Source organism: Melospiza melodia, chromosome Z, assembly GCF_035770615.1.
Source record: "Melospiza melodia melodia isolate bMelMel2 chromosome Z, bMelMel2.pri, whole genome shotgun sequence".
NCBI lineage: Eukaryota > Metazoa > Chordata > Aves > Passeriformes > Passerellidae > Melospiza > Melospiza melodia.
In genome coordinates this window covers 65,189,298-65,333,476 of record NC_086226.1, presented here as the reverse complement: position 1 = coordinate 65,333,476, position 144,179 = coordinate 65,189,298, and the positions used below count along the sequence as shown (strand labels likewise).

Genomic DNA, 144,179 nt, shown 5'->3' with positions numbered 1-144,179 from the left:
CAGATTTGTGGCTCTTCCTAATTTCTTGGGCTTTGTTGTTTGGTTGTTTTGTTGTTGTTGTTGATGTTGTTTTTTACTGAAGCATCAATTTTAAGGAGGTTTTTTCACTCTTTTTTGTATAAACGATTCAACAGTCATGAATGAGATGCAATTAGACTGGAGAAAAATAAGAATACTTCCTCTGTTTCCAAACATCGGTGAAAACCACAATTAGCTGGTTAAAGGGTAACCTGTTTCAATTTCCTTACTCTAGAAGGTTGTGTATGAATGAATTTTACCTTGGTTCCAATGATTAAGCGTTCCACCAGGTGTTGACAGCTATGGCCTTGGCTGTCCATGAGCTAAATATCTCCAAGACTCCTAGGAGCAATGAGGGCATCTCAGAATAGATAAAAGGGGATGTAATTAATTATGTCCTTATGTTCATGGGCTTTCTCTCAAAGTAGTTTTATTTGGCAATCAGCAGTTTCTCTCAGCTTAATATCTGGTTGCCAGACATAAGGGCTGGCTGCCCCAAAATGGAGTCCTGACTCCTACAATGAGTGTATCATTAAGCCTTTATCCTTAGAAACTGGGCCCAGTCATGCATACCACCTGATCCCTGAGAGAAATCTCAGGCAGCCAGTATAAAATCCTGGATGTTTTACTTCACAGTTAAAAAACCTCAAAGACCACAAAGACCACTTCAAGTCCATTAGGGCCATTAGTGCTCCCCTGGGAACAGGATGGGCTGAGCCCATAGACACATGGTTTGGCAGGTTTGCAGGAACACTTGGGAGACCTTCTGCACTTCTTCTTGGAGGTGTGAAGAGAGCGACCCTGAGTGAGACACCTTGACATCCTTGTGCCGCATGTACACATCCAGGCATGGGAATGAACTTGTGAATGGATGACATCCAAGAAGATGAAAGAAATGTGGTGAGGTAATTCAGCATTTCATTTAGTGCTGTCTAGGATTGTTTGACTGCAGCTGGGTCACCAGCCTTAACTTGCCCTGGAGATGGAAAGGGATTCTTTTGCTCAGAAGCCTGGGGACAGAAAGGACCCCTGGATTTGCTGTTGACAAAGAGCATTCCTATCTGAAAAACAGATGAAAAAACTTCTGAGAAGACTGACAATTTATTTTAAAACAAAAAGAAAAGAGTAAAGAAAGAAGGAGAAAAAAAAACCACCACCTACAGAGCATCCGTTATGGATAGAGCTGAATAACAGAAGCATCAAAACTAAACTCTAAATCTGACATTAATGTTCAAGACAGCACCCATTACTGAAAATATATTTGTTATTCTGCTAAACTGGGACACTGCATCTTTGAAAGGAAATCTCTCTTTGTTGGAATTTCTGCATTCTGCAAGAAATCTTTCTAGAATCTAGTTCATTCCAACATCCTTTGGTAAAAGATGAAGGAATCAGAGAGCAAAACCATCACAACATCTGTAATGTTATAACTAAATCCCTTTACCCTAAATAACAAGCTTTCTTCACTAAGCCTGGCTTTTTTGACTTCTGCTTCTGCAAGCTAAGATCTTGAGCTAATTTAAATCTTGTAAGCAGAAGAAAGCATATTATTCTTTTATTTCCCCTCTATTTAATGTCTCCACACAATGTCTGGGATAGCACTTTACCTGGCTTCAGAAACAGTTTAACCTGATTCCAGGCAGTTTAACCAGGCAATCACCGATTTTCCCACAGTTCCCTGGATGAGAAGCACTCACTGCAGGCAGAAAACAAACTGGGATGAACAGAGGGGTAGAAGAAGAAAGAAAGAAAGAAGGAAAGCTGATAATTTTTCTAGGTGTGCTTAATTGTTCCAGCTGCTTCTCTGAGTCTGCTGCTTTGCCACCTCGTTCCCTGTGCCATTAATGTCTGTTGCAAGCCAGAGATAGGGTGATACAACAATAGACTGGATATAGTTTTCACAGTTCTCACAGAGAAAAATTCTGGGCCCAAATTTGAATGAATGGATCTGCTTCATTTCTTCTAGTAGATGACAGAGTTGAAACCTCTTGCAGGTACACCTATAAAAAAGTACCAGTCCTGACCAGGAATAGCAGTATTGTAGAAGTACTGTATATAGCTGCAATTACATTTCTCTTCCATCTGTGTCTGCACCCAGTAAAGCTATTTGTTTATGAATCATGAAAAATATTGGTTCTTGCCTTTATCAAAATGAGCACCCTGAGCTGACCGAAGTAGCAGTGTCATAACAGGCTGAGCTCACTTATTTGCCTGCACAGAAGTTATTTACCAGCCCAACACATCCATTTTACATCCAATGAGATTTGATTGGCTGCAACAGAGTTAACTCTGCCTTACAGGCGTGCACGTGGTAATGATGCCCAGAGTTTCCATTCACACTGGTGATTTGAATTCTGGTTTTTGTGGTACATACCTGGGACTGCATTACATAACAATAGCTTTTTATTCTACTTAAGTTCCCTCTAAAAACCCAAACCAGCTCTGAATTGCCCAGACATGCATTTATTTACTATCAACAGAATTTCTATCCTCTTAAATACCCAAGACATAGACATAAAAAATATTCTCATATAATATATTTATGTAAGACTTTACAAAAATATTTAAAATTAAATTTAAATACTGATAAAATAGTCTAATTAGTGAGTAAGCATAATTTGTGAAAGCTAGAAAATTGCTAAATAAAATTCAGCAGGTTAACCTTAGCTTTGTTCTGGCCTTGTATGTGTAATCTGCCTATCCCTATATGGTGTCCTGTGAGAAGACAAAACACATAATGCAAGCCACGTTGTACCAGGCTTGACCGTCATATCCCAGGCTGAGTTGTCAAAGCTGTCAGGAAGTATACATAAGATCATGGTTTTATTTATATATTGGGGGGAGGAGAGGTAAATAACATGAAAAGAAGGAACAGCTTGGCTTTCACACAACAGGCAATGGCACCCTTGAAAACGAAATTATTTGCTTCAGTAGTTTAATGACTGGGGGTCTTTACCTTCCTGTGATGCTTGCCCCCACATGAAGTGAGAATGGCTGTCGAATCCTGTCACACAAAAAAAATTCACAGGCTTAATTAACACTAGAAAGCTTGTTAAGCTAAAGGGCTAAATATAAATTTAGCACAAATCACTCACACCTACGCCCTCTCAGTGTCTTTCCCGCCTGCTGAATAGTCCCTTTCAGTAGAAGCTGCTTTTGAAGCTGACACAAATCTGATAGTCAGCAAAACACAATAGTGAAGCTGCTTGATTTCTGTAGTGTCTTTGCTACAAAAAGAACTTCAACCTTCTCTGCCCACCTCCCTCTAAGGATTTCTCAATCTCTGAAGAGAAGAGAGATGCCTGACCCTGCCGAATCAATGTGATGCGTGGAAGGCTGCCCCCGCTCGTACCCAGTGAGTACAGAAATTATGCCAAATCAGCATCCACACTGCTCTACACAGAGGAAAATATAGGAAGTGAAAGGCTGAGGTGAGTTAAGCCCCAAGCTCCGCATTTCTGCTGCTTACAGTTAGTGCCACAAATTTTCTTCAGCTTTTCTTTACTCTTTTGAAAATAAGTCATTCTAATTCCACAGGATCTCAGATTCTTCTGTGATCAAAAGATTTTTGAATTTAGAAAGTGTTAATTCACTTTTTTTTTAATTAACTTACTTTCTCTTATTATGAGCACTGGGAAGGTATCTGCTGGCATCAACAAACTGATGTCCTGATGCCTTAGCAGAACTGAGGCACAGCAGGAACCCCCAAACACCAAGGGAGCAAAGCTCATAAACAGTTGTACAGCATGGAAAACCCTTACTGAAAAATAAAGAGAAGAGCTGTGAACATCTGGCATCCCAGGCAGTGCTCTGAATACTCTGCATTTATAATGCATGTATGCGCAGTGGTGATTGCTTAACATCCTCCACTGCTTCCTGCCAAGTAAACACCCAAGAGCACTAGAGGGCTTTTGTTGGATCTTTCCAGGCTGGAGCACTGGTTTAGGCAGCTTTTCATCCAGTAGCCCCACTGGTGGGGTCATTTTACTCTTCTTGTAAAAAGTACCTCTGAAACCCACTTTGGGAATGGAGAGGAGCTGTTGAGGGGATGCAAAAAAACATTCCCATTTCAAGACTGTTATCCTGCTGCTAGAACAGGAGAGAGGGGTGTTGACAGCTGTCCCAGTTCTCTTCCCCATCCCTGGCTCACTGGCATGTTGTTGCGTGCTCTCAGCTCCTACAACATCACAGGGCAGGACACTCCGCCATCCTCAGCTGGACCAAACAAATGTGTGTTCAGGCTGGACATTAAACCCAGCTGCCTTTCAGCTTTTCAGCTGCCTCCTGTGACTGCCATACTTTCTGCCTGCAGATAAAATTATGCAAACAAGCCTGAGAGATAGCACAGCAATGATTTCTATGTGCATATTTTATTATATATATATATGAAACTATTAAATACTAATATTCATTTAATTGTAACAAGCACTGTGTTATATAGCTTGGATCCAAAAGTAGAGAGAGAGAGGAAGGAATCCACAAACATTGTTGAGATTTTATTTATTTATTTATTTATTTGAAGTTGCAACTGTCATTGAAATTTCTCATGCACTTTGCCTTCAGCTGAACCTGTTTTGTATTTTTTGTATTCTATATACATATTTTTGCCATTGTTTTTCAGTTCTTGACTTCAGAGGCCTGTAAATACATCTTCAATAATAAATATTTCTTTCGTTGTTGTTCATGATAATTAGTACACCACCAGTCTTTTTCTCTGATGTTCCACACCTGTATAAACACCTCAAGACACTGCAGGGCAAAATCTAACACCCAGAACCTTAGTAGTATGTCGGTTCTTTGCTTTCACTGATTTCTTTGAAGTTCATTCATACTTAGGGAGATTGGCCCTTACTGTACTGATTTGACTCCAAATGAAAAAATGTTATGTCAATTTAAATGAAAACCATAATCCATATGCAAGAAAACACAACTGAGATGGTGTTAGAAATTCTATCTTAGTATTGGTCTAGAAATTTTGACAAATCCTTTGTCACAGTGAGATCCTTTCTTTTTCTAGTAAGGATCAAGGTTCCACTTCACAGGACTTCATATAATCAGAAACACATCTAGAGAATTTGCAGCATGGAAAAAAGAAAAAAGAAAACCAACAGAATTTTCTTTGCTTCCTTGGAACAGCTCTTTGACATAAAACTGTATTTTGTAGTGTACTGTTGACTGCCAAATTCACCTGTAGACCTCCTTTGGGAATTGAATGAAGTCTGGATCTGTCACCCTGCAGCACTGCCTCATTCTGCCACCTTCAGACAGGCATTTACACCAAGACACCTGCTCAGTGAAGGCTGTTAGATACTAACAGGCTCATAGTAATCTACAGTCATTCAGGGTCTGCCAGACGGCAGCATCAAAGCCATAGTGACAATAAACCTTTTAAGCTGAAAAGTTGCTTCCCCTCCAGAACTACTGATTATTTTTGGGAGACCTTGAGGCATGTGTCTTAATTTAAAGACATGCAGTACCCAGGGATTTGGTAGTGAAAGATATCAATCATAAATCACAAGTCCAAACCCTTTCACAGGGCTACTGCTAGACTTGCATCATGATCCAGTGAGTGTTTCACAAGCAGGCAGATGCACACTGATGCTCTCAATGCACAGGCCAATGTTCAAAATGAAAGAGAGAAGCGGCAGTGTTTCGTTTTCTTGCTGTGCAGGATGCTGCATCAGAGCAGGCAGTTGTTGCCTAAAATGTACACAGCTGTGCCCCACATCTAAAAAGAACAAAAACAAAGTAATCCAGCTTTTTTTTCTGTTGGTTAAAAGGGTCTGTGTGATTCAGGGTAAGAATGACACTGTCTCTGTGCCAAGCAATTGTCTTTGTCATGGGACACATGAAGATGCAGCTTCTCTGCAGGGAAAAGTACTGATGGCAATGTATTATTGAAGAAAAACATAGTGCTTTGGCTCCAATTTTGATTCCCATTATAAGGTAATGCTGTGGCAATGTTCTGTTAATACAATGCATTTTGGCAGTGTTTTGCTTCATTGCCCTTTTTAATAAAATAGAGGGTAAAATAGCAGTGATAGATCTGCTTAGTGTGTTAACTCAGGTAGCAGTCTTGTTTCTCATATCCAGACTACAGAAGAGCCCTCTTGACTGGACCTTGCACCTGCTTGTACTTTGTGACTACTTCTGTTCCCTGAAAGACAATCTGATCTGCATTGCAGATGATTCTTTAATCCTCAGGTCCTACTGGAGCATAACATTGCAAACAGCTGGCTTGAGAGCTACAGGCCGTTCAGCATGATTTGAGGCTGTGAATACACATCATTTCCTGGCTGCAAGTGTGTCCACAGGTTGCTGCCCCTCTGCCACCCCTTCTCTGTGTCATTGCCTTCCTGCTCAAATGAAATTCTTAAAGAGGAAAGAGACAGGTCAAAGCCACTCTGAAGAAAAATACTAGGTGGTATAATAGCAGTTGATTTCCTTACCCATTTTTTTTCTGCCTCAAACCAATTCTTAAAGTCATTTGCTGAACCTAATTAGCAAATGACTCAGCAGCTATCCCTAGAGCAAGGCTTTATTTAAAAATCAGACACACATGGGCAAAATCAGCAGCCATTTATCAATCAGCTATCCCTCCAGAAAGAGAATGTAGGGCTTTGATTGTCCTCCAAGTTTTATTATCTTGTCTCTCCTTTGAAATTGAGTTAGACCACTGAAGGTGAGGACTGGTTATCTTTGTCACATATCAGCCCTATTTTGCAGCCAGGCTGCTACTCTCCCTTGCAGCCCTGAAAGCAGTACAGCAAAAGATTCTCATGTTTTTTGAGAAATCTTGAATATGAATGAAATCCATCTATTGACTACCTGCTTCTCTCATTCATGGTCAAAACACAGGAGAAGGAAAATCAACTCAGAGATTTTGCATGGGTCACTTAGCAACCAAGTAGTGAGCACAGAATCAGTTTCCATCTGGGGCCAAACACCAGGTGTCGAAGAACGAACGTAGAGAGAAATATCCTTTCAAATTTGTGGTAGTTTTGGTTTAAAAATGTTGCAGTCTTTTCCTAAGATGAATGAGGGAAGCTTCTTCTTTACTTTAAACTTGAATTAGATACTGAAATGAGTCCCAGCAGAAAGAACAAAATGTTATCAGATAAAGAGCTTTCCATACCAACAGGAAATTTCTGCTGGTTGCAATAGCTGGGGAGCTTGGATTAAGGTCTTTTTTTCTGAGAGTCACAGTATTTGCTCTTTATCTTGTCATTTTGGGCCCACAGGTGCGGCCTCTGATTGGAGGGGGAAAAAGGGAAAAAAACAGAGAAAACAAATATGGTTAGTAAGTTGGATAGTAGAGAATAAGTGAGAACCATTGTGCAAGAAAGATGTCACTCAAAGGAGCTCCTGTGAGCTCCAAGAGCTACAGGTCTTCTTTACCCATGCCTGCCTCACTGCCCTCCTGGTTTTGTAGTTAATTAACATCTCTACCCACTGAAATTTCAGCATTAGCAATTCACTTAATAGCAACATAATCTAAAAAGCCTATTTTAATGCATAGATCCTTTGACATTATTTCCCTTTAGGGAAAAACCTTTCTTTTTCTAGGAAAAAAAATAAAGAAAAAATGTTCTTTTTTTCTAAATTAAAAACCCGGTTTTCTTTTTTTTTTCTCTGTGGTACTATATTCAGCTATACTCTTATTATCCACTCTTCAGATACATCCCTAATACCCTTAATAAAACACTTATTTCTGAATTTATTAATATATTTCATTTGATAATTCCTAAAAGAGAGAAGAAAAATGGAGACAAAAATGTATTCAGAGAAATTAATGTTAGGGAAATGCATTTAATTAATATTTTTTGACTTTAATGATACAGAGCCAGTTGAAATTCAGGTAGCAACAGAGAATTATATCTGCCTCACATTATTATCTCCAAGCATAATATTCATAATTTTAAAATTATGATTGCTGCAAATGTAATTATTAAATCCAGAGATCTCATCACCATATCTGAATGAATGTGTTAGGCTGCCAACCTTAAATATTTTTAGTTTTACAATATCCTGCAAACAAATTCATTTTCTGTAAATATGGTCAAAAACCTCACAGACTACTGTGATTTATAAAACCTGAAGAGACTTATAGGATTACTTGTAGCTTAAATCTAGATTTTTCTAATTCTGACTTCAAAGGCTTTCACGGATTATAGAAAACTGGTTTTAATCAAACCACCAAATCTCACTCTTGAGGGATTTCTCCACCATTATCAGCCCACTCAGGATTTACCCCAATTATTTTAAAATATAAGTGTTTCCTTAAAGTTAGTTTTAAGTAATTCTGTAGTGCCATAATTAGCATGGATCCTCAAACACAGATGAAATACTCAATGTAGTATGCTGGCTGCAAAAGATCACTCATCATCACCTAATGCAAACTACTCATCTGAACATTGAAAAGGGAACTCAGAGGAAAGGTTTGCACTAGCTTTTCTGCATTAGCTTAGGTGAAAGACGAAATTATTAACATCTGTAGGGTCTATCACTTTAAGAAATATCACTTTTAAACACCACCTACACCAGAACTGCCAACTACCAGAACTCTTTGGAGCTGGATTGGTAACTTTTGTTATTTGTCAAAGAAGATAAGTTTGTTACCAGCTAAAAGTTCTTCTTGGAAGATACCTCCTGGCATCTTCAAATTTTTCATTCTGTAACATCAAAACTTCCAAAGTGAGATGTCCTCATGACTTCCCCACAACAGAAAGGCTAACACATAGGTAGCAGAATTCTGCAGGTAAAAATAAAAAAGCCACAGATGAGTCATTTTGACAGGGTTTTCCTCTTTTAAGTAAAATCTAGCTATGTTTTGAAACCAGCACCTCTTCCAAAATGTCAATTCCAAACACTGACTTTTCTGCTCCTTTTCCTAGTTTTTTACTTCCCCATATCTTCATCCCATAAAAGATTTTGAATCAGTTGAGGTCACTGCAAAACTGCTTCTCAACAAAAGACAGCTGCCTGCAAATTTTTTGTGGTTCTTTACCAAATCACACATCAGCTTCATAATGTTTCTCATTATCTGACCCAACACACTCCTTGCACAGTTCAGAGCAATACAATATTCTGTGTAAAATTCACAACTTTGTACAGAGAATTTTATTTTATATCCCGTAAAGAAAGTGCTGGCAGATTAATTTAAATGTCCAAATAAACCTCATCAGTTTCTGTTTGGTTATGCATGTGCCCTGCTACACTTCTTCTCCTTGTAAATAGAGAAGGAACAATGCAATCTGGTTAAGGTAACTTTAGCCAGTTACTCTGAGCTAACTCCAGATGGTAATTCTTCTACTAAAAATAGATTGATATTGGATTCAGTGCCCCATGGGATCAAGAATTAATCCAAAAGAAATATCTGCCAGGGAAGGAAAGAGTAGAATATTTATTTGACAGAGATATGATCAAGAGGTGTGAGGCCAGGGTAGATAGCCAAAATCTTAGAGCAGCCAATTCAGCTTCTTGTGCACTTGAAACTCCTTTGCTTCAGTTTTGCAGCCTCTGCAGCAGAAGCGATAGTTACTCACTGCAACTATTTTACAGGTCCACTCTGAGATTAATCAATAACTGTAAAGTCCTTTGAAAATCAAAATCGCTATGAGAAAACTAGCGGCCAGGATGACAAACAAACCTTTTCAAATACAGTGTTGTAGCTGAATGTACACCTGCTGAACCCAGTGGCATTTTTTTTTCTGCCCCAAATCCATTTCAAGGAGCCCAAACAATTATTATCATATAAGAGTGGCACTGAGATCACTGGCATGACAGAGCTGAATTTCGCCCAGTGTGTAAAAAAGGAGAAGTCCTTTAAAGCTATGCACAAATCCTATTCTATCAATGTTATCTTGCGCTTACAGGCTCAACCTGAGCTTTTCTGAGCCTGTGTTTTAAGATCTTTCCCTGCCTGGACTCAAAGCAGTAATTTATGCAGCCTTCTTCAGCTGGGGCTTGCCAGGATGCCTGGTTGTATGTCGCCCCATCATCTAACAAGAGCCCACATGTGAGAATGTTACACAATACTACACAAGAGGTGGCAAGCTGACTAGCAAGTCATCATCCAAAATGTAGGGAGTCTTATGCCATCAAACAGACGCTGAGGAGTTCAGCCTGCCTGTTCTGCATTGTGAATGCACAGCTCTGCAATTTTCAATTGTAAAGACACAGCACCAGGTGAAAACTGTTTACCGCTTGGACTGAGTCACAGCTGCAGCACTGGACACCACATTTGAAAGCCAAATGAGGAAGGCCTGACCTGAAGATAGTACCCAAAAAGCATTTCTGGATGGATCCTTGAAGCAAGGCAGAGTCCTCTCTTCGCTCCTTGCTCCTGTGATTTAGTGCTGCTCAGCATCCTTCCAGGAGTATTCCTCCCTGCTCCCTCAGCCCCAGTCACATTCACTAACTGACCAAGACTCGTGCTCCAAGTAACAAATGTCCTCTTTTCCACAGCAATGCATTTCAAATTTAATAGTACAATACACATAACTCATGCAGCTATGCCTCCCATCCCCGTTTCCCTTTCTCTCCCTTTTGATTCAATGAGGCTGAGTCCAGCGCCTTTTGTCTTATGGATTGTGAACCCTGTGGATTGAAGGTCTCAGAGGAAAAAGAAAGAAAGGGATGTTTTTAACTTTAGTCCTCTGGCATCACACTTACAACTGTAATGAAATTTTTGGCATCAGAATAACAGGGCGGTGTTTTAATCTAGAACATTAGTCACACAGTTCAGGTGAAAAACAGTGAGCAAATTACATTTTGCAGAAGAAATGAAGAGATTAGAGAACTGCTACCAGTAAAATAAATTCTAGCTATAATGTCCAGATATCAGATTTAACACAGGTAAGGGAGTCCTTGATCAATCATAGGTAAACTATTTTATCACTGTTTCCCTGAAAAATGAAAAAGGCTTCTTGCTGCAATTAAATTTCCCATCTCAAAGCCAAACCAAACTGTGCATTACATTGGCAATGTAAGGAAAGTGATCTCTGATTATCCATGACAATAATTTGGCTAATGGTAGCACTTTTAGGAGCCCTCCTGCAAACAGTTTGCCAGCTGCTGACATGCCATATGCACTGAGAAAATTAGCCTAATTGCTTTGTCTGCAGCTGACATAATTCCCAGTTAGTATATGTGGGTTTGTGGAATGCATGTTTAATTTAGACTATGAGGATAGCTGTGAGCACAAGATATCTATTTGGGCAGGCTGACATCTGAGGCTCTTGCTCCTTCTGCAAACCAAGTCTGTTAACCTTGAACCTGCTCCAGTGCCCCAGCAAGACCCAGGCTACATGTGATCTAAAGAACCTGGGCCTTTGTCACACCATGACCCATTTGGCAAAAGATCACACTGCCTCAGCAAAGGCCCTGAAACACAAATTCTGCACAGTGTTCACTCCAGATACCATAGCAAGCCAGAAGGTGACCTTGCTTCCTTTTTCATTTACTCACTACGAATTTATTATACAAGGTATTGGTATGCAGGAGACTTTTCCTATGCACTGAGGAACACAAGAGCTTTATTAACATTTTTCAAATAAAAATCTGTGTTGTAACACAGGACTTAGCAAAGAAATATACAGAACAACATATACAATGTATGTTGTTCTGTATGTATTTACTTGGTGAACAAATGTTCATATGTTCATATGTATTTCAAATGTTCATATGTATTTACTTGGTGAACAAATAAGCAATTATTGAATACTTTGAAAGCATCACAAATGCTACAAGTGACCCTACAGGACCAATGAATTTTCTTTCAAGGGATGCAGACTACCAATTGTGAATGATCCCAATCTCCCTTCAGACAGAGGATGTCTGTAAGAAGAGGTTCTGTCTTTTGACATTGCACAAACCTTCTCCTTCTTCTGACCTCTTCATTCAGCCACTGACTCAGCCTGATAAGAGGGCAAACACTTACCTGATGAGATTGAAAGCTGAGGTCCAGACCTGCTGTGATAATTAAAGATCATCAAGTGCTTTTTCTAAGTGGAGGTTTGTTTCCTGGCTAAATTGCACTTCAGGTAATGGCACTCTTAAATCACCTTAAATTACCTCCCTGGCTCAAACAGAAGAGTTTCATCCCAGGCATAGTTTCAACTGGAGACAGACACCTTCACTTTCTCTTCTGCTGGGATCATCAGCATATTCAGCCTTACACAGTGCAGAATTTCCCCTCAAAGGCTGCAGAATTTCAAGCCACTTGGCTCCAATCCCGTTTCACAGCTTGTGTATTAATTAATGAGACACTGTTACTCAGGCCAGACACTGAAGAGTTGGGGCTGGCACTGTGGTGATCCAAAGCTGCATGGTCTGCAGGAAAGTTGAATCAGGCTCTGAATTTTTGGGCAACCAGGGAGATAATTTTTTTCTTCTTAAACAGACAGGAAATGGTGCTGTAATGACTACTTTAAACTAACTTAGAAGGCTTCAGAGACAAAGTACATGCCAGAATAAGGTCAGACGATTAGCCCTAACTTCCTGCCACTAGCTGCAAAGTATTCTGGTAAGAAGGAATGGTATGATTTAATCTCACAGTCATTCACTGTGTTGCTACAGAGGCCCCCAGTAGCAGTGTTACAGGCAGGTATGAGGGTCTGGAGAGTTATTGCCCAAACTCACTTTGATAAAACACAAGATGGTGTCTGTAGCAGGCCATCAACATCAGCTGGCTGCTGTAAGACACCAGGGTGTTTAAATCCCTGTTGCTTGACACAACAGGGATGCTGGGACTCCGAGGTTTTTTATGGTCTCTAGCAATAAGCACATTGCAATTGCTCAAAGCCATCCCTACTCCTGTGCCAGCAGACTGTCTCTGTTCAAATTAATTTCTGTTCTTTCTTTGTCTGGTATCTTTGTCTTCCTTGCCAGTCTTCTGCTATGGCATACTTTTTCTTCAACAGCCCTAGGATTTTGTGCTTCTGATCCTCCTCTGCTATGTCCCACATCTACTTCATTTTGTCTGTCAACATTAAGACTTCCATTAACCACACTAAAATTCTCCTGGATGTCAGCATAGGAAGCACTTCAAAACACAAGGCAATGCATCCACTTCTACAAAGACAGGTCCAGAGAATGCCCACAGCAATAAGTGTGGTGTCCCAGTATGAATAGCAGAGAACAATTTCATTGACATCCATAGAAATAATGGATCCTAGTCCTCCTCTTGTGCCAGAAAGCAAGTTGACCTACTCCTGGAGTTGGTATCCAGGACCTCTTCAGGCAGACCTTACAATAGCTTGTATTTTGTGCCAGATGAAACAAATCTAAGCAATTTGTCTTTTCAATATCGCCTTCTTTCTTTGTTGTTGAATACTCCTACTATCCTGCCTCATGAAGCCCAGACAAAAAGGATTACAGAATCACAGAATACACTGAGTTGAAAGGGACCCACAAGGATCATCAAGTCCAAGTCCTGACCCTCAGCAGGATGATCCTCAAGAGTCACACCAGGTAACAAAGGGTATTTTCCAAGAAAATGCAGAATTAATCCATTTGATCCTGCTCTCCCCATGCCACAGAATTACTTCATTTGCCAGTAGTCTGGAGTGCTTTGGGCCCAAAATCTCTGGAGGGAAATCTGAGCAGTCTGCCAAGCAAAACACACAGGTCATACATCAAAATATCATGGAGGAATGTGAGACTTCAGCAGGAGAGAGCAATGCTGCTCATTTTATAAGAGCCACATCAGATCACGTCATGTAAACACAGCCAGCAAAGATTTTCAGAAGGCCAACATACCTGTATTCACTTCATGTGGGATGCAAATGTTTTCCACCAAAGCTATACCTGCAGGATCTTCTCTTATTTGGTGGAAGGGAACTAAACCCAAATTGTGTTCTAACTTTGAGATGCAGAATTTCTTTCGTCTTGTCCCAAGTCACATTGCTTTCTGATTTATGTCCCATATATTAAATAATTTACAACCAAGGGACCTGCTGGGCTGGCTGACACTCATCTTTTTGCCAGGCTCGTAGCCTAGAATATTTGAGTTTCTTTTTTTTCTTTGTATTAGTCTGAAGAGAAAAGGATTTGATCCAGTTAAAGAAGTGATGTGGTTTCCTGCTTGAGCTTTTGTTTGTTTGGGTATTTTTTTGTTGTTGTTTTTTTCTTGTAATTAGGGATACACAGTTTATATTGCCTTTAATCACAGCATATGCACTCTGTAATTACTCTGTAAATACATGCATATGAATTGTTTATATGTGTGGAGGTGGGAGAGCAAGAAAGTAGAGGTAATTATGTGTATAGGGAAATGTAATGATTAATTATCTGGAGTACATAATCTTACCAAGAGGCTTGATAAAGTGCAAGCGCAACTGTCTCTCCTGTGTGTTAATTACTTACAGAGAGTTTGATCCAGCTGTTTCTACTCATGGAAATTCCCATTCCAGTCTATCTGAAGGGAAGTCCATAGGCTGAAACCTGTGAGTGCTTTCCCTGAGCAAACAAATCACATCCACTTACATTCACCCTAAATGCAAGAAGCTGCCTTTAGGTCATGGAGCTGATTATGCATTTAGCCCAGTTTAACCTTTCAGCCTTGCACCAACAGGAAGAAATGAGATGTGTTATCACTGCAGTTCATCAGATTCAGGGGAGACAGAAGAGAGCTGTGCACAGTTGAAAAGACCTAACCTAGGATGTCTGAGTAAGCACAACATTTGTCATTGGTCTCTGTAACAACCAGGTACATGGAAGAAATTTGCTTTTTACATCAATGACAGAGGGGACTGAGCCAGATTTTCATACCCTTCATCAAGGCAGTTTTCCAAAAGTACTTCACAGACAGTGAGCTGCTTGTAGGAAAAGCCTGCTTTTTTCTTCCAGAGTTCAATGTATTAGCAATTAGTACTTTGTCAAAAAATTGCAACATGTCCTAAGTTTGGATATTTTCAAGGAAAATGCCACTATGTTAATGAACCAGGCACCACCTCCCTCAGGACCTGGTGGCCAGTCAAGCAGTATGACTTATCATGGTGTGGAGGTGCTGTTTTGCATTTGGGAGCAGAGAAGAGGCAGACAAAGAACCCCTAAACTCCCTGACTCTAATAGGTTTGTGCCAGCCAGACATGGCACAGTGATACCAAACTGATACCAAACATATATGGTTTCTTACTACACATACAAACTACTACGGATCTTTCATTTTTGCTTAGCTAATTTTAGCAAAAGTTTTTCTTTAATAGTGTTGTGAAAAACGCATTTCATGAGTCCCCAAATTAGGCTCTCAAGCAGCAGTACCTTTCTCTTTCGCATCCTTGCTGTCTCCAGAGCCCTCGCTTTGCCACTAGTTGTGATGACAAGCAGAGCTGATACAAGCATGCTCTGTTGCAGGCAGGGGAAGTCCCAGCTTAGATCAACACCTTCATAACTCCTGCTTCTGACTTTGGGGTCCATAAATGTCCATTCATGATGGCTTCTTTCTCCTTTCACTAGGGGTCTCCTCTCCAAATCTCCTCTCCAGAGGTACTGGTCCCAGTACACCTCCCACACATCACAGTAAGCCTGACCTGTCTGCATGCACGTTTCCTCACAATTCTCTCGTTTTCGTCTTAGGTACCAAGACAATCCGTCATTTCTTGCATGAGCAAGCTACATGAGAATGTCTGTTTTAAAAGTTCCCTTTGATTAATGCAGACCTAGATCTGTGGAGATGCAAGTATGAACAGCGCCTCTTTTCCTAATGCTCTGTTTGTAGATATTCATCCAACATTCCAAGGAAGTGAAATGGCCTAGCAGGAAAAGAATTGTAATGGGGCTCATCTTGCTCGAGGACTGATGTAAGAACTTGAATGCTGTACCAAGGGCATGCTTCTGCATTGCTGCTTCACTGCAACAGTCTGGTTCACAAAATGAGATATAGATACTCAGCTTTCTAACATCAGTTTGGATATGAGTGTTTTTTATGGAGATGTCATTGCTTACTTTGCCTGACTAAATGCAGTTCTGATTTTACAGGGAGCTTCTTCCCTGGATTGCAATTATCCCAATTTTTTGAGTATAACACTCCATTTCTTTCTTAGAACATTCCAACCTGTGTTCTTACAGCTCATGTAGCAGGACACAGTGTAATCTTTGTCTACTTAAAATTATCTTGACATAAAACTGAGATAATTTTTTTTGTTTTTATTACAAGCCCAAACATTAGTTAATTCCAGTCCAGAGATTAATGGAGTTAATGTTTATGAAACAGCATCAGATTAATTACAACTGAAGCTACATTAATCCTTATAATTTCATTCAATTTCTAAATTAAAAGGAACATTTCAATGTCTCAGTCAAGCTGTACTGCAATATTACCCTATCTTTTCCTAATTTCAGATCCTTCTTCTAGCAGAGAATAGGTAGGAAGTTCTACTCTAAGACTTCTGCAGTTCTTAGTTGCTCTTCATTACATTGAGGGCAGTTTCTTCCCTTTTTACAATCCATCCTGTAAGTCAATGATGTGAATATTGGAAACATCAATAATTATTAAAAATTTGAGAGCCATGCTAGTTCCCTTTTTTCACAGTGTTAGAGAATTTATTTATCTTAATGGTGTTAGTGGCATTCAGAACAATGTCAATCAATAGGCAGAAACTAATTTCACAGCTCTGATCCCTCCACAGCCAGATTGTCTCAGCTGCAGTGACACCTATCAAAACAGTGTGAGGTCCAATCCTCAATCAAATGCTGTTTTGATGAAATCAAGCAGAGCACAACTTCTTCATGCTCCCACTTCCGAAAAGACCTACAGGAACAGGCACATCTCTGAAAAAAAACAGCTCTATTGATACCAGACTCAATGTGAATCACTGAACTTTCTCTCACCCTTGGCAGTATTAAAAAAAAAGTAAGTTTCATGATGTGAAAGTTGATGGCTCCATTACCTCACTCATGCTAAGTACATGTCTTGACACTGCAAGGAACTGGGCCACAGTATCTGCCTATGAAACAGACTGTCTAAAAGATAGTGTTACAGACAAATATAGAGTAACTTTTGCTTTATTTTGCTATAAAAAAATAGCTAACTGCAATCCTTGCAAAATAGGATTGATACTGATAACTCACAGTATCTCTGCCATGATTTAAGTTACAGGATTTAAACACAGTACAATTGCTAAGGCTTTAGGTATGAAAGATAGCAGAACTACTTCCAAAACATGGAAAATGCAAATAACTTCTACAAACATGAGATCTTTCAAATTAAATTTAACAAATTTAGCTTCATCAAGCACTTCCTTCCACTCCCAGAAGAGTACACTAGCTAAATATGTGGTGATGGTCTACAGACTTGTCTCCTGATTTTCCAAGTTCCCCTTCCCCATCCAGAGAGCACAGGCAGATTGGCTCACAGAGTAAAGAGGCACTAGATACAAAAGTCTTTCCAGCTTTTTGGGACTGTGCAGAATTGCATTGCACAAATCAAAGTATAAGTTTTAATTGTGTGAGTCCAAGTAAAAGCTTGTGTAAAGAGACATCATAAGAGTTCCAACTTCTTAAATAATCAGCAGGAACTTACTTGCTATAACTAACCCATAGATAAAAAAAGACAAAATAACTACAGTTAAGTTGATGTTCTGGCTCCAACATTAAAGGAGGTTCTCCATACCTTAAAGGGTGAGTCAGTACAGTGGTTCCTTACTGCTGTAGCATTAACAATTAGCATAACTTTTTAAAGAAGCTTGGCTTATTTGATGAATTCTGTGCCTCCATCTGATTAACTCAATACATAATTCAAAAAATATCAGGAGCAATAATAGTACTGCGGAAATGTTGAGGATATCACAGTAGTCAGACTAGAAAAAAATAGAGGAGGCCTCTAATGTGGAAAATCATGAAGCCTCTTCTCCCACAGCACCTTCAGTGGGCCAAAGGAATGCTGATCAGTCCCATTTTTACAAAAATTAAGGAGCCCATTAAGGAGCAGCTGTAGCACACCAATCTCTGGGGTAAAACCAATCTCTTCAGAGTTACACCACCCAATTCTGCACCTACTTCTACTTATAGATCACTGCTCCATGTGCAAAGGTCAAAACTAAGATTTGCCACTCCCATAATGAGGCATTTTATGCATTGTTATCCCATTTACTGATAAGGAAAGATTTGGAAAATTAACCAGAATCACATTTTGCTGTCAAAGCTTGTCTACTTCATGCCACCTTGTGGTCGGGTCACTGTCTTTAAAAGAAGCAGAGAGTAAACATTCTACCCAGTCAGAATTGCAGCATCCTGTAGAAATCCTGCATGCCCCTTCCTCGAGTATAAATGCTTACTGAAGGTGAGGGTAACCAAGAACAGTGTCCAGCTTTATCACATCTCACAGTTGTGAGATATTTAGAAAGTGTTTTATAAAATGCTCTTTTCCCACTGGTTTCACTGTGTTTGCACTGATAAACACTAACCCACATCCTAGCCATCTGTTCAAAAGAGTAAAGTACAAGAGCTTCACAATGCATTTTAATCTGCTCTGTCATCATATTGTATCACTGAAACACAATAACCTGGAGAAAAGAAACCATAAAATATAAAATATAAAAACATAAAATAGAATAGAAGGCAAATAACCATTGTGTTCCATTGCTGAGTAAGTGTAACTCAATTAGAACATACATGAAATAAAATTTTCAGTTCCCAAGAGCAATTTGTTTAAATTCAGAATTGCAAGAAATCCACCAATACCCAGTGTAGAATATTTGTGAGCACTCTCACTATGGAATAAATTAAAGGTACTAACAGATTAAGTAACAAATACTGTAATACAAAAAAATTATGTCAAGGAATGAGAAGCCAGAAGCCCATTAAATAGAAATTATTAGAAGTACAGTTCCAAACTTAAGCACTGTTTAACAGATTTTTTTCTCTCTTTTTGGAAAATGTATAGACATTGGAATAGGTTGCCCAGGGAGGTGATGGAAGCTCCATGCCTGAAGGTGTTCAGGAGGCATCTGGATCTGGTGCTGGGTGATGTGGTGTAGTGGTTCAGGGCTTACAGTGGCAGTGAAGGCTGAACAATTGGAGTGGATAATCTTAGAGGTCTCTTTCAACCTTGATTTTGTAGTCACAGCTTACTTTGGGATCCTTTCTGTCCTTTGAATTTCTTTCATTCAGCTTTAAAGCATTCTTTGACTTTGGTGGGCTTTGAATCAAGAACTCACAAGCTACAGGCACTGTAATTAAATGCCTCCACTTTATAACTGGCATGACTATTAGTGAATCAAATGAAGTGAAGTCTGCAGAGCGTGTCTGCAGTAAAACAAGTCTGGAACTTACCACAAAGCATCTCTGCAGCTGAAAAATTTCATGGCTTTTTCTGTGATAAAAATCACTATAGATATTCATGATGTTATACTTTTTCAGAATGTGACTAACTGTGATAATGACTGGACTAAGGCCTTGATTTAGTATTGCCCTCTGTTATTATGCTATTACAAAGGTATCAGCACCAGACTGCAGGAGATTTGCAGATTGCCAGTCTGGATTCTGGAAAGGGGAAATGAAGCAGACTGGGGCAGCCGTTGGTGCTTTTGGTACTCATTATTTGAAATCAGACATTTTAGCATCAATGAAACTCTGCAGTTATGGTCTATAGCTCACTCTGAGGAGATTCACCCGGGACCTCTTTCACAACAAATCCCAACTGCTTTAGCAGTATAAGTGGAGAAAAACATACTGCAGCATTTCATCTCCTCTGTGTTTGATGCTCCACTCTGCAGCCAGCACCCTGTGCTAGGTAACATTTAAAGCAGAAGATGCCTAAATGAGCTGTTTATGGGGTGCTAGAGAGAAAAAATAAAATCAAAGCATCTACCACAAGCTGTTGTTAAACTTCTTATTGCAGCCTGCTCAGATTTGTCTTTCAGTGAAAAATTAAAGAACAATTGCTAATGTATTTTATGAAGGGACAGCCACACTCTGCATGAATGTCATGTCCCACAGGTCCTCAGCAATGTCATGCACTACACATGCACAGGTGGGAGGCTCTGTGAACAAACTGAAAACGCCACAGAAGCAGGAGCAGCCTTTGAAAACAAAATGTCTGATACAGACAAATAGGCAAAGCCATGGAAATTTCAGCTGAAATGAGGTGGGTGAGCAATCACAGGAGCCACAACAGCAAAGCAGCAGAGCAGCCCATCAGCATCCACCCCCTCTTGGCTGAGATCTGGCTGTCATTTCCCTGCTGTCCTCCACAGCCGGTGGTTTGCTTCCCACCTGGATGAGTAATCCAGCTTCAGTGGGGCTGGAGAGGTTGCTCACCCCAGCACCTCCTCATCCTGGTAACTAGGACCTGAAGGAGCAAAATATCTAGAGCCCACTCAGTCAGGAGAAGGATTTCATTGCACAGGGAAAGAAGTTATGGAAACAACATATGGAAATACACACTGGACAGGAACCTAGCACCAACCTTTAAAAACAGGCTATATCTTAGGCTTATTTTCGACCTTAGAGGAAGGATATTTGTATGAATAGAGTGCATCCACACTTGAATGCAACATTCTGTGTGCAACTGCCAAAATTTAGAAAATATTTAATTATTCTTTAACTCCTCGCCTTTTTATGTGTTCCTTCACACAACAGTTGCTGCCTAAGCAAAAAGCTAGTTTGGGGCTTTTTAAATGTGCTTTAGGGGAAGAGTCTCCAAAGCAACATTCATGTGACAAAATTACTAGAACTGCCTGACAATCTTTGAATTCATGCCATTTCAATTTAAAAGGTTTAAAAAAAACATCGTTTTCACAGGAGCCTTTTTCATTGTAGCCATAAGACAAAAGACAACATCCACCATGTTAATTAAATAGGAGAGAGGGAAAAAGAGAAAGTAGAAGTTAGGAACTAATTAGCATAACATAGATAATGGGTCAAAGAACCCCTAGAAATACAAGACAGGAGAAAAGTAGGTTTTGCTAAAGACAGGATGGATAATAACATTTTATTCCCTGCTAAAAACACATTCATAACCATTATCATATTTACCCTTTTTCAAAAATATAGATTTTTCTATTCCTTCACGGACTTGGAGGATTTTGGGGGAAAAATGAATGGGAGCTGCTAAGAGCTCTCTGTAGGAAGAAACAATTTAATAATTTTTTTAAAAAGAAAAGCCTTTATGTGCAAAATAAACAAATCTTACTGGTCTTATATACGTACATAATTCAGCAACCATGAGATTGCTGTTTGACCAAGGACCCTGGCTGGTTGGCTACCCACTACATCAAGGTGTGGTATGATGGACTCTGTCCCAAACCTACCCACAAACACTTTGTGTCATCAGACCAGAGAACCCCAAGCTGATGCCTTCTGGGAAGCTGTGCTGCACCTTTAGTGAGATTGGCACTGGTTTAAGCAATTGGTCCAACTGTGTGACTGAACAGAGACTGAGGGCCCATTCTTCACAGCTGCTATTTTTTGTGTGTCTTTTATATGATATTTCATGTATGTTTATTTAATAGCTCATTTAGATGCTGGCCAATAATCTGCAGATACACAGAGATTTTGATTTATTCTAAGGCGGGGCATTTGCCAGGACAGAGAGGAGTATTGCACATCATGTTGTAAAATCAACACATCAATTAAATTTAATATATAGTATTAGACATACTATCATTTTTCCTGCATCTGTTTCTTCAGCAGTTTGAGGAGTTAACAAGCAAAGTAGGCTACAGAGCTGATGCCTCTGCTCAAAGGAGCAGAGCGCTTTGAATTGTTTTGACAATGGTTTGGTTCATTTTATTTCATCTCAGTAGGGAATAAAGTTCTCTGCAGAAGTGAAGACATAACAGGAAATCACAGCCAGGATTATAAGCATCAGTTTATGGAGGGGAAATGATTAATTCATCTCATTTCTGTTGAACCTACTTGTTTCTGAGACGTGGAGTAGGCTCTGAGTAGAAGCTGCATGGGAGATAGGCAGAAACTGGAGTCATAGTCGCCAAAACCTGCATCAATTACAGCACGACCCTTGATCAAAAAATACAAGTGTCCTGAGCAGTGATTGCCATTACATTTGCAGCTGACATTTTATGAGCTGCTCCTGCTTCAACTGAAGAATTAGCATGAGAGTTAGCTGCATCCCACAGAGTAATGCATTAATCACTAGCACTGTAACTACAACAAAGGGGACATTCACTGCCTTTAGCATACCAGTTGTCTCCACTGTGCTTCATTCATTAGGACCAACATCTTCTGATTAGCTGCAGGGACACCCCCTGGAGTCACATTAATCCTGTCAATTCAGTCAGTCTCTGTGGCTCTGCAGGATATGGCTGCTATCTGCAGGATTACAGAGATGCTCTTCTGCTCGTTTGAAGTTCAGCACGGGTCCCAAGGCAAAAGCTGCAAACACCTTGCCACTTGTGCTCTGCAAGGAGGGCTGGCAGAGATCTAGCAGGCCCTTCCTTCAGCCACACGAGTGGCAGCACAGCAGGTGGTGGCAGGACACAGGGGATGTCACTCAGGAGCTGGAGTGGGCACAGCAGGACATGGTCAGCAGCCTCCCGGCGCCAGGATCGCTCCTGCAGCCACTCACCCTGGGCCTGCCCGCCCTGGGCCTCTCTGCCCTGGGCCTGCTCCCCCTGGGCCTGCTAGCTTGGTCCCTGAGGGGGAGAGCAGGCACACACACACCAAGGAGAACTGCAGTTGTCGGGGATGAATGCTTGCAATAACCAACCCGCTGGAGGTCCCACCAGCACCTGTGTGAAGGGAGGTCCTGTCTCCATCTGTTTGGGCACTCAGAGGGGAGATACTGCCCAGACACCCTCTCTGCCTGTCCTGACCTGCCCTGAGAGGTGGGTATCTGGGATTGCCTTACTGCCTTCACAAGGTGTCTGGGGATTAGCTACTCTTTTCGTCTCCACAGCTCTTGGGAGGTGCTCCAAGACCACCGTGATAAATAAATAGATGGCTAATTGCCATCTGTTAAAGTAAATTAACAAGAAACAAGTAACAAGCTGGCTGGGTGGAAAATATTTCCTTGGCAGTTTTCTTTTTTTTTGCTGCTGTTCCACTGTGGGCAGCATGAGCTGGGACTTGTATTGATTGTTCTGCTTGTAATTTAGCATAAATGCAAATGCAGGTTGAGACCCAGCATGTTCTGTTTAGTAGAAACCATGAAGAGAAAAGGAAATTGCTATAAATTAAATATTCCTGTCTCTACAGGCATTGAGATGGGGATTCTGATTTATTTTAGCAGTGGCAGAGAGAGGCAGTAACAACAAAACAACATTTATTTGAAGAAGAAAGACTGAGTAGGAGCCTGCCATCAGTAGTAAAAGTTTTTTATCTCGGTAAGTAAAATAAGAGATTTCAGAATATTGTCAACAGATAACAACATAGAAAAAGCTTGCAATCACATAACATGAGAGAAGCCATACATTTCATACCAAAGGTTCATCTACTTCAGGACCCTGACTCCAGCCTGACTGCAAGCTGAATCCCAGAAAAGACTGAGCACAAGGCAAGTACACCCAGCACTTTCCTCAAAAACTCGACCATACCTTCATTTGCAGCCCTGGAATCTTTCTGAGCCTACTGCTGATACCTCTTTTATATACCTTTGTTAGCCTGGTTTCCACACATCTGAGATCAAACATCACATGTGGATTCAGCCACCTGCTAGCCCAGCACTTCTGATTCAAGCAATTCTTTCAAAGTAAGTTCAGATTTATTTAAGGTAGATGGGTTGTCTCCTCTCCACAAATTACTTCAACCAGTGATCTCAGCTCTTTCCACGTTTGACAGATTAGTACTTAAACAAACCCTACAGGTTGCAAAATGTCACTCAGAGAGGAACAGAAAGCATTTTTTTAACTAAGATGCATGACTTCAAAATCTATTCCTACCCTTGAAGAGGTATTGTGTGGATGTTCAATCCTTTACATTTACTTGAACTTTTATTACAGAATTTTCTTAGCAGAAGAGAAAAGAATTTTGATTTGCATTGGTTAATTACAGTTAAGTTCTTTCAGAACTGCAGAGCCATTATGAATATGGAAAAGGAATCTGATTTGATTTCAGTTTGTATATCAACAATTGAATTATAAAACAAAAGGTGAAATTCAGAGTCAGCAGAGTTTCACATATGAGACCAACAGTAAAATTAAAACCAAGTAAAAGACATTAATACATTCAAGGTTTTGGGGGACTTTCACTTTAGTATAGTATTCAGAAATCCTGGATGCAATTAAGGAAAAATACTTCTCTTTCTGGGCAATTTTGGCTTGGGTTTTGTGGTCTTGTTCCAAAATCATCACACTGGTCTCATCCTTTGCATTCTGTCTCAAAAACAAGTGGTCTCTAAATTAATTCACACTGGGAAAACCAAAGCAAAGTTCACAGAGCCAAAGCCCACAGCAAGAGCAGAAATAAAAAAAATCTTCTTGTGACTCTGTGTACCGCTGCAGTGGCATTTTTAGTAGCAGCAGAGAAGGGAGGCCCAGCTCAAAAATGACCTTGCTGTCCTTACACCTAGAAGTATGCCAGGCTGGCATGCTGCCGCTCTGCTGAGAGCACCTTGGGAAGGGCAGGAGGCTCCCATATCTCTCAGAGGACAAACTGCCTATGGAAGCACCAAGCAGTTCTTACCTGGCTGCACTTCTGTCACCTTGGTGTGATGCTTTCAAAAGCTCCCTTAATTCAGAAAAGTAAGTGGACAGTAAGGCGAGTGACAGCAAAGCAAGGTGACATGGGCTGTGCTCTTGGTCAAACCTACATGGCTTTGGAGAGATATTGCTTGTTTCCAGAGAGAAGGGATGTGTGTGTGAGGGGCGCCCGAGTCACAGAGGGTATTCACAACTTCCCCAGGCATGCCTGGAGCTCTGGCAGAGGCACTGCATGAAATTGCAGAGCTTTATCCAAAAGGGAAAAAAAAAAATCTAAAACCTACACAAACTGCAGGCACAGTACAAAACTCCAAAGCCCATAATCCTCTCCCTGAGAGAAATGAAGCACAAGCTAAGACCTCATAACATAAATAGAGAGCCAGACACCCACAGCCTGTACTCCTTCACTGTTCCATTTCACTGCAGTCTGCACTCCTGCAGCTCTCCAATCATCATAGTATAATCAATCCTGAGCCTTTTGTAAAGCCTCAGTTCTAGGAGTCAGAATAGAAGAATGAGTTCCCACTTTTGGAAAAACAAAGGCTTCCAACCTCACATGATGTTGAGAAAAAGATTAAAACCATGAACCAGGAATTGCAAAAATAGCTAAAATGTATGTATTTCTTTTTCAGTCTCAGAACTGAAGCTCACAAGTTTTTACTACTCCACAAAGTGCCACATAATTGTGTTTGTTGCATAAATTTTCCTCAGGCTCATCTGGCATAATCTTACAAGTGTCTATGGCATTGATTTACTTTTTAGAAGTTTATTCTTTAGAAAGAGCTAAGAAATAGGTGTAAAGACACAGGTGAAGCTATTTTCAAACTTGTAAAGCTGTTTATAGTGGAAGAGTATTTTACTTGAAAAGAACCTACAGGAAAAAGTGAGAACTCTTTTTCTCCAGTCATTAGGTCAGCAGCTGAAATGTATGTTTGATTTCCCCTCTACTCTTTAAGATTTTCATGGTGCTAGCCAATCAAATCTGTCCTCTTGAACAACTGGGTACCACTTTTCTGCTTTCAGGGATGGGGACAGCAACCCCCAGAGTTGCCAAGGCTCCCACCATGCTATTTACCTGGAGCCCAGTTACCAAGAGGGGATGCAACCACGACCTCAGGGAGGAGAGAACTGCTAACAGAAAAAAAAAAAAAAAAAAAAAAACAAAAAAAAAAACAAAAAAAAAAAAACACCCTAGAAGAGTAATTAATGAAGGAACTTGCAACTGTGATTTTTCCTGTGCCAGATTTTCTAATCCAAAGGCTGCAGAGGCCCCTGGAGTTGTTGTTTCTTGGAGACAGAGCAGATATCTCAATATCCACGGGGCCAGATTTCTGAGCTTGGACTTGGGAGAGTTGGTCCTCACACATCTCTGTAATGCTCCATGGCTGGGTCACCAATGCCAAGCCAAACCTGATGACACAACTGCTTCCTCTGTGAAGGTGGAACAGCCAGTCTATAAAATATAAGGAGTGAAAATTAGCGCCTTAGCACAGCAGATAAAGTCTGCTGCACTAATACAAGCTGACTTTAACTCCATTCCCAGGAGATCTGAGACATAGGGTGCCCTGGACCAAAGAGATAATGTAGCTGGAGCAGAGCAAGCAGAGTTCTCTGCTCTGTTCATTGTTCATGCATTAAGGACAGGTTATAATAGCAGAAATACAGGGCAGAGCAGCTCCTTCCTGAGAGTCAAAGGCAGGGATTAATGTGGGGTTTGGAGATAACCAAAACTCAGAGTTGGTTATGCAGCACTGAGAGCTTAGTAATATCATCTCATTTTTAACTGGAATCACTGTACCCATTTGTTTGTCTAGGAGCACTGTTTCTGTCTCTGTTAGGTGAAATCTGGGGATGGAGCACATATTCTAAACTATTTTTTGCTTCTCTTGATGACACCTGTCAGTTACTCAATAGCTGACAGCAAATGTTGTTCTATTGATTTATTTTTCTAACACTACAAATCATGCCAGAAGATGGATGTGAGCCTTTTATAGTAAAAACATTTCTTAAAACAGAAAGAAAAAACAGCAAAAACAACCACTAAGCACAGCTCGCTTCCCCTTCTCCCCTAAGGTAAATGGATAGTTGCAAAAAAACCTTTTTTTTTTTCCCTTGGTTAAAGCTTGCCATCTGGTGGAATGAGACCAAATCAGCTGCTCTGCTGTGGAAGGAAAATAGGGGGAAATACCCTTTTTCTTAGAGAAACAACCATCTGGTATTGCTGTAAGACAGAAGCTGAATCAATCAGATACAGCTGACCTTGTCTGCCTGCAAAGCTAAATATGGAGCTGAAGAATGAATGTTGGCACACCAGTAGATTCGAACTTTGACAGGACAGGAGCTTTATTTAATTTGATCAGCTCACACAAGAGGTTTTAGATTGTGCTCAGCAAAGACACACTGCCATTCTCTCATAGAATTTTGAAAGCTAACATTATTTATGTTGTATAAATTATGTTTTATTATTTCAAATTGAATGAAAGAAAATCTCTTGTGGCCAGATAAGTACTATCCTTTATTCTTGAATTAGCTCTTCAGGAAGATTCTTGCCAGCCAACATGTTTTCGTATGAGAAAAGGTAGGACAGAGAAAGTGCAAGAGGTGAGGGGGCAGAAGATAAAGAGTAAAAGGGAAGGAAATAGAGGTGGGTGGAGTAGGAGAAGAGCAGGGAGAGGAGGAGGGAAGGGGGAGAAAAAAAAGAAGCAGGGGAGAAAGGGGAAGGGAAAAAGGGAGGGAAACGGAAGAGATGGGGGCAGAGAGGGGGAAAGAAACCAGGTCCTTCACATGAATTTCAATTTGATAGTACCAGTGATAGTCCTAGTAACTTGAAGAAGCTAAAAAAATGTAGGTTATGGAGCTGTCAAGGAAATATGATCATCTTTTCACTGCTGTTCTTCAGCCTTTAAAAAGAGCCTTTAAAAATACATTTATCCAGGGATACTCTACTGGTATCTCTCCCTCTGTTTCCCTCAGAATAGGTGCTATTTATAATTAAAGTGGGGTTAATATGACAAGATCTACTTTTAAAGCAAGCAGAAAAATGCTTTTGAATCTATGAGGCTTTTTCCCATCTCCTGCATTTGAGCAAAAGCGATTATGATAACTTTAAGTACCTTTTTTTCCTCTTCATGCTCCTGTGAAGAAATGGGAACAGCAGGCGAAGGACCTGCTACCAAGTGCTGGGGCATGAAACCTTATTGAAGGAAGATATTCTCCTTCTAAAGTGAGATCCTGTTTCTGCTGAAGACAAAGCCAGAAGTTTCTAGCAGCATCACGAGGAACGTGGTCTGTTTTGCAGCACTGCGAGACACCAAACACCCTCCTTCCTGCCCTGTTCCTCACCATAATCACACTTTGGGGTTACCAGCTGAAACTATACATATCTGTGTATTATTTATGGGATCAAGAGCAGACAGTCTGCTCAGTTCTTCTCCTCCATCTTCTCCTGCAATCTCTCTTGCTATCTATTCCTCATGATGGACAGAGGAAGATGCAGAGGGAAAGAGCAGAGGCATGAGAGGCTCCTTTTCTCCTGCCATCCTCCTTTGGTGCAGCAGCTAAAAGCATACTTGAACCCTCTCAGTTGAAACAGCCATGGAAACACAGGACAGTTTGCACTCTGCCCCCCACATCTGGCTCAGAGAACAGCTATGGTCATGGCTGCTGCTCAGTTACATTACCCTCAGAGCCCCAGGGTAAATTACAGAGTGATACAAAAGTAAGCCACCATAGTAAATAGGTCTCTGGATCTCCTCCTCAGAGTGTGCACATGTGTGTTGGCTTAATTCACTTATTTTCATGACAAATGCCTGTGACAAAACACTATTTTCCTTCCCTTCTCTAAAATCCTGAAAGTGCTACTCCTCAGCAGCATTCCCCAGGAACATCAGGCAAAGTCCAGAAACCCCACCTCCCACACCTCTTTTCAGAAGGCGCAGCCCTCTTCCTGATCAGGATGTTTAACCCCCAAAATACCTCACCATTTCTTAACCCAGGGTTGCTGTGGGATTCTTACCCTCAAGGTTTCTAGGCACAGAAACACTTATGCCTGAAGGTAGTGGGTAAGAAGTAGGTCATCTGAGTTTATCCTCTCATTATTATGCTCTATGTGACTCAGACATTTCCCTTTGATAGCAGTCTAGGCAGAGCATTAGGAAGTCAGTAGCATGGTGATTCCACTATTGCAAGTAATGAACAGATATGTCATGTTTTTGTGTGGGATTCAAACAGTAAATACAGTCCTTTGTGTGTAAAAGCATCATGTGAAATCATTGCACCTGGTATCAAATAGCACAAACTACTGGTCTAATAACATTTCTTTACTGTCTTGCTACCTACATGCCTAGTGGTCAGGGAATTTTTTAATCTGTTGTAATTTTGGTTCTGCTGGTCTGCCCCATTTTTGTCTCTTTTTCTAGAGTAGGTTGGTGGGGAGTTTAACCCCACCAGCTAGTGTCAGCTTTTTGCTTTGCTGAATCCCTCACCATCCTAAGTGCCAATGATTCCAGCTGTGAACTAATCTATATTAACTCAATGTGGGAGAATACAGAGTACCCTGGAGCTAGGAACTACAGAAAATGTTGAAATGGAAGGGACTCACAAAGATCATCAAGTCCAGCTCCTGGCCATGCCAGCACCATCACCAAGAATCACACCATGTGCCTGAGAGCATTGTCCAAACACTCCTTGAACTCTGTCAGGCTTGGTGCTGTGACCACTTCCCTGAGGAGCCTGTTCCAGTGCCCAACCACCCTCTGGGTGAAGAACCTTTTCTGACAATGCAACCTAAACCTCCCCTCACACAACTTCAGGCTAATCCCTCAAGTCCTGTCACCACAGAGAATAGGTCAGAAGCCTGCTGCTTCTCTTCCCCTCATGAGGAAGTTGTAACTGCAGTGAGGTCCCCCCTCAGTCTCCTCCAGGCTGAACAGACCACAGACCAAGTGACCTCAGCTGCTCCCCACAAGGCTTCCCCTCAAGGCCCTTGACCACTGTCTTAGCCCTGCTTTGGACTCTAATAGCTTAATGCCTTTTTTATGTTGTGTTACCCAGAACTGCCCCCAGGACTCGAGGTGAGGCTGCCTCAGTGCAGAGCAGAGTGAGACAATCATGTCTTCATTGAAGTATTCCTACTAACACATTGCCACCAAAATGTAACATCCAAGAAAAGGAAAGGGCAAATTATGTTTGCTACTGTAAAAGACTCAAATTTATATAGCAAAATGAAATTACTTTCTGTGTAACAAATCTGATAGAAGGGAGATTTACTTTTTTAACTTCAAGGTAAATTTGTCGTTCATCTGTGAGCAAAGGAGGATGTTTTAATGGTTTACAAATTAAATCTGCTGGGAAAAATGTGCGTAGTACAGGATTTTAGTTTTCTATTATTGCATTGCTGCAGAAACTTCAGGCTATATGAAGAATAGGGAATTACTAGAGACAAAGAGCCAAAATTCTCTTTAAACTAATGTAAAACCATTGAAATATGAATGGTTTCAAACTGAAACAGGCAATAGAATGAGATACAGATTAATGAATAACTGGCAAAAATAGTATTGTAGCTCTCCAAAACAACAAGAAAACAAATAACAATGTTAATAAAGTTCCAATGTAAATGACATCTAAGTGTGATAACAGCACCAGAGAGTCACATGATGACAGAGGGATTGAATTTGAAAGGGACCACTGGATGCCATTTGGCCCAGGCTCCTGCTTAAGAAGAATCACCTACAGCGTGGTGCCAAGGACAGTGTCCAGAAAGCTTCAAAAGTGAATATTGCAAAAGTCTCCAAGGATGGAGGCTGCACAATCTCTTGGGACAACCTCTGACAGTGCTTGGTCAACCCACAGTGGAAAAATGTTCAGAGGGAGCCTCCTGTGCTTTGTTTTCTGCCCACTGCCTCTCTCCTGTCTGCTGGACAGAGCCTGCTTCCATCTTTTTGGCACTCTCCCCTCAAGTACTTATACCCATTAAAAAGATCCCTCCTTGAGACTTCTCTTCTGTAGGCTATACTGTTGCAGCTTTCTTATCATCCCCAGTATTAAATTTTTTTCCCCAAATGGAAAACTCCAAATAAACTTTTCAAGGACACATAAATCCTGCCCTTGAAGTTTAGTTCTACAGAGCCGCAGCATTTTGAAGTCAATGAGACACAGTTCACAGGCAGGTAACTTCTCTCAAAGTTTAGAAATTTCAAAGTCTGTCCACATCTTTAGCCACCTTACTCGTTTTCAAATTTGTATCTGGAACATTAAAAATTTTGTAATAGAAAATTAGGTAAACAAGTGTTGCCGAGCAAATGTTAAAAGGTCCTTGAATCAGTACTTAAAATTGAGATAAACAGACAGCATAATAATAATGAAAGAAAAACCTTTACAGTCTTATTTCTGTTTCAAAGAACATTTCACAGGTCTCTTGATCAATCCACAGGGTGACTGATCATTATTTTCACAGGCACAAAAAAAGCTGTGTGGTACACATCCTTGTATTGTTCCAAAGATTTAACAGTCTGGCCTTGGTAGAAGTATAAAGACACCGGGAACCCAAAAGAGGGCAGAACTCCCTTGTTTTTAAACCTTTTGCTTTTCCAAGGCTATTTCCATCCAGGGAAGGGCTGCATATCCTTTTCCATATCCTTACTTTAGAGGTTCAGAGATTTTTCACCCTCCCTTGATCCAAGAAGAGGAATTAAAGCATGATCTAACTGTGACATGCACAGAGGCACAGACATGCATCTGCCTGCCCTGTTTGTAGCTGAGAATATGCTCAAAGGGCAATAAGGTAATACCCTTTGACCTGTGCCCCCATCACTCTTACTGACCACACAGCAGGTGCTGTGGACTAAAGGCTCCTCTGGGTTACACCCACTACAGGATTGCTTTCTAAGCTCAGACAGCAGACAACATGAGCTAGAAGCAGTATCATCCTTCCCATTTGAGCCTGGAGTCTGGAGTAATCTCTAGGCCTGGCTTGTAGGTCTGCAGACTCCAGAGCAGAACTGCTGTGACACCAAAAGTAGGCTTAATTATGACTTTTACCCATGCCTCTGCTTCCAAGGCCAGATCAGCAAATGCAAAGCTTTTGCACTAAAACAGTGAACAACAGGTCTCCAAATATGTTTTAAAAATAAAATTATATTGGCATGACAGTTCAAAGACATTTCTCCACACAGTTTCCCATCTTAATTTATATATATATGTGTGTGTGTGTGTGTGTGTGTGTCTATGTGTGTTTGTGTGATATTCTGCTATAAATTCAGGCTCTCTAAAATCACAGAGGCAAAAGAAATTCTTCATGGAGTCAAACATAGTCTGAATATATTGAAGTCCTGCTCTAAATAAAAATAGCAAGTATGCCTTTAAAATTATGCAAAAGCAAGCAGGAGGGAAAGGAGGACAAGGGAGAATGAAGGCAGCTCTCTTCAATGATTTGATAAGAAAGTACATCAGAAGAAGAAAATTGTGTCAAGACATACAAGTAAATAAAATATTTAAAATGAAGCAAAATATTTAGGTCTAGAAAACCAGCACAGGCAAGAAAAATAGACATAATGATTCTATAATTAATTAGGTCACATGTATTTTCCAAGTGATTCTTTTTCTTGCTTTGGATTTCTAAAGATTTCTTGTTGCCACTGCCTCTAGCCTACAGTGTCATTTGTAATAATTTCTTGTTCCCATTTGATTGCCGTGTGACAGAGGTTGCTCTGAACTCAGTTCAATAATTAGTCACTGCAGAGCGTGGGAGGGTTCCCCATCCCAGGCACACATGAAAGGTGAAGAGGTAAACCTTTATGGGAAAAAATGGCTCCATTATCTAAAACAGCAGGAGATTTCTCAGGTACAAACCCTTCTCTTGTTCCTCCCAAACTCACCAGCAGGGAAAAAAGCTAATTTTTTCTCTCCTTCCTCACCTGACGCACAGTGTTTCTACATGTGAAACAAACTACTTAGATGCATCTGTGGATGCTGAATTTGCTTGATTTAGCTGTTGGGTGAAAACCTGAGCACAGTCTAGAGTCCAGAAATTCACCCGTAAGCACTGTGTGGATAGATTAGTTATCCTGAGAGTCCTCATCTTCACTTTCACTGATAAGGCCTGACTGATAATTATTTTCCAAAGTTGTTCACCCTGGAGGATGCAGACTGTGACTGATAGAATAGAGGCAGCCTGAGGGGGCTGAAGGGGCTCAGAGGATGGCAGTATCCACATTCAGAGGAATGTCCCTGTTGGTCAGAGATTTGGAAGATAAACAGGGAGAGAAGAGAAGTCAGTCCATCAGCTGGCTGAGATGCAGGCATGGGTCTCCAATTAACAGGCACATTATCCAGGAGCAACAAGAACTATTTTGTGTGTCTCAACCTCGTTGTTGCCTGGCACCCTCACCCTCTCCTCACCATCCTTCACAGTGCCCACACAGTGCCACCCTGCTGTGGATGTTGATATACTGTCCAGGTTGCAGAAATATGGACTGGGAGCTTCACCTCTGAACTGAAAATCAACCCAGCAGAGCAGTGAGACAGAACAAGGGCTGGCTTGGGTATTTTCATAACCGTCTTTCTTCTCCCAGGCAAGCATGCCGTGGTAAATACCTCTCATATCGGCAGGAAATAATTTCTGGTTTTAATGATACAATTAGTTAGGAAAATTCTCCTACACAGACATCCCTCTGAGCCCAAGGGAACAGAGAAACACAATGGACATCAGAAGAAAGCAATTCACCTGACCTTTCCTGTTCCTCTTCTCTTAAAAAAAGGACCCCATTTTTGCATTACTATGATCTCAAAAATACCTTTTGCAGTTTATCACAAGGTTCCAAAACTATGGCCTGTCATTTTCAGTGATGATCTCAGGCAAGATTATAATAAACATGCTCTTAGCACCTTCTCTCAGTGTTGTCAGCAGAAGCTTCTTTATGCCCTTAGTCCTTGTGGAAGGAGACCTGTGATCTGTTGTCAGCACATCTGGCTCTTCTACTTACATATTAAGTGTCCTGTGCTGAGTAAGACCTTTTGGCAATAAAAACATATTAATGCTGATCCAGATCTCCTGGAAATCATGCTAATGCTCAGAAAAACTATGATAAAGCAGCAAGATTCTTCAGCAACTAAGTGGATGAAAATACTGAGAGAAGACAGTATAGCTGTAGTATGAAAACTAGCACTTTACTACCCTAGGCTTATAGAATTACTATTCCTAGAGGGCATTCCTATTTGGCTGTTAGGGTAACAAACTTAAAGGTGAGTAGGGCATCATATCCTTGCAGCTGTATAGATATAAAAATGTGAACTTTCTTCCTGCTGTAGGTGGTTATTAAATTCTACTTCATTATATCCAAGTACTACCAAACTCAAGGATTTAAGAATAAAAATGCCATGTAATGCCATAGCTACAATATCTTATAAACCCTAACTTTATTGACACAGCTGTCAAAATGTAAACATATTCATTAATGGTGGAGGTAATTGGACCAATGTTCAAAATGGAAATCATCAAAATAAAATCACTCCAGTTTAGTGAAAGGCATAGGTTTACACCGTGTTAAAAATGAGAGAAACATTTCTCTGTCTAATGTTACTCTCTAGATAACATCACTTCATGTATTGATCCCTGCCTGCACCTCAGAGCTTTCACTTGAACAGCAGTACACTCTGCAGATACATCTGAGATTAACCCTCCAAGCAATGAGGAAATTAGGACTCTATGATGTCCCTGAATATTTTGCTTGAAGCTTAATTAAAGGTTAATAAGAAAATTAAATATTTCTCCTGTATATTGGCTGTGCTTTTCCTTCCTATGTTATTTCTATATGGTTTGAGTTCATTAATAATTTGAGGTGAATGCCCTTCGTCTCCAGCAACTGGTCCAAGCAGTTTTATGAGGAAATGGCTATCTAGTTTCCATAACAGCCCTCAATACCTTTCACTGAAATATAATAAGCATAAATGGCAATCCATCTTCCAATACCAAAGATGATCCCAGACTGATCACAGGGACCAGTATTTGGAAGTAGGTGATTGTATTTTCAGGCTCCACTTCACAATTTCCAAAGTGGTTAAGAAGAGTATGTGATTGAGGAAAATTGATTAAATGTCTAAATTAGTTGTCTTTTCACCAAGACAATGTTATTGAGGGATGTCTCCTCCTCAGGACATCTTAAACTGTATTACATAGACAGCAAGGCCTGCTCTCAAACATCCTTCACACGCTTCAGTAAAGCCTCTTGCTGGCTTAAAATGTGACCTCAGTGTGAGCTGTAAATTTTGGTAGACAGGATTTAATAATTGTAAAGAGGGACGAGAAAGAGTGGGCTGCAGGATCTGGGGAGAGTGTCCATCCCAGCACAGTGGAGATGGAGCAGGTCAGTTCTCAGGGCCAGGGTGGTTTCCTCACAGACCCACCAAAGCAGGCGGCTGACATTCCCCCTTCTGCATCACTGATGAAGAAGTATTAAATATAGGTTATAAACCAATCCCTGGACACCTCAACCAAGAATGGTCAACTGGATGACATGCCAACAGGTTTCACTTTCTCAATTTTAAAATGAGTTTCTTCTAAATTAGATTAATTCAACACACACTGACTTTGAGAAACGCTAATTTTTTATATGCGTGTAATTCAGGACTCAGAAAAATGTCTAACAGAAGTATAAGAATATTAATTTCAATGAATTTCTGACTGTAAAAATTAGTCTATTTTGTATATTGTATTCCTTTTTGACTCTACCAGCCCAAAACCTTTCCTCAATTCTTTTGAGAGGTGGCTCCTTCTTACATAGCTTACTACATTTTCCCCAGCCTCTTGTCTGTTTACTGAATGTTATTTGTTGCTTTTAAACAGACAAAGGCTGATGATCACATTTTTTTATTATTGCCCCATGTCCTTAAAAGTGAGAAATTCTGTTTCTCTGTAGAGCTCTGCACAGAGAGTTTGCAGCAAATTCTGAAACCTAGTTTATAATTGGCTTTTCCCACAAACTCTCTCTTGGGAAAGATTGCTGCCAGCTTTACAAGTCTGTGCTGATTTTGGATAAACCTTCACCAGTTCATGACTTCTCATAAAAATCATGCAATGTTCAGACAGCTTGCACAATTTTGCCAGAGCTAAGCAGGAATACTTTCCAAAAATTTATCTTACATTTAAATACATTACTTTCTGGAAGACAAGTATTTTTCAGAGACTTATTCATTGCAAGAAAGTCCACATTTTGATCCTCTTGCTGCTGTCAAGTTTAGACAGTGAAAAATCTGCGTACTTATAAATCAGTCTCAATAAAGGAAAACAAGCTCAGACTTCTGCCTTCCTTGTGGGCATCTTCATTTGAAATTCTCTCTGGAAATTGCGTTAGTTTTCATATGAGAAGGTCCCTATAATTTGCCTAATTACCAGCCTGACAGTTTTACATGGAGCTTATATGCAGAAAATGAAAGGAAGGATGAGGGAAATTCATGGAAGAGTTTTTATTTCCCCTGACAGAAATATCATCTCAGCCTGATTTGCATGTTAACATTACACATCACCCTCCAAATCTTATTGGTGGAAATATATCCACTCTCAACTATTCCCATGAAAACAGAAAACAAGGATTGACATTTGTTCATCTTGTTCCAGCAAAGCAGCTCCAAAAATAGTGAATTTAGGTCAGACTAAGATATTGCCTGTCATAGAAAAATTCAGGCTTCTTAAATCACAGTTAAAAGAGAAACGTGATTGCATTTCTACATCTTAAAAAAAAAAGAGAGACACTCTAGGACTTCCAGTCAAACAGATAATTGCACATCCTTTTTTTTTTTTTTGGACATGTCTCAGTCAGAGCCTGAGACACAGAAACAATTGGGTCTTGCTAATAAGTTGTTGCCATGTCCAGGTGGCCTTTCCTTAACCAGATTCTTAAGAGTACCTTTCGAAAAGCAACCATTGTCAGTACTTGAATTTTTGAGAAGGCTGATGTATTGTAAAGCTGTAGGATCTTCTGAGGCTCATGTGCTCAAGACTAATGAATAGCATTCTGAATAATTACCAGTTACTTGGAAAATTCGTCAGTGACTCCCATCTTAATTTCTCTCTCTTTAAAACCCACGGTACACTCATCCACACATGAAGTGTTTGAGCACTTCCATTGAAGAGGAGAGTGCAAGTGCAGAGGTCTGTACTACTGATCCCTTGATACACATTGATAGCACATTTACAAATCTATTAACAATTGATTCAGTCACAGTATCAATGCTAATGGGCTTTTGTTCATTACAGCACTAAATCTAGTAACAGACAAACATCTTGTATGACCAAAAACGGCATGGACTGATCTTCTTGAATAAACTTTACCCACTTTATTTTAACTGAGTACTATATGGGTGGTATATGCACAGAAATTAGGAACTTAAAAGTCTGTATTCTGGGCTAAAAAAGCAAAAGGAATTGTATGAAGGGCCATGTAACTACACATAGTTGAAATTGTTTGGCATCTCAGCTTCTGTGCTGCCTGATGTGCTCTGTTTAAAGTGCTGTGTGTGTCTCTTCAGCACTATCATTTTTATAGGTAACCAAGACACAATGGAATAATTTTCCTCCACATATAATACAAAGTGAAAATTTCAGCTATACAGTCAACAGTTTTCAGATTTCCTGATTTTTTGAGTGCTTAACTAAATAACTTATTCAAATACATATATTTTTATGGAGAATATGATACGCATTCTATCTAATATTTTACCCTTTTCTGTAACAGAAATTTACAGTCAGTTCTTTTAAATGTAGAGTGTGTATTTAATAGGAAAGGGATTGCAGAGACCTTCTATTTCTTGACACAGACAGCACTAGCAACATTCAGAATCTCAAACCAAAATATTCAAGCCAACTCAACAATAATACTTTAAGTATAATATACTTCATTTACATTCTTCCCTGAGGGAGTTAGAAACACAAATACCATCTTAATTAATTCATAAAAGATAGATTTAGTGTTATAACTAAATGTGTCTGCAAAGTGTCACTTGAGAAAATACAGACAAGTGTCATTGGGCACACACAGGGGCATCTATTGTGCTAGAGAATAATTTTTAAAAATCTGCAAGCTTGAGTCATATGCATCACGGAAAGTGCTGATACCAGTTTATATTCAGTACCCAAAACTGTTCCAAATAGAGCCTAAAATAGACTTAATGTATACTTTCAGAAAACCTTTTCTGTTTTATGTCTAAATAAATGGGTAAAAGGAAGGTAATTTAACCATAATCTGTACCATGACTTCAGTCTATGAAATAACTATACATATGTACTATTTGACTTCTTGTCTCAATAATTAGTCCTAACATCATAATTTGGTTTGTATGTAATTTACACATATTATTTGGTCACATCCAGAGTACAAAGAACATTTGCTCTGATGAGTTGAAGTAAAGGAGATACCATGCAAATAATATGCTGAGAAACACAAAGAAGCAAGTTATCAGGCTACAAAAGCTACCTCGTGCACAGCACCAATGTTTCTTCAGTTCTAGTCAAGTTCTGACCACCGTGCAATAAGAAATGCACAAACATTAGTGGATCCAGCCACTCTATAGGCATGGTATATAAAGACTACTGTGATTATTTGCAATTTTTTAATTTCACTCTTCTCTTCTAAGCTTCCCTTTACTTTAAAGATCAACAAGTTTCATTGGATAATAATAAAACTGGTATTTTATGCTAAATGAAAGCTTCTTTTCCTCTTCTCCATCTCTGCTCAGAAATCTTAACAAAGTGGCACATATAAAGAACAGTAATGTTCATTTAGATTGGGATGTTCAAATCTCAAGTGAACCTTCACAAACAAGTCTCAGGTGAGCCTTCATAAATAAACCTTTTTTCTACATATGTTCAGCACACAAGTGCTGCTCATTAAAATGTACCTGTATTCAATAATTTCTGTTTGGTATTCATTATTGTGCAGCATTCCCTGAAAAAGGCCTGGAGTCCACAGAATCTCACCAAACATCTACCCCAACACATTTCTGGCACTAGAAAACGCTTTTCTAAGTTTACACACGGAATATCTAGTTAAAATCAAAGCACTAAAATTTCAGCTTTCTGAAGAAATTAGTGTTTCACAGGACAGAGGAAGGCTTGTTCAGTGATACAAATTAGTTGGTGAGAACCAGGCATCTTCAGGCAAGTATAACATCCTCTTACGGGAATTTCGGTTTCAGGCTCCTACAAGAAATAAAGCTGGCAGGTCCTATAGCCACTGTTAGGAAAAGACTTCTGTGGTCACAGCAGACTTCTCCAGGAAGCAGAAACATATCTGATGAAGAGGGGAAGATCATAGAATTGTTGAATCACAAAAGAGTTTGAGTTGGAAGGAACTTTTAAACGTCATTTTGTGCAACACCCTTGCAGTAAGCAGGGATATCTTCAGCTTGATCATGTTGCTCAGAGCCCTGTCCAACCTGTCTTTGAATGTGTTCAGGAATGGGTCTGGTATCTCTCCAGGAAACCAGCTTCAGTGCTTTACCATACTCATCAAAAAAAAAAATTAGTTTAAATTAATATAAACTTACTACCTCTTGTTCTATCACTACAGGCCAAAAAGTCTGTCTCCATCTTTCTTGTAAGCTGCCTTTGAAAGGCAGAAATAAGATCTCCCCAGAGCCTTCTCTTCCCTCCTCTAACATGCTCTCTGAGGCAGGGAGGAGCACACCCCAGAGGCATCAGTTTCCTCTTTCTATACTGTCTGCACAGGTCTGATAAGTCTGATCTTTTGAATGTGCCCAGGAAAAAATGGAGCTCGTGTTGCAGCACAATGACATTTTAATGAGCTGGTTTAAAGTAATTTTTATTATAAACGCATGGGAGGATAAAGCTTTCGGCTTTATCATAAATCAACACAGTTCAAGGGGAAAAAGGTGACTCTCCCACCAGTGCCTCTGTACATCACACTGAGCCTCACCCTCTGATCTGCCTGCGAAGGGAATTGCGCTGGTGCTGCCATTAGAGGAAGCCTTGCTAGCAAGTCCTGCCACAGCAGGATCAAGTGCCTGTTACAAATCTCCTACCAGGCAGGTATTAATCATTCAAGCACAACAACCTACAACAGACTTTTAAATGGGTGAGGGAAGAGCTGCTTCGCTAAACTACGCATTGCACAGAAGAGAAGAACGACCTACTGGTAATTGGTTGTAACTAATTAAGTAACCTGAACAGAGAGGCTACTAATGAGAGTCGGATGCTAAATAGCTACAACTGTTAATTGTAAAAGTTTCTGGAGACTTTTGACATGATCTCTGGCAGGCTATATGCAAAGGCACCCGTATGAATAAATTAATTGCAGCTTTGCCATGTCCAGATAGGAAAAATGCAATGCAGCTCAAAAATGAAAAGGTGATTATCAGAACTAAATTAATCCTTCTAAAAGGTACAAAGTCAGACAAAAGACTTGATCACCAGAAACGTGACAAAATGGGAGCAAGTGTTAGAGTTCTTAAGAATGTTCCTTTTAGTAAAAGGTGCCTTAAGAATTATAAGTGAATCACCTTCCGTACGGCATATGGTCCCTTGTAGCAATCTCCAATAGCAAAACAATGGTTCAAGCTCTATAAATATACCAACAATTCATAGGGGGAAAAGACATAATATTAAAATTTTTTTTTAACAGCCAAATTCTGGTTGAAATCAAAGAAAAACAAAATGAAAAAAGTAGATACAATAATAACTCATATCTCTATCTGTTTTCTCCTGGGTGTCTTTCTGCACTCATTAGATATGCTACCCACATGTATCTAAATCTGATTTCTGATACAACAATAGTAAGAGATTTAGCACAATGGACATGGACCATAGCCCAAATGTCAGTCAGACTGAATCTTTTTGCAGCAGGCACTATAGTACACAAACACCCTTAGGCCTGGTCACCTTTAAAAAAGAGTCAAATTCTTGTCTGCTTTCAATATTTCATAAGCTCATTATTTGGTACATCACCAGTCTTCTCCATACAGATTTTTTTACCTCTCAGGTATTCTGGAAATACATCCACTTCTGTTTGATCTTGCTGGTTTAACAAACTGTGTTTTCTGAAACATTTCATACAGTTGACCCCGTGACTCCATTATTGAGCTCAGATAGTTACACTGTTCTAACTTGGCTTATCTAGTGGTCTCAATATCAATCTAAACATCAAACCAAGTTAAAACTTAATTACAACACAGGTTCAAAACATGTCATTGCAACTTTCAACATACAAGAAATTCTAGCCTATATTTCACAGTATATAGTCTAAACTGTCATATGATAATAGAGAAGAATCCAAGCAAGACACAGCATTGCAGACCTTGTTAGCCAGGGAAAAAAGGTATGAAATGTAATTAGCCAGATGTAGTCTCTTGACATCCCCTTGAAGGATTGAATTATCTAACAGAAAGGAGCCTAAAGCCAAAAACCAAAGATGGGAGTATGTTATTTTTGTTTCGTCCTTTTCTTGCTTCTTGTCACAGCTGAACATGGTTCACATTGTACCTGCTACATTTGTTAGATATTTACACTAGCATTAGGGTCCTAAAGCAGTTGATGTTTCTGAATTACCCAGAAACCTCACAGTTCACATTTCAACACCCTAAATTCAAATAACCATTATTTTGAACTTCTGCCAAAACCTTTAAAGTTTTACTATCAGACAGCCATGGAATTTCCTATTACTTCCTTGTCTCCTAAAGCACATGATATTTTATTTTAGTGTTCCCATTACATGTAAATATATGTCAAGTGTTATCTTCTCTGAGGTAGCACCATTCTGGCAAAGTTACAGACGCTATTGCTCTTCCTGTAACTAGGAATAATAGCCTCCAACTCTTTAAAGGTTTGCATGGTTTTCATAGGTCTTTTTTGTGCAATTTGTGCATGGCTAATTTGCAAGGTAAAGAGCTTGTATTCTCCATCATTCAGGAAGAATTTCTTCACTGAAAGTGTGATCAGGCATTGGAATGGGCCGCCCACTGAGGTGGTGGAATCACTTCTGGAGGAGTTTGAGGAATGACTGGACATGACACTATGTGCTATGGTCTAGATTACATGGTGGGTTTTGGCTAAAGGTTGGGCTCAATGACCTTGACAGCCTTTTCCAACCATAATGATTCCATAAATCTATGATTTGAAGAAATAAGGGGTTGTGACATAAGTGTTTGATATAACACAAATTTATCTTTGTGACATGCAGACTGTCAACTGCAATTCAGTGAGTTGTCCTGAGGATCAGAATTAACAGATTGTTCTACCAAGCAAATAACATAAACTCTTTTCCATGTAGTGTAAAGGCAATACAGCTCTGGTCTTAACTCTGACAGACAAAGCAACTTTTCCTTCATGAAAGCATGTTTTATATGCTTACAGTTGTTAAGAGGTGTTTTATGTAAGACATCTGAGAATGTCTTCATGATATCTCCTCAGCTTTTATTAGAATATTAGCTATGTATGGAGGTCATCCTGAGCAGAAGCTAGAAATTATGTTAGAATGAGTTATGGTGATTTTTTTAAGTTGCAATTGTTACAGGCTGCTGTGGTATTTTCTGGGGTCCCCCATCACTGGGAGGAATGATGAATCTGACTCCATGCTCTTAGAAGGCTAATTTATTACTATGTTATGTTATGTTATGTTATGTTATGTTATGTTATGTTATGTTATGTTATGTTATGTTATGTTATGTTATATTGCATTGCATTATATTATATTATATTATATTATATTATATTATATTATATTATATTATATTATATTATATTATATCATATCATATCATATCATATCATATCATATCATATCATATCATATCATATCATATCATATCATATCATATTATTATATTATATAAAAGAATGCTATACTAAAATTTTACTAAAGAATAGAGAAAGGGTACAGACAGAAGGCTAAAAGATAATAATGGAAACTTTGTGACTCTTCCAGAGTCCCAACACAGCTGGACAGTGATTGGTCATTAAGCAAAAAAGCAATTCACATGAAACCAATCAAACAACCACGTGTTGGATAAACAATCTCCGACCACATTCCAAAGCAGCAAAACACAGGAGAAGCAAATGAAATATTGTTTTCCTTTTTCTCTGCGGCTTCTCAACTTCCCAGGAGAATAATCCTGGGCAAGGGAATTTTTCAAAAATATGACGGTGACAGCCTGCAATATCTGACTCTGGAGGTGATTTGTCACATTGAAGCTGATCCCATACCCTATATTGTTGTTTTCAGTCAATGTAATTGACTGTGCTGGCCTCCTGGTTCTTGACCGAGTAAATAACATCATGACAGTGTATAATCCAAGATCTGTGAGAGGATACTGAGAAAATGCCATGTTGCTGTAGAAAATTGGGTTTTCTCCAAATCTATTTGCTCTGGAATAATCTTGTTTGTATCATAAAGAGTCAGAAGTAATTTGCAACACTGATTGTGGAATTAAATACTCTGCCTCTGAGCCTTGATGATGCCGTTTGAACTAGCAGGAGCAAGGTTTGGGATGGGGCCTCTAGAACTCCTATCCAGCACAGCGATCAGGAATTACTAGTGAGACAGAAGAGCTGGATAATTTGACATGGACAAGGCCTTGTGCTGATGCCTGGAAACTCACAGGGCTTCTTGCAGCTAAGCAGAGCTGGCTGGTTACTGCACCACCTAGCACATCCAGCCAGGTTGCCTCAAAAGGCACAGCATAAAAAGCAGAAAGGTGAGAGATGAGACACCCACACCAGCCTAACCTTTGGCTTCCAGCACCTCCACCATCCTCAGCAAGCCCCTGAGGACAGACAGTACCACCCACTGCACACCAGCAAGTCTATTCTGCAAATCATCTAAATATAGGCAATAGCACAATAAATTGCCCTTTGTGCAACCCAGGAACAGATTTCCAGCAGATTTGATTGTTGTAGTTGATTGAGTTTTAGCTGAAATATACGGAGAACGTGCTCTGAATGAATCCACTCTGCCATGCTTCATTAGGCACCTCTAGCATGGAGAAGCCAGAACTGAGGAATTAGGCCCAAGCAGCTTGGGCAATTGCCCCACGCCTATATCCAATGTATTTGTCTTGGCCTATAGTAGTGCCTGCCTTCAAAATACCATTTTTTTCTTTTCACAAGGTTATCAATGATGTGTTCTCATTTACTAAACTAGCTTACTACTATTACAATTATAGGAATCTGGTAGTTTTGGCTACATCTATACCTGTAACCTAATGAGGAACAGAGTTGGCTTAAGGGATGGCACATGTACATTGCCGTCCCTTACTGTACTGTTCAACTATTACAACATTATCTGGCTCATTTTTTTCTGGTGACAACCACCCCCTACCTGGCAAAGTTTGTGCATCATTAGGGAAGAAGCAATTTCAAAACACAGTAAAGGGACAAAGAAAAGAGAGTTTAACCATGTGAACATGAGTTTTAGCCTGGTTAAATTATAATTAAAAATTCACATTTTAAAAATAATTATCGCTTCAAATTCAACAAAAAATCTCAAGAGGTTGAACTCACACAGATTCTCACAAGTTCATCTAGCAACATAAGCATTAAATACCTGACATTTAAAAACAGATCAAAAGACTAGAAACAGGGGTTTCTTGGCAACCCCCTATTAAGGTGTGTGTTTAGTCCAATAAAAACAATCCAAGTTCTCAGTGTTTCAGTCAGCCATTACACACTATCCCCAGATTTACAGATCAAAATTACTAGCTTCAATACCCAAATGAATAATTGAAGAAAACATTTCTTTTCTTCTACAATTTCTTTTATTTGTAGTACATTACCAAGTCCTTACTATCTTCATTTCATGAATGGAAAATGTAAAGAAAAAAATATCATCCCAGAATTATCCAGTAAATGAGATAACTGAATGTAGGGTATTCTTCCATTCTATAGATATTTACATTCTCTTCCTTTTCCTTCTCTAGGAGCTGATAATTTTTCACTTCCACAACTACTAATTCCCTTTTTTGTAACTTCCTGCCACTCCAGCAACCAGTGTTGAACAGGAAATTACTTTTCCTGATTTTTAGCTCCAAGTTTTTCATATGTCCCTAAGCACTGAGAAGGGCTTCGTTTGTCTCCAGAATGTGCAGATAGCAGCACTGAAGATAGGGCTAGACAAAATACCAACACCTTGATGATCCTTGGCACAACACCCAGACACTGGGACTGAAACCAGATTTGCTGAAGGCCACAGAAGCTTTCCATCGTACTGTCAAGAATCCAGCCCACAGTCTGCAGTCTTAACCTCAGGGATATCTGTTGTTCAGTGGTGAAAGATGAGAATAACCCCTCATCACTCAAGAACATTTGCAGAGTTTTTCTCAGTACACTTCTGTGAAAAGAAGTGTTGTGAGTGTTAGACATCTGAGAGAGCTTGATCTATTCCTTCTGTAGCCAAGTAGAAACACTCTGGCTCACATTAGAAAGTTGATTTTTAAAACAACTGACCAGAGGCACAGTAGCTGCATCAGGTAAAGCTGTAATAGTTGGAAGGCCAGATAAATGTGAGCAAATTTTTGCAAGATTTATGCTTCATTCTCATCCTTTCTCTTTTTGAGTTGTACTTCCCAGCTGTCTTGCTGACACCCAGCAGAGTGGAAGAATGGGTTTTAGCAGCATGGAACAAAGAGTAAGAAAGTCGATACTGACCTTGTAAAGATTCACAGTTGCAGCCTCTGAGCGTATAATTGTACTTGTCAGCAATAGCTGTCTGGTTCATAATCTTGAAAAGTCCATTTTTAGAGATTTTCTAGGTCTGTCTTAAAAGGTACTTAATAATTGTATGAGGTATTACCTTCCAGAACATAATCCAAAACAACCTCATCATTGATTTTTCCACCCTGTTCCTTTCTGTTCAAACAACTGTACAGATAAAAGTCATTTAACTGCTACTCAGGTCAGCTGGGGAGAAAAGTTTAACTTTACTTTCCATACCTAGTAGCACAGGGCACCTTTTGCTTCTTTATTCCTTTACTTTATATTTGAATATACTCAGTTACCCATCTTGTCCTGTGATTTGCCACACTCCTCAGCCTTTGTTTACTTCATCAGAGAGTACAGCTTTCAGATTCTGAAAATGAACTAGCATACAAAAAAGTCAATAAAAGTTTTGGCAGCCATCTTCCTAAGGGCCTCAAATGATGATTTGCCTAGGTTCTTGACCTCAGTGATCACTAGTGTTGGAGCATTGCAGGGTAGGACGGTTGGGACAGACGGAGACGAGAGATCTCTGCAGCCAGGTCGTGGAACTTGGGGTTTATTGCAGAGGGTGTGGGTGCTTGGCCCTGCTGGGAGCTGCCAGCCGCAGCTCAGAGCAGGCCCGAGAGAAGAGAGGGGTAGAGAGGATGAGAGGGTAAGAGAGTAAAAGCAGAAGAGAGTAAAAGGGGTAAGAGACCAAAAGGGTAAGAGAGTAAAAGGGTAAGAAAGTTAAGTTCTCATTACAATACAATAAATCCTCTTCTGTGTTGAATATTCTAATTCTCACTAACCAATCTAGTACAATATATAAATCCCATAGCATTCCATACCGCCTATAAGAATCACTACATTACCATACTGTGTTACATTTTAAACCCTAAAAATTACTCGTTGGACCCCTTCTGCCAAGCTGGCAGGGTCTGCTCGGACCCTTGGACCTGTCTGCAAGCAGAGGGTCTTGTTCCATCAAACGGGGATTACTTCTAGCCAGCCACACCATTGTTTTCCAGTTGTTCAGTAACTAAGGGATCTCAAATCTTGCTTTCATTTCAATCTCACTTATAGTTTCTAAATTCTCAAAATCTTTTGCCAGACAATCATATTTCTAAAGCTTTCCTGTTTCATCTTCCCCAACAACTAGCAATTATGTTTGAAAGATGTACCCAGTACTAAATCTTACATAAGCATCAGCTCTATATATGCTTGTCAAGACTGATGGCAAAAAAATTAAAGGCATGAAGAGTACATGACATTCCAAATGTGACTATTAGAAGAAGCACAGATCTCTCCCAGGACACCACTTCCAGCAGCAAAATCAAGGGAAGTGCCATTTTTGTCTCTACCACCAACCCAGTGCTCCTGATGAGCCTATAGACCCTGCAATCAGAACACCTGCTAGAAACCTGTGGAGCATCACAGATATGTAACTTTTTTGTTAGTCTAGCAGGAACAGACATATCAAACACATTCCACTTAAGGAAAAATAGACAGTGAGCAGCAATTTGATTTAAGATTTATGAAGGATAATGTAAGAATGAACCCAAACCAAAGGACTGTTTCTTAATACTGAAGAAACTGATGATTTGTAAAGGATATAAAAGCAATATGCAAAAGTAAGCTTGATGTGTCCTATCAAAAGCAACCGCAAAAATCTGATGAGGACTAGACAGCAAGTGGTCCTTTGCCTCGGTGTCCAGACCACATGGACTAACATATTTGGAACTTCATGAGTTTGTGTATGTTGGAGAGTGAAATTATAAAATAGACTTGCTTAAAGACTGTGTAAAAAAATATCATATTCCCCTTGGAAAAGATATTGCATTGAACTTAGCTCATTTCCTTGCATGTGAGAGTAAGCCTGTGATCCTTCTACAACAGGGTTTGAAAATGCAAAGCAGGAGGGCTGGAGCAAATGGCTCTGCAGCCACACAGAGCCTTATCAACAGAGAGGAGCTCCTTATACACAGAGAAGAGTAGTGTTGACATTTCTCCACCCCTGTGGGGTTCAGTGCCAAAGGAGCTGAGCTAAAGAACAGGTCCTGAGGATGGTCACTCACAAGTTTTCTCTGCATCCAACTCTTAAATTTCAGGAAGGCATCCTGGCTCCTTTAATCTGCTCTGTTGCGTAAGGAAAAATATTGGAACACAAAATTTGTGATCTAAATTCTCTTTGGTAAACTTTTCTTGCTTACAGAAGGGAACACGCAGTGTTGAGACCTGTACTTGCTTGAGTTATCACCTGGCAACAATCACAACAGAAAATCCCCTGCATTATCCAGCTTTGGCACTGCTAGCCTGGAGGGACTTTTGTCAATGGGAGTAATGAATCTGAGATTAATTGACACCCAGGTCCAGCTAAACTGATTCTGGGGATGCATACTGCCAGGGACAGTTCCATTAAGTTGTGCACCGAAATGAATTTAGAATGTGCACATTTAGTGTGTAGGCTACAATTATTCTGTATGTATCATTGTGCATACTTAAACAATGATGTTCAGCAATCAAAAAGATTCTTTTTCCTTCAAGGTATCTCCCAGGAGTATTTTTATACTGACCATGGTGGACTACTCTAGATAGGGTAGAACCAATCTGGATAAAATACTCCTCATTTTTGTTTTTTTCACTCAAGTTGTAACTAAAATGCCTCAGAAATATCCATGCAACCTGAGGTAATAATCTTACTCAATGCCAGTAACTTCATAAAAGTTGCTGTTGCCCTCTGCTGTTGCCCTTATCATTTATGTTGTGGAAGAAAGGCTAGAAGAGGCTATATTTAGCTTGTTTTTGCATAAAACCATCAGTTCCAGAAATATAGAGTGATAGATGAGTCTTTGGTTTCTGCAACTGACATCTGTGTACCCACTGGAGCTTCCAAAGACAGTATTCTTTGTTTAGTTTAGTTCTAGCTTGTTTCTGTCTGCACTGGATTACCATGGTCATGTTTGGAGACTGACACTGTGACACCATGACTTATCAATTTTGGCCTCTCTGCGCTGCAGCTATAACTTGAAATAGACAAACAACCCCCAAAAGTCACCTCAGGATATGTAGCAGTAATGCAAGGAGCAAAAAATGCCAGATGCCAGGCTTGGAGATGCTACTTCTTTAGCAGAGCTTCAGAGGAAGTCTAGATCAAAAGGGGAAAAAAAGAAGAAAAAAAAAAAAGAGCTAATAAAAATGAGTTTGTGTGACAATCAATCCTTGATGCTTTCCAGATATTTTACAGAACAGAAGCCCACCACCTCCATCTGTATCTATTCTCACTCCTATAGAAAGACCTTAATCTTAAGAGGGTCTCAAATCTCCTTGAGGACTCACTGGTTTTACAAAAATGGCAGGCATGAAAACATAGAGCTGTGCATTCTTAAGTTCTTGTGTGGCCTGAGGCCCCTTCTTACCAGCCCCTCAGAGGGTGCTGGGCTTCCCCTCTGTCTTGGTATCAGTGGTGCTTTGCAGAATATTTACTTGCTGACAGATCAGCGGTGGCTGGCCCTAGCTCTGGCCAGGCTTTTTCCTCTTGGGCACAGGCTGTGACTCAGGCTACACCTGAGTCATCCAACCACATCCTCCAACCACTCCTCCATCTATCCCTGCATGTACTTCCTGGGGCTGCCACCCACATCTCACTAGGAAATAACTGGCCCTATGATTCCAATCCCTGGCAGACAGAGGCACCAGGGAGGCACAGAGGGAGCCCTGGCTGCACACAGTAACTCAACAGCCCCTCCCAGCAGAGGGATGTTCATTGCCACTACTTGCTCAGAAAGAAATATAAGTTCCTGAGATTAAGGAGGTGGGATTTTTCTTCCTAAAATGCAATTCCATTGTTAAGAGAATTTATGGTGATGTGTAACCTGTTATTAGGTGTCTTAGCCCTATGCAGCAGAAGGTAAAATGCTTTCACAGGCTTGTACATCTCTGTGCTGTGTGTGCCTCTATGAGAAGACAATCTGTTGAAGGCAGCTTTCCTTGGACAGTTTTGTGTTACAGTTCAGCACCACAAGAACACCCCAACAATCTCTCATTTGCTTGTCACAAAGTTCCTTTCTTCCAGCCCATAAAATACTCAAATCCAATCCAGGCAGGGTTGGCTTCCTTAGCTCAGACAGAAGGGACTCTGGTTTCAGGTTCATTTGACTCCCCAGTGATGTCTTCACCAGCTATCACTGTGAGGAAGTTGTTGCATGACTCACAGGTCCCTCAAGTGTTTTCTTCCATCTTGCCAGCCTCCCCACTCTGGACATGCATCTCTACAAAATGAATCAAGCAACAGAGAAGGAAAGGACTCACTCCTATTGAGTCATGTACATGTCCAGGTGTATCTTTTTTATTTCACATTCATTTTCTGGCCCTGAAAATGCTTCTTTCTTTGTGCTCATATCACCAGCTCCCAGGACAGCACATGAAAAAGGAGACTGAAATGAAGCTGACTCCCTTCTCCTCAGTGCACCTGGCTGAAGGATATCATGCACAGCCTCAGGCTTACCTGCCAGCATAGCCAGGAGGAGGATGTGAATTAAGTGAATATTTGGAGATTAACAAGATAATGACCAAAACACTGCACCTACTCCTTATAAACAAAAATATTTCGGTGTCATTGTTCCACTGAAGGCATATTGCCTTTATATTAAAGATCAAAAATAATTTGTGAGAGTCCAAAACAAATAAGCCTCTAGTCAAAAGACTGCTCTCTGCTGTCTGAGTCTGGAGGTGAACGGACGTGTCTCCTCCAGCAACACCACACAATTGTCTGCCCAACTCCATATTTACCACCAGCAGTTTCATCTCATTCATCCTGGTGGAAACCAGCTGCTTCAGGAACCAGCTAGCAATTCTTTCAGCTTTCCCTCACAGGAGAAGTGCTCCATCCCTCTGATCAGCTTGGTCCTGGACTCTCCTGGACTCCTCAGGACTCACTCCAGCAGTTCCATGTCCTCCCTGTGCTGGGAGCCCAGAGCTGGATGCAGGTTCCAGGTGGGCTCTCCCCAGAGCAGAGCAGAGGGGCAGAATCCCCTCCCTGCCCTGCTGCCCACGCTGCTCTGGATGCAGCCCAGGACACGTTTGGCTCTCTGGGCTGGGAGTGCCCATGGCTGGCTCATGTGCAGCCTCTCACCCACCAGCACCCCCAAGCCCTTCTCACAGGGCTGCTCTCCATCTGCTCATGCCCAGCCTGTCCCCTGGTACTGGGGCTTGTCCTGGCCCAGGTGCAGCACCGTGAACTTGGCCTTGTTGATCCTGATGGGATTCCTGTGGGCCCCTTCTTGAGCTTGTGCAGGACTTGACTCTCACCTGCCTCCAGTTCAGCAGCCATTAAACATCAGCAGCTTTTACGATTCTCTCACTGGCATATACACAGTTGCTTTGCAGGGAACACAGCAGATCAACATGTACATTTTGCGAGCTCAGTAGCAGTAAAATCAAATTAACAACAGAGAAGGAACATTAATTTAGGTTTTTCAAAATAACACTTTTGCTGGAAGCCACAACAATCACCAGTTCAAATCCCCCTTTTAGCAGGTAAAATTCATGCCTGAAGAGATGGAGCTGTGTAAACCAGATTGGATTTTTTTCCTTTTAAAATGGTATTAAAGTAATTTCTCACTTTTCCCATAAAAATTATTAAATGTTATTGCTTGTCAATCTTATTTAAGATTTTTTTCACTCTGTATTTACCTACCACGTATCTCTCCATCATTCTTTCCCTTGAGGTCTCAATTATTCTCAAGTAGTATGTCATTAACATTATTACTTATGTTCCAATAATAGTACAGATAAGTTAAGTCTTGCTTTCTCCTATCAGAGATCTGAATAATCACATTAAATAAATAAATGCTTACCAATGGCTCCTCTTTTCCTCTCCTTTCTTGCTGTTTTTACTTATGAAACATTTATGAGACCTGATATGATATTAGATGTATTTTTCACATTGGAAAAGAAAACAATGCAGGATGGGAAGAAGCTTGCTTATAGACTATTTTGAGGAATGTAATAGCCCTGTCCCTAGAGAAGCAGGAACTCTGCATCTTGCCCATGGCACACAGAAGACTTTAGGAACTGCTGCCTTATATTGGAAATAGACAGGCAATTAATGATGGCCCATTTCTGCAGTACATGTGCGAGCTCTTAGCAAACCAGTGGCTGTGCTCCCGAATGCACTGAATGTGTGAAGTGCTCTGTCATGTCACTTCCCTTTGGGTACTTCCTAGATAGTCTTCCTGACATTTTCTTTGGACACAAAGGACATACAACTTATCTCTTCTTCCTGACTGCATAGTAAGAACAGCACAGGTCCCCAAAACAGAAATGTACCTTAAAATCTTTTCAGAGATCTTCCCCAATGCTGTTTCAAGTGCGGAGAGCTGTGCTGTGTATTATTACAGCTCTCTTCCTCTACTTCCATTTCCCCACTTTTTGTTGGCTTCTAGTCTTTGCATCATAGGAGCCTGAAAAAGCCCAGCCTAGATCAGGGCTGTGTTTTGCAGGATGATGTACAAATAACTAAGAGGAGAAGTCTCAACCTTCAGCCTCTCAAATTTATACTGAAAAATTACAGAAAAGGGGGGGAATATCACCATCCCTTTATCAAAGAAGCTATCAGTCACAGGTAAAGCAATTTGTGAGAGCACTGAAGACTGAACCTCAGGCAGAATTTCACCATCATGTTAAATGGGCAGTGCCATTTCTCAACAGCACAAACAGCTTTGCATCTGGCTTTAACCTGACTGCTAGGCTTGATAGCCTTTCCCTCCACCTCCTCAAGACAGAATAAACAACAGAAACACAGGATGTTCTACCTGAACATGAGGAACAACTTCACAGTGAGGGTGACTGAGCACTGAAATAGGCTGCCTAGATATCTCATGGAATCTCCTTCTCTGGAGATAGTCAAAAGCTGCCTGGACACAATCCTGAGTAACATGCTCTATGGAACCCTCCTTGAGCAGAGATGTTGGACTCAACAGCCTCTACTGGCCCTGTCCAACATTACCCGTGGTGTGGTTCTGTGAATCCCTGAGTTTTGCACCTCAGGGTGAAGCAAGCCCCATATGAAGCTAAGCAGCCAAAGCAAAGAAGTATTTAGTCTGCTTCACCTCCCTGGGGAGATCCGCCAAGCAACCATACTTGAATTGCATTCACTGGTACGAGAGAAGGAAAAGGAGCCAAGGGCAAAACTGTGTTTTCTGAGACAGCACCGGTTAATGCAGGTTTGTGACCACAGCCAACATGTCCTGTTCCTTAGCCAAGAGACAATTTTTGTGATGCAAAGGAACATGAATTCTGACTTGCCTTCCTGGTGTGCCTGCAACATGGCAAGGCAAATCTTTCCTCCTTCCTGTGCAAACAAAGTACCTGTAGGAGCAAAATACTGTAGCCCAGGGGAGAGCTGCTCATGACTGGGGAAAACTGATTAGTTCTGATTAGTTTGCATAAGCTGGTAAATGGAGTGCTCACCAACACAATGAACACACTGGCTGTACACAGGAGCATTCTGTTACACATAACTCCAAGGTATTAACACAGGACTACCAACAAAAAATATCAGTAGGCCTACTTGTGAAGGTTTGGTCCTTAATAATCATCAGAAAAAAAATTTACAATCCAAATAGGAAAAAAAAGAAAAAAAAAGTGGGGGGAAGGCAAGGCAAGGCAAAGCAAGGGAAAAAACAGAGAGGAGTTATTTGAAACAATTGTGTTGCCTGCTATCAGCCATCGCTCCATCCAAGGTCCTCTCTGTGAGTCTTGGGCACAACAAAAGGGTGCTACAACCCAGCCCTGATCTTCATCTTAAGTAATTTAGACTCACAGGTATCAAAGCAGCCCTGTTCTTTCTTCCAAAATGTAGTCCTCAGGATTGCATAAGATGACTACCAAAAAAATTATTTCATATGCCTGCTGCAAAATTATTCTTCCGTCCTGGGTCTCATCACACTATATGTCAATGCAGCGCAAGACATCTGCTGCTGGGCTTGATGCCAAGTCCACAAGACTCAGTATGATACCAAAGTTGTGAAAGATGCAATCATGGATCTATAACAATTTAATTTTCTGGATCCTGAATCCCTCTGTCTCTTCAGAACCAGTGGGGACAATGGCTTTTTCAGGTAACATACTGCTCTGGAATGCTGCCCATCCTGTATTGGCTGGCAGGAATTCTGAGTTTGCTCCTTTTCATTTCCTTTCTCTTTATCCCTACCACTTCCCCACTTAAAGCACAAAAGCAATTCAGAAGAAACAAGCAGTGTGTATGCTCTTCGTGGAAAATATGGAGTGTCTTTGCCAAGCTCTAGGATGAAATCAGTAATTTATGCAGTGAAAACTGGGTCAACAGTCGCTCACATCAGTGGACAGATATTTTTCCATCATCTTGAGTGGGCTTTGCAAATGATTAGTGAACATGTATATTGGGAGAAACGAGAACACTTCATGCCCCAGGCACTACTCAAAACATCCTGCAGACTCCTGCTGAGGAGGTGGTTCAGGGACAAGTTTCATAGGTCAAAAGAATCAGATGAAATCCACAAGGATCCATTTGCTAAAAATGCATGCAAAATTCGCCAGTAGATTATTATTATTATTATCTATTTTTTCTTTTTTTTTTTTTTTTCATTTTTATGCCTCCATTTTAGTAGCCTTCCCTCAGGATTTACAGTCATATAAACAAAATCACCTCTTTCACTGACCTTATCCTTCCAATCCCTCTCCAACTGCTCACTTTAGTGCCAGTGTAATTATCTCCCAAAAATAAATAGACAAATAGTACAGAGAGGCATGCAGAGAAACCATTTTGAAGTCTTGTCTGAACCTGTTAGTATTCTGCCAAATACCTCTGTAATGAAAGACGTGCAGTAATAGTGGAATTCAGAGAAGAAGTGATCAATCAAGCTGCATAAATCTCTCCTTTCCTTCCTGCTGCTCTCATGTGCTTTTTCAGACAGGACACTCTTGTAACCACTCAGACAGGACTGGTGTGTTATAAGCCTTTGGGGCTTGGGTTTATGTGTTGGCTTTTCTATAAATTAGTCCATTAGCAAAGCTGAAAAAGGAGTTTCTGGAATGTGTGTTTAGGTTCATACAAACTGCCTAGGAGACAGACAGGACTCAAATACTAAGTTTAGGGAAAACAAGGCCACCTCAAAGACCAACAAAGTGGCCATAAAAGGAATCTAACCACAATCAAGTCCTCTAATTTGTAAAATTATCTCACTCCTGTCAATTCAGAGCTTAAGAACACACATTTATGAAAGATAGGTCCCAAAATTAAAGGGTTGGTGGAAAGTGGAGCAAATATATGAGCTTACATCTCTAAAACGCATTTTATTTAAGAACCATGGGATGTTCTTCAGATGCTGCTTGAATCACTATTAGCTTTGGCTACCAAAGCTCAAACCAACATTTGCCATCTGGGATATTTAACTCTGCTGGGAGCCCGAGAAACAACAAAAGCCCTGCTAGCCTCAACATGCCTCTATCACATTTGTCTTTTGAATCTTAGTGCTATAACATCTGTAATCTCTGGCTCTTTTTTTCCTGAGAAAGACAGATAATAATACTGTTGAAGCAGTATCATCATTAGCCTTACAAAAATATCAAACATGCAAGCATTCTTGACACCATGCTATTGTGATGTATTGATGTGATGTATCTGAGAACAAAATGTTCAGTGTTACTGCTCCCCACCAAGATCACATGGTCCTCTTCCTTCATAACAGCAGTGGAAGGAACAGCCACAAGAAAAATGCATTTAATTTTGCTGTGCAAGTGAATTTCTAAACTGATTCTTTCATCCAGAAATGAAAAACAAACAGTTAAAAAAAAAAAAAGACTGCTCTTGCAGTCTCAAGACAACTTAGCAAAAGTACAATTTTATAGAAGTTGTTATCCTGTCTTTGGCCTCAGGCATATTTAGACCAATATCTTGCGCAATACAGATGAACGCTAAGAAACAAACTTCTAACGTACACTGTGATAAAATAATTTTCCACTAAGGAAAGGCCTTTGAACCCCATCAAGTTAAATTTAACTCACTTCCTACTCTTCAGAAATTTCTTGAGAGAAGCTGCCAAACATTATCAATATAACAACCAAAAAAAGTCTAATTTTTCTAAGAACTTACATGATTATGAACTCACAAGCTTTCAGTTCTTAGTTAGATTTCAAATAGAAATTATTTTTCTGTTCCATTTTGAATATATAGTTTTCAATACCACAGAACATCCCATATGTCCAGATTCCCTTTGAGGTAAGAAGAGGAACATGAGCAGCAAGAACATCTCCCACAGCCCACTCCTGGAAAAGCTGGCAGCCCATGGCTTGGACAGGAGCACTCCTTGCTGGGCTCAGAACTGGCTGCATGGCTGGGCCCAGAGGGTGCTGGTGAATGGTGCTGCATCCAGCTGGTGGCTGCTCACCAGGGGTGTCCCTCAGGGGTCTGTGCTGGGGCCAGTCCTGTTCAATACTTTTATTGACAACATGGATGAGGGTATTGAGTCTTTCATTAGTAAATTTGCAGATGACACTAAGCTGGGAGTGTGTGTGGATCCACTGGAAGGTGGGAGGGCTCTGCAAAGGGACCTGGAATGGTTGGATAGATGGGCAGAGTCCAATAAGATGGAGTTTAACAAGTCCAAGTGCCGAGTTCTGCATTTTGGCCACAATAACCCCCTGCAGCACACAGGCTGGGGATGGTGTGGCTGGACAGGGCCCAGGCAGAAAGGGCCCTGGGGGTGCTGGTCCACAGCCGTCTGGACATGAGCCAGCAGTGTGCCCTGGGGGCCAAGAAGGCCAAGGGCATCCTGGCCTGTGTCAGGAACGGTGTGGCCAGCAGGAGCTGGGAGGTCATTCTGCCCCTGTACTGGCACTGCTGAGGGCACACCTCGAGCGCTGTGTCCAGGTCTGGGCCCTCAGTTTGGGAAGGACCTTGAGACACTTGAGCGTGTCCAGAGGAGGCAACGAGGCTGGTGAGGGGCTGGGAACACAAGCCCTGTGAGGAATGGCTGAGGGAGCTGGGGGTGTTTAGCCTGGAGAAAAGGAGACTCAGAGGTGACCTTGTCACTCTCTGCAACTCCCGGAAGGGTGGCTGTAGCCAGGTGGGGGTTGGTCTCTTTCTCCAGGCAGCAACTGACAGAATGACAGGACACAGTCTCAAGCTGCGCCAAGGGAAGTTTAGGTTGGATATTAGGAAGTAGTTTTTCACAGAAAGAGTGATAAAATATTGGAATGGCCTTCCTGGGGAGGTGGTGGAGTCACCATCGCTGGATGTGTTTAAAAGAAGATTGGATGTGGCACTCGGTGCCATGTTTCATTGAGGTGTTTGGGCATAGGTTGGACTCAATGATCTTTAAGGTCTCTTCCAAACTAGCCATTCGTGAATTCAGTGAATTCTGTGAAGTCTTATTTGTCTTCTCTTTCAGCTACACAGCTGCCCTCTCCCGATGGAAGCTTGGAGAGCAAGAGGAACGCCATCACCATCCTTTTTAACAGCTTGCAGCATCCCTAGATTAGGTGGTCTGCAAAAAACCTATGATAAAGAGGCTTTCCACAATAATTTAAGCTATGCTTCTCCAAAAGGTACAGGTAAGGAGTAAACCCAGGTGGTCTTTTACGTCTTCTTGGAAAATCCTGAAGTTACTAGAGAAACAAAATACTACAGCTTCACCTCCCAGTGAATTTCAGAATAACTCATATAAAATTATAAAAATAAAATGTATTTACACTGATATACCTATTTAAACTTGAGTATTTTATAAGTCAATTAAAAAACAGCCCCATTTTAACCCTAGATCTGCAACTGGTCAGAGAGAGATTAGCATAGATAAATTTCCAAGAAATGTGAAATATAAAAATGATAATCATTCAAGAGGCTAATTGGGCAACATGTGACTCAGCAATTTTTTTTGTTTTTGCAATGTGGGTTCTAACAAAAGTAATAAAGCAGTGATATTACATGCACTCTAATGCCCATTTAACACTACCAGTTATTGATACTGTGTAAAAGTCTACCTAAAACATACACTTGCACATTTTAGTGGGATGTATTGACCTAACCCCTTTGAGGGTCTGGAGTACTGGTTGCAGAAACTGGTTTCCACTGTTCTGCAATAAGTCAAAAATACTTCCTGGTCATAGGTTTGATCTTAAAGAATGGATATCTGCATCTGCTCTTTTCTTATTATCTCTACTAATCCATAAATGGATCTGTTAGGGATGTGGCAACAAATTTCAGCTCTTTCCCCAGCAAAAGTTATAGATCCCTGGTGCTTTGCTGCATTTCTCAGAAGCTTCAGACTCTGCTTTCTACTGATACGCTGCTAGTGAATTAATGCTTCTTCAGTGGAAAAGAAATAAAGAAGTAAATTAGCTAAAATTTTTCATTAATATTCCGTTTGTGTCTCCAAAGAGAACAAATAAGGTGCTGGACAGAAGACAGAAATAAATATAGCTGTGTTCTACAGCATTAGTAAAGCACTCTGTTTATCACAGCTGAAGGGACAAACACTGGCAATGTTTCTAAGCTGGGAAAATTGGAGAATGTAAAAAGTGCATCAGGATTGTATTTTGTTACTATATCGTTGGTGGAAGACAATGCTCTGTGAAAACAGGAATCAAAAATGGTTTCTTCTGTTCTTGTGGACTCACTGTGAGGAATTACTCATTAATCATAAAGAATACAGAACAGAGGCATTTTGTGAAACAGAGTCATCTGTTTTGTAAAGGCTTGCTTTTGATGAAACTGTGTTGCATTCAAATGATGCAACAACATTTTGTACCAGTGGAGGATTTATCCCACCTTTTTTACACTTTTTTCTTTTTTTTCTTTTCTTTTTTAATATGTTATTCGGCATCTTCCACCTGCACAAGTATTCTATCGACTCCATCCATTCACAGGCATTCTATCCTCCCTATGATTATTTTAGTACATCTGCATATTTCACTGTGTTTTGTTGAGGTTTATTCTTCCTTATATATTTGGTCCTGACTTGCAAATTACCACAGAAAGATAAAGAGCTGTTTAGAAGTTCAGTGTTATCAGCCTTGAGTTGGAGCCAAATGCACCACAGCGTGAAGAAGGGACAAGTATTTCCTGTCAATATGTAGAGCAAATCTGACAGGAAAAGCCTTCATCTCTCAGCCACGGGCAAGTTGCAAAAATTGTATTCAGGATCTTTGCCTTAAAGCCCAACTAGCCCATCTAAAATACCAGTTGCCACATATTGGGCTCTGACTGATATTTGAAGGAACAGAACTGACAGGGCATTAGGAGTGCAAAGCTTTTCTGAGTGGCCGTAACAATCCTATGAACTCATCTTCTTCTTGTGTTGGCCTAATAATTTTGTGTTCTCTTTATCTGGACACAACTGTGTGCATGGTTTGGCTTCTTCACTGACCCACAGCGTTGAAGGCCTGCGTGTACCCCAGTACAGCAATGCTTATAGAGGGGTCCCCCAGATACTTTGCAACACGAGCAGATGCATACTCCACATATTTAACAGAGACAGTGGGAGGCTGAGGTCTAGGCACCAGGGGTGCTGCTAATCCAGTAGACATGTGTGGAGAATCCAGCTGGTGAATTAGGGAAAAGCAATGGGATGTTGATAGCAGGCTTGCAAAGAGTTTTGGCTCATTCCAGCTTAGTGCATAAAAAAACTCCTGCACTTAAGCAGGACTGGAACTTCTGCTGTTGAGGAACGAATTTTTGACCCTTGCAATGCCAAAAGTAATATACCTATTTCAAAATCAGCAACTATTTGAAAGCACTACACTGACCTGCAGCTCTGTCTCAACTCTTTTGCCTAAAAAAAGCTCAAATTCTTCCTTTTCCTTCCTCTAACAAAAATCTCACCTCTTTTTGTCCCACTTTATATGAGAATTTCTCTCCATGACCTGACCAGTTTATAACCACAGAATATATGAATTTCCACAGTTCATGACATACAGAGAAAATTAATATTTTGCAAAGCATAGAACTGAGCTCACAAGACATTTTCTCTTAGTCATGTACTTTAATATTCTGCCTCTAAACCACCTTAGGTATATGAATCCTGGGAAATGGCATATCTGGGAATTGCTAGGGGCCAAACTCTGCTGTCAGCCACTACACTGTAAAAGGTATGTGCACATGACCTCTCCTACACTAACACAGCCACAATCCCATCAAGATTTTTATTGTTGCAATATTTCGTTCTCTCTATAACTCCTCTGCCACACAATGCACAGCTGCCTTGAATAAGCTGTATGCACAATGCTTGCTGCTTATTACTTTCCATAATCTTTTTCTTTTTGTCATGGGTAATGAAGCAATGAACCTGCAGCGTCTTTCTTAAGTGTTTTATAAAGATACAACACAGTGTCACAATTACAGTAAGCAAAGGGGAAAAATGGTGTGAATGCACATATTATATTGCCTACAACAGCTTGCAGAATTATCAGTTCTCTCAATTTTCTTTCACTACCTCCTCCTTCATCTCTTCATTAAGTCAGTGAGCTTCTTATGACCCTCTCCACCCTTCTGCTATGAATAAATGGCAAACCTCTTCAAAAGCTTGGTACTGAAAAATTCTGTTTTCTCAAACACTAATGTTCATGTAACCTGCTGGGCAATGTTTTGTAAAAATAATGATGAAATATTCATGGGAGTATGATGACAACAAATAAATGGAGCAAAGAGAGCCACAAAGTAAGACAAGAGGTCATTTATCACATACTTCTAAGCCAAAAAATGAAATAACAAGCAGCCTTCTGAAGCCTGCTGGGTGAAGCATGAGCCCTCAGTTAGGCCTATCAATATCAGACTCATCTCTATTGCCACAGCAAATCAATCTCCTGGCCTCTGCTTGCTTCTTACTATGATAGCTACCACTTAAAAATCTCCTGGGTATACCAAAACGGATGGACTTTGCACTATGAAAAAGTCTCTCTCTAGATAAGGCTGAATAATAAGATATGTAGCAAGACTGATAGTTCAAATCCAAAATATGAATGAAAAAATATTGCCATGGAAATTACTCAGAAATCAGGATTACAGCTCTTGCGTCTTTGGCTAAGTCTCAAAGAAGGGGAGTGGCTAGTTTCAAAAAGATATTCAAAAGTTTATTGACCCATACTTCTTTCAGTTTTGGGCGAGCAAAAAATGCCAGCAGGGTATTTTTTTCTAGAAATTGATAAAATTTCGCAGTTGCCAGATAAAAAATGTTGGACTCCAGTTTTACGTATTGATTTCCCCTCCCTCAAAGTAGATTGAAAGGACTGAGCAATGAGGACGGTAACAGTTTTACAATGGCTTTACAAAGGCATAAATGACTTTAAGCAAAGACCATGTCACCTGACATGCAGACCATAGGGAGCTGGCTGTCCTTGTCCTTCCCACTGCAAAGTCACAGCATTTTGATCGTGGATTTGATTCATTCCGTTCATTTCTTAAAATGATAAAATGTTTTAGTAAAGAAAAGACTGAAAATTCCATCTGCTATAATATAATCAGAGCTGTGCTGATATGATACCTTCAGTTGCACTTTTAAAAAATGCTCTATTGTTCTCTGCTTCATAAAGTCATAGAGCACTTCCCAGAGTACTGGTGGGACATGGGGGCCCCAGAGGGCCCCTTATTCATCCCCTGCACAGAGCAGTAGCTCAGCACTTGGTTTGCTACACCTCCAACAGTGGAGACCACAGGGCATGCAGGGCAGCTTCTCCAGGGCTTGGCTGCTATCTTTGGAAAGCAAAAGTAGTTTCTTGCATTTAGCCAAGAACTGCAATGAGGAGCTTGTCCCTGCCTCATTGATGCCGTCTCCATTGGCACTGGGGTGATGCTGGGTGCCCTGAGGCTCCAGATGAGCTGAGCCCAGGCCCACAGCCTTGGTGTCACCTACAAACCTGACAGAGTGCTCTTGTGACTTCCCCTGCTCACTGCTGGAAACAGTAACCAGAAAAGGCCACAGAGAAGATCCTAAAAGACCCCATGGGCCCTGAGCCCTTAGGCAGATTTGGCCTGGTGACCAACACCTCTCCTCTTGGCCAGTCAAGTAGGGTTTATCCACCCAGACTCTAATCTCTAGCATGGATTCAAGGACCTTGTGGGATACTGTTGGAAACCTTGCTGATGTTATACTCCTGGTATATATTATACTCCTTGTATATAACATGATGATGTTCTTCCCTTATCCACAAACACTTTATCACACAAGGTAACCAGCTCTCAGATCTGATTCACCCCCAATCCCAATCACCTTTTATTTCATGCTGCAAGGGATGTGCTCCAAATGAATGCATGCCATGATTTTCTCAGGAGACAAAGTGAGACTTGACTGCCCTGGGGTTCCCCAGATCATCTTTCCTCTCCTTTTTTAAAGACAAGTCTGATATTTGCCTTAGTTCAGTTGCTGGGATTCTCCCCAAACTCTCCATACAAAAATGCTTGAAGGTGACCTTACCCAGCCATAGGCCAGCTCTCTCAGCAGCCTTAGGTGCAGCCTTTGGAGTTCCACAGCCTTGTAGGTGTTGAGTCTGTGCAAGTAATCTCTGACTCAACCTTCATACACTAGCTGGCTGTTCTTACCCTCCTTAAGTTCTGTCTCAGGGGAGTCCACCAGCAAAGAGTGAGGAAAAGACAGCATTGAGCACATCTGTCTTTATCTATACCTCTTTTCATAAAAACTGACTGCCTGATTTAGCCCACATTTTTCTTGTTTAGCCTTTCACTATTGATGCAGAAGCATGACTGACAAGATTGGATTTTGATATTTATTTTGCCCAAGATGAAACAGAAATGACTGCTGTAAAAACAAAGAATGACAAATTCATTGGTATTATCTCTCAATGACAAGTTCTAGATAATGCTGAGAGTCCATCATGCACTTACATTACACAACAATTACTATGGAAGTGTCCCTTCAAGCTGCTCTTTAATGAACAAAGAATCCCTTCTCCTATAGAGAAATTATTCCTGCAGACTTACAGTTTATCTAAAAGGAAACTTCTTTCCCATTTTCATTCTTTTTCCTTATTTTCATTCCATACAGCAGTTTTATCATATCATGCCTTTCTTTCAATTGAGATCCCTTGAGATGTTCTACCAGGAGATTACCATACTTAGACTTGATGTTCCTAGGAAAACACATCAATGTAACATTTCTGAAAGGCCAAGTTATTTCCTGTTGTCCCTTAGGAGACAATATCACTTCGTCCTATCGTTGTTTAAATGTACCAAGAGCTTTTTGGCACTGTGCCGGAACAGAGCTGTCAAGATTGTAAATTCAAGTTATAACCCAAGGAGTGTTCACAATTTTATCTTATCCTGAGCTGCCTAACATCAAAAGAAATATTGAGAACACAACCAGTCTTCTGCATCCCTGAAATATGCAGCTGCAGAAGCCTCTGATTTAAAGGAGTTGAAAGTACAGCAGCTGTTTTAGGAAAAGTTATAAATGAAACTCTGCTCCTTGCACTCACAAGCCTAGCTAAGTCCACATGGTAAGACTTTGTGTCAAAAGGACCCACTCTAAAAGGCAGAATGGAGACATATGAATAAAAAACGTACTGTGACACTGCAGCACTCGTTTCCTTATTGCTGCCATTCCCCCTCTTCAAGCATCAGTGGGCTGAAGCCATATGATGCTATCAATGATGTTTGTAATCCATACACATGGAGGTGGAACTGCCATAGACATCTAGTAAACTGAACCCCAAATCTCTTGAAAACTTAGCAAGCCCTCTAAATTCTCAGTTTATGGCTTGACCTATTTAATGGAAAGAAAATTTGAATCATACTTAGACTAGCCATGCTTAGATGCCATTGCCTTGTACAGACATTTTGTGAGGTACAACTTACTGTCCATAATTCCTCATAAAAATTCACTCTTTTAATTACAATTTTCACATCCCAAGGGCTTGAGCCACACTAACTGATAATCATCCCAAAAGTAATTAAAAGCATAGAGGACAACTGACCTCTGGATGACAATTCCATTCTGTGGCATACACAGTTTTGAAAAGGGATTTTGGTCCCCTGCTGAATAACAACTACTCAGAATCTTCTTATAAACACAGAAATGCGCTGAAATGCATTATTTTAAATTGGATTTTCAGGTTTTCCAATTCAAGTATGCATGTCTTTGACTGGGACATGGGCCAAGCTTGGAAAAGTCCCAAATGAAGGACTGTCTGAATTTTTCATGTCAGATAGCTCTGAATGAGATAGATGAGGGATATAAATACGTTGTCTATATTTCATATTTTCAGTCTTACTGCACTGCTCTTGAGAGGCAGTATCTCCTGGTCTGTTCTCCTTCCCTACATTAACATGAAATAATATGCATCAGACAAACATCATTTGGTCATAAACTTACTACCTGATTCTACTACTCCCTGCGTATTGTAAAATGTAACATGTAAAATATATGTGTGTAGGAACCAAGTAACTTTATGTGAGTTTTGCAAATGATGTAATGGCAAAGGCACAGGCATATAATCTAAAACATTCCTCATGGGTTTCCAAAAGCCATATGGGGGTGTGTGCCAGTTACTGCAGTGCTGGGGTTATCTAAGGTGTCCTCAAAGGTGTGAACAAGAGTGTTGACACCACCTCTCATCCCTCCAGTAAAGGAATCTCCACCTGACATCATGGGAGAAGCATCCTGGCACTGGTACTCCCTAAAGGTGGTATGGTTTCACCAAAAGGTCTTCCAGGGCTTCAGTCCCTGCAGTTAAACCCAGTGCTCACTGTTTCCCAAGGAACTGGGAGTTTGTGACTACCCACTACTGAACTCTGAGTCTTGCTGACCCCACAGCCGAATGCAATAGTAAAACAGTGCATGGGAACGAATCTGCAAGCTGTGCAGGGCTGGCCCACATCTGCTTTCACCTTCTGCTATCCTGCAGTGTGGTTGTGCATCCCACACAGTGCATCTCCACCATCCTGCTCCCAGAGAGCTGGGCCCACCCATGCGCCACACAGCAGGTTTCTGACATCTCTACATGGGCACCTCTACAAGGGATTTCCTTTTCAAGGATTCTGTCAAAATGCCTGCATCTCTGTATTGTAGTGATAAAACCAGTGCCTTAAGGTTTTGTTATGAGGAAGAGTTCATGGTCAACGACAGGCGCTGTTCCCAGAGATGCTCACTATTCCCATACTTCAATGACTCCAAGAAGTTAGGAGTGTTTAGGGGGTCTCTGTTTAAGGATAAAAGCACACTTAGAACAATGGATTTAAGTTTCACAAGTCCCAATGCTTCTGACTACTTTCATCTCTCTGAATTCTTTATTCCTGAAACTCTGACATTTTCAGCACAATACTTTTGGCATTATCATATACTGCTGTCACATTTACAATTTATACAGCTTCGTACACAATGAATAGAAGGTAAGATGTAAGTAGCTATATCAATGATAAGCACATTTTTGATGTATGTTTAGCTGTTTACTGTGTCATAAGGACATAGTAGGAAAAAAAAACTGAATGGTTATAACTGTGCAATAGATAATATTGCCCAAGTCTCTATTAATTGCACTGCACACCTTATACACTCTAAGATTATAATTTAAAGGAGAAAAAAGCAAAAAGCTATTATTTAAATTATGTCTGAATGTTTTAAATGATCTTTTGATTTTATTGGAACCAAACATAAAAATACACTAGTTCTAGGTAGTGCCAGAGCAGTACTTTTTAAAGATAGTATGCTTTGTCTCTCCTTGGTTCACAAGTTTTATATAGAGATGAAAAAGACATGTTTCAGCTCCAGAGTGATAAGTGGAAGGTGTGCAGGTCCACAGCCCTGTGTCAGGTCCCTCTCCTCAATCAGTTTCTTATCGTATTTCTGTTGAGTTGACAATAGGACTGTGATCCCAGCGAGTAGATCTGCATAATGCCAACACAGAATAATGGTAGCAGTGTATCTGGAATGTAAAGCATGGTATTAAGATTTCCCAGTGGGACAATCTGTCCCCCTCCCAGCAATTCTATGCATCGGAGCAATCCTGAACATACTTAAAACACACAACACATTTCAGAGAATGGCATAGGGCTTCACCAGGTTGGTGGGTGATAAGATTGGACAAATGATAAGCTGGATTCGTTTTGCAATTGTTCTTTCCAATTCCTGTTAGAATGACGAATCAGCAAGCAAACCCCGTACTTAAATGATGTCTGGGTAAATGCATGTCCTCTAGAAATTAAAATGCAAGATCAAAATAGCATTACTTATTCTTTTATAAAAATAAAGAGGTAGCAGAAATATACAAATTCAGTGCCACAAAATGCATCAGTTGTTTTGGAATACACAAATTATCAGAAGCTTTGAAAATACCAGGACTCAAAGTTGAAAATGCGATCGTAGATCAAATAACTAGTTTCCCAGAACTTTTCAAGTTGAAAATTCTGAGCTGGAGAAGGGTCCAGAGAGCAAAAGCTGACAGAAAAAAACTGAGACAGTGGGATTTGCTCAGCCTGTAATAAAGGAGGCTCATGGAAGACCTTTTTCTCTCTGCAGCTACCCGAGAGGAAGCTGTAGCCTGACTATCCCAAATTATGTCTCATGGTTAACTGTTTCTTTTCTTTATATCTCATAAATCAATTTTTTTTAAAAATCACAAAAAAAATACAGATTAATTAAAATATGCTCCTGCTGCCAAACTCACTGTCGTAGAAAGAAATTATAAAACCACAAACAGAACTAGTCTTCATACATGTTAAAGCATGAAAAAGCTTCACATGTCCCACATTACAAACATGCTCAGCCCTTGGGCACTACTGATCTCTTCTGACAGGCAGATCACAATTTAAGCTCCATGACAGGTCAATTTATGGCGTTTCAATGAGTAAAGCCAGACACTGTAGGTTTTTTTCAAGGCCTTATTAGTTTGACTTACTTCAGATGAAGTTCTCACCCAAAAAAAGACCACTAAGAGAAGAGCCCTTCTTCAGCAGCAAAATTCTGGCTGAGGTTTCTAGCTGGAACATGGAACAGCTCTTCTGTACAAGTTCCAGGATAGCATACACACCACACTGCTCAGGACCACTCACATCTAAATGCCTGCTCTCAAAAAATAGCAAAACTAGATTCCAGCCCAAAGATGATGCAGATCTTCACAGCCAGGTAAGTTTTTGCATGCTTCAGTTATTTGGAAGAGAGCTGATCACAGAATCACAGAATAGTTTGAGCTGGAAGGGACCTTTAAAGGTCATCTAATACAAAATCCCTGCAATAAGGAGGGGCATTTTCAACTAGATCAGGGTATTCAGAGCCCCATCCCACTTGGCCTTGAACACTTCCAAGGATACAGCATTGACCATCAACCACCTTTCCAGGCAACCTGTGCCAATGTTTCACCACCCTCATCATAAAAAATTTCTTCCTTAAATCTAGTCTGGATCCATCCTCTTTTAGTTCAGAACCACTACCCCTTATCCTACCACTACAGGCCCTGCTAAAAAGTTTGTTTCTATCTTTGCTATAAGCCTCCTTTAAGTTTACTGAAAGACCATAATAAACTCTCTCCAGAGAGAAAAGAACCTCTTTTCCAGGATGAACAAGCTCAACTCCCTCAGCCTGTCCACACAGAAGAGATATTCCATTCCTCTCGTAATTTTTGTCTCCCTCCTTGGGACACACTAGAAAGGATCTACATCCTTCTTGTGCTGAGGGCCCCAGAGCTGGACACAATACTTCAGGACTGAGGGTCTCACGAGGGCAGAGTAGATGACCTCTTGGCCATCCTTTTTTTGTTGCAGCCCAGGATGTGGCTGAATGTGGCTAACAATGGTCTGATCTGTGCCATCTCTGCAAGCTGTGCTTACTGGCCCCTGCTCACAACATAGGTATGTGTTTTAAGGGAAGAGGAAATTATTAACTGACCAAAATTTGTCAGTTAATAATTTGTCATGTTTTGACAATGTGCTCACTTAGTGTTCCTCTTATAAAACTAGTGTGCTCAGACAATAGTCCCTGTAAGGAAACATGTGCTTTCACTGTTCATGCTCTGCTGACACTGAATATTCAGCATTGCAAATTCATCTCACAGCCACTCAGCTTACATGGAGCCTGATCAGAAAGCCCTTCACTTCAGCAGACTTCCAGTTGGACTGTTTCACTGCTCTGTTTGTGCTCCTGGACCAGACTGTCATACAGCACCTTTCAGGCCAGAGTGAATGTTTTTATTGCAGTGCTATATTATCTGGAGGAACAAGTTTTATAATGAAAGCACTGACTGTGACCCTTAACTAAAATACAGCTTCACATGCTGCTACTGCTCTGCCTTAACAAGTCTCCTATCAACTTCACAGCAGTAAAGAAGAAAAAGCCAAGTATCATGGTGCTGTCAGGGAGCATTTCCCTCATGGTCTTGCATACACTACTTTTATTCAACCTATCTTTGCCAGATTTTAAACTCTGTTTCACATCCTCTCTGAATACTGCTGCTGTTGTCATGGCACTGTAACCTCACTTACTCCTTGAGATACACCAGCCATTAGATTTATGTCATCATTAATTTGCCTCTCTGTATACAGCTCATAGACTGATTTATAGTTTTAAATAATCTCTGGTCATCAGCACCTACATCCAGGCCATTCTATTCCACTTGTAAATCACAGCTAAGTCTGGCCTCTCCAGCTGTACTGAGTAACTGCTCTGCATCTCTGCACTGACTTCAAACAGGTCTGAGTGGCCAGGCCCTGAAGAGGTCTCACCTTCCCCTCTTCTGCCACAGGCTTCGCTATTGTGTGCATCTGAAAGGGAGAGAATTGTGCAGATTTAGGAAAATTATCCCTGGACTGGATCTCAAGGCTCAAGCCTATAATTCAGCACGCTGCCTGTGCTTGTCCATTATGCAGCACAAATAAAGCATTACAGGGAAAGTAGACTTTGAAAGCCCTGGATGTTTCAAGTGCCTCCTGCCAGCCAGCCCTCATTGCTGATCCATCATTTCACAGATGAAGCACTGCAGAGAGCTGTCAGTATTGCTGCCACTATGATGAATGAGGCAACCAGCTACAACTTTCTCAAACAATATATTGAGCTCATCTATTGTCAGCATTTATAACATCCCTCTCCCCAGGCACTCACATGCAGCTACCACTTTACCAGTTGCTTTGTTTATTTGAACTTGCTGGAGGGGTTCTTGGAGTAAACAGCTTATGATTAGAAGTACAGGGAGTGGCTCGTAGATAAGAAAGTAGACATAAGCCTTTTTGACAGTCATTGAGCTACAGAGAAAGATGCTCAGAGACCACATTCTTGGCCATTTTAGCCATTGCAAACTATATTCTATTTTACCCAGTAATCACACCTTCCACTGCAAAACATGTTAACTACAGAATTATATACAAGACTAGGTTTTATAAACTCCTCATCATTGTGGTATCTATTTCAATGATTTCTTAAAGTATTGTTTTCACAGTAGGACAGGCTTAAAGCTTTTCCACTAGCTTATCATCCACTACTCTCCTGTATCCAGTTGTTGAATATTAGCAAGCTGGATCAATACACTGATCCCAGTTCTAAACAAGGGAGTTTCCAAGCTGAAAATAATTGGACCCTGGGGAAAATTACACTTATGCTTTCCCTGGTCCTAATTTCCTCTACACACCTGGTTTTGATTATGACTGAAAAGGGAATCCTGCCTTAGATCTTTAATCTTATTCACCATGACCATTTTTATAGCCTTTGCAATAAGGAAAATTATCTGCGTCTCTGTCTACTGACATACTGCGGCATATGTGTATCCTTTTACAGTTTTATGGAATTATCAAGTGACACAATGATGCACTGATAAACTCATTGGCATGGCTGAAATATTGAAGTCTTTCAAGTTTATGTGAAGAGAATTTTTTTTACAGTAAAAGTCTTATAAAATTACTTTTTGCATATGCTTCTCCCTGAAAGTTTGTTGCAAGACAAACACAGGAAACCAGAGGATCAAGCACAGACAGCATGGGTTTAGGAAAGGCAGGTCCTGCCTGACCAACCTGATCTCTTTCATGACCAGGTGACCTGCCATGTGGATGAGGGAAAGCCTATGGATGTGTCTAGCTGACCTTCAACAAAGCCTTTGACACCATCTCCCACAGCATTTTCCTGGAAAAGCTGGCAGCCCACAGCTTGGACAGGAGCACTCTTTGCTGGGTTAGAAACTGGCTGCACAGCCAGGCCCAGAGAGTGGAGGTGAACGGTGTCACATCCAGCTGGGGGCTGGTCACCAGTGGTGCTCCTCAGGGGTCAGGAGGCTCAGGGGGCCAGTCCTGCTTAATACCTTTATTTATGGTTTCGGTGAGGGGGTTGAGTGCATCTCACTGGGTTCACAGGTGACACTACACTGGGTAGAAGTGTCCACCTGCCGGAGGGCAGGAAGGCTCTGCAGAGGGATCTGGACAGGCTGGATTGATGGGCCAAGGGCAAAGGTGTGAGGTTCAATAAGGCCAAGTGTCAGGTCCTGCCCTTGGGTCACAACAACCCTGTGCAGTGCTACAGGCTGGGCAGAGTGCCTGGAAAGCTGCCCAGCAGAAAAGGGGGATGCTGGTCAACAATGCCTGTGCAGCAGCCAGGATTGTGTCCTGGGGGCCAAGAAGGCCAGTGGCATCCTGGCCTGTATCAGCAATAGTGTGGCCAGCAGGAGCAGGGCACTTCTTGTCCACCTGCACTCAGCACTGGCAAGGATGCACCTCAAGTTCTACGTCCAATTCTGGGTCCCTCAATATAGGAAGGACCTGGAGATGCTGGAGCATGTTCAGAGATGGGCAGTGGAGCTGGAGAAGGGTCCAGAGAGCAAAAGCTAACAGAAAAAAACTGAGACAGTGGGATTTGCTCAGCCTGTAATAAAGGAGGCTCATGGAAGACCTTTTTCTCTCTGCAGCTACCCGAGAGGAAGCTGTAGCCTGGTAAAAGTTGGTCTCTTCTCCCTGATAGCCAGTGACAGGACAAAAGGACACCACATGAAGCCATACTAGAAAAGGTTCAGGTTATGCCTGAATTTTTTCACAGAAAGAGTTGTCAAGCATTGGAAAAGGCTGCCCAGAGAGGCAGTGGAGTTCAAGAAAAGATTGGATATGGCACTTAGCGCTAAGGGTTTTTTTGAAATGGTGATTCTTTTTGTGAAAAGTTAGACTTGACTGTCTTGGAAGTCTTGCATCCTTAATGATTCTATGATCGTACATTTTGCTCAGGTGAGCATAGTAAGCACATATTTATTACTTCCATTTATAAATAATAGCTTCAGAAAAAAACCTGAAATAAGTAGTGATGTAATTCCAGCTACAGAGTAATATTTTGCTGTATAATGCTAGAAGCTCTACAGCAGATCTCAGGTCCCTTAACTCCACTGTTATGATCTCCCACAGCTGCTTTCAGATGCAGCCATTACCCACAAGTACAGAATGTGATGTATTTTGTATTTGCTGTGGGTATATGTAAGACAGAAAAAGAGGAAACTGATCAACAGAGGTTTGATTCCCTGATACTGAAAATAATCTGATTATAACAATAGTAGCAGCTAGCCTTCATTACTCATCAGTTTGGGGGTTTTTAAGAGAGATATGTTGAACTTCTGCTCCCCTGTATCACAGTACTGAATACCTTGTTGGAAAATGTCTCTGTTTGTCAAGATGAGACATGAGGGTGACAGTTACCCCTGCTCAAGCATATCCCTGAGTCACTCCTTCCTGCCCTGCTTCAGACTACATTTATGTCCTCATCCAAGCAGAATCAAACTTTGTAGCTGGAAACAGGAAGATGTATGGGCCCATCCTTCCTGGAGAAAGGAAAAGAAAAAAAAAAGTAGCTACTTTTTCTTTGATCTTCAGAAGGATATGAAAAGGACTCAATAGCAAATACAACCCAGAAACCCAAAAACCTGATCTACCTGTGTATGAGATCTGCTGTGTTCAGGCTGGGATCATTGTCACTTTGTTTCAGTTTGCTCTAGTCTCCCTGACCCTGACCCTGGGCAAGCAGGTGGAAAACACACCCGCTATTCTCCTACCTCTGCAACTGCTGCTGGTAGCCAAGGGTCACTCTACCTTACACAGCTCTTGCAAGAATTGCCAGGGCTTCTCCAAAGGCATCCCCACGACAATAAATTAGGCCTTTTCACAATGCTGAGAAAAAATACTTCTGTAGCAGGCAAAGAAGCACTAATGATGAATACCTGCCATGCAGCCGAAATGAGGCCACAGGAATGAATGCCCCAGAAGGTGCCTTAAGAAAATAACAAAAGCCAATTAGTGCTGCACATGTCTTTCACAGGGTTTTGCAAACCTGAAGTACATACAGTGCCCTATTCTGCCAGTTGAGCATCAACAATGTCTTTCTCCTCAATAACTTCCTTTGAGATACAGAAGGAAAACTTCCCCAGTTTTAAGACTCCAGACAGATTAAGGCTGAGAATTATCTCTCTAAGTGATGCCTTTGATGAACCCCTTAGGATCACTGTGACACCATGTTCAGGGTCCTCACACCATGCACAGATTTCACCATTTTGAAAAACCAACATTTCCTACCCAAGACAAAATCCTCCGTCCTCAGAAGCAGGCTGCTCCTCCACTGACTGCCTGCTTGGTGTGTCTGGTCTGAAGCCAAAAGTATGCACACCACGCGCCTCCAGCTAAACAAGATTAAACCCCATACCAGATGCTGGCCCAAAAGCATACATCCATTGGGACAGCAGAGTAAAGAGCACTGATATGGCATGATCCAACCTGTTTATTCATTGTCATTTCTTTTCAGCAAACACTCCGCCAATTCTCCAGAATAAAAGCTGCAGGAGAGGCTTGTAAGGTCTCTCCCCACAGGTGGAAGATTAACATTTTTCTAAGAAATGTTTAGCTAATTTTCCAGGCACTGATATATTAAATGCCCCAGTGCCTTTTTAAATGTTCTGAGCCTGACAGTTACCATGCATACCTCATCCACCTGCTGGTAGTCACAAGCACTATTTTCTGCTCTGGCACAGAGCTTGGGTTTTCCTCTTCAAGTCTATGGTTTCACCATCTCCATGGCAGTTTGAAAAGTACCAGCACCACTCCTAAATAAGCCCAAGATTGTTTAGGTGCTGTCTATTCTACAGATGCCAAGGAAAGAATGATTACAGCCCCTCCCTGAGGCAACTCACTTCTGCCCTGGTTGCAGTGTGAATGTTGGCATTCAGTCGCTGGCCCAGTGCTCCTTCACAGCAGAAACAGAAGCCAACTGTACCCTCTTCTGCCTCACCGCTTGACGCTTTGTCTGTAGACTTGTTAGGAATTCTGGGCTTTCCAAAGGAACATTCTTAGCATATTTTTTGCTTTTCGCACTTAAGATTACTCCTTCCATTTTTTCATTATTTTATCTGCCTTACACTTGCAGCTTCCAAGTTGATTGCATATCAATGCTATCATTTGTATTGATAGCTGTGACATATGAGGAACCTCTTCAAGAGTTAATATGCAATCCACGATTATCTTGTGCAGCAAGGCTTAAGTTAATAATACCCCAACAGGTAACCTCTTCTGCATTTTTCTTATGGAACTTCAGAAAAAATTTTGCTGTGCTGGTCCATTAGGAGCTCTCCATAAATGTGTCCAATTGTTTTCTCTGAGAACAGTGGCTATTATGTGTACAGGACAGAAAAGTAATTACAACCTATATATAACACACAATGATGTGTTTACTTCTCTCATTTCTCACCAAAAGGTTAGCAACAAAAAGTTTCGGGGCTTAAATCAAGGAGAGCTGACATTCCTTTCAGTGTTCTGTACATGCACTTTCACTGAAATTTAAATCTAGTTGCTGTACTTCTTTAAATCACACTTCTCCTCATGATACGTAACCAAACCTGTGGTAGAGGGAACACCAGAAGTTTGTAAAACAATCTGGCTACAGGCACAAACCCTTTTAGCATGAAGAAAAAGCCACAGAAGAGTTGCCTTTCCCCAGCACTGCACTAACTCCATCTATCTGTGGCTACTTGCCACTGGCTTACACAAACAGCATGTTTCCACAGGGCAGGGTGCAGCAAGGCAGATTATAGCCAGACCTACCTCTTTTCACTGCATGTCTTCTCCTCTGTTCTGTGTACTTGCACTTGCTCTGTAACTCAGCCCTTCATGTCACCAGCACAATATTCTTCTCCCAGCCCCCGAATAATATTATTTATAAGATATATAACTTATATATCCCACTTTACCACCCATCCCAACCTTATAACTTCACTTATGTGTAAAGCAGTAAGGAGTAACAAATAAATGTATTGGTTGGTATTTACACTGCATTTCCTATTTTTCTTCTGATGGTCAGTCTCTCAATGGGCTTATGAAAGAGTACTGTAAGGTTAGTGAATAGGAATGGATAGTGAAGTGGAATAGATAAATATTGTTGCAAGAGTAGATTATGCTTCACATTTCAAAGAATATGTCTACATAACGTCTATCATCTTATCACAAGGGGCCTGCAGTTTGAGACTGTTTATTGTGTCTTGCAGGGGAAAGAATGTCATATGGAATATTACAGAATCATCTGGACAGAAGGTCCTCATGTCAGCCCTGTCCCCATCAAAATGACCCTTCTCTTGTTGCTACTGCTATCATTCCTGCACAGTACTAGACATCCATCACTACAGAGGAAATCAGTAAGGGCTGAAGTAACATGCAGTTACTGATGCTAATATCAACATGAGAGAGTATAGATGCTATGACTTAATTCAGCCAAGAATTTGTTTTGCTCTAGTGTGAGGTCATGCACACTAACTGCTGCTCAAGTTCAGGATTCAAATTCCAGTTAAAGGAGTTATAGAGTTATCTGATCCCAGAAAGTAGAAATCACATTTTCTCTGCTTGTTGGGACAAAGACAAAACCTATCAGAAGATGTAGGAATTTCTGAGATTAAGAAAGTATTCACCTTTCCCTCACAAATGTCCTGCATTTCTGCACAAAGCCCTCACTCACCTGGCCAAAAGAAGGACAGAAGTGCAGGAACCTCCTGCTTGATGTTTTAGACCATTTTGTTCCTCCTTAAACAGAATTAAGCCTTCCTGAAAGATCTTTAATCAAAGGGTCAGCTGCAGTTATTTTCTTGAGATGGGAATCAGCCAACAGCCAGCAACAGTTTAAGTAGTTAGCCCAACAAATATGGTATTTTATTTTCCCTTTAAGCTCTAGGGAAACAGGCCTGGACAGTGGTCAGAGCAGTGGTCAGAAGTAAAGGGTATTTGGGATTCACACAACCAGATACCATTCTTCTTTAAAGAAAAGTAAATTAAAATACATATCTTCCAGGCTTTTTTGAAAGAACAAAACAAAACAAAGCAAAAATTAAAAACAAGCAAATAAACAAATGAAAATACGAAACTTCCTGTTGGTGTCTGCTTCAGGAACAATGTAAATATTGTAATATATGGTAGAGATAATTCATGCTATTTATGTGTAAAATATTGTAAAATCCAAGCTATGTCTTTGACCACCCTGGCTGGGAGCAGAGTCTTATGTGGCTGTGGTGGTTTTTTTCTCAAAATTCTATTTTGTTAACCATCCAATAAATCATTGCTAAATTTTCTTATAAATTTGGTTTCCAATTTGATTATTTATAACAATATGATCAGCTGCACACTGGAAGAAGTCTACTACCAAAGTACCTACATACACATCAGCAGTGGTGTGTGTTAGTGCATGTGCATGTGAGTACCATGACAGTAAAATATGTCTGTATGCCTGTATTTGTATAGATTAGTTACACACTGCACAACCTGCTGTACTGAAGTAGAGCAAGGATAAAGGGAAACTGAGATGAGATGATTGAGATGAGATGAGATGAGATGAGATGAGATGAGATGAGATGAGATGAGATGAGATGAGATGAGATGAGATGAGATGAGATGAGATGAGATGAGATGAGATGAGATGAGATGAGATGAGATGAAGTGAGCTACCTCATCAGCTGCACCTAAGAGGGACAGAGAGGTTGCTCAGAAAGGTTCTCATGACAAGGGTGAAGACAATGGAGGCCTCACACTCCTTACAAATGTCCATACACTCCTTACAGTGTCACATAGAGGAGTAGCACAGAGTCAGTGCCTTCCCTGAGGCAGGAACTGCAAGGAGCTGGGCTACCAAGGACTATCAGAGCGGCCTAGGGCTGATGGGAGTGGCAAAGGTCAGCCAGCGCATGGCTCGCCGGAGATGGAGGGATAGGAGTGAGAGAGCAGATCAATCCTTGAAGAAGCATCCTGGCAAACAAGCCCCAGAACAGTGCTAATGGCTCAGCTCCAATGTCCATGAAAATAATTAATGAATAAGGAATTCCCTGAAGTAGGTAACCATGAAGGCAGCCAAGTGCTGAACAGAAGTGCATGCTTTGTTCACAGGCACAGTGGCTATTTAAGCCTTTCTTCCCTTCTGCCCTACAGCATTATTACAAATTAGATTCTATACCCTGAAACTGCAACAATAAAAGCCTTTTCTTTGCAATGTTATCCCAAAGAAGATGCAGAGAAATGGATCATGACACCTTCAGCTGCAGAGCTAATCCATCATAATGCGCCATAGCTCCTACAAATTGCTGCCCCTGGCAGATCATGGCAGACGTTTCCAAATGTTCCCAGATGGCTAATACATAGCAATAACCTGCCTACACTGGACCACCACAGCTGCTCCACTGAGTATTTTGGATATTGATGGATGCCCCTTTTGACCCAGAGCACTGAACATGTTTAATAAAGGAGTATTGCCACCAAAATCATTCCCTTCCCTTCTTTTTCCCCACATCCTGAATTTAAAGAAGTAAAATCAAGCTCTATGAAAACTGTTTTCCTCATTTTAGGAAGATATATTTGTGCTTTCATCTGACAGCTCAGTTGAAACATTTTGTTCTATGCCAATAGAAAGGATGGTTCTGCCTATTAACAGGAAGTACACAAGTGAATGAATCACACCCTCTTCCCAGAAAGTATATAAGCTCTCTTTGTGATGGAGTACACACCTCCTGATTTCTCTGTCCCAAATCTAAGATCAATCTATTCTCTGAAAAATGATTATATAGTGGAGTTTTTTTAGGAGAGGCTTCTTAATTTAATCTTTAAGAAAGCCACAACTGCACAGAAAATAGCCAACCATTATTGATGCTTCACACTATTTTAGTCATAGTAGTGTCTTTCCCTCATGGGTGAACACAATTTCATTTTCAAGTTCTCCCAAATAAACCTTCAAAATTATTCATAACAAAACAAATACTCCAAATACTAAGGTATGCCTGTGTGCGCATACATGCATTGGGTATATACTTATGTTTACATATGAGTTACAGACACTTTAAGAGTCCAATCTTCCAGCAGACTCCAGCAGATGGAGTTGAACCTCTGTTTTGTTATTCATTCTGCCCTCTTTAGAAGCCATATTACCTATTAGTACTAAATTTCCCTCATCTTCTATGCTCCTTTTTAGCTTCCCTTCCACATTATTTGCCCTTGGTATTGTTAACAGTATTCTCACTGACCTTTTCCTCACTCAATGATATTAAGGCTGAAGGGACTTCTAAATTTTTTTCTAATCTTTCACACTACCCAACCCAGAAAAACCTCACCCAGGTATTTTTACAAGAGACACTGTGACTCACACTTGGCTAAAATTTTATCCAATAAGCACTCTTTCATAACAAGAATGTCACAGGTCAAAGAATTCACCATAGCCTTTCTGTGATAATGTCCTTCAGCTGTCAGTATTTTAGGATTGAAAGGAAAGACTTAATTCCATCTTCCTCCTTCCTATCTTCACTTTCTGTAAGCACTTATTAATTTTTCTCCTACATTTTTTTAATATTTGTAGCATGTGTTTAATATTTTTCTGTTATATGCAACTATGTGTATTTCAGGAAACCTATGTATAGCAGGGAAAAAGACTTTCTGTCAGTACTGAAAATTCAAGAAAGAGGCCTCATTATGAGAAAGAGAACCCATCTTTGGCACTCTGTGCTTAGATCATTCTCATACTCTTTCCCAGGGAACAGAATATCAAGGCATCTAGTAATTTTATAAACAGCATAAGAGAAGTAAATTAAAGTAACGTTTGAGCCAGGTAGGCACTCACCCAGCTTCATGAATGTTTGAGCAAAAATAGCTGGACAACTGTTCATTGATTTCCAGTAATTAAGACAGCTGAATTTCCAGTTGTTGTAATTTAACATAGCACTGTAACCTCCAGGGGAAAAAAAATCACCTGCTAGCTCTTAATGGCACAATTTTGAAGTTTGACCTCACATTCCTCCTCAGGCACATTTTTATTTCAAGGTGTTCATAAAATACTTCTACAAAGATGCATTAAATGTTACACATAAACAGAAAACATCATCTGAAAAATATGAGGCAAAAAGAACGTAGCAGCTCTACAGAAATGGAGGCCAGGCTTACAGTGAATATATTGAGCATGATTCTGTTCATTTCATTTCTATAGGTAAAAAAGAAACATACAGGCATTCAGAAACATGGCTACGGACAAGATAATCTTTGAATGCACCCTTGTCATCTGGGAGCCTGTGTACAGTGTTGCATCATAAGATTTAAATAGAACCACTTAAAATAACCCAGGGGATCAATGAGATGAATCAGAAGAGAATGAGCTGAGAGTAATTTCACTGAGGGACTTTGTCTCCAGCAAGGCAAAGTGCTATTGCAGAATAAAAAGGAATAGTGTGCTCTACAGTTCCACAAAATAGGACAAAAAGTAACAACCTTAAAGTCCAGAAAGGAAAATCCTTCTGTAGAAAGGATTAGACAGACAAGACATTAGTGTAAATCCTGCTGAGGGTAAAGATGGAAAAGAATTGGCACAGATTACTTGAAGATGACACACATCTCCATCACTGGAGGTTTTAATAGGCCAGACAAACACCTGCCAGAATGGTGTGGGTGCACTTAACCCTGCATCAGGCACAGACACGGACTAATGACCCCCTTAGTCCTTTCAGCTCTGCTCTTTTAACTCTCATCTGAGCCAAAAATCAGCTAAGAAGGAAGAAACACTGGAATCAACCACACTTACTCTCCCCAGTGAGTTCCAGATCATATCTGCTTGAATACATTTGTATGCTTCTATGGCAAAACCTTTTTGTACAGAAAACTTATAAAGCATTTCACATGGTGGCAAAATGCAGCTGTAAATGCAAATGCAAGTAATATGTGGAGAAATATTATAATATAGCCCCAAGGTATCATCTGGAGTCCTATCTACTTAGTTTATTGACAAAAGTTGAGCTACTCTAAATTGTCATTGAAATGTCTTGTGACCTTAACTGCAAATTAAGCTGTGTTCTTACAACTTGGAATATAATTTTCAATCATTAAGGTTCAAGAGCTGAAATTTAATGTGTTTTTCTTTGATGGCTCATAGGGCAAACCACCACAGTTGTCTTGCCACTGTCTCACTATTCCTTAGGAAAATTTAAAAATCAGTGGGAAGATACAAGGAATGGTGAAGAAGGAGATAAACTCAACACAGAACCATGCAAAATAGTAGGAAATTCCAACTTAGAAAATGCAGAAAGTGAGAACAAACTCATTATAAGTGGCAAAACATTTCCTCTCAGATTCAGACTAAAAAGTGCTTTAGCAATACTGCAAAGCACAGTATTGACACACAATATGTGAAACTCTGCTGATTTCATGTGGATTCACTTAAGAAATGCATTTAGCCTATTGGTGGCAACCACAAGTCATTCTACAGTGTCATGTCCCTGATAGCTATACTTAGTTTCATCAATTTTGCCCTTTGTCAGCAAGATGAACCAGTGATGGCTATGTAAGAGAAAGTCATTAGGCAACACATCAGCAGGACTAAGACAAAGCCACAGGGCTGATTTTATCTGTCTGCCTACATTCCTGTGTTGTTTAGTAGTAGCAGTGAGAACACTGCTGTGGTTTGGCTGACAAACCATTAATTGGCAGCTCATGGTAGCCCTGCACTTTCTACTCAAACCTGAGCACAGATGCTAGCTAGCATCAGGGCTGGCAGTTCTGCAGACCTGCTCCCATGGGCTAAGTACCAGCACCAGGAGACCACAAACACATGCTGTCCACGCATTGTGCTGAGAGCAGTCGAGGTACGATTCTCTCCCATCCTCAGTCCTAAATTATACACCCAGTCTCGGATCCAAATAAGTTGATAGTAGTTCAATAACTTCTTGTTGTGCCTTCACTTGTTACTTGACACTCATTTGCATGATTTTATGCACAATAACAGGAACATGTACAGGAACATTTGAATATTCCAACAGGAATATGTTGGGATACAAATGCTTTATTTAATGTTGAGCATATAGGCTAAAAACAATATAGTTAACAACTGAAACATACCATCATCCCTGAGCAGATGTAAGCAAGTAGCCCCTTCTCCAAAGACAAACATTAGCTACAAGGGCACTGGCTGTTAAATTATCTCGGCATGTACTTACAAGAACTGAATTATACAACCATAACTATAGAATTACCCTCAATAAGTGATTCTTGAAGAAACTGAGGCCTTTACAACATCTAAGTTTGAAGTGCCAGAGTGTTCCCTTAAGTAAATTCTTGTGGGACGGAAAACACTCCTCGTCTCTAATTTCTGGCAATGGCTTATAGCAGAAAGCTGCACATGAAGAAATGTATTTTTTAATAGGGCATTTATTGTTCCCCAGAAAGGCTAATGCACTTAACATAAAATCAAATTAAATCCAAGTACATTACCAAAATAACTCAATTAATATAATTTATTTCACATGTCAGAAAATGAATGTGATCTCAGGTGTTCCCATTCTATGGTAAACAGTTCAATTATACTTACACATTTTTATATAAATCACCACCGTAAGAATATTCTAAAAACAAAGATAGATGGCATTTGTATGCTCTGATGTTTTGTTGTTTAGTTAAAGTCACTAAATATCTCAATTTTCACACCTCATTGCTTATTGTCACTAGAGAAGACCATTTTCATCTTTTCATCTTCCCATTGGAACATGCTCTAAACTATTTGCTTGGACTTACAATACGTGAAACAATAGTTCCCTCTTCTGGACTGAGGTAATGCTACATTTAGAATAACAGAATTCTGGTTAATGTTCACTAAAGATGTGGGTTTTCTTCCCTAATTGAACAATCTTACAATAAAAAGAAAAGCCCTGAAGTGTATACACAAAGAAGGCAAGCACGTAAAGAAAGAGAGGTGTAGAAATCAATGAAGTATTGGATTGTGGGGCTTTGCATTCTATTTCACCTAAAGGCACTGATAGCTGCAACAGATGTAAGTAAGGATCTGTCACCATTTTGATAGTGAAACATAAACTCTCTGGAATGCATTGATTCCCAGACTCCCAGGGTTTTTTAAAAAGTGGTACAAATCACTTATCTGGAAGGAGGAATTTATTTTAAACAAGTGTTTAATTCAAGGTCTTGTGCTTTTGGACCGGAGCATCGATTACATAACCAAAGATCAGCTACTGCATACTAAATTTGAAAAAGTAACCACCCATTGAAACAATTGAGACAATGGATAGAGGAAGTAAGGCAAAAAAAAAAAACAAAACTCAAGGTTCCAGATCCACAGAACAAAACATGCCCTCAAAGACACCAGTTGTTATACCCACCTTGAATAAAGCATCAGAAGGCAAATTTCTGAAGGTGCACAAGTGCCTTAAACTAACTAATGCTCTCTCACAAGTGTTTTTCTGTCAAAAGCAGGCCAGTACAGCAAAGTACCAGTATGGAATAGTTGAAACTCTGGGTTACCTGCAGCTGGAGACAAATGGCAGGTACAGAGTCAATCTTGTGAACAAAGGGTGCCAAACTCGCCTCTGGAACAACACTTTCAAGGAAGTTCACACTAGGAAGTTCAAGCCTTGCTCCACAGACCTCCATGACTCTTGCCTTGTCTGGCAAGGAGAGTCTGGGAAAAAAACTGATGGTCTCTACAGGACAGGGCCTGTATTTGAACCACAGCAACTGTTACTCTTGATGAAAATATCCCTGAACAGAAGTTGCTCAAAATACCCTCTTTTTGAAACAAGAGCCCCCCTGAAAGGGGTGAGAATCTGCAGTGGTTCACATGGAGGTGGGAGAGTGAAAACTATCAGTCCCAAGTCCAGCTGTATAGGTGTAATACAGATCAGCCCGTCTTAACCATCAGGAAATTTTATTGAATGCTCTGTGAACTCTGAGTGGTCCCACTGGATCACCCAGAGCCTGGGCATACTCCAGTAAAACAGGCAGAAGAGACCAATAGGTTTAACTCCCATTTCTTCAGTGCTCAATTGGGTTAATAATTGACTGCAGAAAAACACAGTGAACTTTACCAGGGTGGTGGTCTTTCTTCTCTGATGTCTAAAAGATACTATTCCAAGAGCCACATACTCCCAAAATTAGTGTTACAATGCTTGCTGTTGCAATAATCAATAAAAACTCCTCTCCACACATACAGAGGAGCCTGCAGATAAAACAGTCCTGTGAGAGGAACATATTCTATAGCAACATGGTCACCTTTAGGTAGCTGAAAGGGTTTCATATTTGGTATACTGACCTGCTCCTTTCTGATATTGAATTCAAATGAATAGCCGAACAATTCTGCTACATTTACCTTCCAATGGGGAGAGAAGCATGTTTTGAGCCAGGTGTTTATTTGTATATTCTTTTCATGAAAGGATCTGATGCCTGTTCCATCACTGTAAGATGAATCAGTTTCCATGAACCATGAACACAGTGATTTGCTCCCTTCCAATGATCATTTGAAAAAACTAAGGTTTCTTCTTTCTGTACGATTGACAATTCCATTGACTGCACCTGATTTTCATTGTCTCTTTATGATGATGAAAAAAAAAACTTCTCAAGCCTTTTTTTCACTTCCAGAGGCTTCCAAAGCTTCCTAAAGATTGTTTTAACCCTCTACGCATAAGGGTCAGAGACAGAAGCACTCTAAGAACCTGAGTGTGAACTGCTATGATCCACTTCTGTGGCCCAAAAAACAAGGTCCCCAGATGGGCCATACACTCAAGAGCTGGGCTCAGAGATCATTGTGTGTCCCTTTGAACTCAAAATATTCTTTGGTATGGCCATTATATCCCTTTTTACCACTCCTCTCAGACAAAAGGCAAGCATTCTCACCTGTGCCTCACTTTTTCAGTGCGCTTCCCTTCCCTAAAAATGTATTTGGCTTGAGAAGGAGCGCACTTTTAACTTTACCACCAGCAAAAGCAATTGTGGGTTTATGAGCAGACAAAATTTATGTGTGTAGAAAAATGTGTGACACGCTTCAAATCAGAGTAACTGAGCCTTAGGAAAACACAGTCTCTCCCTTTAATTTATTTTCAACTATTTTCAGCAGCAATAGAAAGTAAAATCAGTTCCTTATTTTGCAGCTTGTTGTAAACGCTGCTACTTCTACCACTTTTCCAGCTGGGACAAAGCATCTTGCACCTTTCTTCATGAAAATAATGCTTGAGCAGAATTTCATTTAAATCTTCCCAAAGATTTCATTTGCCTCACAAATCACAGTGGACATAATTTTTGCAAAAGGCTCAGGTAAACTCACATGAAAAAATTCTGTAGGAACATCTATGTGAAAATTGAAGAATCCATAGTCCTGTGCCCTGTCAAAAAAATGTACCGAACATTTTGCATCACAATCAGATACACTGTACTTGACCTAGAAATTAAGCTTTCCAGATTACATTAAGTCAAAGAAGCTGAGGTGTTCTGTAAGGGCTATCAGTAAGAAGTAAGGTTTGATTCAAAATACATTACCTTCATTTTTAGGTGATTCTACCCTACAGACTACCCCTCAGGTTTACTCACCAGAATTTTTTGTTCCTTGCTCACATTTGTTCACATCAAGTCCTGCAGAGATATGGAATCAGCGCAAAGATTCAACTTTGACGTTTAAAGACCTGAAGCTGAGTTAAGGTAGTGATGGTATTTTCCCATAAACCTTGCAAGACCTGATCAAATATACCCACGTGAGTCAAGACAGTGAAAATATAAAGCATCAAATCCAACACAAAGAAGAAGCCCAGTTGCTCACTTTGCTCACTCTAATAAAAAGAGAGAAGAATATGAGGCAACATCCAAAGCAGATGAAGGCCCAAGCTCTCTACTGTTAAAGGAAATAAAATTATACTGCCTCTATCCACTTCTAATGCCCCTCACATATGCTATCCATATCTCATGACTAAGCACTGAGAAAGATGAAAAACACAGATAACTTCTGCTATTATGCCCCTTCCTCTGAGAATCCTCAAGGGGTGTTTGTGGTGGGATCATATTTACTGGATGTGCAAATTTCTACTGAAGATAAAACACACTAAAACAAGAGGAGAGAAAATCAGAAGAGGAAACAATCTTCATTTATGTATGCATTCATTTTAAGAACTTTCCTAAACAGATTATTGTGCATCATTTTTCCACAAACAAGGATTTGGAGAGAACTGGTCATAATGTTTGCCGTGTTGTGACACAGAAAATTAAACTCATATTATTTTCCTCTAATTCTCCACAAAGATCTTACTCAGGAGAGTGTACTTTGCTGACAGAAGCAGCAGCTGCCAGCAGCTCAGAGGCGCAGAATTTTAAGTGTGATAGCTCTAACCATGTAGTCTCAGTCCCGGCCTTGTCAGGACCAACAGAAAGGGGCTTCCTAGGGGCATGTGAGCCACTTAAAACAACTGCAAGGAAGTGACAAGTCATAGATAGAGGACAGTGCTGTCCACTACAGGGGTCAGAAGCCCCATATCTGCTGATCAGATTTATCATTTAGGGAGGTTTGCTGCTTGTGTGGGCCTTTCACTGATAATGCTGGGCAGACGCTACCAAGGCTTATCAGCCTGTCTACTGTGCAGTGGTGCCTTTCCATGTGTGTACCAAAGACAGCACCACGGGCAACCTGAGAATTATCAAATGTAACTAGCAGGCTAGAGGGGAGCTGCTGAAGAGTGTGGACACCCAAGTGGTTTTCTCCACTGTGCCCAAAGAGGACTCAGCAGAAACTGTGCATGAACCACTGGTTGCAGAGCTGCTGCTCATAGCAGACTTTGGAGTCCCACAGCCACAGCAGCCACAGTGAGAATCTGAAGGACATAACCAGGCTCCAAGGAAAGCGAAAGCTGGCAGAGAAAAAGAGATGTTGTTGAGGTAGATAAGTAGATACCTGCTGTATACCATATTAGGGAGGATCAGGTTAAGGTATGCTTCAACATCCTGTATGTACACAGGTTTGTGGAGCCAGATGGGTTTGACCCAAGTGTGCTGAGGCAGGTGAAGGCCAGTGGCATTGTAAGGCCACTCTCAGTGTCCTTTGAAAGGTGGAGGTGAGTGGGAAAAGTTGCAAATTACTCTCAGCCCTGCCTTCTAACCATGTAAGAAGAAGATGAACTACAGCCTCATGCAATCCTTTGGAAAATGTTGGAGAAAATCCTCTTGGAGAGCATTTCCAATAGCATGAAGAATCAGAAGGTGCCCAGGAGTAGTCAGCCTGGATTTCTGAGCAGAAAACCAAAAACTGTTTACAAAACAAATCCAAAACTGTTGAACCTCTCCCTTAGTGACCTGCAGGTTGGGACAGCACAGACTCAAGCAAGTTCAGAGAGCATATAAAAGTGGAAGGAGTGGAAGGTGCAGTAGACAGCTGTGCTGCACTTCAGGGGAACCTCAACAGGTGAAATGCAGAGCTGGACAGGGAGGAATGTGACAAAAAACAGCAAGAGCAATTGCACCATCCTGCAGGTAAGGAGGAGTAGCTCCACGCACTGGCACGTGCTGGGGACTTGTGAAGCTGACAGGCAGCTTTGCAGAGAAGTTCTGTGAGGTCCTGCTGGACAGTGAGCTGAGTTTGAGCCAGCAGCACTGGCCTTCTGCAAAAATGACCAACACCATCCTCAACTGTATTTAGGAGTGCATTAAGAGCAGCTCAGGGGAATCTGTCCTTCCTGTACCCTCAGTGCTGGTGAGGCCATGTGAGGAGTGCCAAGTCCAGTCCTGGGCTCCCAGCAGAGACAAGTTGTAGACAGACTGCAGTGGCCCCAGCACAAGCCCAAAGATCCTGCTCTGAAATAGTGCTACAGCATGTCCAAGAGGCAATTCCTGATACTGCAACTTCACTTCATTGCCCCCCTGCAGCTTGCAGCCACCCTGTCCTAGGGAAGGATGCTACCCAGCCCAAGACAACAAGGGGGATCTGCTGCTTGCCACTGCAGGGCAAACAAGGGGCCATCATCTCCATGCTCTCCTCTGCCTGCAGCTCCTTGAGCACCCCAAGGGTACAGCCTTCCAAAAAGAGAAATAAAATGAGAATGACAACTACTGTCTGTGACAGTGGTCACAGGGGTTTTCAGGTGAAGGAAGAGACAAGAATGTTGATTCTGTTTTCAGAAGGCTTGATTTATTATTTTATTATATATATATTGCATTGTAACTATGCTAAAAAGCAACAGAAGGAAAAGGTTTCTTCAGAAGCTAGCTAAGCTAAGAACAGAATAGAAAAGAATGAATAACAAAGATCTGTGTCTCGGACAGAGAGAGAGCCAGCTCTGCCGTGAGTGGCCACTAAATCAAAACATCTACATAAGACCAATCACGGACCCACCTGTTGCATTCCACAGCAGCAGATAACCATTGTTTACATTTTGTCTCTGAGACCTCTTAGCTTCTCAGAAGGAAAAATCTTAAAGAAAAAGATTTTTCATAAAAGATGTCTGCAACAACTGTCTAGGTTTTATTCTGTAGTTGACAGCTGGCCTCGAGTAGCGGGTGAAGATGTGAAGTGTTGTGTTTCTAAATCCAGCAGGCAAGCTAACACTGCAGGGCTGTGTTTAACTCTGTCTTTCAGGTTAAGCAGCTGTAACACCAGAGTTGCAAAGGCGCTGCAGGCTCTTCCTCTGCCTCCCACACTAATCTGCCTGCTGCTGCCTTTTTCTAGGCTTTGGTGTGAGCAGCGAGACTGCATCCGCCCCTGAGGAGGCACACAGTGCCTGCCCAGGCACGCTCACCAGCACAAGGTTCCTTACAGGACCAGGAGGTCACAGTGCCCTGATGACATGGCAGATGCACAAAGTTCCCAGCACAGTCTTCCTCCAGCAATTTCCACCATTATTTCTCCTTACACTGGCCTAAAATATGCTACAAAAAACATTCAAAATTACATCTCAAATGCAGCCATGAGCATTTCTATGCCCAAAGCTGTAACTGATAAACAAACCACTACAGTGAAAGACAGCTCCAAGGACATGAGCACAGAGAATGGTTCTTCAGATTTTCACCACAGCTATCATGCCCATGGGAATCAGAGCAGTGAACAAAAACAACAAAAGGAGCTTTAAAGAGAGCTTCAGACTTGAGATGGCTTCGGACCACACTTTTTTTTCCCCTGGTGGCTGCAGATGCTCAGCATCATGACAGTAAGCACAATGGGAATTTTGCTTGTATTGTGACGTAGCTGGAGGTTGCAGCTGCTATCCTGTGCTTTTTCTGTGCTGCTTCAGTCTGCTAAATCAAAATCTTGTCTTCAAATAAATAAATTTGGTAATAACACATTAAACCCTCCTCATGTGGAATATCTAAAAGAGCCTGGTCAGAGTTGTACTGCACAAGAGAAGAGCTAGGACTGCAAGACAGCAGCAGACACCTCACCACACAGAATGCATCTCCAGCAGCTGAGTTTACTCAAGGCAACACACACAGTAATTCTGTGTGCAATGGCCACCCCTTTGTGGCATCAAGGGCAACTGGGAACGATGTAAAAAGAAAGGTCCATCTGCATAACTCTGTGTACAGCCCACTCCCTAATGTAAGGCCACAGCTTGACACAAGCAAAAGAGACAGTAGGTGACACTCCTTTCTGCCCATGATTGAGCTTAAGTTTCAGTCTCTTCAAAAATACAATAATAAAACAACAATCGTGCATGTATAAAAATGCAAAACTCTAAATATATTTATTATTCAGTTATATTTGCTTTTCATTGCACAGATTTGCTTTTTATCCCCATGTTCAACAGTTTTTTACAAAGCTTTTAGGAGTTCTGAAACTTAGAATGATCACTCAATACTATTTAGGCACAGATCATGAATGCAAAACTCCATTTCCTCAAGGTTTTTTCCAGTGAAAGATTAGTGGTTGCAGTTAAGCTCCAAATTTAAATACATTTCACAGTCCACGCTTTTACAGGCATATCGTCCAAAAAAGGAGTTTTGATTAAATAGGCTCACCACAGCCTAAATAAAAGCACCTTCTTTTCCATAAATCAACAAAACCCAAGGATAAAAACCATAGTGGCCAACCATTTTCTATGCTAGCCAGTCATAGATTAACAAAGAAACAGTTCTCAAGAGGATGTAAAAATCCCCTGGAAAAATTACTTTACTTTGGAAATAATTTAAATTATTTCGTATTTAAAAAAATAAGCAAAAAAAAAAATGCAGCCAATAAAACACATCTGGTGACAAGGATTTGTCCTAGACATATCCCCTAGTTGATTCCATGATTTCTATGTGCCACAATAGAGGTGCACAGTTACAGGTTAAACAGTGTTTGCTTGCTCTGCCTGGGTTTAAGACATGTCCATAAGGTCCAGCATGGAGCCAGAGAGCTGGTGCTGGAGGGTGAGTGTGGCCACAGGGCTGAGGAAGGCTGAGCAGCCTGGGAGGATGCAGGGGGCTGGACAATGCAGCTGGCAAGAGGGAACCTGCAGCTGTAGGCGGCTGCAGGAATGGGACGAGGTGCTGGCGCCTGGGTGTGAAGGAAGCAGCAGCTGCAGGCATTAAGGACAAGTGATATCCCAGCAACCCTGCAGGGATGTTCATGACTGGCCCTGTGATCTTACTGCTGTTGACACAAATCTTCTAGCACCATTGCTGAAACGCCTGCAGTGGGCTGGGGGTCCAACTCCCTACTCATTCTTTTAAACCTTCCCAGCAAATTCCCCCACTGTCAGCACTGTGGAGCTTTAAATGCTGTTCTCATCTCCGATGACCCCTGGTTGGCTGCAGCTGGTCTTTGGCAGAAGAAGGGAAAGAAGGCCACTAACTCACATGACACAGAGACCCTTCAGCTCCTCTGGCAAGAACTAGCTCACATCATGACCTTTTTAAAGCAAGACATCCAACACCAACTCTCCTTTTCCTATCACAAGAGTGCTGGCCCTTGGCACCCCCAGAGTGGGACTATCCCCAGCACCAGGTCAGGGCAGCCACGGCTTTCCCAAAGCACTGGGGGCTGGGCCAGGCTGTGAGGTGAGAGGGGTGCATAAGGATCACTTTGGAGCTAGAGGTGCCTCTGAAGCTCAGCAGAGTGGACTCCCTGAGCAAGGGGACGGCAGCCACAGGAGCCACATCGCTGGGCCCAGGGCAAGAAAAGAAGCTGGTAGCTGCCTTCAGTCTCCCAGTCTCCTGTCATGTGGAGGAGCCGCAAAACAGGTCATTCCTAGAGCTTAACATGTAACTTCTCCAGGAGCAGAAGAGCAAGATTTTCCAAAGTCTCTCACTAGCATTAATACACAAGCTTCTGACATTGGTGAGCAGGCAAGCAAGGGGAGCCTGAAGAAGCGGAGCAAGTCCATCAAAAACTGTCTGGTGATGATTAGGGAAATGTGACCACCACAAGCCAGGCAAGTCCATGCTGCCTGAAATATCAATTCTACCCCCAGTAAAAAACCTAGGAGGAGTTATCTGCAGGAACTAGAGTCTCCCCCTGTGTCCAGGGGTACAAAGAGCTGTAGGCCAGCAATCCCATTAATCATCTGTGTCCAGGCAGAGGTTTCTGAGCTCCAGCGACAGCTGTTTAATTTGGATATCTCTCTGGATTACCAACTCACGTAGTCGACGGATTTCTTCCTGTTGCCGGTAATACATCTGTAAAAGCTGTAAGAAGGCACACATTTTATTTCCTTTACACTAAAAAAACATAGGTTTAACCTGACAATGCCATCAGAGTTGTTACATCACTTCTGAGAGAAACACCTAAGGAGGAGGCCTTCAACCAGCAGACAACACCAGCAGAGCTCCTGTTGTCCACTAGATTGGGTAGTGACTGCATGTGTTTCACAGGAAGTATTTAGAGTCTAAATTCCTGGGTCTGCCACATCTCCTTCTCTGACCTTGGACAAGTCTTTTTTCCTTCTTCCAGCTGGGACTAGCATTGTCTTTCACTATGCGTGCAGCAGAGCACTCAGCTCTGCAAGGGCTGCTTCTGTAACCTTAGGGTGCCAGCTCAGAAACACCCAGAAAAATATCCTTTTTCACACCACAAGGAAATTCAGATGTGAAAATTCCTGCCCTGTCAAGGTGCGGATGCTAAATTCTTGCAGAGATGAAAGGTAGGGGAAGAAAATTATTCCAGGGTTCCTAAAAGCAAACAAACTGCATGTACTTGAAAATGTCCCTGAGCTGCCAGCAGTGGGAGGCTGACAAATCACCACAGAGATGTACCACTGTGCCAGCTTTGATTACTATACTGAGAGGAGGTTTTCCATTATTAAAGACAGATCATGGACCTGCCAGGATCTTTTCTAGAGGATTTCCCAGGTGCATGCTGCAGCCAGCAGCCAATCTTAACAGCACTGCACTAACAAGTTGACCCTCAGCAGTGAGCTGCAGATGCAGACTCTTTCCCATGTCAGGGTCCACAGTACATCAGGCAGTTAAGACTACATGGATGCACCAGGAGTACACCCACTCCTTTCACAGAAATCTCTGCTGCCTCACCAGGCTTGCTGACTGCAGTTCTCATCAAAGGCTTATCCTGCATAAACCCCAGAACCCTGAGGTCCCAAGAACCTCCTTGTGCCCAGACAGTCACCAGGCAGGTCTGTGCCACAAGAATGCCATGGAAGTGAGAATGCTGACTGCCCCCTCCTTTCCAGACACCCTCAGCTGGGCTGTACTTCTGCTTCCTTGTGGCAGTCAAGGCAGGCAGAGATTTTGCCACCAAAAAGAACAAAGAGCTTGCACTGACTCAGGCCAGAAAAATAAACCCTCCCTGAATTGCCACCGTGTGAATTGCATTCTTTCCTCATCTGGCTTTGAGCCTAGCCTGTAGCCCCAACACTTTACCCTAGACATTCATACCTCACTTTCAGTTTTTGGTGGTGGACACTGAAATATGTCAAAGCCATTGGAGAGGCATGTTTGTTGATTTTCTGGCAGACTCTCTTCCACTTTCAGCCTTTTTCTGCCATGTTCAATCTCTCTTGGCTTCTGCCTGTCCTCCACTGGTATCCTCCCTTGTGGTTCCTGTTGCTGGCTCAGGTCAGTAGCTTCTGTGAGGGGTTCTTGATCAGGAAACTGCGGCTGGGACTTCACCGTTTCAGAGCCCGGTCTCAAGGATACCAAGAGAGGCCCTAGGGAGGGAGGAGACAAGTGAGCACTCCCAAACCACACTTAAAAATCAGCACTAAGCAATTCATTCTAACAACCAGCTCTAACCATTTCATTCAGAGGTAAACATGGAGGCACCTGACCAGAGCAGCTTCCAGAATTTACAGCCAACAAATTATCTTAACTTCCAGCCATATTTACTATGCCTCTCCTTTCCCTTCTTTCCTCTTTCTCGGGCACATAATAGGCCAGAGAGCTGGCAGCAGCTTACCCAAGCCCAGGGGAGCGTCACAAATGACACACAGACAGTCAGAAGGCTAACTGGCATAAGGACTTCCCATCTTTACTGAACTGCTTCTTTTTATACCCTGGTCAATACAGGCGGCCATTTAATACATTTCCCCTGATTGGCTAATTAACAAGACACCCATTTGTAAACAATCTTAAGAGAATAACAGGAAAACAGATACTAGAAAAACACCACCTACAGGCTGTTTTTAATAATTGGCTATAATTGTTTATCTCCAGCTACCTAAAGTCTCTCAGGCCAATTCTGGGAAAACTTATCTAGCTTTCTCACTCTCTGACCAGGCTATCACATCCACAGGGGAGCTGAAGGGCTGGGGAGCTCTCCACGTGCTGACCTTTGTTAATCCCAGCGAGCCATTCTTCTGCTGTCAGGGCCGGTTGGGCTGCTGCAGTCGGGGGGTAGATATCTGCCTGGTATGATTCCGACTGGAAACAAACAGAAGTCCAGAGTAACTATGACAGTGAGATTTTGGCTTAAAGAGGTCATACTGGATCATGGTGGAGAAATGAATTTATTCCCCTTCAGCACAAGGGAGTACCATGAGCACTCACTGGCAGGGACATAAAGTCTTTTCACCTGCTCTGGACCCCTCTGCTCCTCACCTGAACTCAGAAGAATTGTATCTGGAGGCCTAATTTAATTTGTGCTGGTAAGGTCCTCAGACTGGGGGAGGTTAACATAGGCTAATTCAACTCCCATGAAATCATGTTCCTGAAGATGAATACATGGATACAAAGGATGGACAAGTCCCAAATCATCAGCTGACTATCAATTGACAGAAACTGGCCAAGGAGATAAAGCTGGAGGAACACGCCTGGTTGGGAGTTGCAGTGAGCATTAGTTCTGTGTCTCTGAATGCAAGGAACTCATGCCTTCTTTTTATATTCTACTTTCTGGAAGTAGAGAGCACAGTACTGACATTTCCCATGTACCTATGCCCACACAGTCACACAGGAGCTACCTTGGCTAGCTACAGATTCAAGGCCTGTTCCTTTCTGTAATGACACCAGCTCTGAGACTTACTCCTACATCACCCTCAGTGCAACAGGTCATGCCTTACGTGCTGCAGAACAACTACCTGTAACACAACTCCACCCAATGGGTAGGGACCCATAGTTCCTATTTTACCAGGGTGATTCTTCCTCCTTCCACAAGGAGATTGTTATGCCACCCAACACCAGCTCCAACCCCTCTCCCTCTTTTGTCATTATGTCAAAAAGATTCTCTTGGAGAGGTTTACAGACAGCTAGCAGACCTGGCAGCATGTCTTGGAAAGTCAGATATTAAATTGAGTAAACTCCTGAGTAACTCTCGAGTCACCAGATAGGGTTTGTTGGCAGGGCTGCCCCAGAAACAGGCCAGCTACGTCCCCCATGCCAGGAGAGAGAAAATCTCTTGTTCTACCTACTCTCGTGCCCCCAGGAGTCACAGAGATGAGGCAGTGCACCCATTTTTTCACTGATATTTGCCTCAGATAAGACCTGACCTGAGGTCAACTTACCCGTCGAGGCACAATCATGGAGATGGGCTCAATCAGGCTTTTAGTTGGAATCAGTTTGTAGAAACGGAAAATTTCACAAGCTGCCACATCAAGACCTCTCTTTGGCATCATTCCTGGGGGAAGAGCATGAAATAAATGGAGTATAAATCTCCTTAGGAAAGTTAATGTCATCAGCCACATGAAAAGGGTCACCAAGAAATGAAAAACGTCATAGCATCAGCACCACATCAGCATGGTTTGAGGTCTGCATCCAAAACTGGCTCAGTGGCACAAATGACAAGACTAAATAATTTTTTTTCTGTCAGATCGTGTTGTTACATACATGGTTTTATGCTAAGCCTCCTGCTCCTTATTCATTCTAATGGGCTCCAAATAGAGTGAGCAGTATAGAGCAGAGCTGGCAGGTAATGCCACAACATTTGAGTATCAGGATCACTAGGAAGGGATTTCAGGACACCTAAACAACACCAGAATAGCTCTATATGGCTGAAATACCTTCCAGAGAATTATCCTCCCCAGTTCTGTCCCAAAACAGAAATGAGAATGAGAAGGGTGTGAACATCAATTCTGTCCATTTGTGTTTTAGGGGCTGGCACCCAAGGTCTCTAAGTTACCTGATAACCTCAGTGGGTTTCTCTCTCATTAGCTTGTACAGTTCAAAGCTATATCCACATCAATTCCCTTTAAAAAAGAGATTCCCTATGCTTGTAGACCTTGCTTCATGGCACCCAAGCTTAGTTTTCTACTAATATCCAGTGACTTCTTTAAGCAGCAGATTCTACGTGAAGGCCTGTTGCACTTTACATTATAAATTCATCTAAAAGTGAATCTAAACTCCACTCCTCCATACAGTATTTTGTTTTGATAACATGTTAAAGGAACTTTTGTACAATAACCTTAGCAGTATGCTTGATCAGCTCAACAAAGCAGGTTAGGGAAGTAGACTTGATTCACCTTTTAAAAACACCTGTACATTTGCTTTGCATGAAATTATTTTTAAAGAGACTATGACAATGAGAAATAAGGATGTTGTACTGGATTATAAAACTGAGGATTATAAAGTATTATAAAAAAAGGATTATAAACACTGAATAACGAGGAGATCCTTACAGTTACGTTTTAAATAATATATTCCTTTTATTTTTTTTAGGGCAACCTGCAGGCACAAAATTCAGTGCTGCCAAATATCCATACCAATGTTCTCTACAAGCAGGAGTGTGCACAGGTAGTGTGGAGGAGTGTTAATGATCCTAAAAACATGTAGAGGAATATGACTCAGAGTAGACCAGACAAGGTTCAAGAAAGGGTTAACAATAAGGTCTGAGGGCTGAAAGCTAAATTCTGTGACATTAGTTAACCAGTGGGTAGTACACAGACAGGTTAATAAGCAAGGGTCTCCAAGGGAGGAGAGGTGACCTAATCATAAAAGATCTATTTCTAAATAGGAAATGTCAGTAAAAAAGAAGGTAGACAGCAATAAAGACTGAAGGCATTAAGCTGTGAAGCATCTGTTACTACAGAAATCACAGAGTGGGAATGATGGAAATAGAGCTCAAAGACAAAAATCTTGAAACAGATTAACAAACGGCAAGGAGCATTCTCTACTTTTAAATCCAGAATATCCTCCTTTCCACCTTGACTAGGTATGTGAGAGGAGACATAGCACTGACTGGTAAAACTGCCCAGCCCATGCTGGTCAGAAGGGCTCTTTCCAAGCTCTGACCCTGTAATACCACCTGTCATATTTGGATGAGCTATGCCAAGCTGACTATAAGCACCTGCAAACCTGTGTGGAGGTTCTCCATTCTCTTTTCTAAACAGTATTTTGGATATTCCTAGACTCTGGCAGCCTCTAAAATTAAGAAACCACAATCCTCTTGTAACATTAGACATTCTGCCACTCACCAATTCCCTTCTGTGGTAAGTGAGAATGATATTCCATCAGGTAGTTCAGGTATGGTTTCTCAGGGCTTATCTCATAGTACCGTATGTTTCCATCACCCTAAAGGCAAAGAAAATCAACATCAGCCAGACTCTGCTGTTCAGCATAACAATCTAAGAAGAATTCCTGGCCCCAAGAAACCATGCAGGATCAACCACGAAACAAATTCCTACACGGGAAGGTTAGGACCCAGCTGCGTACCTCTCCACAATAAACATGGTACATCTGTAAAGGTGGTAAATGTGGCCTGATGATGAAGAACCCTCTGGCCCCACCCCATCTGCTCATATCCTTAGGTTAACACGCTTCAGAAGCATCTTTGACCTCAGCCTGTCACAACACAGGCTGACAGCAGAATCAAACAGGCCTGCACTTGCTGATGTGGAAAGCACTTACCTTTCCCACCACATAAAGCATGTGTGTGTCAGAGTCATAGACAGGAAACAGTAGTCCCGAGGAGCCATCCAGATCCTCCTCCAGTAAAGGCACAGAAAGGTCATTCTGGGCAGGACACAGGAAAAAGAGTCAGCTGCAATCACCTGTGAGTCACCTCAAGTCCAAGACACCTCACCTGAGCCCCACCTGGCAGTGGCATGTGAGCACAGCTCTGTAATGGCCCACAGCCATGCACGGACTCCTGCAAAGCTCTGTGGGTGAGAAATGGGTGCTTTGTCCCAGTCCTTGTCTGAAGTTCCTACCACTATAACACCTCAGGTATCTGATGGCATTTCAGGGTAGATATGGTAAGAAACACTGCCTGCCTCTACATGGGCCAGACGGCAGGTGAAGGGGCCTTCAGGGTACACCTGCACCAATGGTGTAAAATTCACACTGAATTTTACTCATGTTCTCGCAAAACCTCTAGTCTAGGCAATACTTTCACAACAGTGCACCACCCACAAGAGCTGTCTGCATCAGCCAAGCAATCTCAGCATTGCACAGTGGGAAGGTGCCTGATACAAGGACAGAACCTCCCACTGGCCTTTTGCAGGTAAGCCATGTAGGAGGACACAGCACACCACTCCTTATGCAAAGCTCTCGTGTCTTGTACAAAGCTATCTCTGCACTGCTGAAAGGAGTGATTTTGGGAGGCCTGACAAAGCAGACTCTGGTGTCTTATGGCTGTCCATGTGGTGATTCTCACATAAACATGTACTTAGCATAGGGTTAACACACATTTTCTCTTGCAGAACTGACCAGCTGCAGGCTGCAGTAAGCCAAGGCCTCTGTTTAGATGGTGTGGAAATAGGAAAGAGGCTTGCTGGGGAGGCTCTGTGCCAATCCCTGTTCCTAAGGAGGTTTTACACACCTTGCTTCACAGATCTTTCCACTATGTTTTTAAACCAAGCACGTAAAACCCTGACATGACACCCACGAAGAGTCACAGCACTGCTTAGCATTGTGGAAATCCTTCAGACAGCAGCATAGTGCTTTGTCTCTCACATGTGCAAAGAAGCCATGTCCAAACATAGCCAAAACATAGCAAATTGTAGGCCTGGCCTACCAGCTTTGTCTGGTAACAAAGCATGACAGCACTACAAAGAGACAAAAGATTGTGCTGCATGGTGCTTGATGCACAGAGACATGTTTAGATGCTGACAAAGTAAAAATATCTCACTGCATATAAAATGGCAGATGAGAGCAGCCATCCTGAGAGGAGATCAGATGTCTTGGAAATGACCAATTAAGCACTACCTCAGTAGTCTACTGTCAGGAATCATCAGAAATCAAAAACACCCAACATAATTTTCTTCTTTGAGGGCTTCATCTGTGTATGCTGTGTCTAGAGCTCATTTCTCTTTCCAGGACCAGTTTGCCAGTAAGACCAGTAAGAGCCAGGTTTAGTCAGAGCTACAGTAACTATGAGGTCCTTTGAACAATTTCTTCTTGTAGAGGGCTGCTGTGGTTTAACTCAGTCAGCAACTACGTACCGTGCAGCCATTTGCCTGCTTCCCCTTGGTAGGATGGAGAAGAGAATCAGAGAAAAGTAAACCCATGGTTGAGATTCAAACAGTTAAGTAATTGAAAAAAAAACCAAAAAAAAAAAAAAAAAGAACAATAACAATTGTAATGAAAAGAAAAGGGAGAGAGAGGGATAAAACTCAAGAAAAATAAGTGATGGACAACACAACCACTCACCACTCGCTGACCAATGCCCAACCAGTCCCTGAGTAGCAATCCATGGCTCCTGACCAAGTCCCCCCAGTTGAGCATGACGTTCTATGGTATAGAATATCCCTTTGGCCAGTTCAGATCAGCTGTCCTGGATATCCTCCCTCCCGGTTTCTCGTGCACCTGCACACTGGCAGAGCATGAGACACTGAAAAGTCTTTGACTTAGGGTAAGCACTACTTAGCAACACCCCAAAATGTCAGTGTGCTTTCAACGCTAAATCCAAACCACAACCGTGTGCCAGCTACTAAGAAAATTAATTCTATCCCAGCCAAAACCAGGACATGGGCACATCACTTTGCTCTCTTAGGCTTCTATGTTGAAAACCTCTCCAGAAACTCAGTTATGTCTCACACCAGTAAGACCTATCACCACTCAAGAATCTGACAGATCACTTCTGAATTCCTGTTATAAATTAATTCTTGTGTATGTGGCAGGTGGAAAGTTAAAGTGACAGCAAAAGAGAGAAAACAGAAGCTGGTAGGGTTAAGATTTTTGATCCAACTCACTTGATCCCATAATGCAATTTGCCTATTATTCCACCGAGACGTTCCAGTGGAAAACAGCATTTTCATGTTTCCGAGGAATGAGACTTTATTGACTCTGTGAGACTTGTAGCTTCCTTCCTGTAGAAGAGAAAGGACACTGCTTGAGTAAGACAATATCTGTTGCATAGCGACATTTCATGTTACCTGACAACTCTCATTGACTCACATCTGAAAGATCTGCTCAGCCCAGCTGAACAATGGCGAGCAGGATTTCACAGGCATCTGAAAATAGTGGCCTAAACTCCTCAGGATCATTCCCAAAATCTCAACAACACATCATAGAATATTCTGAGTTGAAAGGGAGACACAAAGATCATCAAGTCCAACTCTAAAGCAAATGGCCCATACAGGGATTAAACCCACAATCCTTGTGCTATCAACACCCTGCTCTGACTGGCTGAGCCAGTCTCACCTCTCTAGCTGTTGATTCACGTATTTGCAAGACAGCAGACTTTAGTAGTTCCAGGCAGGACTTTCTGTGTACATAAACTTCTGCAAATAGCTACAAAATGCAGCCAGCAGCACCTAGCCAATGAAATCCAGGCAACAAGAACAACCATTGAGATATTTGTCATTGGGACAAATGTACACTTGCATCCACCTCTCCACCTGATCTCTACATTCCCTCCCATGTCCCTCAGAGGGCTGCAGGAGGTACCTATGAAAACAATACAATCCAAGTAAGGTTTCAAGGAGCAAGGAATATTGTATCAAGACACAAAATCCCTGTTTTCAACAATGACAGCAAGCATTCTGCAGAAAGCAGAAGGGAACAGCACCATATAGTGCCTTGGGCAATGCAGATGCATCGTCTTTTATGGCAATGAAGGTACCGAGGAGAGGAAACACTCCAAGAGGCAAGATCAGATGGACCATAGACCTCTGAACCCAACCTACCTGTAGGACTGCTCCAGCACGAGGGTCTATCACACGTATCTTTCTGTCCCTGCAAGCAGTGGCAAGGAGACTGCCATCTGTGTTGAATGACATGGAGAGGACCACATCTTTGTGAGCATCAAGAATCTTCACTGGGTTTGAAATAACAGTGTCCATGACATCAAGGTTCCAGATCATTATCTGGAGCAAAAATAATTTTAAAAAATCAGTCCTTTGCTGCCTCACACCCGGGACTTTGTGTACTCTATTCACTTCTTCATCTTTTCTCTACATGTATAGGTCTTACCATCATAAGTGATTGTTCTTCAGCACTTAAAATAATTCCTGATACTAACAGCAACGTATCAGTGTCAGCTAAGAATGTCCAATATTTTAATTTCCTTTGAAACCACATTTTGTGCATAAAAATAGACCACATCAGTGCATATACATGCAGTAGTACAAAGAAAAGTGGACGGCATTGCATGCTGTATGCAATTCAGTAAATGAGAAGTGCAGAGTAGACTGAAGTTCATCAGAAGGCTGGAAAATTAGACAGTCCTTTTGAACTTATAGCAACATCCTTTTGCCTTTGGGTCACCATGGAAATTCCCCCTGAAGAAAGCTTCCAAACTCTTTAGTACCATCTTACAGCTTGAAATTAAAACAAATTTCAAAGCACCAAGCCAAACAGCATGTCCTAGGAGCACAGACCCACCTTGTAGTCATAGCCAGAGCTGAAGAGGATGTTATCAGCCGTGGGATGCCATTCAATCAGACCAACTCTTCGAGCATGCCCAAGAAGTTCTTTCTTCGGAGTGGTAATGTTTCTTTTTAGCAACTGATTGGGGATGTCCCAGATTTTAACCTGAATGGCACAGCATGGGTCTTTGTGAGATTCCTGAGAAGGAGCTAATTCAGAATTTACCAATAGCTATTAAGTGACTTGGAATTACTCTTCCATTTGTAGTGAATAGGAATGTAACTGGCTTTTTTGAACATCTATCCTTGTTATTTGTATCTTTACTATTCTGTGGACCTGAAGACTCCTCTACCAGGGTTTCTTTAAATTTGGCAATCCAACCCTTAGACCTGTCAGCACAATTATGAAAAGTTATTCCCAAGGGGAAGAAATAAACCACTAATCTTGCAGACCTTGCCTCTTAAGTGTACTGAAGCCACTCAGCACTGGGAGCGTGCAGTCTTGTAACAGGTCCACCTACAGCTCTGGGTCCTTCTGGAGGCATGCTGCATCCCTTCTAGAGGGATGAAGACAAAAATGCTCTGTCCTCCTGTGGCGGAAGAAAACAATAGCAGAAACCAGCAAGAGGGGCTGAACCTCTTGCTGGTTTCTGCTATTGTTTTCTTCTTTCCCACACTAACCCTCGAAACACAAGTATTTAGGATGCTAACAGATGATTAATCCTTTGGCTCAATGAAAATTACTATGCTTGTGTCATAATTTTTTTATTTCTTAGCCTGAACCAAAAGCAAAATGCTCTTTGGAACATAGTTTGTGGAAATCAGCCACAGATGCCCAAGTCTCCTACTGTTTGGTTGATGAGGATCACACCTTTCTAAGACAAATAAGAAGCAGACCCAAATTCTGGGACCTCCTGGCATCAGCACCCTTCTCCACAGTGTATTCTTTACCCCAATAAGGAATCAAGCCCACCAGAAACACAATGGCTGTAGAGTCCAGCAGTATCTGCATGAAATTCTACAGCAGTTAGAGAAAATATCACACTTTACAATCAGACTGACTGATTCCTTACAGTTTCAACAGCTGTCACTAAAGAAATGGGGCTAAGAGACTAGAAAAGGGAAAATAGGTTGTGTTCATGCTGACAAGAACTGCCTAGAATGAGCCACCCACTCCTCGTGCTGTGAAATGGTTGGTTTTAAAAGCAGAGAAAAGCACCTGGCTGGAATCTCAGACTGCATTAAAAGGCAGAAATTTCCAGTTCTTTAGTGTGCAGAATAAGCAGGTCTTGGACTCAGGCCTGCAGGGCAAGCAGGGACGGTCCAAGCATGAACAAGCTGTCTACCCTGCTACCTCTTGAAGAAAGTCTGATAAAATGAAGTAAAAGCCACAGAGTTGCCTCTCTAACCAAAGGGCAGCAGAACTTCAACTCTTCATGCCTGATGATTTGCCAAGAAGAACAGAAGGGCTAAGAAGATAAGCTCAAACTCTTAGCCCCCAGGCCTTTGCATAGGCCTCAGCCCTAAGCCCACCTGAAACAGCAGGGAGAACTGGAACTCACTATTCACAGAGGATATGCAATCCTTCCCATGCCCAAAAGTACCATTCTACATAGCTCCAGCAGTGCACCACAAAAGATAGCTGTAGTGCTGTCAGATGAAAAATGGTCTGCACCTGGCAGGCTAACACAATGCTTATTCTTCAAAAACCACTGGCCTGTGGAACTGCACAATGCCCATTCTGTAAGAAGAAGAACTGGAAAGCAACCAGCCCAGCTGTGCCAACTTTTACCACTTGACTGGGTGGTCAAATATGACTTTGAGAGTCACTGACCACCAGGGATGACCAAAGAGATACCCAGGACAGAAGAACACATGAGTAAAAGAGAGAGAAAATATGTTACTGATTTTAGGGAAATTATTATTATGCTTATTCAGGGAAAAATCAGTGACTATGTACATAAAATATAGTATCTAAACAGGAATTCCTTTTGTAGTCAGCATGATATTTCAGAGGAGATATCCCCTCATGCACCCAGCAAAATAAAGAATGTCTGCTATTTAATGCTATGTTAGTGTTAAGAAGCTTTTATTTTTACCAATTTTTGGTAACAGTGGTACCACTAAAGCAAGCTCCGGAAAGGCTGGTTAACAGTCAAGAAACCTCTGAGCAATGTGGGAGAAGTGAAATTTCCCTTATCTACTCGGAAGGCTTGTAGCCTTGCTCAAAGGGTGGCCCAGCCCAGTAAGCATTTAGATGCATCCTTGTAGATGCATCCTTTAGATGCACAGTGGCTTACTAATGCTCAGAAATAGAAGACAGCACCAGGCTTTTAACAACAGGCTGGAAGGAAGGCTTTTCCTCTTATATCCAGCCCAGTGGAAGTGGTGGACACCTCTGTGACCCCCAAAAAACCTTCCTCAAACTTCTCTTAAAACAGAGGAAATATTGCCATGAAGTATGGCAATATTTGTATGTCCAATCTGAGCTCTCCAGAACAGGCAGGTCAAGTAAGATGCTGACCTCACAGAACGAGTCAAACAGCAGACAAGAGATGAGAAGGAAGCAGCAACACAGCAAATCTGAGGAGAGCTCGAAAGAAAATAATTTGTTCAGTCTCTGGCTGCCCTTCAACTACATAGCATGAAGGCACAGAGAGGATGGAGCCAAACTCTTTGAAGGTACAAAAGGAGAGCATCAAAGGCAATGGATGTATATGGCAATATGGCAATGCCTGGAGATCAGATGCATCCCATTTTCCCTAGAAGGATACTCAACCCCTGGGAGAAGGACCTACTGAGGCCACAGGATCTGTAGCCTTAGAGATCTTCTCAGCTCACCTGAACAAGGCTTGGAGAAACCCAATTATTTGAGTAGGGCATAGAGGAAGTGACATCCAAGGTCCAGCTATGAGGTACCAGGAAAGACAGTCACACCAAGAAACACAGTCTGCTGTCCTTGCAACTTAGCAGGCAGGGAGGAGATATCTCTGCATCACGTCACAGTGCAGAAGACCCCTAAGATACCATTTTCTGGTGCTAGGATGAGGATGGGAGAATAGTAAAAAGCAAGTACAGTCACAGACAGGCAGACTTCTTGGAACAACTTTTGGTACTGAGACCTGTGACATGCTCCATTTCCATTCTTTAGTCTGAGGAATGATCCAGTGTCAACATTCTGGAGAAAACTGGAAAGGAAATCTGGGGATAGTGCATCCAGTTTTGTAGCCCTCAGTGCAAGAAAGATGCTAGAGGCCCACCAGGATGCCCAAGAGACTACAGCACTTTATCCTGCAAGTAAAAGCTGGGGGAGATGGGCATGCTCAGCCTGGAGAAGAGAGAGCTTTCAGGCAAATTGATAAAAGCTTCATACTTACAAGACTATCTGAGAAAAGAGAGGCAGGCTCTGTCTTGAAATGCACAGTAGGAGGACAGGATACAGCAGTCATTAACTGTGCTGGAAGGAAAAAAATTCCCCTTGGGAGGAATGAAGAATAGGAACAAATGCTCTGCCTAGAGAGGTGGTGAAAGAAACCTCCCCTTCAACACAAACGCTTCTGTGACTCTGTAACTACAGTGGGATGTTTTGAGGATTGTGCTCACTTCTCATATGAGGCTCAAAAGAGTGGCCAAGGTGGTGCCCTCTGCCACAAGTCATACCATGCCATACCTCCTGAGATAGCATGAAAGCCTGGATACAGGTTGGAAGATACAATAAAATCTTCACCATCAGTTCAGAAACTGAAAGAAAACTTAAAAGAAAAAAGAAAAAGAAAAAAAAAAAAAAAAAAAAAAAAAAAAAAAAAACACAAACCCACAGAGAAGTATCCAAACAAGCAAAACAAGCAGGAAGGACAATCAAAAAAGCTTATAATCAAGACTGACTTTTTGGCAGAACTAAAATGGCAGAGCATGTGAACCAAGCCAGGTCTGGAGAAAATAACAGGAGAAAACTCCCTGATGCTCTATGGCAGAGTGAGAATAAACCCAGTGGGATCTCACATGGGATCTCTGGAAAAAAGCATGGCAGTTAGTCAGATATTCTCACTATCAAAGACATCAGCATCACACTTTTTACAAGACCTTTTGAAAGTGACCTTCCAGTAGGGAGATATGAGCTAAATTGTCCCTTACAAACATGACTAGAATCTTCCAATTACCACAGTGTCTACATCTTACCCACACTAACTTCAGCCAAAGCATCCACTGCAGAAGTGTAAGATGCATATTCCTCACCACAGCTGATCCAGCATGACTCTACAGAGTGCAGGAACAAGCTCTGTGGGGAATTAATCTGAAAGAGCTGATCCAGATAATGTTGTGTTGAAGCTTTTTTTAAAGTAAAGACAGAGTTTCAAAGAGATTAAACTTTAATAGCCCTTCCATTTTAAACTCATATTTTGTTTTCCTCATACAAACACACCATAAAAAGGCACAAGCCCCCACAAAATAAATTTTCCTCATTACACTGATTTGGTATTTCATCTGGAAGGCATCACAAAGGTCTGAATTCAGGAGAAAGAAAGGAATCTTACTTTTTCCTGACTTCTTAAATAAGTATATGCATGCTTTCACACCTCACATCATTTCATATTCATGAACTTTTGGTTTCTTTCAACTTCATTCTCCAAAAAGCACATTAGCCCGGTACTAACACACAGTACAAAGTGGTAAACTTACTGTGGCATCTTCTGAACATGAAGCTATTACAAAGTCATTGAATGGGTTCCACTTGATGTCCAGAACATTCCCTTTGTGCCCACATACTTTGGGATAATGTGGGTCAAGCTTGCCTGTCTGGAAAAAAATAAATATAATCAGGGTGAGCCATGGAATTACAGGGCATTTTCAAGGCAGCTCCAGAAAGAAACTTTCAACTTGTTGTTCTCCAAATGCCCTGGATGCTCTCTGTCTGTTAAAGATGGGGTTTTTGCTGTCCCTGCTAGTCAAGTCTTGATGATACCACCTTAAAGGAAAGAAAGTCTGCCAGACCTTCCCAAGAACATGTTGCTGTGAAAAAATTTCCATACATGCCTACACATTTGGAAGACAGTATTGGGTTCAGACACCAAAGAGTAATTTAGAGGAGAAACATCTATGAATGAGATGAATATTTGAAATTTTTTAGAGATCTTTTGATGGGGGGATAAACAACAGTAAACTCTCCTTCAGAAGATATTTCCTACAAGCAGCAAAAAAAAATTATTTTGGTTTTGGGTTTACCAAAGAGGTATTTGTGACACATATTACAAATTACCGTTTTTCTTTCAGCAAGCTATTTCTCTCTGATGGTGTTTAAATCCAGCCATTCATCAAATTCAATCTGCATTCTGAACTCTCAAAAAAAGCCCAAAACCAGCAGCACTGGTACAAATCCCAGACTCAGTGCCCTAAGGTGTATTGGGAGCCTTGTGCCAGATGGGGGCTGTATTGCATCGAACAAACCCACACTGCCGGCACGGTCTCTGCTGGAGAGTCAAGTCTGAATATTTAAATAGCAGAAAGGGTGGTGGTGGTTTTATTAACATTGAAGTAATGCCTGCTTCCCTCTATAAGAAGCAGGAAGTGTGGGGAGCCCCCTGACACGCCCCAGGCATTAGCTAAAGAGCAGAAGTCGGTCACTGAAGAAAGGAGACAGAATGGCAAGAGTGGTGGTGCTTGCCAGCTTACTGCTTCCTGCCTGGAAGAACTGCAGACCAAAATGATTGCAAATGTGTGCTCTCCTAGAAAGCAGACACTTCTGTAGATGTACTACTCCCTGCAGCTCTCCAGAGGTGGGCCTTAGGAGAGCAGAGCTGAGGGGAATCTGCTACCCCTAAACAGGCTGTGGATAGGATATAATTTTCCCAGCTTTTAAATTTTGGGGGGTTTTTGCAATTCTGCATACAGAACAGGACATCAGTGTGTAACTATTCTGGCTTCACTGGAAAGTTTGTTGCATAAACTGGGACTAACCTGCTTTAAACTGAACATCCAAAGGGCTTTGAAATGTAAAAGACTGTGGTTTTTCAAACTACAGCCTAAACCACTTTCCTTTTATAACAGCGACAATGCAAAGAGATTTGGGAAGGCAGAAGAGAGATAAAAGGCCTTTAATAAGAAGCACTCCTCCACCCACAGTGTCCTTTTGTAGGCTTCAGAGCTTGGTTTCAAGATGACAGCTAAAAGGGGTGGACAGCTGGATCGACAGGGATCCCTTGATCCTTAAGGGAACGCTGTCCCCTCCCAGAGCTAGTTGCCTGTCTGCTCCCCACTCCATTTTGGGAGACTCCCAGGCTGTCCTAAGCCCAGTTTGCCTGACCCGTCCTTCAAAGCTCTCTTACCCTACTCCCACTTACCCCACTCCCAGGCTTTGGAAAAGGAGCCCTTGTTCTCCCAGCCACCAGTCTCACCTGCCCCATTGCAAGCCCTGGGACAAGAGCAGGACTCACCACACATGAACCCCCCAAGAGCCAAGAAAACACACATGACATAAAGCTAGAGCTGCTGGTCTCAGATGCACATCTGCATGTGGACGTGAAGATCTTCACTGCTGGAGGAAATTTCATTCTACAGATCAAAAACTATTTCAGTAACTAGATGTGTTGTCATTCCATGAAGTGGTACCTGACTTCCACAGTTGCCTGCAGAGGTTGAAAATGAGCAGTTTTTCAACCACTCCCTTGCTAAAGTTCTAGCACTTCTGAAAAGCTTGGAGTTTGCTGACAAAAATCACTTCTAGTGGAACATCCATCAAAACTCTCCCAGCAGATTTCTGCGGGGTAGATTACTGTGAGGTCAGTCAGCCTCACCTCTGCCCCTGAAGGGCACCAGCACAGCACTCACACATGTGTCAGTTCTGCAAGGCCAGAAGGGTCACCAGCACTCTCATTTTACAGTCCATGTTCCCAGAGAGAAGGGACGGGAGTTTGTGTCTATGAAGTCTGCACAGCCACAGATATCCTCCCTTTCACACCTGGTGCCGACATACTGAAAGACTGGAGATTGCAGATCTGGGCATAAATAATCTCCTGGGACCTTGTTCTCTTTTTTTTTTTTTTTTTCTTTTGCTGCAGAGGAAGAGACAGACACGGTCTCAACAGTCTGGTCATCAGGAAAGGAAAAAGGCAGGACTTCACCTCTCAGAGGAAGGGCACAAAATTTCCCTCGCAGTCAAGGTCTTTCCTTGGCATGCTGTGCATGCACTTCCCCCGCACATCTACACCCAGGCCACACTGTGGGAAAGCTGTTGATCTCTCATTTACAGTCACCGAGCTCATGTCTCCTTGAACCTGTGAGATTTACAGTCAGTCAGCCTGTTCTGGGCACCAGGCAACCACTGTGGCTGCAGCCCCTTGCCTCTCTGTTAAGATGTGCTGCCCTTCCACCCAGCTGGTTTCAGTGGCACACATTCACCGGGATGTCACTGACACACCCTGCTACAGACCATTTCCAGAGTGATGGCAAATATTCAGCTAATTTCTTATAAGGCTGACTGCAAAGGCCTGCTATAAGGATGGTATCTAGGGCAAAGAACCCATTCTTTACATAACCTCCACTGTCCCTAGCCCTACCCCACCCCCAGGCTCTCAGAGAGGAAGACTGGTGCAGAAGGAAAGAAGTGGTATTTATTCAAGAGATGAGAGACCTTGGTGCCTGTGACTCAGCAGGAGAGGAGTACAACAAACAAGCAAGGAGGTGCAGTTAAACAGGACAAAGCTGAGGCTTCATTCAAGGACATCCTTAGACAGGCAGCCACCCTAGCAGCAACACATGTAGAATGAACTAAAAAACATTGGAGGGAGGGACAAGAACAGCTCCCTGAACAGGTTGTTTATCCTCTTCAGCAACTGTAGCCCTCCCTGTCCCGGCTATTACCTCTTGCTTTGACCAAATGTCATCCTGGCTCTTGGTCTCTTGGGCTCTTCCTTCACACTTTGTTGCACTTGGGACATGTCTGCTTCCCGTGAATCCGGTGAAAAATAACCACAGTCAGTTGTCCATTGTAAGAGGGCAATACTGTCCCTGACAGGTCTGCAGAACAAGCTGCCTTTGTGCCCTGGCAGCCAAGGCCACAAGCCAAGTGTCCAGCACACTGTCTGCCATGGCTCACCTTCACACCAAGAGATGGCAGTCACAAAAAGCCACCATCAGAAGCACAAGTCAAAAGTTTCTGCTTTGCACCAGATGGTACCACTTTGGAAGTGGAGTAGCCAAAACAAAGTAGCTGGTATGGCGGGTCCTGACTCAGGAATCCCTTTCTTTGGGAGGCTGAGGCTGCTTTACCCCCCAGCATAGGTCAGGAACAGCTATTCAGAGAACAGCCATGTGAAGCACCTAATTTCTCTGATCCACAACCAAAGATTAACCCTTAAGGGACAACTCCTGTCCATAGCTCCATTTTTAAGCCATTAATTCTTCCAGACTCATCAGCATCCAGAACAGAGAGCCCCACATCTGAACTGCAGCAGCATTTACATCTGCTGCTAACAGTCTGCTCCCTGGTCTCCAGAATCCCCTTCACCAAACAAATCAAAAGGAGTTGCTCCTTAAACTTCTTCTCCTCACACCTTTATACATCTTGCCTTTTTTCCCAGACTGACTGAGGCCTGACCTGCAAAGTCTTTCCTCATATGAAAGTACTTTTACATTTTCATTGACATACTTTAATTATCCTTTTCTGTATCTTTTTTTGTTCCACCATGCCTTTGATTTCTGCAGGCAATATTTCAAAACTGGGTGGAGTATCTGAGCAGGTGTAAGAAGGAAAAATTACTACAAAGACTAGCCAAGCTGAGAAGAGGTGAGAAGACAGAAAAATTAATAGTAAGCAGTACAAGCACCTCAGCTACTTTTGCTGCCAGCACTTTCACTGCTTGGTCCCACACCACATCCCCCACAGTCAACAGCTGTCGGCCTACAGATGCAGTTCTGTGATAAGGACAAGTTGTTGAGCCTCAACAGACCATCATTGCGGGGGCAGAAGTGAATCAGTCAAGAAAAACAGGGTAGTGGTTAATTTTAGAAGGACAGTCTCTAAACTGCACCAGCATTGAAGGAATGAATTAACAAAGTCCAGAAGGGCCGGAAACTGTGCTAGGTTCTTCAAGCACAACCAGTTCACTTTCATCCTTAGCAAATATATATTGAAAAAGTGGCATTACAATAACACCATCAATTAACTTTTAATTAAAGGCTGAACTTTTGCCTTTCATCTGTTCTGTCCTGACTCCAGAGAGATCATAATCCCATATTGAAGTTAATCCAGTGCATGCCTAATTTTACTGAAGCAATAAACATCAGACAGCCAGCTTCTCCCTCTCACCAGATCCTAAGTCATGAAAACTCATATACATGGGATTTGTTTCTGAAAGGGAAGTCTTCACAGCATCACTGCTTGAAGTTTAAGAGCTTCATTGCCTGATAACTGTGTCTCCATTCTTTCACGAAGGAGGCGGTAGAACAAAACATACCATATTCTCCTTTGGTCACGGCTGAATCCATGTCGCTAAAGCAGCTTTCTGGTTTTGCCCACTTTACCCACTAAATACTTTTTAATTTGCAGTTTCTCCCAGGAGCCAAACATCTGAACAGCACATTCTGCTGACTATACAAGAAAGGCAAATGAGTTGTAAAACGAAGCAAGGTGTTAAAAATCTGCAAGCAGCAATGCAAGACATACAAATACACACATGCCAGGAGTCACCTGCTAGGGCAAGTGGGGCCTCTTCCATCACTTTGCAATTTGGGTAACAGCATTAACTGACTATCCTCTGTGACCCAGCTCCCTAGACGATGTCCCTCCTCCAGCCTCCTGAGGGGCTCCCGAAAGCCAGCTCTGCCTGGGGAGCTCACCTGCTTGATGGGAATGACGAGGAAGGCGCCGCCGCCCACGCACTCGGTCACCACGGCGATGAAGCTGGGGTTCACGGCGCAGAAGTGGTTGTCGTTGATGTTGTGGGTGATGGGCACGCAGTCGTAGCACTTGTCCTTGCTGGCAGCTTTGCCATACACATGGCGGAACTTGGAGCTGCGGTACTGCGGGTGCCACGACATCTGCAAGGAAAGAAACACAACATCCAAGGCATAAGGACAGGCCATCCTGGCAAGGCTTGCAGAGCCCCATGCCCCTCTCCCCACCACAGGCTCACCCTCCCCACCTGGGCTGCTCTCACCAACCCTCAGCCAGCAAGCTGTAGACGTAGTTTTTTTGTGGTGTTCACCCCTTTGCCATAACCCTGTTGCACATCTCTGATGGAGAGAGGAGAGTGCAGGGAAGAAGTGACAGCTCTCAGCATCACCAGCCAGCTGGACTGTGCACGTGTCAGTAGTCTCTATCACTGGGGTAGGGCCACATGGCAGCAAGTTCAAGAGGAGATGAATTCTGGTACGATAGAGCTCAGAAAGCATGAAAAATACAACATCTTGAGCATGAAAAGCATGAAAGATGGTGACTGAACAAGCCAATCTGGATGTATGCTTTGTTTAGCCCTCAGGTGGTTAAGAACCAAAACTGGTTCTAAATTTTGCTCACATGAACAGAAAAAATAAGTTTGGCAGATCACAGGAATAGCTACAGTCACCTGTTGATCTTTTTTCTACAGACAATAATGTTCTGTGTGTCTGGTTTATAACTGCACTATAGCCCTCTGACAGAATGCATTCTAAATGGTGTTTAAATGACACATAAAGAATGCTAAACACAAGAACCTCTTCTCACAGAAAGCAGTGAGGCTTAATGGAACTGATTTAACAGATTTCATAAAATCATACAGTCACAGAGTCGTAGAATGGTTTGGGTTGGAAGGGACCTTGAAGACCATCTAGTTCCAACCCCCCTGACATGGGCAGGGACACTTCCCACTAGACCAAGTTGCTCAAGGCCTTATCAAAACCAGCCTCAAACACTGTCAGGAATGGGGGAACCATAGCTTTTCTGGGCAACCTGTTCCAGTATCTCACCACCCTCAAAGTAAAGAATTTCTTCCTAATATTTAATCTAAGTTTCCCCTCTTTCAGTTTGTATTCATTAATCCTTGTCCTACCACTACACTTCCTGGTGAAGATGTATTCTCCACCTTCCCTGTAAAACCCTTCATATACTGGAAGATTGCTATTGATGTTTCCACGCAGTCCTCTTTTCTCCAGGCCGAACAGCCGCAGTTTTCTCAGCCTGTCCTCACTGGGGAGGTGCTCCAGTCCTTTTAGCAATTTCACAGCCCTTCTCTGAACTTGCTCCAGCAGTTCCATGTCATTATTATGTTGGAGGCACCAAAACTGTATGCACCATTGCAGGTAAGGTCTCATGAGTGCAGAGGGGTAGAATCATGTCCTTCAACTAGCTATTTTCAAATAGGAAGCTATTAGTGCTGGTCAGAGAAGGTAATTAAGACTATTAAACCCAGATCCCACAAGATTTAGAGAGTAAAAGGCATACAATGAGGGTAGGGAGAAGATTCTACTTCCCAAAGGAAAAGAAATGCGGAAATGAAAAGAAAGACAGGAAGATTATAGGTGAAAGAGCACCTCACACAACAGCTGGGAATGTAGGCGAATACTGTCAGAAGGCATGGTTTTGCCCCATATTGACCTCTTTAATGTGCATTTGGTGAACAGTATTATCAGTGATGCTGGGTCAACAACCCCCCAATTTCACAAGGGAACCCAACTAATTCGCTTTTGAGCTACTGCAAGGCTTAGAGAGCTCGCTCACATGGCTGAAGGGTCAAGGGAAGCGTGCATGCACTCAATGGCAGGAAGCCAAGTGCATCTGACAAGCAGAGGTCCAAGCAATTTTAAACCAAAATGTCCATGTTGCTGGCATGGTACTGCATCCTCCTGGGATGTCTATCAAAGGCTAAGGAACCAAATGGCTCGATACCGGGCAGTCAAACTGGAGCTTTACAAGCTCTCATCAATACAAAGTTCCACAAAGCTGTGTCACACTGGAAGATTTGGGCCGTGAACAGTACTAGGACACAAGTTCTATCCTATTTCCTGCCTCCTCCCAGTTCTACTGACACAGCTCAGAGCCAACTCCGCCTTGGACAAATACATATGCCTGTAGTATTTGAGTCCTGGCAGATCACCAGTTGCTTTCATAGTCATCTTTGTTGCTCTCTGTTACCTTAGCATGTTTTACCTATGCTAACCCTAATTTGTCCATACTTTTAGCTGAATAAATCTCTTCCACAGAAAACACTAAGTGCAAAGGGTCTTTTATACAGTGAGAGATACCTGTGCCAAACAAAAACAAAGAAATGCAAGTTATTTGAAGAAGAAAGCAGCAATTCTGAAAGCTGATCTTGGAAGAAGGGATATTCACAGGCAGAAAGCAAGTTGAGGTTATATGCAAGTGGCTACCTTCCCAAACAGCCCCAGAGGTGCAGTGTTCTCAAACAATTTCATGTTCATTACAGTTTTAGTGGTTAGGTTTACTCACACCAGGAGGAGGGGGAGGAATCACTGTATTGCCCAGATGCAGCAGTATGCAGCAGTTGCTTCTTACAGCAGGACTATTATCTTTTCAAAATGAACTAAATTGCCTGGCTGCAAAGTAATTCTAGCTACACTGCTTTTGAGCTGGGAGAGAGTGTGTGGTCTGAAGTTTCAAGCCCCTTCTGGAGAAAGGAGCACCAAGCAGAGGAGCAACTATTGAGAACGCCAGGACTCTTCAGAAGCTCAGCAGGATCTCATCAATGCACACCAATACCTCAGTATTAGAGTAGTAGTGGAGAAGACAGAAGCAGACTCTCCTCAGCAGTGCCCAGCAGCTGGACAAGAAGCAATGGGTACAAACTGAAACTCAGAAAACTCTATTATATGCAATGAAACACTTTTTCTCCATGAGGGTTGTTCAACACTGGCACCAGTTGCCCAAAACATTATGGAGTTTCCATCCTTGGAGGCATAGTCCTGGGCAACTTTTCTAGTTGATCCTGCTTTGAGAAGAAGGATTGGACTACATGATCTCAAGGGTTCACTTCCAATCTCAACTGTTCTGTGATCCTGTGATTTTAGGGCCTCTGGATCTCAGCCATGTGTATCTTGTACTGCCCTAAAAATGCCACTGCCAACATACCAAGATGCACACCCATACAAGGCAGACTTTCAACCCAATAAACCAGAAGTATGCTTTGCAGGTTCAGCTTTCTCACCTGTTCCTCTGGCAGGAAGTGATGACAACACATGTCTTCCTCGTTCATAAAAACTGCTGTTTGGACAGGTAACTACTTTTTTTAAAGTGCAAAGAGCAACTTTTGGTATAAGGAAGGGGGGGGGGGGAGAAAGTGACAAAAACTAAAGCAATATTTTGTCAGTAAGACAGGATTGCTTTTATATTGCAAGAACAGGCACTATCATCTTCGAATAATTAAAAGGCATTATTTGTGCATTTAAAAATGTCTGAAAATTTAATGTTTTGCCCAGTCCCTTAACAATATGCTTTCCCTGAATGTTTTTTTGGACTAAAATCCTAAAGCATTAGCTTTCTCCCTGCACTGGAGGGTCAGCCCCAGTGCAGAGGGTCTCTCCTTGCACAGCCATGTTTGAGCTGTGTAAGCCCATATGGGCAGAGCCCAAGGACCTGAAAATCCCGTGTGGGCAGCACTGGGAAAGGCCTGAAGCCAGAGCTGAGGGATTCCCAGCTCACCTCACCTCACTGCTCGTGGCACAGCAAGATGCCAGGGTGCCCACAGCAGGGGCATGCAGACCACCCGTGAACACTGGGCAGCACATGTGGACAGCAGATTTTGAGAGGCTGCTGGAACTGAGGTCTGGGTCCTCTTTCTGGTCAAAGAGGTGGAAGACCTCCCTCACTTGCTGCTCAGGCCTCTGACGCCAGCACACACACTGATCCTGAGCTGACAAAAGGATAAAAGTCACTGATGAAGGGATCACTGACCCTCTGCCAGGGTAGCACAGAGCCCTTTGCATCCTGGAGAAAGAAGGAAGGCAGCACAGCCTTTGCAATCCAGGAATCAACCTCATGCATGAAAAATCATTCTCATCATCCTGACCTAATTCCCAATATTGCTAGCCTCCTTGTAGGGGAGGGGAGAACCAGGATGGAGTGAGACACTGCAGATTATACTGCTGTTCATGTATTTCTAACAATACAGCTGGTGTAAAGACTGTGCTTAGCAATGTCCTCTCACTCAGCTCTCAGGGAGCATATCCTGGGACTTTTTGGACTTTTTATTACCACCTCTCCCAGCAAAAAACATTAAGTAGATCTTTCCCTGAAGCTGCCAAGAATTCCTGGAGAAGGATACAAAGATCCCTACAAGCACTTCTCAGATCCCTGTTTACCAGGTCAGCTTTTTCAGGCTGGACAGTGTTTCCAGACAGCTTCTGCCTATTGAAATGTGCAACCCTAGTGACACCTCAGAGCAGAGAGAGAACATGTGAGAAGAACAACTCTGCAGACACCAAGGTCAGTGGAGAAGGAGGGGCAGGAGCTGCTCCAGGCACTGGAGCTGAGATTCCCCTGCAGGCCGTGGTGCAGCCCATGGTGAAGCAGCTGTGCCCCTGCAGCCCATGGGGATTCACAGGGATGCAGAGATCCACACACAGCCCATGGAGGTGCCCGTGCTGGAGCAGGTGATGCCTGGAGGGGGCTGTGATCCTGTGGGAGACCCGTGGAGAGAGGGGCCCTTGGAGGACTACACCCCACAGAAGAGTGACCCACACTGCAGCAGTTTGAGAGGGGCTGGTGCCCATGGGATGGAGCCACGTCAAAGAAGCTCATGGAGAGCTGTCTCCCATGGGAGGGACCCCAGGTGCAGCAGGAGAATGACTCCTGAGCAGTGGGAGCAGCCTCAGGTGATGAACTGACCATAACTCCCATTCCCTGTTTTCTTGCACTGCTGGAGTGGGAGGTAGAGCTGGAAGGAGGGAGGGGTGTGGAGAGGGTGTTTTTAAGATTTTATTTTACTTCTCATTATCCTGCTCTGAGTTTCTTAGTAATAAATTCAATTAATATCTCTAAGTTAAGCCTGTTTGCCCGTGATGCTATTTGATGAATGGCCACTTCCTGTTTCTTAATCTCAACCCAGGAACACTTCATTAAATTTTCTTTCCTCTGTCCAGCTGCAGAGAGGAATGAGTAAGCAGCTTTGGTGAGTGCCTGGCATCTACCCTGGGTCAACCTATTACAACCATGAATGATATTTGTGAATTCTGGATGAATTTATCTTGGTCCTGGAGAAAATAACCACATGGAAAAAAGTGAAATATGTTTGAGGAAACCCAGACGTATGGTAGCTTAATCCAGATCAAACTGAGATCTCCCTCTACTCTGGCACCACAGTGCTCTGTGAAAGACTCACAGCGCCAGAGTCAGCCCCAATAGTGTAAAAGCAATAGTGTAAAAACTTTGTCAATGCTTTATTCTACCATTTCTCATCTTTGATATCCTTAGTGTTTTTGATATCCCTGACAGTGCCGGGACCAGACCAGGAAATTATTTTCTTTACATCCTGGGAAAGGCCTGAAAGAAGATTGATGGGCACCTTATCTCCTACAAATACCAGTTCTTGGGTGTGGCCCCACACACTGCTAGGAGGTGACTTGTCCAGCACACAGCCCTGGACTGCTTGTGGTCTGGCACCTTCAGCCCCATCCACAAGCTGATTTATCTTACTCTGAGCAGAAAATTAATGTGTGGGAGGATGGGATTTATGAAAACACAGGCAAACAAACAAGCAAAAGACCACAACACCAACCAATCGCAAAACCAACCCAAAAACCAGAACAAGGCACTTGAGCAGAAGGAAGTATCTGATGTGGGTTAAAAAGAGAACAAATGATAGGGGTCACATCACATCTGCAAGGAGGGGAACTGGAGTGTTTTGGCAGCAATGAGATGTGTCACTCTGCTTCCCCAGGGAACCACAGCTGGGCAGCGTGACCGTGCCAGCCCAGGAAAGAAGCAGCCAAAAAGAAGAGATCTCCTCATTCCCCTGTGAACAGACATGCACATCTCCAGCTGTGATGGCACCAGAAGTGTTGGGAGCCAGGACCTCCAAGCATCCCACTGCTGACTGCCAGCAAGGTGACTCATTTTCTACTTCCAGAAGCCCAGAGCAGGACTATCAGGTACCAGGCCCCCACCTGCCAAACAAACCCCAAGGGCTCAGCAGCATGGCTCTCTTGGAGCCAAGAGTGTCTGCTGCCACCCACCCCAATTCAACAATGAGCCTAGTGCTGGTGAAATTTTTGTTGGTGACTTTATACAAGGGGAAAGGCTGAGCAACCCCACCATTCACCAACCTGGATGTTCTCCATGTATTTTCTTTCCTTACAGGTATGTTCCCTATTCTGAAAATACAAGCAAGAAATGAAGTAGACTGGCTTTGTGCTGAAGTACCAAGTCATGGCATGAGTTGTCTGTGTTTCCCGGAGAGAAACAACATGAAACAAGTGTGCACACAAGAGGATGCTGTTTACTGTGTGCTCACACTCCACTCCACTGGCCTGCACTGGGATTTCTGTTCGGCTTGTGCTTCATCAGTGACATGAACACTAGACAAAAGACCTTGGCTCTGGGCACTGCTCTTAAGGACATGCCAGAGAGTTGGAGGAGCATTCAGGGCAGACCTGTATGGACCAGTGATTGATCAGAGCAGTGAGATCTGCTAAGAAAGCCTAAAAACTTTGGGGTAGAGATGAAGGAGGGAAGCCATGACAGTAGGCTTCAAACACAGAACAAGTTGGTACAAGGAGGATATAAATCATCTCCTTTCAAAGTCTAGTGGAGACAAGAGAGTCAAAAGACATGTGTTTTAACTGCATCAAAGAAGTTTCCAATTAGGGAGCAGCAAAACTTTTATCAGTCATAGGAGTGGGAGAGAGAATAGCATTAATCTCTCCTGGCATTTCCCAGGCAGATTCAATAAAAGCCTAGCAATGATTACAGAGCTACAGCTGGTCCTGATTTGGACACAAAACAGACTCACAGAGATTGGCAAGAAATCAGATAATAATTTTAATTTCATGTGCAATAAGTCTGCTATGTCCGGAGTGTGGCAGGGCTATACATCCACTCATTCTGGCTGCATTAACCCACTCAGAAGTGCACCGACTATCTCCATTTTAAGCAATATTCAGTTGCAGTACTTAATGCCAAAATTTCAAATTTTAACATCGAGGGACAAAGCAGCTGAATCAGATATAGCTACTTCAGAACTACCTGCTTCATTATGGTACCAAGGGCAGAGTTGCAATCAAAGCTGTTTAGCAATGGCCATGATTCCTACCATTAACTGGCCAGAGTAGCTCCTTCCAAATAGATCACTCTCCAGGATTACTGTTAAGAGCCGTATAATGGTAGATGAATGGCAAAAGTTTGATTTCAGTTTGTTTGTTTTATGCAGAATTTGAGCTGAAACCTTTTCCACTGCATTGTAAAAACACGTGGGCCCTATTTCCTTGAGGTTAATCTCAGCAACTCTGTGAGACCGCAAAAAAGACTTGTAGAGGACAAGACCACCCTGTCCAGATACAGACCTGAAGATACGGGTGAGCAAAAGGAGTGGCACTTTCAAAAGCAGAGATCACATGACATGACCATAAAAGAAGGAAATGGATACATAAAAGCATTCAAAGTGGTACAAAATGCCACCTGGAGAACTCACAGGAGCTGAACAAGTACAGTAGGCACAAGAAATTTCTGCTCTTGGCAAGGCCACATGAAGCTCCTTCAGGAAGGTGTCTGAGGTCTCCGGCACCAGAAAATTTTTCAAGGTAACCAGGCTGGAAATCACCTCCCTGTTTGCAGAGAGTTGTTCTCGGTTCCCAGAGCTGCCCATGGCCCATCCCAACACTCATCTCCCGAGGGACCCGGCTGCAGACATGAGCTACAGCCCCTGCACCTCCTGCACAGCAGGGTCCTGGCCGCAGCCAGCACTCCTCCACCCAGACACCCGCTTCTGTTCCCCATGCCAACACCTGTCACTGATTCACTGATTCAAGGCAGTGAAGGGAGGAGGCTCACAGCTGACTCCAGTGACACAAACAGGCATTCTACTCCATCACCTGTAAGATATTCAAAGCCTTTTTTACGAGTTTCGAACAAACTAAGCCTGTGCAAACACAAGATCACTGCCTGTAGAGCATCACATTAGATGAATCTTGCGAGTCTCTCACAAGACTGTATTACAGTCTTAGCATGGAAGCAGGGCACAAAAAGGCTGGGTGGATTGCAGAAGCAGCACTTAACTAAGCTAATTTAGACAGGCAGTATTTTTATTCCAAAAAACAGTTTGTAAGTTCTAACAGAAAGCTCTCAAGCTCTGTCTGCCTTCAGGTAAGCAACAGAGGGACAGACTAGCTGCCTCTGCTCTTGATCTCTGGATCATATGGGCCATTCACTGAAGAGCTGGATTTGGTGACCCCTGTGGGTGCCTTGCAACTCAAAATATTCTGTGAAAGCTGTGAAACACTATTCCAGCAATCAAAGAAAAGACAGAGCTCTTCAAGAGACCACAATGTGGCAAAGTATCTCTTGAAGAGACCAACTTGTACCCTTCCCCATCCAAACCCACAATGACACGCTGACACTCCTCAGAACACCTGGGCTCAGAGCCTTCCAGTTCATAGTGCACAATGGTTCCATTGCACGGTACATGCCCCATGCCGAACAATTGTTTTCTGTTCTCTTGTGCTGCACACCTCTGAGCAGAGTAGAAACACATGCCAATGAATTAATAATGGTTATGTTTGCTTCACGCTCCCCCAGCTTCATGCAAGAATTCTCCCTTCTCCTCAAGACCTGTTCTCCACACGGCCTGTGTGGTATTCCTGCATGAAAGCTGCCCTGACATCAGGTGAAATCCAGCCAAACCTCTGGAGATCTAGTCCCAGTGAACTCCCAAGGAAAGCATATAACATGACTACCAGAAAACCACTTAAGTACTGTTTTCTACTGTTCACAGGCAGCCTTCCAAACTCTGCCTATACCTCTTACTTGCCACTCGGAAAAGCACTTCAGATGTTCAAGTGATCTACCCTGACAAGTTGGACTCCCTTTCTCCTCTGTCCTTACTCCCAGGGAATCAAGAGAATTTGATCAAATAAAAGACCTTTTCAGAAGTCTCAATCCCTTGAAAGTTAGAGGTAATTTGAAAAGCAGAGAGACCAAGAGAGAAAAAATACACTGTCTTCATTCCTTCTCTTGCATGCAGGGTCAAAAGAGATAGAAAGGGGGGAAAAGAAGGAATGCAAGTGCTATAAGGGGGATTTTTAAAGTTACAATGAACACTTCAATCTCAAATGCCATCTAAACTTAATTTCCTTTTTACCTTCTTGTTTGGAATGCTAACCTTGCATTGCATTGGTAATGCCTCTTTCCTTTCAGCCTAATAATTTTTAAGTGATGTTTCCATGGCCAAAAAACCCAGAAGGGCAGCCTTGCAAGTCTTGAGAGAACTGTTTGCAATCACCCCAGGAGAAGCCACAAGAGATTCAGACTTCCAACCTCATGCAAAAAAAGCAGATGGAAAGTGGCACAAGGATATACAGCTAGAAAACTGCTGAGAAGACACACATCCTCTTCTCAGTTCTGTACCACCAGTCCATGAAATAAAATCTTCATCTGCACGCAGCTCCAAGTAATAAAATCAAACAGAAGTAAGAATCATTGTCATTCCCAGAATCTGCCTAGATCCATTATTTTCTCTGGCGCCTTCTCTCCTTCTTTCTTGAAATCATCCATCAATTTTGTACATATTATCCTTCTCCTATTCTGCTAAAATCTCTCTCCTCCCCTCCACTTTTCCTCCACACTGCTTATTCTCTCAAAATTCATTCCTACCCATCCAAAAACGAATAAGGTAACTTGATGCCTAAAGGTAAGAAGAGTCACTCTGAGAGATTCAAAAAGCCCTTTCAGCTACCTTGTCTCTGTCAACGACAATGAGATAATGCTTGCATCCAGATGACAAGAAAAAGATGTGCATGAATTCAGCTTCAGTAGTTCCTCACACTGAACACCACGCTATGTACTGAAAATAGGGGATACATTCCCATTCCCCAGGACTTGTAGAAAGGAAACAGTTAAACACATAGTTTTAAATAAGGCCTTTAATATATCATTAAATACTGCTGGTTTTCAGCTTGAGAGCCAGCTACATGCACTGTAAATTTCATGACATGGCTCCATACAGAGCAAACTGTACAAGAGAGCTCCATAAAAATTACTTCCCCTCTCCTCACTCTGCAGTCCCCAGGTTTATGTTGAAGCAGGAAGACATGTGCTCCCTGCTCCCAAACCAGGCTTCTGCATTCTGCACACAGGCACAGGGTCCTGGTTTCAGTGTCTCTCTGCTTCAAGCAGACTATTGCCCCCTCTCCTGATCAGAGAGGTGTGACTCTTGCTGCATCTTGTTTCCTGATGAATCTCAGCAGAGGAACATCCGCTAAGCAGGCTGCTCTAAGTCTTTCTGCTTTTACTAGCCAGCATCAGGGCACAACTCTGATCAGGGAAGCAGTGCAGTGCAGCACATCCCTCCTGCCAGCAAGGTTAATGAGTCTTACATGACCTGCAGAAGCCATCTGTCACCTGCATGGAAGACACAAGACTCACATACACAAGCACCTTCACTGGGATACAGCTGCTTTTAGCAGCTAACTAATCAACAAGGACAACTAAGTCCCAGGTCCACACAGCTGGACTGGGACAGTTTTGGCAAACACAAATACATCACATAATTGTATTTACTCTGAATTACCCTATTAATGCTTCCTTCACAGGGAAAATATCTCTCTCCCAGGACCTGGTACTGCAACCCTGTCCCTGTGGTTAAGCAAAGGAATTCAAAGAGAGAGTCATTGAAAAAACAGCGTGCAGAGGTACTTCTCGCTTCCAGACAGCTTTAATATCTTCAACCTCAGACAGCTCCAAATGCATTCCTCACCCTTTCTTTTTGCCTTATGCAGAGAAAGGGCTGCTGGCTGCAACCCTGATAGGAGTACAGTGATCACAAAGCAAGCAAGCAATGAGAAAGGTGTCTGTTTGTTATGCTAGTCTGCAGGTGTCACTTTTTAGTAAAAGCAATCAGTGCAATTTCCCATCCCATGTGTCCTCATTTGCCACCAGCTATCATGGATATGAAAAGGGCTTCATTAGAAACAGGAGAGTGGGAAACACATAGCTCTTGCTAAATCAAGTATTGTAGTAAGGTGTAGTTTTCTTCCAGTAGCATGCACTCATCCCAAAAAAATTTTGGAAGACGGGACAGACCTGTGCTAACATGGACCAGGCTCAGGCATGAGCAGACATCCCACTGGAGAACAGTGCAGTCATCATTTGTTCATCCCCACACCAGTATTAGTCCCAGGCAATTTGAGCAGACCTCATCCTGATTCCATTCTCCTCTTTTCCCTTCCATTTGAAGCTGCAGTAAGGGACAGTTTTATCCCACATGCAAGTTAACTCTCTGGCTAAAAGAAAGGCCATCCTCAGTGACGTACCAGCATGGCTGCAGCTGTCTCCAGCTGCACCTTGCAAACTCCCAGAAGTGAGACTCCCTCACTCTCCTGGGGCCCGGCACCACCTTCCTTAGGCTGACCTGCCCTCACAGACTTCTGCCCACGCTCTCCATGCATGACCTGGAGAACCAGCAGAGCAGAGAATACTTTCAGGAGCACCTGCCTCCTCCTTCCAGAGAGGACTCACCAGCAGCCAGAGGGAAGCCAGTGGGGTTGGGCTTGTGACTCTCTTAACCACGGAGTTACTAATTACATGGGTGTACTCCAAAATACCAAGTCCTATGCACCACCAGGCAGGTGGGGAGGCAGTCCCTGGTTCAGCCTGCAAAGAAACTAGAGGAGAGTCCTGAAAATACCACGGGAATTACTGCACTGCCAGGCTGGTAGAAGAGTGGGTGGAGGCTTTGACAAGAGTGGGTGGAGGCTTTGACAAGACGTCCTTTTGCTTAATTGGTCTGAGATAACCCTCATCTCAACCTACTAGCAGCTCTTGCTTCCCCATGAGGAAGGTCTTTATCATAAAGGCAAGTGCTCCTCTCTCCTGTCCTCTCCGGCTCGGTGACAACTTGTTTATAACATCTTCCCATGAGAATGTACATCAACACATCAAGGCCAAGCCCGCAATCCAGCCATCCAAACTTTGTTTTGAATGGGTCATGATGTCCCTTCTCATTTTAAGCATTCCTTTTCTTGGGTTGTGAAAGCTTTTGGGTAAGGCTGTGTGAAATACACTGCTGTCCCTATGGAGAAAATATTGCTAAGAACTGATCTTGGAGACAAGGCCTTAACAAATTATCTGTTCCAACAACTGGCAATGGTACTCCACGGACCACCTTCAAGTCTTCTGGTACTGAGAAGGCTGCTCACTGGTGCACTAGGAAGATGCAGGTGTCACAACAGATCTCCAGCTTTTCATCTCCTTTCTTAAAGGAAACGTGAAACTTTTATTTTGATCTGAGAAGGCAGAAAGTATAAATACTAACTCTCCCGATGTAGTTCCAAGCACAAATGCGGAAGTTTGCTGCAAAGGAGCAGTAGAAAAAGCAGCAGGGACGCTGAAAAGACTGAGGCACTGAATGCCTTCTTCACCTCAGTCTTAGTCTAAGATCAGCCTTCAGGCACCCTGGAACCCTGAGAGATCCAGAAAATCCAAAACAAGAAAGACTGACTCTTGTTGGAGGGAGATCAGGTCAGGGAACATTTAAACGGACGAGATATGGCCAAGGGCCTGATGGAATGGACCCACAGGAGCTGAGTAGGCTGGCCCTTGCTCCTGCAAGGTTATTCCTGGTTTTTTTTTTCATTGCTATTCCTGATAGCAATGGAGTATCGTCCCTGAGGACTGGAAGAACATAAGTGTCACCCTTCAAAAGGGGAAAACAGAAGATCCGGGGAACCACAGGCTATTCAGCCTGAGCTTCATCAGAGAGTCAAATGTGAAAAGGAACTCTCAGACTCTGAGGGTGGTCACTCTCTGCCTGTCTGAGACATGGGCTACTGAGAGAGGCTGTGGAGTCTTAGAGACACTCAAAACCCAACTAGACAATGCCCTGAACCTGCTCTGAGATGGCAGCTGGAGGCACCTCTAGCTGAAGTCCAGAGGTACCTCCACCCTCAGCCATGCTGTGACCCTCTGAAATCTGCACTGATCTCTTGGGTGAAGATCCTGAACAGGTACAGTGAAAGTAGACCAGAACTTTTTGTGTGCATTCAGTGTGAAAAAGATGGAAGATATCCCTGTTACACAACACTGCCTGCGAGGGACTTGTCATATGGGCCATGCTAAGGGGAAAGAAAGCAAGCCGCAACTCAGATGACGTAAAGCAACAAAAATATCTGGACCACAGTGCAAACTCTCTCAATCAAAACAAACTAGATGAGGAACAGGCAGGTGAGAAGGTTTTCTGGAGAGGCTGGGAAAAGGAGAATGACATCAAAGTAGTAAAAGCAGAACTTAGTAGATTCACAGACAAAAGTGAGAAAGATGGAGAGTCAGCCCAGCTTTTGTAAACCCTTACCAGGTTTCACAAGCCAAACTACATTAAGAAAACCCAAACTCATCATGACATGGTATATTCAGATTCCAGTACTATAATAGTTCCTCACCACAGTATGAGGTTAGCAAGAAGGTCCTCAAATGGGAAGCATAAATTCATGGAACAAAAGCAGATCATCACAGGTCTTGTGAGTACATCTTTTTTCCTGTCCTTCTCATTCATTTTTCTACATCCTCCCCTAAGGACTTTTCCCCCAAAATTCTCAAATAATGGAGAGACAGCATCCCACTAAACTTAACCCACCAGGCAGCTGCCTTTACAATTACGCAGCTTTTCTCCACTGTCAAAATAAGATCTCCTTTTGTGCAATCACTGTTCCTTGCTTCTTACTCTATTTAGCCAGATCCCAGGCAAAAGATTCTAACCCTTCTTACTGCAGCAAGCTTTCCTCCACAGCTGACACACAATTTCCCAGTTTTACCCACTTTTTACCTCATTCTCCTTCTGTCAGACATGTTTTCTCAACAGCTGACAAATCTGTCCTTTGGCTCATCTGCATTTTACCAGAGCAGCTGCACCTCAAACTGGCAGAATGCATCTATTCCACTTACACGCATGGACAGAACCATCCAAGGCTCCCTTTTAAATTTACCAGATATTCTCCAGTTCATATTTATTGTTTTCTTTCTACAGCATGTCACTGGGTCATGTTGGAATTAAATGCAGCTTTTGGATGCTTTTCTGCACAACTGCACTGGGTCTGATGGTACTGCATTATCTGGAGACCCGAACCTCTCTCTGCTGAACCATTTCCTAATTTTCCCATGCCATTACTTCAGCTCATCAAGGCAGTTTCAAACCAGAGCCCTGTTATCCTGCAAGCTTCCTGCTACTCCTGGTTTCCTGTTTATTGTTGATTCCTTTGTTCTAATTGCTAATAAAAATACAAAAAGCACCAGATGTCAGGAAGAACCCTGCAAAATTCTTCTCAATAAATCTTCCCATTCTGATACCAAATTGTCATGTAAGCTCTCCTCCATAATTCTCTCACCAAATTTACATATACCTGACCACAGATAGATGTATATAGCGCACATTCCCTTATCTTAATAGCATGGGCTAACATTTTTCTGAAGTCAAGATAAAAGATCCCACATCCACTGGGCTTACCACCCTCTGAAAGATGAAATCAGAGTGTTGACATGATTGGTTTCGCCATGCTCATGCTGCCTTTTTCATCTCATTATTTCTCTCATGTGCTCCACTTTTTCTTGTTGTTCTGACGTCCTCCTTATAGAGAGGCTCAAGCTTTCAACCTCCCCTGCATCCAGAGTTCAGGAACCTCCTCCATCCTCTGCAAAGTACTCAAAGAGAACGTGTTAATTGCTCTGAGTTAATTTCAGACAGCTCCTCATGTGTGCTGCAGCCCCACTGACTGGGGTCCCCACACACCTTCTGTGAGCACTGTCCAACATCACCTGTCCTGCTGTACTCCGAAGCCCCGCTCATCCCTTCTTGCTGCTACAGGGGAATTTAGCCAGGCTTGGGGAGGGCTCTGCATTTGTCCCTAGAAGAATCCACTGTGGTTGGAAGCTGTGATCCCTACCAGACAGGGCTGTGCTGCTGAGCTGATCAAAGGGCATCCCTTAGGAAACAACTCCCTGGCTAAAGCAGCCAGTATCCCAAGAACCCACTGGGATCCCCAGACTGGGCTGCATGCAGGACAATAAAGTGCTTGTTGTTCACAGCCTACCAGGGGGGCAATTCCTCAGGATCTCCAAGCTTCTCTTCTCCTGGGGCTCTGGGAGCAGGTTTTTCCAACAACCAATCCTAAGCTCCATGTCCAGCGCAGCAAACATCTGTGTCATTAGCAGATCACTCACAGAAAGCCTTATCTGCAGCAGGAGAAGACCTCCTGTCTCACCTGTGACTGGACATCTGGAGCAACACCCAGGAGCCCAGATTCAGAGTCAGCGAGCCAGAGAACACCTCCTGTCACAGCCTGCCTTCTTGGGCTGCACAGAGTCCTGCTGCTGCTGCCAGGGAAAGGCAGGCCTGCAGCTCTGTGCAACCCGGCAGCTCTCTGCAGGACAGGCAGCCTCACACTCCTGCCTACACTGGGTTTTACTTTGCACACCAACAAATGTGCCTGTGCAGACATGGCTCTCTAAAGTCAAGATAGGGATGAAAGCATCTTCTCCTTTACCCCCATAGGAAGTACCTCTTCTGGATTACTTTCTGCATGCCAAGGAGGACCAGCAATACTGGTGTGATTGCATTAATATAATTACAGGCTTTAGCTTCTGCTGAAAATGTATTCCCACATAAACAGGCCTGGAAAGCCCAGTGGTACTAACAGGATAAGCAAAGGTCTGTCATTTGCAGTACATGAAAAGCAACAACTCTAGAAATCCAGAGAACAGCTATAGCTCACACTTTACAGCTCAGCAGATAACACTACCATTGCCATTTTTGTTTCTTCTTCCTCTAGCTCTTTAATTTCAAAATAGGAATTGTCCTTTCCTGCCCAGGAAAGAGGTGGGGAATTGCTCCCTGAGAACACTCCCTCAGAACATTTATGCATTATCTTTGCAAGTAATCAGTCATACACCTGTCCAGCACGTCAGACTGTTGTCCTTTGACAGTCACTTCCCTGCACCCAGCAGCACAATCAGAGCACGGCCATAAGCACACAGAGGCCAGGCCAAACTCTGGCAATCCACTTGCCCAGGTGTGTCCATTTGCCACACCCATGATTCAGACTAGTTTGCTGGTTCCCACCCTCATCCAGGCAACATTTTAAGTTTAATTTAATGCTCTCAGGTTTACATTTTTGAGTTTGCTTTTTTTTTTTTCTTTCCCAAAATCCACCCACACGTTTCCATCTTCAAAGATGGAATACAAATACACCCTTAAAAAGGCAACCCTGAAGCCAATCAGAAGAATTTCAAACAGAAAAATTGTTATCTACAATTTGTAAGAAACCCACATGAGAAATAGCTTCCTGGTTTATCACAGTATGTGTTGAGTTGCTGCTTCAAGACAAAATCAGAGCCCCCAGAATTTCATCACCAGACACCAGCCTTCTGGCTCACATGACAAATAAGAACAGACCATTCCATTTCTGGACTTGCTTTCCACAAACCTATCACACCAAATGGTTTGTGAACCTCTCAGCTTAAACGCCATGGACCCGCTCCTAGGCATATCTGCAATGCAGCAGGTGACACACCCTAGACAGACCTTGCCATTCAAATTCCACTTCCATGCTACAACACTATCAAGGGGAAATTGTCAGTAATAAATTCCTTTGGAACCAAAGTCAACCAGACCATGTGATTAAAAAACAACCCAGAGCTTTAAATACCATCTGCACGTGTGGTCTCAAACAACACCAGAAGCTCAGGGGCTACAAGTTTATTGTTACAAGAGAAATAAACAAGCACTGATATGGTGGCTTTCACCTCTTGGGTCAGGACTTGGTTGTACCTGCAGGGCAGGTGGAGTCTGCATTGAGGCTATGTCTCTTCCACAACTCTGGTCTGAGAAGCAAAATCCTTGAGAAGAAAATGTTGCCTTTGAGGTGAGGTTTATCAGTTCAGAGTCCCCAGAGGGTGAACTTAACCATCAGAGCATGGTCTTGACCATGTCAATTGACAGCCAGCTGCTACCAGTAAGCAGAGAGAGCTACAGAAAAACACGTGTTCCCAGGCCGGTCTCCAGAACAGGACCGCAGGCCGTCCAGTCACAAGCACACACACTGCAGTTCTGCCCCCACGTGCTGCAGTTCCTCCTCTTCACATGAAAACACGGCCTGTGTGTCACAGCACTGCACAAGTGCTGTGCGAGGCCTTCCACTGCAGCCAGAGTGCAGAAACACAGGACCTGTGTGTGTCCCACAGCCCTGCTGCTGCTGCTGCTGCGTGCCCAGCATCTGCGTACAGCAGTGCAATCTAATGGGTAAGGCTGCTGAATATGCATTAACTGAGAATCCGAAGTGGGACATTTACTGCAGACACTTGAGCCGGATAGGGAAGCAGTTTAAGCTGGTGCCACAAGAAAACTGAGTTACTGATGAAGTCTTGCAAACAGGGCCAGCCTAGCAAGCAGTTTTGTATGAATAATGCATTCAAAAGAAAAAAAAAAAAAAAAAAAAGAAAAAAAAAGAAAGAAAGCTTCGAATAGTTTTTGTAAACAGGAAAGGAGGTAGAGAACCATCAACTAAGTGATCTCACATTCCTCGATTTGCTTTATCAATCTCAGTACTCAAAGAAAAAAGCTTAAGAGCAGTCCAGGCTCTCTAGTGAATCAACAAAACCACACAAAGGACCGTACCACTCCTCACAGCCTCCAGGCTGTACATTAGCTTTTAGCAACGGTATCTACCACATGAATAATGCAGCACGTCTTCCAGAGCATCTGTACTCCAATCAATCCACAGTAGCAAATAAAAACCTTTCAGCACGCCTTTCTATCAGGCAGCGGGACCTTTTTACAGCTGCTCAGAGGCATATCCTTGGAAAAACAACCCTATCTGCGACCAAAGCTGGAAGCTTTTTTAAATTGGCCAGCTGGGAACCAGCCTTTTAAATCAGCCATCCAGCGATGGGCCTCGATTTTATCAATTGCCTTTCTTTGTCTTTTGTTCCATAAGGATCCACACCCACCGTTCCCGGGCTCAGATTAAGGGAGCTCAGACTAAGGTTTCAGTCGGCTTTCAGAAATAGACACGTGTCTCTTCCCAAAAGCAGCTCAGAGGCTGCAGCCGGCCCTTCCCAAGAGACACATGCTGGCCTCCCCAGACACACAGCATACACACCACATCCCTCTCCTGCACTATAAAACAGCCTCATAATGAAGCATGGGCAAAGAGCATTCACCAAACCAAGCATCAGTCAGATGTTCCAATCTGTATTTTCAGAAGCAGAGCAGGTGATGAAAAGAGCTACTTTGTCCATGTCCACCACCAGTGCTGGTTTGAGTATTGCTGCTCTGCAGAGCCACGAAGGTCCCTTCTCCTGGGAAGCCCACCAGGAGTTGTGGGAACTGCTTCTGTCACTGCAGGCAGAGCACATCATGCAGGCCACTGGCTACCTGAGGAAGGGCATGCCACCAGTGCACATGGACCAGGATCCACAGAAGTGGTGGGGAACAAAATCACAGCAGCAAGCAAGATCTCAAAGAACAACATATTCTAGAGATGTTGTCTGTTATCAGAAAACCCAGCTCTAAAAAACACTCCAATGTATTTGCAGCTCTCCAGCATGGGACAGGTACTTAAATATGGTGCCCTGGTAAGCTGGCCGTGGAAAACAAACATCTCTAGAATAAGCATTGCACAAGTAGAGAGGACATGAAGTAGGAAGGTGAAGGAGTCACTCAAAACTGAAATAATGGGTTGATTTCCTCATCCACAAAACGGGAATTTCTCTGAGAGTGCACAGCAACTCCTCTTGCCCCTTTATTTTTGGTGCACAGTGGCCAGGGCAGGACTTGAGGTCTCATGGGAGTCCTTGCAGGAGTCATGTCAGCCCTTCCCCCATGCTGGCAGTAGTGCCACATGGACATAGCCTCAAGGAGACATGAGACAGTGGCTCTGCCACTGACACAGGCATCTTCTGCTCAGACCATAAGCAAAAGGGTATTTCAGTACTTTTGCATCCCTCAGTTATTGGCTTAGGCCAGGGAAGGCAAACATTGCATAGAGACTCACCCTGTACTGAATAGAAAGACTCCAGAAACCCACTGCAGCCATGCACCCCACAAACATCATCACCAGCTGGTACCACATTTTTTGTCTCAGAGCATCCTTCTAATGATGGAACCCAAGGCTGCCCAGCCAGGGCCAAATTCATGCCAAGGTCGCAAGCTTGGCAAAATGCACATCGTGCAAATTTTTTTACTTTAGAAGATACACCAGCTGTTGTGACCCTCAAAATAACTTTAAGCACATATGTCCATAGGCAGGCAAGGGCTGCCAGGAGTGAGTGAAACAAGACCACTCTTCACAAGACAAGGCTGAGACAGCAAAACTCCCATGGCCTTCTTTGATGAGTTTTCCAGCTACACTTGTGTTCAGACACAGGTTTAAACCACAGTGCACTCCCCAAGGCAGGCAGCAACACCACATGGCATCCAGCATAATGACACCCTCCTGGTGACACCTGTCCATGCTACTGCCACGTTCCCACTGCCTGTTACTTCTCTTCTGTGCTCTTCTGCAATGCTGGCAAACCAGGGAGATGGACAAGGGAGTACATGCTCCTTATAAAAATAGCTCAGCCAGGTTATTTTTAACTCAGCACAGTCAGCAATGATGGTGAGGAGCAGCAAAGAGAGCAAAGAGAAAAACCAGCAGAGACCACAGTCTCAGGCAGCTCTGAAGAGGCTCAAGCTCTCCTGTCACCTGATCTGGTGAGGAATCCAAGACTATATTTTGGGTAGAACTCCCTAGAACACTTTGAAGTGCACATCATGAAGTACTGGCTGACTTGTCACCTGTTCTTTATTTTATTGCTGTGATCACTTCCAGTCTTGATGCCAAATGTGTACTTGAGCTTCCCTGGGACACATGAGAGAAGCAAAGAGAAATTACAACGCTAAATCACAGAACCACATGAAAACATCAGGCCAGAAGGCACTCCTGGAGATCCTGAGTCAGTCCTGTCCTCAGCCCACAGCAAAGTTTACTACAAAGGGAGGTCAGGTTCCTTAGACTGTCCAGCCGAGTTTGAAAGACTGATGAGAATGGAGATCCCATTGGCCTCCTTGGAAAATGTGCCTATTTGGAGTCTTGTGGAGAAGCTCAGGCTGCAGGTGCCCTGCAGAGTTACCCAGATGACTCTGGTCAAACTTGCTGCCCACCAGGACCCCCACAGCCTTCACAAGAGCTGCTCCTTTCACGGCAGGGAGAGGCTGCACATCAGGGGCAGAAACTGACTTTTATCTTTACTAAATTTCATAGGGGGCTGATTTTACCTTCATTATAGGCATAAGGCAGTCTGGAGCCTCCAGCCTGCTTAGAAAGCCCAGGAGCTGGGAAGTGCCCATGGAGGGTCTGCTGCCACACACTGGACTTCCCTGCAGTGGCCTGACCAGCATCATTCTGCCCACAAGCAACCAAAGTGGTTCACCCTGGAGCAAGGGAGCCTGAGGCACCATCATTCTTACTCCACTGCCAAGAGCACCTGGAGCTCTGCTTCTTGAAGGTTCACACTGCTCACTCATGAATCACCCCCAGTCACAGGAGAAGTTTCTTTATTAATATTTCTCAGCCAATGTCAGCTATAAATCAAACTGAAGTGTACAGACCACGCTTTGCTGCATGTGAACACACCTGTGCTCAGTCAGTGCAAAGTCAATTTGTACATCCCAGGAGGCACAGGAGAATACTCCAGGAATGATTCCACACTCAGTGGTAACACCTTTTTTGGCAGTTCAGCCTGTCCTTTCACCACTCCCTTTTCTGCCTCATGTGGTGCCATACTCTGCAAGTTCTGACAGAAAGAAACATGGTGAGTTGAGGACATAAGTGCCTTCAGTCAACATGGCCTTTACAAGATACCATAGTGGATCAGGGGAATGTGAAGACCAGCAAAACCCAAAACAACCCCAACCTCAGCTCAGTTTCATTAGGCTTATCAGAGCTCTCAGGAAGCACAGGAGGCAGTATTACTGAAGCAAAGGATGGGGCAATGCCAGCCTCTTTGGAGGGTAAGACCTGCCTTCCTCTGATTCACCTCTAGCCTTTCAAGATAGCCTGTGTACAGAAAGATAAAGCTAACTTGCCTGCATTCTCCAGAGACAATACCCTCTTTCACTTTGCTGGTTACCTGGGCAGCAAAGAAAATATTATTGCTTATCAACTTCCTTGTGAGTACTAATGTGCTTCTGAATTCAACAAGAGGGCAAATTCCACCTTAGAGACCTTTTATATGCTGGCAAGATCCTGCTTCATTAGAAAAGGAAAGCAAATAAAACAATCTTGGTTCAAAGAACAATAAAAACTGGAAGCCTCTTTGCCCCCCCCACCTGCAGAAACTCAGCTTAACAAGTAAGTTACGAACTTTCAGGGACGTTGCCACATTTCTTGTCAGAAAGGGAACCTTGAAAAACTCGTCATCAGACATTCTCCAAAGCTCAGCAGTTTCTCCTGAAACCAGAACACCAGGCTTTCACTCTCCTGTTTCTCAAAAAGAAGTTCCCTGCTATCCAAGGCCAAGCTGGCTTCTGGGTTTCAGAAACCAAAGTTCAGCTCTCCATCAAAATGATGCAGCTGGGTCTCAGTAACCTGCTATGTTCTTTGGGAAGACAAGGACACCTGGTCCACCTGTCTTTATTGTGAGGCCTGCAGACATCTGGCAGAGAGGGTGTCTTTTCTAAAGGCTACTATACAGAAGGCTTTCCTTTCAGCAAAGGTTCACAGGTTCAAGATTGTTCACCTCCAGAGAGTCCCAATATCTTGGTTACTTGCCCACAGGAGTCCAAGTGGAATCCATTGGGTTAGCCAGATTTCCTCTCAAACCTCTTCTGCCTACCTGAGCAGTTGCGGCAGCCACCAGAACACAGATACATGAGAAAACCTGAATGCCCACCAGGATGGTGAGACAATGGAAATGTGCCCAGTGCAGATGTTTCTCCTGAGTTCTGTCGAGGTTTGGAGGTTACACACTTCACTTGAATGCCTCAATATACAGCCCTTACATCTAATGTGATATGTCACTGCACTCCCCCATGGCTGGAGCTGTGTACACAGGCTTGAATGTGATGAGGTCCTGGCCAGTGACACCAAGTCTGTATCTCATCTCTGAAGCTGCCTGGGAAAATGAAAACTGCTGAAGAGCTGGGGGGGCACTGACTAGGCTCCTATTTGTCTGGGAAGGAACACACAGCCTTGCAAGGGCTCAGTGTGGGAGACCCCACCTCTCTGGTCTCCAGTTAAGCCTCACAGTCAACCTATCCATCGCTCTAAGTCAGGACAGATTTGGAGCCTTCGGAATCCCTAAGGATGATGGCCTCCACCTGCCTGGTCCCACTGCCCTGCTGGGGATGAAATTTTCTCTAAGGTCTGACCTACTTCCCTCCAGCTGCAGTTTGCTTTCTTGGTCTGCTTATTACACTGTCAGTGCCAAGGAGGGTCTGGCTCTCTAACTGCCCTCCCAGAAGTTGTATCTTTCTGTTAGCAAATGGGTTTGGCAGCAAAGGACACACATACCTACTACCATAGACCAGAGAAAAACCAGCTGAGAGTTTCTCAGACGTGAGCCAGAGTTAGAGGGAAATGGTCCCTGTCCTTCTGAGGGCAATGACAGCAGGACTTTGTTCCTTGAAAGGCAGCAGGCAGTATCAGAGGTACTCTCTGAAACCCATAGATGCAGAATTCATTCACCTGCCTTACAGCATCATCTCATACAAAAAAATAGTGAGGGGCCCACACACGAAACTCTCCCACACCCATGCACTGCCTGTGGAATTATAATTCAAGTTGAGGCCTTTCTCTTTGAGTGGCTAATTAAATCAGAATTGACATCTGTCTGTTCTCCAGAAAACTTCTAACACACTCTCTTTAACAGCAGGTGCCACTTTTACATGAAGCCAGGAAGAGAATGGCAAAGGCAGGTGTGGCAGGCACAACAGCCAATGCTTTCTTCCATCACATCATAGAATCATAGAATATGCTGAGTAGGAAGGGACCCATCCAGATTATTGAAATACATCTCCCGTCCCTGCACAGGATATTCCCAGGAGTTACTCCATGTGAGAGCATTGTCCAAACACTTCTTGACAGAGTTCTTGAACTCTGTCAGGCTTGGTGCTGTGTTGGAACCCAGGGCATGGGGATTATTTTCCTGCCTGTTCTGACAAGTCCTGATTCCCAGGAAAATACTGCTTTTAACCTTCTTCAATGGAGAGGGCTTCCAAGACTTTGGGATTAATTGGAATCTGCAAGTGTGTGAAATAGATAATAGTATAGTTTATCACAGGGTGAAAAATTTAGGTTTTTGAGTTTTTAGTAGACAGAAGGAGGTAAACAGAAGAACAAATGGAGGATTTTGGATTTTGACTGATTCCTTCTTCTTCATCTACTCCATTTTCTGCTGTGTTGGGGAGAGCCACAATACAGATGTTGCGTGGCAGACATATAATTAGTTATTGGTAGATAAGTAGAAATAAAGTATGTTTTAAGGGTTAGTTGGATAAAACAGCTTTAAAAGACCTTGAAACTGTACATCTTGTGACTTTTTTGCTGTCTTCTCCATGTGTGCTGAGTCTGGTGTAGATGGCGTGCAGAACTTCTGATAAAAATAAACAGCAACCTGAAGATCGAAAAAGTCTCGTTCATCTCTTACTCCTGGCATAGAACTTTTTATTAGGAGTGCCCCACACACGGGGCCCCAAGGGGTCTTACACAGTGCTGTAATCACTTCCCTGAGGAGCCTGTTCCAGTTCCCACCACCCTCAGGGTGAAGAACCTTTTCCTGATATCCAGCCTAAACATTCCCTAAATCAGTTTCAGGTCTTTTCCTCAAGTCCTGTCACTGGCCACAAGAGTGTAGATATCAGTGTCTGTCCCTCCTCTTCCCCTCACAAAGAAGGTGTAACTGCAGTGAGGTCTCCCCTCAGTCTCCTCCAGGCTGAACAGACCAAGTGACCTCAGCTGCCCCTCATATGGCCTCACCCTCAGGCCCTTCCCCATCTTCGCTGGCCTCCTCTGGACACTCTCTAACAGCTCAATGTCTTTTATCACCCAGAACTGCCCCCAGCACTGGAGGTGAGGCTGCCCCAGAGCAGAGCAGAGCAGAGCAGGACAATCCCCTCCCTTGCCTGGCTGTGATGCTGTGCCTGATGCACCCCAGCACACGGGTGGCTCTCCTGCCTGCCAGGGCACTGCTGGCTCATGTTCAGCTTGACATGAACCAGGACCCCCAGCTCCCATTCCATGGAGCTGCGCTCCAGTCTCTTGCTCCCCAGTCTATACACACATCCAGTGCTGCCCCAAGTGCACAATCCAGCACTTCCCCTTGTTGAACTTCATGCTGTTGGTGGTTGCCCAGCACTCTATTTTATCAGAGTTTCTCCACAGGGCCCTCTCAGTCCTCAAGGGAGTCAACAGTTCCTGCAATTTAGTGTCATTGGCAAACTTGCTTAGTATCCCTTTCAGTCCTGCACCCAAGTTGTTAATGAAGATGTTAAAGGGCCAAGGATGGAGCCCTGTGGAGGCTCACTAGGGACAGTTCTCCAATTTGATGTCACCCACTGTGAGTATGGTACCCTATACATCATAAATTTTAAAATTCATCATTTAGAGCATCAGTAGCAGGTTGAGTTTTGCTTTTTGGTTTTTAGTCTGGCTTTGATTGATGTTTACTAAGTGGGAAGACTACCCATGCTTTTCCTGCCAGGGAAAAGAGATTCTGTGCCAATTCATTCACCTGCTGGGCTTGGCAAATATACAGTTTCTGGAAATCACTGCCATCACTCTGAAACTATTCCATCAATGCAAGTACAAAAGTATTGTTTGGTTCAGACTTAGAGCATGGGTTTGGAGCCAATCTCTTTACTGCTGCCATTCATTGCACTCCAGTTTGCATTGCAAAGCCATCTTGGAACATGCAGACAGGATTCCCTCCAGCTGAAATTAAAACCATTCCAGGATCAGGACACAGTATTCTCCATCTGCTGTGGAGCTAGCTGAGTCAAACTAAAACATCCAGAATACCTGTGGATATAAAAAGTCCTAGTATCACCTCTTTCACTCTCCAGATCTGCTTTTCTTGAACTATAGATGTTACAGTTAGCATATAGGTGAGTCACTGCACACAGACATCCCTCTCTGTTTGACCTTCAGCATTACCTGTCTTCATTTAGACTATTTTCTTTACCTGCTCTCCTCCAAGTACTGCACTCTTATATTTCTTTTAGGTGCTCCTCAATCTCTGATGATTTGATTCAGCACCACTGCTCTCCTCCAGTCTCATTCTTCACACCTCTCCATCTTCACACCTCCCAGCAATGAAGATCAGCCTCTCCTCCCACACTGTAGTAGTTTAATCACTGTATATTTCATTCCTGCCAGCCCCTTCATGTATCTCCACCAGGATGAGTTTTGATCATCTTCCAGCTTTGTCCCAATGCACCAGCCTTCACTGCAACCCTTCCAGCCAGGAGCACCTCTGGAAGTGCCTCCACATCCCAGCAGACTTCCGTGCTACAGGCTCTCTCTCCTTCTACCACTGCTGCTTTCTATGCCAGCCTATTTCCCCAACATAGCTGATATCCACGCTGACAAACTGATCTTTTCTATGCCTTTGAGTCAGCTCTGGGCATCTGTGCCTCACTGACTTTTTGAGCCAAAGGCTTATCTGTCTGTTTAGCCAGCCCTAATGGATTTTCCGCCTGCAGATTCATCTAATGGCTTTTCTTGAGCCACATCCCCAACATCCTGTGTCAATGCGTTCCACTGTTTATCTGTATCCTGTAGTTCCTGGGCAATGATGAAGAGAGGAACAATCACTCCCTATCTGAACTCTCCATCCCATCATCCTACCATATGTGAAAAGCTGTATGTCATATCCCTTTTCAGACATACCTTTTCCAAGCTAAACAGTTATCCTCCTCTGCATTCCCTTTTGCATTACCAGGTCCTCAGTGAGCTGCAGGAAGCTAGTTTGGCACAAGGCATCGAAGACCAAGTTGCATTATAGATGTATCCAGACCGTTTTGGGGTTTTCTTTAAATCAGTGCAGTACAGAAGAGAAAAAAAAATTAAAGAAAACCCAGAAAGGTAGCACAGTGCTTAAAATCTGGCTGTGAATTAAAGGAGAATTCTGAATTCCTGACATAATGCAGGCGAGGCAGCTTGGGATGCTCTTTCCATGCCTTAGGCAGCAAAAACAAAGGCTGTCTGTGTAAGAAGAGTGAGAAATAAAGCACTGGGTAGGACACACAGAGCTTCACCACAGCTATCTGCATATGCAGTTTTCTGTGGATATTTTATATGTGTTCATGAAATTACATCAGTATCTAGGGCTTTCCAGTACCAGATAGCCTTCAGGCTCCAGGAAACTTCTGAAGACTGGTCAGAGCCAGTGGAGAGTCAGCACTGTGCTCCTAGTTTAGCCTGGGATGACAGCAAGTGGGATGAGTCCCACAGAGGGCTCCCTGAGCAGGCTCAGGGACTGCAGGTGAGTGCTACCTGCCCTGCATGGCACTGTCATGCCAGGGAACTCCAGGGGCAGGAAGGACAGCAGGTAATGACACAGGTAGATATGAAAGTTTTAAAAGTGTTAGTTTGGAAACAGCTCAAAACAAAAAACTGGATTTCCTGAGGAAGTCTTGCTTTTCTGCAGGAGTTGAAGACACTTGCAGATTTCCAGACTGATGGACTAAAACCACTGTGTGGTCATCTGCCTGTACTGGTAGTGGCCAGTGGCACCAGTGGAAGCAGAGCCCCACAACAACGGAAGGTGTGTGAAACACTTCTACTGCCATTAATCTTCCAAACTCACACAACTGAGCTTGACTGCAAGACAGGCAGAAATAAGAACACAAATGCTGCTAATTTTTTTATATATGTAAGGTAAGCTGCCATGAAGTCATAGAGAAGTTCATGTTGCAAGTCATGTCAGGGAAGGAAGTACAGGTAAGACATTGTAAAACTCTTCAGAAATATACAAAACCATACATAAAATAATGACTAGTTTCTCAAAATTGAGAGAAAGAGGAGGTAGAGAAATTGTCACTTCAGTTCCCTCTTTACACATTAAATGCATTTTCTCTATCAGGCTTAAGAAGCCTTACTCTAGTAACAGCCCACAGACAAATGAACACCAAATCAAAGGTCTCAAAACAAAGAGATTCCCCGGGTTAAGAGCAGGATATCTTTAGTGAAATAGGATCTTTTAAACCTCAAGGATGACCAAAATATACTTAAGGATATCCTTTGATATTTTTTCTTAATTCAGCGCATCAACCTATAAAGCAGATATGTGTGCTGCAGAGAAAGTTAGGAATTTTTAACCACTCATCTGAGTTCAACATGCATCATGAACATTGGGAAAGAAACATGGAACACAAGGACCAAGACAGACTTTCTAGGTGGATTTTAGCTGTGGGTTTCCTTGCTTTTACTTAGGGAAACTTCTAACATCATCATCAGGTTTTTGCTTCTAGTATCATGACCAAATCACAGGCAAATTTGGGCTGGGAGGGACCTTGGATGGTCCACAGCACAGACTTCCAGTCAAAATAGGGTTAGCCTTTAAGTCAAGCCAGGCTTTTCACGGCCCCATTCATGTGAATTCTGAAAATCTCCAGAGGTGGGGGTACTAAAGTCAAGAAAACCATCCTGCTAAGCCCCTGTCTGGACAATTGTGAACTCAGTCAGTCATTACACGCCAGTCACAAAAGCAGATACTGGTCCTACACAGTGCTCTGCCTCTATGAGGATGAGTCACCTACCCCACCCTGTCCAGACCACAAGTCAACACAGCCAGTGATGTGTCCTTCTCCACTTACAGTCAATGTTCAAACTGGCTCAGAGGACTCCTGCCTTCAAACTGTCCTCCCTCCAACAAGCATAAAACATTACTCAGGAGAGAAAGTCAGCTGTTGTGTTAGGGAACAAGAATACCAACTTGGGACCCTAAGGGCAAAGCCAGCAGAACATGCTGAGAACTTGGAGAGGAGACATGTATGGTCTCCTCTGTGAGATGAGATGCTCTAGTGGTGACTAGCTGGAGAGCAGAAATTCCTGCAGGAGGGCAGGTAGCTGCTGTTTGGTTAATGGCAGACTGAGAGATGTCACCTACTTCCAGAGAACACTACTATCTGCACTGAGTGACATTATTTAGGTGATCATCCTGTTCAAGTTTCTAGCTATGCATCATCCTGGGAAGCTCTTCCCACGATTCCTCCTCTTTGCTGCTAAAAACACAACTGCCTTATTATTTTGCCAAGTAATAACTTCTGCTTCCAGCTACTGGCTTTCATTGTGGTTTGTCAGCCCAATTGAAGAATCCATTATCTATAAAGACAGAAGCGATTTTTGATCTTTTCAATTCCACAGAAACCAAGAGTTCACCAAAATAAAACCTGGAGACCAAAAGTGACAAAAGCATCAACTTTCCACTTGAGCTTTTACCTATAAAATCTCATAGAAGGGTTGGGTTTTTCTGCTCCAAGACTTGTGTTGCCTAGGAGGATGCATCACACCCAGAACTACTGCACAAGAAGATTAATGTATGACAGGAGCATGAGCTTCAAATAGATGCAAGAAGCTGTAAAGTCAAACCCTTCAATCCCTATTAACCCGTTAAATACCATGATTTTTAAAACTGTGAGACACTGAATTCCAATTGATTTCCATGGAACATGTCAGATGCCAGGCTATCATTAGCAAAATCAATCTTTTCAATTAAGACTCGAGCATCAGTTGCTGACATAAAGACCTTTTACAAATTCAAAGGGAAACAGCCATGACCACAGGCAGGAGGGGTCAGAAGACAGACTCTGATCCTCCCTGACTGCAAGGAAAAGAGCCTCTCATGTAAAGAAACTGAACATTACAAGAGCAGGAACTTGGAGCAATCCTATTCTGATTTTGTTTTTGTTCCTCTACGTGTGCATTTTGGTATTCAAATTAAATTAGAGAAAATGGCAGAGAAAAATAATGTGAACTAATTACATTTAAGTAGATGTTAGCAAGACAATCTTTGACTACTTCTCCTTGTCTCTTGCAATTAAAGAGCTGTCTGGATTCTCTGTGCCTATTACCCTGCAATTTTGTTGCCAGCACAGGCTCCTTTTACAGAGCAGATAGACTAGAAGAAACCAAGGGTGACAAGGAAGATTGGTCCTTCCTGGCATCATTCACGTTACAGGTGGTGTTCCTAAAAACATCAGTGTTAGACTTCCTAGAAACGAGCACTGCAACTCTGCCAGCAATTCAGGCAAAATGGTAGCTATGCTTTTCTAAGGCAATATGGTTTACATTTTTCAAGATTTGTGTATTCTTGCTTAGGGAAAACACTGTGAAACACTGGTTTAAATAACTGGTTTGAAATAACCTAAATGTAACCATGTGAAAGGTGGCTGAGAGCTGAACAGCACTGGCAGAGTCAAATTTGCTGCAGCCCAGAAAGCAAAACTGCACAGATAGATACCTGACAGGGTAGCTGTGGTGCTACAGGACTCAGCACAGATCAATGGTGTGACACTGGGGGCCATTCAGGGGCAGCCCTTCAGGGGTCCTTTGGCAGGACCTACATGCTAACACTCCATGGCCAAACAAGATCCAGGTGAGGCTGGAGTAGGACAGACAGTACAGGGAGAGATCTGCCGCTCCCCGACCTGTGCTTGCACGGGTTGTTGTTCACCTGCTGTATCAGTCCATGTCCCAGCCCACAGAGTGAGCCGCGTCTGAGAAAAAAGCACTTGCCCACCAAGAACTTCTCATGCACCCTACCACTGATTCTCAGAAAACCTGGGAGGGGATCCAGAGATTTCAAAGTCTCCCAAGGAGGAATTCAGCCCTTTTAACATATGCTCTGGAAAGCAAGTTTAAATCATGGTATTTGTAGAGCAATGACTGATTAATTTTGGCTCTTGGGAGTAAACCTAGTATTTGCCTTGGCCCCTCCCCACACTTTTTTTTCTGACTGTCCCTACTCAACTTTATGTGAAAGATCCTCAAGTCATGAGGATCATATTTCCTGTATTAATGCAACCCTGACATGGACAGCCTTGCCCAGTCACCTTTTTCTGGGAGGAGCTCTCCCCCAAGCATTGCCTCCTCTCCTGTTTAAGCACAACTCCCAGAACCACAGGAGGAAGAACAAGATGGAGTTTGGCCTCTGTTGCTTTCCTGGTTGCTATCTTATCAGTTTTCATGAACTTTGTCTTAATCTCAGCTATAAAAATACCACAGCTGCTGGGATTTTCTTCTGCTCTGTCTTCCTTATCATTTTCCTAGGTGACTTTGTCCCACAGAGGGAGAGAGGCAGTGCAGAGTCATCAGTTGCAACCTCCTCTCTGCAGGTAGGTCCATGTTTCTTGGCACAGAGATAAAGAGCAGGCTATTCACCAGACTGGAAGGAAACTCTTCAACAAACCAGAGCCCTGAAGGATACTCAGAAGAAAGAGGGAGAGAGGCACCAAACTTTGGGCACTGGAAAATCTGAAACTATGTGAAGCAGAGCAGGGAACAGGTCAACAAGGGAAGAGAGATCAGGGCTTGGAGCTGCACACTATCATTGGTCCTACTCTTGGCAGCAGCATGTCTCCAAGCTTTAGAAAGGATTTTGCTTGGCTGAGGGTCAGAAAGCCCAATTTGTGAATTTCAAAGCGCTTTAGAAATAGTAAACATCAGCATTACACTAATAGAGCCTGCAGGGTGTATTTTCAAAATGGGGAATTGCTGGCAAGCCTGTAATACCACAGAGGGGAAATCCCTGGAAATACTAGGCCAGTCTAGCTTCTACTAACAAGCCAGTATAACCCTGTGAGTATCAAAATCTCTCAGCCAATACAGTCTCCTGGATGATGCAAAGGTCTTTCCTGTTTCTCCTGAGGAGAGGCAGGAGGCACGTCAGCATAATTGCAGTGCGCTGCAGGCTGCTTGCCTCAGTCAGCTCCGCAGCCAGAGCAGCTTTACAGCATGCACTGACGGGAAGCCACGGAATGACTACATGGGAAACACCTCACCACACCACCATTCCAGGGCCTTCTTGCCACGGGAGCAAGAGACCAGACCGTCTGTGCTTCTGCTGTGCATCAAGAGGTGGCCAGACAGCTCTTTGAAAGCACAGCTGCTGTCCAGCCTCACCAGGGATGCCCTTGGCTCCGAGCAGCAGTTTAGTAGCAACCACCAGCAACCACCCAGACAGCCCACTGGCCAGCTGTAAGATCACTGGTGTTTATAACTGGGAGTCAGGAACATTCAGATAAGGTGCTGGCATTTTGTGGGGCTCTTTTGTTGAAGCAAACACTTCACACAAACTTTTCCTATGAGAGTGGAGAACAGGGTGTGGCTGTTAAGGACCAGCTGAGTCCCCTTGAACCAGTCAAGAGTGGATGGCGGGGAAATGATCAGGCACAGTTTCCCTCCACACTGTTTCCTCACTGAGTCTCTGTCATACCCTGTCACAGCCCATTCCCCAGTAGTTTTCCCATCAAAATCCCTGCCTGGGGAAATCAGGACCTAAGAAGGTAGCATGAAGACTTCATGCTATGCAGCCACTGTGGATCAACGAATACAAAAAAGTCAGAGGCAGCAAACTGACCACAAATTATGAGGAGTCTGCAAGGTCATGCATAAAATACAGCTTAGCCTGCCCCAAGGCAATCGTCTGTCACTCAAAGAATCACCTTTTTTTTTTTCTGGGATATGCCAAAGCTTTCAGTTCTCTCCCTAAGCCTCTGTAACAGTGAGTGCTTGGGCACCTGACACTACAGAACAGGGATCTGCTCTGTACTCAGCTATTCATCCCCAAAACCCAGCTCACACCACATTTAGGCATCTGCCAGTCCAGGCAGCCCACAGGCAAGAGAGAACTTCCCCTTGCAGAAGCACCATAAACCTGTTCCAGAGACAGCAACCTGCCCAGTACCAACACACCTAGAAAGAGACTCACAGACTTAGGTAACTGAAAATCCACTCATTATCCAGCTACTAACAAATGTAGCGGATACAGAAACGTGAAACTATTATCCATTACTGGCATTTACAGAGCGGGAAATTTCCTCAGAGGGGACAAACCAGCATACTTGAAAGACAGGCAGTAATTATCCACGCAGAAAAGGAGAATGAGAAATATACATCTGGAGATACCCTGACCTGCCACCAGGAAATCCACCTGCTGCACAGACACAGCCAGCAGCAGATGGATGAACGGGATGGAGGTGATCAGTGCTGCTGGTCAGGCAGGGGACAGTGGTCTCCCTCACCCATGGCCTCGCAAAAACAGGCACACTCAAGCTCAGGTGCTTTGCCTCAGAGGAAGAGGGGCCAGGAGGAACTTAGGGCAGAGTTGGGGTGCAGGCAGCAGAATTGTATGGCTCTTTGTCCAGTACCTGGGGTCTCACATTTCCTGTCTAAGGCATCTCTACTGAGATAACGGGCAGTGATTTTTTGCTACAGACAGATTGTATGAATTTGAAACACAGCTCATTGAAGCTATAACAATAGATGTCATAATGCTAATTCACCAACAGCAGCACAGAGGAAAAATCTATTTTTCCAGTCTCTAAGAGGCAAACATCTCTCCCCTATTCTGCCTCCCAATGCCCTAGAGTTTCCTGAAATTCTCACAACCAAAACATGAACCCCCTCGTGTCTCCATCAGTCACTCCCTATCTCTGATCAACTCAGGAGAGATCAGAGCTCTCCAAAGAGGGCACAGCCAGAGGAAGAACAAAGGGAACAGCAGGGCTACACAGGCTGCTCCTTTGTTAACCCACTGGGGAGCCTGTACTGGAGAAGCTTAAAGGCAACCATCAGTCAACCTTCTCCCAAATGTTCCCTGAATCCTCAGCAGAAATCACTTCCCTTGAGCACCCAAGGGGCCAAAAGAGGTTAAGCCTGTCCAGGTAAATACCCTTCACAAGGGATGGAGCACAGCATCTTCTTAGAAAGTATAAATAAAAAGGTGTGGGGCTGGGGCAGGGTGGAATGGAACAGACAGGATGCTCCAGAGCATGACAAGGAGGGCACCACTCCCTGCAAAGTGAACAATGTGTTCCGACACTGCACATAGCTGGCCTCATCGGGCCATAGGTCTGCAAAGTGCTGTCTGTTACACATCCCTTTGCAACAGCCTGTCTTGGCCTTTGACAAAGCTGCGGCATCAAAGCCAGACCCACGGAAGAAGCAATCTTCAAAGCTGTGCTGCCTGAAAATAAGACTCCTTCAAGGTGCCGGTTCCCCCTTCAGGGGGAAGTGGGACCAGGGGATCCCGGTGCCAGAGAGTCATTGATGTGGCTGTCGTCACGCTCAGTGCAAGATGCGACCTACCCTGACATCAAGCACCCGAATTCCCCACAACTCGCAGGAAAGAGGCCAAATTTAACTCATCGCACACACAGCCATAGGTGAGGCTTCTGTATAAATAATAAGCGAAGTTATACAGATGCCAAACCGCGGCACCGGCGGCAGGGCTGGCAGCAGGCGCAGCCTTCCGACCAGGCACCAGGATGGCCCGGGTCGGCAAGAAGCCCTGTTGCTCCGCGCACCGCTGCCTGCAGACCCCCGGGCTCGGAGGGCTCCCGCCGCGGGCCGGCTGCCAGTCCGCCACACCCCGCGCAGAAAGCCCCGCCGGCAGATCCCTGCAGAACAGCCCTGGCGCTACCGCCGAGCGAGAGAACCTTACCCGCCGAGGGCGCGACCAGCACCGGCTGCCCCGGCCGGCGGGAACGCCCCGCTCCGCCGCAGCACGGGGGATGCCCGAGGCCCGCGGCGCCGGGCGGACAGGGCATCCCCCGGCCGTGGGTGCCCCCGCGGCTGCAGGCGGCTGCCCCAGCTCCTCACAAAGCGGGGTGGGGCCGGAGGGAGCTGCGGCACCCCCGGCGCAAGGCGGGCAGAGCGGGCGTCCCCTCCCGCTCCCCGGCACGGCCGGGCTCCGCAGGCCCCGGGCTGCGGCAGGTGCCCGAGCCGGCCTTGCCCGCGCCTGCCCCGGCCCCACGCCCCGCACCACCACCCGCGCTCTCGTACCTTGCCGCTGGCCGCGGGGGTCTGGACGTGCGCTCGGGAGCCGCGCCGCGCCAGCCCGGCCCGGCCCGCCCGGTCCCCGCCCCGGCCCGCCCCCGCGCCGCGCCCCGCAGCCGGGAAGCGCCGGCGGGCACCGCGGGCTGCCGCTGGCCCCGTGGAGCTCCCAAGAGCCTGCCCGGGGCGATCAGGTCCGCGGCCGTCCCCGGCCCCTGGGCGCAGCCTCCAGCGGCCAGCGAGGGTTTGTCCTGGTGCCGGAGCGGGGAGAGCCCCTCCGCAACCGCAGGAAGGTGCTCCGGTGCATCTCCGCTACCCTGGGCTTGGGAGCCATCCCACCCGATCCGATGTGTGCCATTCGCCGTCACCATGGCCGCTACAGGTGGGTCCCCGACTTTGTGCCCAGAGACACATGGTGAAAGGTGGCTGCGTGATTCTCCTTATGAGATCGACCTGACAGCGTCAAGACGTTGCCGTCACTTGCAGTGAGTGCCACAGGCCTTGCATTAGCTCAGAGAGCTTGAGTTCTCTGTACCCACCAGGTATCGCACAACCTGAACACTGCACGCACCCCTGCAACAGTTTTAATGTGCCAGCCTTAGCTGGCAGCCTCTGGCTGTCTCAGCAGTCCCTGGCAGATGGAGAGAGACTGGCCCAAAGCTGCAGGCCCTTTACTGATAGCATATGGCTTTAGAAAGCTTCTCATAGAGCTCACACTCATACTTTGGGGTCAGCTGGTACCTTGGTAGCACTGCAAAACTCCTCAGTGCCCTGAATGAGGAACTTGGTAAGTAGACAGCAGCACCCAAGATCAAATAGCAGAGGTTTCTTTGGCCAGGTCACCACCTCAGCTAACACTGCTCTGGTCCTGTCTGATTAATCAGAGTCTGAGACAGATAGCTCATCTACATTCCTTAGTCCCATCACTCGCTGGGTTAGCAGAGGCAGCTCTGGGCTGAGCTAGCAGCTGTGACAAGACTGTGAGACTCAGTGTCCTTCACAAGTGAGATGCTGCAGATCAGTGTAAGTGAGCTAACAGAAAAGCATACGTGCCCAAATGATAGTGTGGATGCTGTTACCAATTATTAACTTCTCAAGGCAAAGTACTATTTATCAAGAAGCTGTATATCAACCTTAGCAAATGTAGACAAAGACAGAAGTGGTAGAGGCCTCGTGAACCCTTCCAAAAAAATGTCTCAAACACTCTCAACCGAAGCAACAACAGGCAACATAGCAGGATTGAAATCACTGGAACAGTAAGAACTGCTGTCCTTAGCTGAAAGATAATTCCATCAAGGGGACATCACAACCACCAACCCAGTAACCAGTTCCTCACTCCAGACCCCAACTCTAGTAAAAGAGGAGCATGTATG

At 42.9% G+C, this 144,179-nt stretch overlaps 1 protein-coding gene across 3 annotated transcripts; it reads right to left on the bottom strand.

Moving 5' to 3' along the window:
- Positions 1-87,188: 87,188 nt before the first annotated feature.
- On the bottom strand, positions 87,189-142,874 carry CORO2A (coronin 2A). 3 transcript variants are annotated; one of them, XM_063180433.1, is made up of 13 exons: positions 142,816-142,870; positions 123,279-123,462; positions 108,478-108,678; positions 103,324-103,440; positions 98,660-98,809; positions 97,963-98,142; positions 97,027-97,143; positions 94,742-94,846; positions 94,309-94,405; positions 92,404-92,516; positions 91,237-91,327; positions 90,344-90,615; positions 87,189-89,137 (listed from the first exon to the last, which is right to left on the bottom strand). In XM_063180433.1, exons 3-13 carry the CDS (start codon positions 108,676-108,678, stop codon positions 89,009-89,011), a joined length of 1,572 nt encoding a protein of 523 aa, XP_063036503.1. In that variant the 5' UTR covers positions 123,279-123,462; positions 142,816-142,870; the 3' UTR covers positions 87,189-89,008. The 3 variants fall into 3 exon arrangements, with proteins under 3 accessions (XP_063036503.1, XP_063036504.1, XP_063036505.1); XM_063180434.1 differs by lacking the exon at positions 123,279-123,462 and having other exon boundaries at positions 142,816-142,874; XM_063180435.1 differs by lacking the exons at positions 123,279-123,462; positions 142,816-142,870 and adding an exon at positions 142,475-142,494.
- Positions 142,875-144,179: the final 1,305 nt, after the last annotated feature.

Excerpts from the sequence above, each read along its gene's own strand:
- CORO2A (XM_063180434.1), bottom strand. The coding sequence starts at position 108,678 with ATGTCGTGGCACCCGCAGTACCGCAGCTCCAAGTTCCGCCATGTGTAT. Across the intron at positions 103,441-108,477 it reads TCGTCATTCCCATCAAGCAG|ACAGGCAAGCTTGACCCACA; the intron begins GTGAGCTCCCCA and ends ATTTTTTTCCAG. Across the intron at positions 94,406-94,741 it reads TGCTTTATGTGGTGGGAAAG|GGTGATGGAAACATACGGTA; the intron begins GTAAGTGCTTTC and ends CTTTGCCTTTAG.